Source organism: Bolinopsis microptera, chromosome 11, assembly GCF_026151205.1.
Source record: "Bolinopsis microptera isolate Bmic1 chromosome 11, MBARI_Bmic_1.0, whole genome shotgun sequence".
NCBI lineage: Eukaryota > Metazoa > Ctenophora > Tentaculata > Lobata > Bolinopsidae > Bolinopsis > Bolinopsis microptera.
Window position 1 is genome coordinate 530,433 of NC_087082.1, and position 117,968 is coordinate 648,400.

The window sequence follows — 117,968 nt, forward strand, 5'->3', positions numbered from 1 at the left end:
GTTTCTTGGGGTGATAATAGACGAACAGCTAAGTTGGGAACCACGTCTTAATCATTTATTTTTAAAGCTGAACTCCAGTATTGTATCGATTAAGAGAATTTGCAAATTCATTCCCAAATTTGAATATTTGAAACTATACAATGCTCTTTTTATAACACATCTTAGCTATTGTATAAGTTTCTGTGGTGGGATCGCTAAACATAAGCTGAATAAAATCTTTGCAATTCAAAAACGATGTATAAGTTATATATCCTGTCATCACTCCTGGAGTAATGGATATTATATGTTTATTTCAATAAATATAATAATCAGTAAATTAGAATAGAATCTTGTCTTCTTTTCAGCTCACTCTTCTGAAACCTTTTCCTCTACATTCTCCACCTCATCATCAACTTCCTCATCTTCATCATCAACATCATCACCCCTGTCTTCATCGCTGGTGGTGTGTGCGAGATTTAGGTCCAGTTCGTCAACAGGTATTGCTTTCTCATAATACCGTCCTCTGTGTCCTCTCACTGCAATTAAAACTGTTTTGAGTAGCTCAAATCGCAAACGACGTCTAAGATTTGCCATGATGAGGCTTTTGTCCTGGCTGGTCTTGGCTGCCAGAAGTGTTGCCACTCGTTTAAGGAACATGGTAGCCTGTGGGCCCATACCTCCGGTGGTCGAGAATACAAGGCCATTGCAGGTTCCTTTTTCGATCTGTACACATCGGTCTCCATATTTCCTTTCGTTCTCTCTCTCATGCTTATTGTACATCTTTGCTGGGGTGTTGTGATTAGCGTTGGATTTGGCTCCGGGGTGTAAAACCCTGATATCAAAAATGCCATCTCCATTGGTGACCACAGACCTCTAGCTGCAATGTCAAGCCTTGCCCCATCATCCAGAATGGTACCAGGGCGAAGGCTTTCTCCAGTGCATGGCTGGACGATGTATAAGACTGCTATTTGGTAACATTCCCAATTTTGATCATAAAGAATACTACTCAACCTGTGCACGTTCAAGAACTTATAACGAACATATGGCTAGCAAGAACTACTATCTTGAACACACTAAACCGTTATTCACTGAGCAGAAAATTATGAACCTGGAGAATCTGCACATGTACCATACATTTATGGAACTATTCAAAATTCTTAAATTTGATGTCCCCCAGTCGATTAAAGATCTTTTCAAGTTCTGTCCTAGAAATGAAAAACTTCGTCTGATTGTCCCATTACTGAGGTTAGATATCTCCCAACAGAACTTTTTGTACACCTCTACGAAAATTTGGAATGATCTCATCCCCTATGTATTCGAAATATGTGATGCTAATGAAGATGGGATAATAATCCCGGTTTTTCCAAAAATTCAGACTTATCAGCCTCGTCAGGCATTATTAAATCTAACCTTAAAAAGCACTTGCTATCCCTCCAAAATCGAGATGACTCTAATACATGGTGACTAATCTATATTATATCTCAAATTCTACATCCGGTACGGCTCTGCACACATGATATCTCTCTCTGCCATGAAACATGGGTAACCTTTTGAACTATGATTTAAAACCTAAACCTAAACTAAAACTCAACTGGGCTCTCCTATGTCACCAAACTAGACCAATAAGCAATTTTAGATAATTATGTTTTTCTATATTTGTATAATAACTAAGTATATTGACGTAGTGGATGGTTGAGGGGGTTTCAAGCACAGGTCACTTTCAAATCCTAAAGATAAGCAGTGGCCTTCGGCACTTGAAACCTCTTCAAACCTCCCCTGATTTATTTATTATTGATATTGTTTGATTGTGCCGTAAAAATAAATATTTGTTTTATTAATATATTTTGTTTTATTGTACATCGTGTAGCAAATTTTGTGTTTAATTAATTTTTAGTTTTGATGTTTAAAAAGTTTTGAATGTGTTAATGCGGTCAAAATTTCAAATTTAAGAGTTTAAGTTTAAGTATATTTTATAGGGTAGCTCAATATTTTCTTACTTATTTGAGAAAATACAATTTTGAAGAAATACAATTTTCTTTTGATTTTATCCTTTCGTGATTTTTTCTATTTTATTGTTCTAATTGTAGTTTTGTCGTCAAAGGTTGTATATTTGGACCTAGCCAATTTTTTACCGTTCAGCAGAGATTGTATTTTTCACAAAGTATCTATTATTCTGAGTACTAGATCGTCATGAGTATTTAGTTGAAAATTTATTTAGTTGACAATTTACTTATTCAATATTGATTAAATGCTAGAGTTGTAATAATACTTTTTATTTCGTCATTTGGCTTTGTTTATTACAGTGTTTTATCCTGGGTGGTAGTCAGTTACGCTACAGAAGCGGAAAGTTAGTTGATGTATTCTTGATTAATGCCTTTTCTTTACCTTAGATTGTATGTCAGATGAACAGATGTAGTGATATCAAGTCAGACCTGTCATGAAAGTTGTTGCCTCTTTTGGGGACACAGCTCTGTACAACAGTGATCTATTAACACTTTCCTCTCCTGAATATATCACCGACAATGTCATATCATTATTTCTTGAAATACTCAACGAGGAATGTGAGGAAGTATTTTCCATTTCTCCGAGTGTTGTTCAGCTCATGAAGTTAACAGAGCCCTCTATGTTGGTAGAAATGTTTGCTGGCCTAGGGTTGAGCGAGTATAAAATAGTCTTGTGTCCAATTAATGACAGTAGATCAACAACATGTCAGATGTCTGGTCAACATTGGTCGCTGTTGTGTTACATTCGAGACCAATCTACCGTTTTTCACATTGACTCTTTGAATGCTTTTAATGCAGCAGAAACTAAAGTAATGGCTTCAAATCTCTCACTTCTGATAGGGCAATCTTTAAAATGCAAGAATCTGTGCTGTGCTCAACAGAAAAATGGGTATGACTGTGGTATTCATGTCATTTACTTTGCAAGGGAAATAGTCAAATCTTTCAAGCTCTCTAAGACCTTTGATGCAAAAAGTGTACAAAAGCCACTACCAGAATTATATCGGAATTGTCTGATATCTGACATCGAAAAACTACACTAATAATTGGGATAACTCGAGAATAATTTATTGCTTATTTAACAATGAAGGTGAATTCATAATGCTTACGATACTTGATATCATTATTCCCAACCTTAGCAAGATATTTCTTTATTATTATTGTTATGACATTGGCTGTATATTCGATATTACTGTTTCTGGTGTTTTTATGGTTATAATTGGTGAATAGTTGAACACTGGTGAACACTATACACTACATAAGGATCAAGTTTTGGTTCAAGGGAAGAATTTCTACACAAGTTAACTATTATATTTGAATATTTGATATTTATATGTTTTCATTTTTGTACTTTTTAACATTTGCTTGAGAGTTATTCCCTCCTCAAAGTTAAAAATTTTGATATTTCAACATCTTATCGACTTATATTCGCAAAATACTATTACGATCGCTAAGAAAGTAAGAACAATTGTGACAAGATATTTTATTGGACTATCATACTTGAATGTATTAAATATCATATATTTTACACTATTAATTTGCACATCAACTGACACCAGTTTAAAATTATTACCAATTCCGATCTTATCAAACTGAGACTGATCACCAATTTCCCAGTTGAGTCATGTTATTGGTGGCAGTGTCACTTCTCATTGGAAGTGTGTCCTGTTTCTATTCCACTGGAGATAGCGTGGTGGTGTTGAATCCAGCAAACTTTGACGACAAAGTTATGAACAGCGATTCTATTTGGGTTGTCGAGTTTTACGCACCATGGTAGGTGACCGTGGTGAATCAAATTTTCTGCATAACATTTTAGGGTGGTGGACCAAATTTAAATGTCACTAAGTAAGACAAAAAGGGCTGAACACCGCTACAATGCTAGATCTAATCTACAAATTTGTCAAGATTCAGTTTATTTTTGGCCACCCAAAAAATATCTATATACATGTATATATATATTACATCAGGTGTGGACACTGCAAAGCTTTGACTCCAGAATGGAAGAAAGCTGGTAAAGCCCTCAAAGGGATTGTGCAGATTGGAGCAGCCGATGTGGACCAGCACAAGGAACTTGGAAGCAAATTTGGTATTCAAGGATTCCCAACTATCAAAATATTTGCTGGAAACAAGAATAAGCCAGTAGATTACAAGGGACCAAGGTTTTTTAATTTATTTACAAATCTACACTGTTTTATATACCATACTACACATTGAATTAGGATTCCTTTAAATATCAAATTGATTTATTGTAAACTTGTTTACTCTGTAATAAATGGCATAAATGAGTTTCATTGCTAAAAAATAATACCCATTTTGTACCTCAACTGTTGTTAGTATGAGTAGCAACTTATATAGTTGCATATTTTATACAACTTTTATTATTCAGGACTGCAGCTGGTGTCATACAAGAAGCTCTTAGACTGGCAACAGTACTTGCAAACGACCGATTAGCGGGAAAAGGTGACAGCAGCAGTGGTGGTAAGAGCGGGGGTAAGAGCGGTGGCAACAAGAAGGGAAACCCTGCCGATGTAGTCGAATTAACCAGCTCTATTTTCAACAAAGAGGTCAGTTATAGAGAGGATTTGCATGAGAATTTTGCTGAACTGTCTAGAGTGCCCAATATTATGTAATGAGCTTGTAGCGCTAACGACCGGCTTCTCCCGTTAAGGGGACCTGGAAAATCGTCAAAAAATGGGGTCCAAGATTTTCAAAATCGAATAAAAAATGTTCTAAGGCCTATCTCAAAATTCGGCTCGACAGATCTCTTTTAAATGATCCCTAGAACATATCCTGAAAGTTTCAGGATGATTCCTCAAAAAATGTAGGAGAAGATAGATTTTTAGACTCGATTTTCAGGGCGCGCGATTGAAAATCGCTCGCGCAATACAATTACACATAAGCGCTGACCTTTGACCAGCGATAATTTCGGCTAGGAACAATACTTCTCCATGGGACCAAAAGCAGCTGATAGATATTACTCCCCTCTATCAGAAACAACTATAAAATCAATTTCGAGATAATTTCGATGAAGACCCCCCCAGCCCCCTTAACAATATAATGGCGCAGGTGTTGGACAGTAAGGATATGTGGCTGGTAGAATTCTACGCTCCCTGGTGCGGGCACTGTAAGAAGTTAGCTCCCGAGTGGGCTAGCGCTGCTACATCACTCAAGGGAAAAGTAAAGCTTGGTGCTGTGGACGCTACCCAGTTCGGGGATCTTGCTCAACGATACGGTGTCAAGTATGTATATTCTTTACATTCAGACCCCCCCCCCCCCTTTAAGTGGGTCGTGGAAAATATCAGAATTTTCTAACTGCTATTATATTGACTATTGAGGTTAAATAATGATGATATGGAATTTGAATATTATATAAATTTACACTATGTGGTTGGGGCATTTTGCATAGTAAATATGGTTACTACTCCTATATATCATATTATTTGATTGGTATTCGATTTCTGATTATTTTCCTAGGAATATGATTATTATATCTCAATTTGGCTTTAGGTAGGGTGCCCCGCTAAAAGAACTGGATTCTTCCAGGAAGCATCCCGTGCACAGAGCTTGGTCTACATATATATTAAATTATTAAGGCCAGAGGGGGGGGGGGGGGGTAAAAGTCGATTTTCCAGTTTTCACATATTTGATCAGAGCTGCTGGAGACGAACAAGAAGAAAAAAACCGGATCGAAATCTGACCTTGCGTTTTAAAGATATCGCGCGCCAAATATTGAGGTTTACATGTAATTACATGTAAAACTTTAACTTAAACTGTAAAAAGTTAAACATCCCTTAGTTGAGAATACTGGCCACACCCAGAAGCTGAAACTTGGCACAGTTGTTCCTTGGGCTGTCACCCACAATTCTATTGCACAGAATTTTGATATTTGCCTCTGTTCTCGAGATATGAGGTTAACTTTACCCCATTTTTCGAAAAATGTCGAATTTGGGGTAAAGTTAACCTCATATCTCCGGTTTTTTCTTCTTGTTCGTCTCCAGCAGCTCTGAACAAATATATTTCAATCAAAAACTGCAGTTTCTCTGATTGGGTTTAGATTTAGTAACCACTATTTTCTAACTATGTATTTTCTAACCATTTTCTAACTTCAGAGGATATCCCACTATCAAGTATTTCCCGGCTGGAGCTAAGTTGGACGCGGAAGAGTATGACGGGGGCAGGACTGCAGGAGATATTGTGTCCTGGGCTGAGGCTAAACTGGAAGTGTTCGCTGAACCTCCCGAGATAAGAGAGGTAACCTTACAGTGTTATCATTACCACAATTACAACTTCTTTTTAGTTTGTCTGTCCATAAAACTGCAATTTTGTTTTAAAATCAGGTTATTCGGAATTACTGGGATCTAAAAGGCCTTGTATGTTAGTATTTCAACTGCCAATTTGCACTCCAATTGAAGAATGAAAATTGGACAAATAATATACCGATCTCATATTGTCACGAAGTTTATTATACATATAATATATATAATATAATTTATTATCAGCCTATCTTTCCAGTTGTTGAACGATGAAATGTTTGCGGAAGAGTGCCGAGAGAAGGGGATATGTCTGATCAGTATCCTGCCTGATATCTTGGATACAGGTGCTGAAGGAAGAAACAATTACCTCACCACCCTCAAGGAGCTCGGTGATAAATATAAGAAAAGGAAGTGGGGGTAAGTGGTGGCCTATGGGCTATTTCTTGTATTTAATCTCTTTTTGTTGTTAACTTATCTCGTCATTCCTAAAAAAATTCCTTGTTCTTTTGGATATTAATCGATATTCGGTATTACCTGTGATTTTGCGAATCAGGAGTTGTTCTATTAACATTTGTGATTTTTTAATTTAACGACCATTGAACCTCAGATGGGCATGGAGTTTTGCTGGAGAACAAGACAAACTTGAGGCTGCAATTGAGGTCGGAGGCGCTGGTTACCCTACCATAGTCGCCCTGAACATCAAGAAAAACGCTGTTCTTCATCACAGAGGTGGTTTCAGCAAGGACAGTATCAACGAGTTCCTCCAGTAAGTAGAGCCACGAACAGTTTCATTAAATCGTACCGTAAGGCGTTTTTGGAAGCCGCGAAAACAATTTTATAGATCTCCATACTGGAGTAAAGCGCGCGCATGTGCGCGCATCAGATCTACGTAACTCAACTCGATTGTGACACGTATGTTTTAGAAAGCAGGTGCAATGTATTCCGCTATTGTGTCGAGACACGTTCGCTACACATTGCACGACACGTTCGCTACACATTGCACTACCGAGTAGCACCATGTTAAAAGTTCGAAAAATTAAGACATATACAAAATGAAACTTTGAAATTTGATCGATTGCTTGTTAAGTAAATCAATTGCGAGGGTACTTTGTAATTTCTGCTTTTTGGACTGGTTGCTAACTTTGCGTATATCAGGTACGTTATTGCTGGACGTATAGCTCCTGCTGTTCTAAGAAAGGACGTTCCTAAGTTGAGGAAAGCAACACCATGGGACGGCAAAGATGGACAGGTATACAAGTTAATTTGATGACTTCCAAACGCTTGTTACTTGTGATCCTTGTTACTTGTTACTTGTTACTTGTGATCCTTTGATCGATAATCTGAAACATAAGTTATAACTACATCTCTTCCTTCCAGATGCCAGAAGAGGAAGATTATTCGGATCTGGATGATGTGGACCTGGACGATATTCCTGTTGACGAGGAGGGATCTGGTCACTCGGAGCTCTAATGCTCGGCCTGCGCTCTAAATTAAAAGATTATTAGCAGTTTTATTCGCTGTGTTGACGTACTTTTAACATTTGGTTTCTTAAATAAATTCTTAAGGGGAGAGGAAGCTTCTAGTATTTATGATTGATATTGCTGATATAAATAGATAAATACACTATATTGCTTATATATGTATAAATACACTATATAAATGCATGTTTTGTTCAGACGAATAGGTTGGCTCTGTTTCGATATTTTATTTTATTTTCCATTGTAATATTTGAAGTTTATATTCCACTGAAAAAAGAAATTAAATGGATTGTTTTCATTGGTCAACAACTTAGTTACAAGCTGCTGGAAATCTCTGAGTGTCTACAGAATATACAGTATTTGTGTCACTATTCGCGGAAATCAGGTGTAACAAATAACACTCTTAAAATGTCTTTAATAATATGATAATACTACTCTAAAATAAAATGAAACAAACAATTCATGTATTTTAAATCTTGAAACATAATCGAAATTTCACGGTATGAAAGGGAGAGCGAGGCTTTTCATTTTCTGGCGAAATCAGATATTTATAACAACAAATTCAACAGCTGGTAGGATAAGATCCAGGTTTTGATTTAGCAGCCTATAGCTAGCATATCAAGCTTTGTATAAGTTCATTTGTCCCAACTTGAACCTTTGTGTTTATCATAATAGTCTGATTAAAATTAACGAACAACTAGTTTCAAACTTGTAAAATATCATTCACTGCTATGTTTCTGAGATAACTAACTGTCTGATCTCTCTTTGAGTCTCGGCCATATTCAATAGGGAACTCTGCAAACATTGACAAGAGTTCTATATCCCAATGTCACCCATTCTAGAGAGTTATAATCCCAGTGTCACCCATTCTAGGGAGTTCTAATCCCAGTGTCACCCATTCTAATGAGTTCTATATCCCAGTGTCACCCATTCTAGGGAGTTCTAATCCCAGTGTCACCCATTCTAGGGAGTTCTAATCCCAGTGTCACCCATTCTAGGGAGTTCTAATCCTAGTGTCACCCATTCTAGAGAGTTCTAATCCCAGTGTCACCCATTCTAGGGAGTTTAATCCCAGTGTCACCCATTCTAGAGAGTTCTAATCCCAGTGTCACCCATTCTAGGGAGTTATAATCCCAGTGTCACCCATTCTAGGGAGTTCTAATGCCAGTGTCACCCATTCTAGGGAGTTCTAATCCCAGTGTCACCCATTCTAGGGAGTTCTAATCCCAGTGTCCCCAGGTAACGTGCCCCTTACTGGGTGTCCCCAGGTAACGTGTCCCTTACTGGGTGTCCCCAGGTAACGTGCCCCTTACTGGATGTCCCCAGGTAACGTGCCCCTTACTGGGTGTCCCCAGGTAACGTGCCCCTTACTGGGTGTCCCCAGGTAACGTGCCCCTTACTGGGTGTCCCCAGGTAACGTGCCCCTTACTGGGTGTCCCCAGGTAACGTGCCCCTTACTGGGTGTCCCCAGGTAACGTGCCCCTTACTGGGTGTCCCCAGGTAACGTGCCCCTTACTGGGTGTCCCCAGGTAACGTGCCCCTTACTGGGTGTCCCCAGGTAACGTGCCCCTTACTGGGTGTCCCCAGGCAACGTGCCCCTTACTGGGTGTCCCCAGGCAACGTGCCCCTTACTGGGTGTCCCCAGGTAACGTGCCCCTTACTGGGTGTCCCCAGGTAACGTGCCCCTTACTGGGTGTCCCCAGGTAACGTGCCCCTTACTGGGTGTCCCCAGGTAACGTGCCCCTTACTGGGTGTCCCCAGGTAACGTGCCCCTTACTGGGTGTCCCCAGGTAACGTGCCCCTTACTGGGTGTCCCCAGGTAACGTTCCCCTTACTGGGTGTCCCCAGGTAACGTGCCCCTTACTGGGTGTCCCCAGGTAACGTGCCCCTTACTGGGTGTCCCCAGGTAACGTGCCCCTTACTGGGTGTCCCCAGGTAACGTGCCCCTTACTGGGTGTCCCCAGGTAACGTGCCCCTTACTGGGTGTCCCCAGGTAACGTGCCCCTTACTGGGTGTCCCCAGGTAACGTGCCCCTTACTGGGTGTCCCCAGGTAACGTGCCCCTTACTGGGTGTCCCCAGGTAACGTGCCCCTTACTGGGTGTCCCCAGGTAACGTGCCCCTTACTGGGTGTCCCCAGGTAACGTGCCCCTTACTGGGTGTCCCCAGGTAACGTGCCCCTTACTGGGTGTCCCCAGGTAACGTTCCCCTTACTGGGTGTCCCCAGGTAACGTGCCTCTTACTGGGTGTTCCCAGGTAACGTGCCCCTTACTGGGTGTCCCCAGGTAACGTTCCCATTACTGGGTGTTCCCAGGTAACGTTTCCAGTTCCTCGTCCCCGTTCGGAAGATCTCTGTGCATGTAATGTTTTCCTAGTGTATGTAATGTTATTTTAGTTTTCACCTTTCGCTGCTGTGCCTCTTGGTCTGCTTTCTGTAAGAGTATTGATTAGGGGGCCAATAATATTTGCTGTGATGGTTAAATCAGCTAACAAAGTGAAAAATTGCTATTATCCTCCAAAACAGATTCCATTTTACTCTTTGTAAATTACCAGTTCACGTTACGGTCATCCCAATTCATTGATCGTCATTTTAATTTAATATTGAATATTCAAAATCGACAACCGAATGCCTGGTTCCAACTATGCCTTTTGATAGTCGGCAGTCGCCCTCGGTACCCATTTTGATTTACCTGTTTAGCTCTGAATGTGACATAATTCTCGTGAATCATCCTCAACATGTATTCCAGGAACTCCAGAACAGTAAAAATGCTCGCCCCCAGAAAGAGACCCAATACCCCACCAATATCTCCTGATAAACGCATTTAGTTTTACACACTGCTAATTTAGGACTTAAAGTTAAAATATTCATACGATCTGATGCTCATCATTAGCAAACATAACGACAATTTGATAATTTGACAAAATGTTTTGCAATTTCAGTATCAGCACCCCTGACCCCCTTCTGAGTAAAGCAGTATCACTCAATTAAGGCAATCAGAACAAACTGCCTTGTCTGTTGTCAGGTACTTAAAGAATATATTTACATGATCTCAACTTAAATACATGATTATATAATTAATGGAAACAAAATTGTTACTAACCGAGAAGGTTTCCAAAACCATAAGAAATAACTTGATTGATAGTGTGTTTCTCAATTGAGGGGAAACTAATCTTTAAAATCACTATGTTCTTCTTTACCATCTCAGTAATAATTTTGCTCTTTATTTCGTTTACTCCTAAAAATAGGGATGTTGTAATGTTCATGTATTATTCCTGAACGTGATTCAGTGTTTCACTTTCATAATCTAAAACATTATTTTGCATTCATTCATCGACACTCAAGAATTTATCGGATCTAATGGATCCCGTTGACAAATTATTGCTTTGGTTGACAGGAATTTGTTTCGCCACCGTGTGACGCTCATAGTCCTGCCTGCTGCATGACTAACGAATAAATCGCTCGCCCAAATTTTTAAAAGTCTTGTCAGCACTTGTGAAATCTTTAAATAGGCATATATATTTTACCAAAACCCATAATTAATTGGGTAGAGTGGACTGAAACTTAGAGCAATCGAAAGTTATTAAAATTCGTAAGGCCGTGAATGAATGGGAAAAGCGAGCGATCGATTTTATTATCGGTATCATTTTGCATTTGCAGACGGTCATTGAAATTAAAATCATTTCCTTTTGTTTGGGAAAGAGAGACACTGGCAGCGGTCCACTCTACCCAACTATGGGTTTAATTAAATTGGTCAAATATCATCTATTTTTGATTAATGTCGGGGTACTTAACAACTTTACAAAGTCGAAACTGATAATTTCATTAATAAGGAGGTAATTTCAACGATTTCGAAATTTTACCTTTGAAAAAATTTCCTTGTGTTTAGGTAAGCATATCTGTCGATAACTATCTGACATGAATGTGCCACTTTATACTCATTCAAGTTAGCATTAAATTCATATATAAAACCATTTCACTATCGTGGGAAAGCAGCTAATCTAATCGAAATCACAAATGAGCAAAATTCTCACCTTTCGCTCGTGGCCGTGCAAACTTTGAGCGTTTGTTTGTTGTTGCGTGCGCATCCAATATTGAATCACCGTAAATTTTTGCATATTGGTATTTTATATATAGTTTAAGAAGCATGCAAAGTTTTAAAAGATTTCAAAATTGTAAAAATAGCCATTTTCAGTGATTTTAGCAATTTTTTAGCAAATCGGGCGTGTCCCCACGTGTGCTTTTTGATTTTTAACTTTTAAACTAGCCTAGTGTAAAATATAGACCTATAGGAAGCAGAACTGAGCTCCACGACCCAAGGGATGGCCCAACACCGGAGAATACTAAATCACAAAATGGGTGTTTTTATAAAATTATTCTTCAAAAAAGGACTAACTTCAATGACAATAGCAAATAATATTAATAATATCTTTATGAAGGAGCAAAAGCTAAAAAAACTTGTTGGTAAATTTTCAGAATGCTCGAAGAATTATTTAACTTCAATAAGTGCTCAAATTTTGAATAAAAGTACTCCTTAATGGTGTAAAATCGATTTTGTAACAACTTTAAGTTGTCAAAAATCAAATTTAAAAAACGGTTAATTTAATATATAATCAAGAGTGTTATAAGTATAAAAGAGTGCTGGCGCGTATTTTGCGCAAATTTCTTAAAAACCTCCAAATAACTATTTCTTATAATTCTTTTCATCTTTTACATTGAATTAGATTGTATTGAACTTATAATATGCCTGCTTAACGACTCTATATGAGTCTTAATGCCTGGAAAAACAGTAAAGGGGGTATACTAGTATATAGGGGGTAAATATGTAGTACTAGTAGAGTGAGTATAATGGCAGCGGTCGTGCTTGCCAGCACTGTGATGAGCACTTTGAACTTTCACAAACCGTCAACGAAAGACATGTTTCTTTTTTCGTTGTCTGTATTTGCTCTGGAGATATTTTCAAATCGATCCTTAACTTTTGATCTAACTGGTCTCTTTTTCGTTTCTTCTTTCTTTTTTCTTACTTCCTCCATTTTCTTTGTTACTTCATTTTCTAATCGATGTCGGTACTCTTGCCATAACCTCTGCGTTCATTTCATAATGATAAACCAATAAAATGAAAAAAGTAATAGATTTGGCAGAGTTAAAAAAGAAATAGTTCCATAATGCCCGAAAATAAAGAAATGAACCCTAAACTCACTTGAATAAATCTATCAGAGAGCAGGGAACTAGACACGCTGTATTCGTACTCCTTGACGTTGCATGCTTTATCACATTTACAGCGTGATGCTCTGATCGTCGTGTTCTTGACTAAACAGTTTTAAAATTGCAGCAAAATTAAATAAAGGTATTTCGTGATATGAGAGTATTTAGCGGCCGAAAACAATATCCAGTAAATGTATCATTTATTGTTATATTTCTGAACCCTAGAGCGTAAAGTGATAGTCATATAATTGATAAGGAGAGATAAAGAACAACAAAACAATTAACAACAGATACTCACGAATTTGCTGGAGAGTTGTCACTACGCAATTATACATGTTTTTCATGGTACACAGTTTGGTGTTTGTATCAGTGTCACCTGCAGAACCTATAGTAGGAACAAAAGTTAAGAGACTGCACGTGTGCTGATGGCGCGTGTTTAGACTCCACGTGTTTAGACTACACGTGTTTAGACTGCACGTGTTTAGACTACACGTGTTTAGACTGCACGTGTTTAGACTACACGTGTTTAGACTCCACGTGTTTAGACTGCACGTGTTTAGACTACACGTGTTTAGACTACACGTGTTTAGACTGCACGTGTTTAGACTACACGTGTTTAGACTACACGTGTTTAGACTACACGTGTTTAGACTACACGTGTTTAGACTACACGTGTTTAGACTACACGTGTTTAGACTACACGTGTTTAGACTCCACGTGTGCTGATGGCACGTGTTTGTTCTTAGCACCATTACTTGGCCTTGTGAAAATGTGCACAAGAATGGACCTGAGATACAGTTTCAAAGTTTGAAACTGTATTTGAGATGGAGAGTGGGCCCTGGCCGCTCTTACTTTGCATTGTGTTTACTTGAGCGATAAAGAAGACTTCCTTGTGTTCCAGATGGACTATTGAATGTGTTTAATAATCCTGTTCCTTTTACGGAAGGCGCCTGAATTGACAAAATCACGAAATCTTTGTCTCTATACTTCTTTTTCTAACTATAAATGAGATTTCCCCCAATTTTATATCTTGATCAGTCAATATTCACGTTCGCTTATTTCAAACATTTGAGACTCATGACACTGTTTTCTAAAGCCCCTCTCCCCCTTTACCCCCCCCCCCCCCTTAACCCCCCCCCCCTTTACCCCCTGTATAAGTGCTGATCACAATTACATATCTACTCAGAAAAAAATGATAAAGCCTAAAGGTAGGGACGGAAAAACAAATGGTGGTGTATATATGTCTGGAAAACTTAAGACAAATTCATATAATTGCGTTATTACACGAATTACACACTTATTTCACAAAATGAAAGTTTATTATACATTCGGCAATTCTTACTAAGCTTCACATTTTTACCATCATGTCATATCTACTTCTACTTTTACTTTGAGGTCTACACGAACATCCTTTTACCCATGCCAAGGACTGATTCATCATTCAACCCCCGAACATTATTTTCGAGCCACACAAGCCACATTCCCCTAAAATTATTGTAATCTGAAAGATATATTGCAATTCGATTGTGATAGCTTGATTTGAAAACCTCTGATTGATCAATTGATCGCTCCAATCCCAAGGTTCTTGGGCCAGATATATTCTAATGTACCGTCACAATAGTGACTTTAAATAAATAATACAACTAAAAATACCAAATGTCTCGTACCCCTCCCCCTTTAACGTACCTTCTTTAAAAGGAACACAATCGCACATTTGGATTATGTAGGTCCTAAAACATTTATTAATGCATGTAGAGGTTCTGTACTGATCGTCCTGCACACAGTCCCCCTGTCCGTAGGGTTCTTTCAGCAAATACGTCTGAAAAATATAGTACTTAGTGCCCTGCTACTAGAGTACTTAGTGCCCTGCTACTAGAATACTTAGTGCCATTCTGCTAGAGTACTTAGTGCCCTGCTACTAGAGTACTTAGTGCACTGCTACTAAAGTACTTAGTGCCCTGCTACTAGAGTACTTAGTGCCCTGCTACTAGAGTACTTAGTGCCCTGCTACTAGAGTACTTAGTGCCCTGCTACTAGAGTACTTAGTGCACTGCTACTAAAGTACTTAGTGCCCTGTTACTAGAGTACTTAGTGCCCTGCTACTAGAGTACTTAGTGCCCTGCTACTAGAGTACTTAGTGCCCTGCTTCTAGAGTACTTAGTGCCCTGCTACTAGAGTACTTAGTGCCCTGCTACTAGAGTACTTAGTGCCCTGCTACTAGAGTACTTAGTGCCCTGCTACTAGAGTACTTAGTGCCCTGCTTCTAGAGTACTTAGTGCCCTGCTACTAGAGTACTTAGTGCCTTGCTGCTAGAGTACTTAGTGCCCTGCTACTAGAGTACTTAGTGCCTTGCTGCTAGAGTACTTAGTGCCCTGCTACTAGAGTACTTAGTGCCCTGCTACTAGAGTACTTAGTGCCCTGCTACTAGAGTACTTAGTGCCCTGCTACTAGAGTACTTAGTGCCTTGCTGCTAGAGTACTTAGTGCCCTGCTACTAGAGTACTTAGTGCCCTGCTACTAGAGTACTTAGTGCCCTGCTACTAGAGTACTTAGTGCCCTGCTACTGGAGTACTTAGTGCCCTGCTACTAGAGTACTTAGTGCCCTGCTACTAGAGTACTTAGTGCCCTGCTACTAGAGTACTTAGTGCCCTGCTACTAGAGTACTTAGTGCCCTGCTACTAGAGTACGTAGTGCCCTGCTACTGGAGTACTTAGTGCCCTGCTATTGGAGTACTTAGTGCCCTGTTACTAGAGTACTTAGTGCCCTGTTACTAGAGTACTTAGTTCCCTGCTACTAGAGTACTTAGTGCCCTGCTACTAAACACGATTATAAAGCGAATGTTTTTGTAAGTGACTTACTAGGAGTATAGTTGAATACAAAATTTGAATTAGTACTTAGTGCCCTGTTACTAGAGTACTTAGTTCCCTGCTACTAGAGTACTTAGTGCCCTGCTACTAAACACGATTATAAAGCGAATGTTTTTGTAAGTGACTTACTAGGAGTATAGTTGAATACAAAATTTGAATTTGAAAATATTAGGATTTTAAAATCCAGCGTAATGTACCTCTCTGTAGCCAAGTTGAATGAAGTATTGAAGTCCAGGCGAGACGACGAATCCTTTGTTTCCAACGTTACCTGCTTCCAAATGATCGTGGAAACTTATCTTGAATCCTTCACTCGGCTCCGTTAGCTTCATCTTGTAGAATGGTGATTTATGTTATTGTAAGATCACTTATATATATTAGTGTAAGATAACTAATATAATATATATATGTATATATATATATATACATATATTTATAAGATCTAATCCTTTTATATTTAAGATCACTGTTGGAGTACTAGTAGTGGGGATATTGAGAAACTGACATTTTGTAACAATTGAGCTATTCAGGTTATGAATGTAATTTTACGCAGTATTTCTGATTTACGATATTCTTATGCCAATGACAACGAATCCAGTCCTCAATTTTAATAAATATTAAATATAAGCTGAATCTTACCATTCTGTATTGTGAATTTTGAGCATGCAAGAAAAGTGATAGACCTCCCAGATTCCCCGGAATTGAAGCGTTTAGGAAACCGTTGGGGTTAATTTTGAAACAGTTGCCTTGGTGTGTAACCTGCCTCTGAAACCAATCATTGCCCATGACAGCCGAACAGTTTTTGAAACCGATCTTGCAGGTGAAGATGTCTGAATTCAGTGGCCCTCCATCTTTGTAGATTTCATTTAATGTTGTGTTACTTGCTGGGTCATCTGTAGAAGGATTTTTACAATTTTAAACTTTGCAAAGTTTTCATAGATATCATGGATCAAAAACGTTTATAAAGTTTTGTTAAAGATTTGTTGTAGAGTTCTCGTGGAGTATCCTTGTTTTACCTTGAATATGTTTTCCATTTGTCAGAATGTCGACAACAGCTTCCTTACCACCCAACAGACCAGAATCTTCCTTTTCATATATCATATTGTATATCTGCCTGAAGGGGTCATTAGAATAAAATGGGGAAAGTCAGAAAGTGGCGACCGCCTCCGCTACCACGCTATACGTGGGGGCGGCACCTCCGCTACCACGCTATACGTGGGGGCGGTACCTCCGCTACCACGCTATACGTGGGGGCGGCACCTCCGCTACCACGCTATACGTGGGGGCGGCACCTCCGCTACCACGTTATACGTGGGGGCGGCACCTCCGCTACCACGCTATACGTGGGGGCGGCACCTCCGCTACCACGCTATACGTGGGGGCGGCACCTCCGCTACCACGCTATACGTGGGGGCGGCACCTCCGCTACCACGCTATACGTGGGGGCGGCACCTCCGCTTCCACGCTATACGTGGGGGCGGCACCTCCGCTACCACGCTATACGTGGGGGCGGCACCTCCGCTACCACGCTATACGTGGGGGCGGCACCTCCGCTACCACGCTATACGTGGGGGCGGCACCTCCGCTACCACGCTATACGTGGGGGCGGCACCTCCGCTACCACGCTATACGTGGGGGCGGCACCTCCGCTACCACGCTATACGTGGGGGCGGCACCTCCGCTACCACGTTATACGTGGGGGCGGCACCTCCGCTACCACGTTATACGTGGGGGCGGCACCTCCGCTACCACGCTATACGTGGGGGCGGCACCTCCGCTACCACGCTATACATGGGGGCTCATTATTAAACTTAAAGAACAAACGTCCGATAGGTGTATTATCCCGTCTACTCTATATTCGGGGTACAAATTGTTTATTTCGAACTGTTTTACAGTTTTTAAACTCACTTGAGTTTTTCGTTTTTATCAAGATAATCCTTCCTGATTTTGTTGATATTACACAAGGATATAGTAGGAAAGGGGATTGCTTCAACATCGTCAGATCTTCTTATCTGTGAATTATGAGATAAGAGTCAGATCTTCTTATCTGTGAATTATGAGATAAGATCACTGGATTTCTTCGAGTTCTAACTTATGTCATTTAGTTATATGTCAACAGTAACGATATGGAGCTACAGTTGAAAGATAACATTTAGTTAGATGTCAACAGTAACGATATTATATATTATAAAGGAGCTACAGTTGAAAGATAACAACCAAACCTCAAACTTGGTGCCAGTGGGCCGGGACCTGTAGTCACATATACCCTTGTAACACGTATAAACAGTGTAAACCACAGCTGCCAGCCATACCACGAAGAAACAAGCTCGTGAGATTTTCTTTCCTTGAAAGAACAACTTGACCCCGTGTGCTGTGGTGTCCTGGGCGAACTCTGAGAAACTCTCTACAGCTCCTGTAGAGTATAGTGTAATATAGGGGGGGGGGGGGTGTGCTGTGGTGTCCTGGGCAAACTCTGAAAAACTCTCTACAGCTCCTGAGGGTGGGCACATCTTTTAGATTCATCTGATTAATTTTTTAGGAAAAGGCTGGTAAAAATAAAAAAGTTTTTTGGAGTCCAGGGTTTTCTATTTTTGGAATAGAATTTAGAGATCCGTTATTAATTATTTGTGCAATGTATCGAATTTTTGTAAACTATGTAATAGTACCTACAAACATTTTGAATTTAGCATGGAAAATGTATGTGATCGTCAACAGCACCAAAATGGAAACTGCAAATGTGTAGAGTCATCATGCCAAGTTATACCTTATAGTATACCTTATCGGACGTTATTTGACCGGAAATTGCGTGAACGGACCTAATTTGGAACGGATGTTAAAATGAACACTCAATAGGGGCCATCTATTTAGGACGTCCACCAAAATTTAAACGAACATTAAAATTAACGGACATTAAAAATAAAATGAACGCTATAAGCGTCTAATTATTGTCCGTTCAAATAAAGTTCGATAAGGTAAACCATATTTACAGCAGGAAATTAGTGGGAAATTGAAATGGTTGCTTAAACTGTGAAATTATTTGAACTTAGTGAGGAAGGTCGTTATTGAATACGTCGGAGTCAAGTCAGCTGATATCAGCTATTTTTCATAACCAGGAAACGGTGATAAGTCTACATATCACATTACTAAAAATGTGATAAGTCTACATATCACATTACTGAAAATGTGATAAGTCTACATATCACATTACTGAAATGGTGATAAGTCTACATATCACATTACTGAAAATGTGATAAGTCTACATATCACATTACTGAAAATGTGATAAGTCTACATATCACATTACTGAAAATGTGATAAGTCTACATATCACATTACTGAAGATTGGTTAAAGGGTGTGATCATTGTCATTGGGAAGAAAGGAGACACTTCAGTCTGCGGGAACAACAGAGGGATCACCTTAAGGTCTACAGCATCCAAGCTTTTTCAGATGATTCTTCTTAAGCACCTCCTGTCTTTAATTTCTGCCTAAACTTTTCTGCATTTCTGGCTGAGACCAACAAGATCATCAGTCAAGGCGCAGTGCTGCAGAAAGAGATGAAGACGGTCGAGGAAAAGGTCATTCTGGACACCGATTATGCTGATGACATGGCTATTATGGACAACTCAGGGGAAGGCCTACAGGAATCAACTGATCTATTAGTTCATTACAGCTCCTACGCTGGGCTCAGAATAAATGCAAAGAAGACCCAATGCATGGCTGTAAGCAAGTGCGCCTCTCAGCGACCTTTCATCAAGGATGATTGTATTGAGCTGTCGGTTGAGGGTGAACCCGTCGAGCAGGTTAGCAACTTTGTCTACCTGGGTGCAACTATCAGTGGGGATGGGACAATCAACAGAGACCTGGATGTCCGTATCCAGAAGGCTAATGGCGCCTTTCATCAGCTCTGGAACATTTGGAATAGCAGAACTATAAAGACTTCAACCAAGATCAGGATCTATAGGGCTGCTGTCCTCACCATCTTGTTGTATGGAGCTGAAGTCTGGAACACCACCAAAAAGCAGATGAAACGCTTCGAGGTTTTCCATCAAACCTCCTTGAGAAGGATCCTTAGGATTAAATGGTTCTTTCATGTGACCAACGACGAAGTTCTTAGGAGGGCTGGCATCAAGTCAGTTGAGACTTTCATCAGTGCTGCCAGGCTACGTTGGTATGGACATGTAGTTAGAATGCCAGACTCTAGACTACCGAGGTTTCTGTTAAACTGGAAGCCAAATTATGGAAAGAGGTCAAGGGGCAGACCCCGTAAGAACTGGAAGTCCTGCGTACTCGAAGATGCTGCTAAGTTTACAGGTGTTGAAAACATCGACAACGACACAACAGAAGCTTTGGCTACCAACCGAGTACAGTGGAGACATATGTTACGCCGCCAACGCGATGTGTGTGATGCAGGCCACTCCAACGACTAGGAGGAGACCTTACCATGTAACATGTATGTGTATGTATGAAAATGTGATAAGTCTACATATCACATTACTGAAAATGTGATAAGTCTACATATCACATTACTGAAAATGTGATAAGTCTACATATCACATTACTGAAAATGTGATAAGTCTTCATATCACATTACTAAAAATGTGATAAGTCTACATATCACATTACTGAAAATGTGATAAGTCTACATATCACATTACTGAAAATGTGATAAGTCTACATAAGGACAAACAGATTGAAGGAGTCGCGTACGTTACGGCACGTGCTAATTTTATACATTTATTTTCCCTAAGAGATGAGTTTCAGTTGATGTAAACGCCAAGTCACGTGAAATAGTAAGTTTAATTTCTCATCACTAGCAGGGCACTAAGTACTCATGTCTCACTGACCATTCTTTACGGATATAGATTAATGAGTGACTCAATGCTAATGTTCTATAATTTGTAATGAATACAATTTCACAATTTTGTAAGAGAATTTAATTTTTGTTGTTGAATCTTGGTATTATTAGAAGATCGGGGTAAAAGTATTAAGTATTAGTAAGTTAGTTAGTTATGTTTACCACGACTTATACATTGGACATTGTGTGAACGGACATAATTTTGAACGAACATTAAAATTAACGCTCAAAGCCAAGGGTATTAAAAACCATTAAAAATCCCAATGAACTGAACGTTCAAAGCAAATAGTCCACGAGGGTACTAGTGTGAATTGCTCCCTATACAAAACATTTTATCGTATTCATGAATTATAAATACTAGCAGAAACCCGTCTAACCATAAAGTGGTGTCAAGATAAAACAATATTTATTTATTTTGTGATTTTTACACCACTAGAGGGTCCAAATTTCGTGGGACCTAAAAGTAAAGTTATTATTTATTGGCCAATTTTTTATTTCTTCATACTGGTCAAAAGGCAGTAAAAATATTCGACCGCACGTAAAAAGTTTCGATGGTATATCTCTCACGGTTTTCGTGAAAAGTTGTGTTAAAGTTGTGTCAGTAAAATGATAATACATATATATCGTCTCGCTTTATAGAAAGTAAGATAAATATTCTGAATTGATTAAAGGTAATTTTATCACAAGTGAAAATATTGGGAACAGATTTAAGCAGGCTGTAGGCTGCAGGGTGGTGTCTGAGGTTGAACTCGTGCTGATTGTAAAATCTAGTTTACTGAGGTTAAAACCTTTTTTTGAAATACTAGAGAAGACTTGTGAAAATGAAAAATTCACAAAAGTTTCACGACTTGAGAATATGAACGACTTGTAAATATGCAAAAATGTCAAAGGAACTGTAAAGCTATAGGAACTGTAAAACTTGATTTAGGTACTGGTAATACTTTTCCTAGGTTGAACTTGACACTTGTCAGCGAGTATATTAAGATTAAACTTGTTTTGGTTTGTCACCATGCAGCAGCTGTCGGGAATCCTGTCAGTCTAGCTTTCGAAGGATTAACAGAACTTAAGCTTACGTGAGTTTTGTACGCCGACCTTTTGCACAATCTGTTTAAATCTACGAGTAGTATCTTTACGACCTGGAACTATTACAGAGGTCAGAATGAAACTAACTAATTGTCATAATATGGGACTTTTCAACTTACATCTGTTTATAATTAGATGACACTTGCACCGAGTGAGCTAAATCGCTCTACTCCCGGCCACTCTACTATCACTCTACCACCGGCCACTCTAATATCACTCTACCCCCACTATAATATCACTCTACCCCCCACTCTACTATCACTCTACCTCCCACTCTAATATCACTCTACCCCCGGCCACTCTACTATCACTCTACCCCCGGCCACTCTACTATCACTCTACCTCCCACTCTACTATCACTCTACCCCAGCCACTCTACTATCACTCTACCCCCCCCACTCTAATATCACTCTACCCCCGGCCACTCTACTATCACTCTACCTCCCACTCTACTATCACTCTACCCCCGGCCACTCTACTATCACTCTACCTCCCACTCTACTATCACTCTACCCCGGCCACTCTACTATCACTCTACCCCCGGCCACTCTACTATCACTCTACCCCCGGCCACTCTACTATCACTCTACCCCGGCCACTCTACTATCACTCTACCCCCCACTCTAATATCACTCTACCCCCGGCCTCTCTACTATCACTCTACCCCCCACTCTACTATCACTCTACCCCCGGCCACTCTACTATCACTCTACCCCCGGCCACTCTACTATCACTCTACCTCCCACTCTACTATCACTCTACCCCGGCCACTCTACTATCACTCTACCCCCCCACTCTACTATCACTCTACCCACTCTTTACGATTTAGCATCTGCTTCAATTGGGGATTGGGTTCCGGTTAGGGTTAGAGTTGGGGTCAGTGTAGAGGGTTGGGGTTTCGAATAGTCATTCTAGTTTTTGCATAGTGTTAATAGTAAATACATTTATGTATAGTACTGACCTCCTTTGCTGACCTTTTTCACCATGTCTTTAAATGTACCAACCCTTTTAAAACTTGAACCCGCAACTCTTTGAAAATTTGTCTTTTGGAAAACGTTATGAAAGCCATTGATTCCATTGACTCTATTGCTGCCATTGCCGCCATTATGGTTTTGTACATTCGGCTCAGGATTTTCAGGATCGATGGACATAGCAGTACATTTAACGATGCTAATGGTAATGCTAGCACACCTGAACATTAAAATACAAGTTAAGTTAGAAGGTTGTTAAGTTGTTAAATCAGGGTGAACCCCTTAAGTTGTTTGTCAACTGTGTGATCCGGTGATTTGTTGTCATACGTTGTATGACCCGCCGCGCACGAGTGCGCTGCTCTCCCTGTATCGTAGAAACTCTACACCATAGTAAAACGACCGTGGGGGTCACGACGTGATACAAGTGATTTGTATTAATTAATGCTTTTCAATCAAAGTTACAACAATGACTTTTTGTTATGTATCCTGGGTATGTTCAATATTTGAGGTAATAATAGTTCAACAAAAAATGAACCTTAAGTTTCACTTGAGTTTCACTTCGGAAGGACGTTTACAGTGTCAATATTTGATATTTGTAGCGCAATGCGTTACTGGGCCGCGCCGCGCACTCAATTATGCTTCTCGCAACCACATAGATCAGCGAAATGCGCTACTGGGCCGATCGCCGAGCTGAGAAGAATTGACATCGTCAATTAATGTCAATATTATATCAAGTAAGACAAGCAATTTGTCAGTATTATATCAAGTTTGACGGATGTTACTCGTCTAAATTTCTTCGAGGCAAGTGCTTCGAAGTAGCGCGCGCTAGGCGGGCTAGTTCATTAACATTAACAATAACAATGGACAAACAATATCAAGTAAGACAAGCAATGTTTAGTTATTTATAAATTCGTCCAGGTTTATGAATGATAATGATCAGCGGGATGCAGGAGTGTATGGTGTAGGAATGATTCCCAGGATGGCAGGATGCTCAAATTGTCATTATGGCGACGAAATGCAGTTCAGTTTTATTATGACTCATAATAAAACTTTTGTTTATCTGTGCGCGCTAATTGATGACATGACTCGTATAGTTCACGTGACGACGTTTCTGTGCGCGTGTCCCGTGACTGAAAGAAATGCACAATAACCACAATCCATTAAGGCACGTACAATGTTGATAAAATGTAGAACGGTTCGCTGCACCGGCTACCTTGAGTACCTAATTCCTGTGGTATGCATTTAAGCATGAATAAACGGAAACCATTGCCTGAATACTTTAAGCTTATTTGTTCTGATCGAAGGTTCGTCAGGAAAAGAAAAAAGAGGCTGGCGCCACTTATTAAATGACTATTGTTGTAATAACAATATTTATCCCATCTGATGCACCAAGTAAACATTAAACAATCAAATGATTTTATCTTATTAATATTATCGGGCCGGATAAGTATGAGTAACAGCTACATCCGGATAAGTATGAGTAACAGCTACATCCGGATAAGTATGAGTAACAGCTACATCCGGATAAGTATGAGTAACAGCTACATCCGGATAAGTATGAGTAACAGCTACATCCGGATAAGTATGAGTAACAGCTACATCCGGATAAGTATGAGTAACAGCTACATCCGGATATCACAAACAATTGCAGTATATTTATACAATATATTTATACAATATATTTATACAATATATTTATACAATATATGTATACAATATATTTATACAATATATTTATACAATATATTTATACAATATATTTATACAATATATTTATACAATATATGTATACAATATATTTATACAATATATTTATACAATATATTTATACAATATATTTATACAATATATTTATACAATATATTTATACAATATATTTATACAATATATTTATACAATATATTTATACAATATATTTATACAATATATTTATACAATATATTTATACAATATATTTATACAATATATTTATACAATATATTTATACAATATATTTATACAATATATTTATACAATATATTTATACAATATATTTATACAATATATTTATACAATATATTTATACAATATATTTATACAATATATTTATACAATATATTTATACAATATATTTATACAATATATTTATACAATATATTTATACAATATATTTATACAATATATTTATATATTTACACAATATATATAGCATTCCATGCTTATGTTAATGTTTCATGTGTAGTATATTTAGTCTTGTGGTAGTTTTAGGATTGTAAGGTATTAATATAAAAGTTTGTCGTCGTATGAACTAATTTTGTTATAAATTTTTGTTATGACTTTTTTGTATCGCATTTTTGGATAAAGTTAATTGAATTAAAAGTAAATAAATGTACACAAATTTTGCCTCAGATCTATGTTTTTTACGTTTTTAATTTTTGATAGAAATATTTTTAGATCATGAATACGATGTTGTAACATTGAAACGTTGAGTAAATTCCTTTCCTGATAAGAGCATTTTTCCTTGTCGCATCAAACGGGATCAATACAAAGAATACATATTGATATATAGTTTACTAAGATTAAGATAGGTTTAAAATTACAAAATTTGTTTTTCACATTAATAAACAGGAACTAAAAGGATTAATCATAAAAATAACGTAATGTAAATATAATGTCTGTTTAAGTAATAAACCACTTAGCTTTAACACCTAAGCGAGTAGTCAATAACTACATGTTGGTAATAATTGCAAGGCAAAGCAAAAGAAGGTCTACAGGATAAGTAAACGGTCGATGGTGATTGGGACCCATTGTAACCATGGTAACGCTGTAGTCAGGTAGTCAGGTAGTAGGGTATCATTCATTACCTACCTTATCGGACATAATTGTAACGGACATAGTTATTCACGCTAAGGTCTTCAGCGTGAAAGTAATGTCCGTGATAATTATGATATACTATCTTACTATTACACACTTAACTAGCACAAAATCATTTTATATACTTAAACCAAAACCTTTTTTGCCGGGACCCGGTATTTGACTTCATATTAAGAAAGTATAAATAAAAACAATAAGATTTGAAACATTGAAAAAATTTTTTGAGAATACGCACTTTCGGAAACAAAATGTTTTCTTTTTGGAAAGTTTTGGAAATTTTAGAAGTCTGTCGCAGTGGAATACCAATATTTCAGTTATTTTAAACGTTTTTTTGGCTGATGTTTTTACTGAACATTATTTACAATCCGTACAAGAAGCCCTTCAAAGGATTTTATAATTAAACAATAAATGACGAAGTTACAGACCAAGAAGGTCGAGAGAAGCAAAATTGAAATTTTTGCGAAAAATCAAAGTTGTATATTTTACCAATCACCAAGGTCGTAAGATATCGCTTCAAAAATTCTTGTGAGTGTAGCTGATGATCATATCAAACATTTTGGAACAGGATTTCTCTCAATTTTGAGTTTTAAGGTATGAAATCTGGCCTCAAAGGACTTAGTAAAATTCATCGTAAAAATGGGCCAAAAATGGCAGATTCGAGGCTTAAAATGCTTATAACTCCAAAAGTATCAGATTTTTTTGAAATAATTTTTACAGAATCGTAATCAGCTTGATAAGATGAATCTTTTAGTACCAAATTTATAATACCTACTTAAAGACACAAAATTTGTAAAAAAATGTGTACAATTTGTACAAAATTTATACAAGGGGGGACCCTCGTGTTGATCGAGCTAGAAAATTATTTAAGACAATTTTTCTTCTAAAATCATTTGGGTGATTGGTAAAATAGACAACTTTGATTTTTTGCAAAAATTTTAATTTTTCTTCTCCCGACCTTGTTTGGTCTGTTACTTCGTCATTTATTTTTTAATTATAAAAATCCTTTGAAGGGCTTCTTGTACGGATTGTAAATAATGTTGAGTAAACCATCAGCCAAAAAAAAACGTTTAAAATGACTGAAATATCGGTATTACAGTGACAGACTTCTCAAATACCGGGTCCCGGCAAAAAAGGGTTTTTGTGTATGTCCCCTTAAAATTATATGTCCCCTTTGTAATCTCATATCACAAAAAAGTCATATCTTATAAAATGCTGGTACCAAAAAGTACGTGGTACTAGTCGTACTTTTCAATTTACGTATTTCATACGTACTTTACTTGTCATCTAAGAATAACAAATTAACGCGTCATGACCAATTGACAAAACGGCAAATACAATAAATGTTATACCTGCAAGGAAAATACTGCCAAGCAATATGGACACCACGTGTTCTCTGACCAATAAAAGTACTTTTGTCGATCTTTGACAAACAATAAGAAGTGGCGCTCTCACTAATGGTTACCATGGTTACACTAATGCGCTTTTTGTGAACACTTTTTTCAGATAATGTCGTCAAATTTATTAGCTTATTGTAATGATCAGATACAGTAAACGTCAAAATAATCTCTAAGTCTATGTAAATGTTCTTTCTTGGAGTTGAGTCTACTATCTTGCCTGAATGACGGCTGTTTCACTGTATCTTCTACTTTATTTGTCAATTTGCTTTCAAATCTAAACTTTACGACGGTTTGACCGGAGTCACAAGAAGTATGTTATCCTGTGTGGATATTTTCCTCAGTTTATTTTTTGTCTCGGGTGGATTGAATCAAGACCGGAAAAGCAAACTTTAAAGGAGATCCTTATCTACACATGCTTCATAATATATATGATCATATTGTCACGGGTGCAACCACACTAATAATTCTATTGTTCGGTTATGCCGTATGCTGAAAGTATGATCAATTGTTTTGTCATCAGTAAAATGGTCGAATTCCACGCCTCTTCACAGTGCAATTTTTAATTTTTTTAATAAAGCAGTGTGCTGAATCACTCTACACTGAAACTTCAAGATTTATTTTAAACCTTAAACGGCAGTTGAAACCAACTTGGGTCAATGTGTTTTTGAACAATGATTCCGAATCACCCACATGACTTAGGCTTAAAGTGCTTCCTTGGCGAGTTATCAGCAAAAAAACTACTTTGATCTTACCTGGGGACCCCAGGCTATTATTATCTTAAAGATTCGGCAGAAGCCGAATTATGTTACAAAAACACAAATATGGTATAAACCAGCGAACAACAAACATGGCAAAAATAAGATAATAGTTCAAAAAATATCTCCAACATATCAATTTAAAATGTCTCCTTGAATGATACCTAGGCGTGCTCTGATCCAATTTATTCAACGTCAATAAAATACTGATTGCTCATTTTGAATAATTCTGTAAATTTAAATTTATAGGACAGTCCTGCTCCTAATTGAGGAGACGCTAATCTCGTAAGCCCAGAACTAAGAAAATTTCCTTGTGATATTAAAATGTGGGAGGTTTCGTGCAGACTAACTAACAGCTGAACCGAATTAAGAAATCAGATTTGACAATAGAATTATTATCGCAGCCATAATAATATTTATGAACGAGCGATCGATCAGTGCCGAAAATTTAAATATTTATATTTTCAGGACCAAATTGACCACCCGTCGGATTTAGATCACCAAATCAATAATAATAGTAGTATGGTTACATACAGGTAATTACAAATCATAATAGTATTTAACGAACAATTGGGCTAAGCTATGCAATCGCTGATTTCTTTTGTTTCCAAAGCAGATTTGGGCAAATTACCCACTTCTCTAGAAATATGAGCAATCTCCGCTGTATTTACCAGGTAACCATGGTAACACTGTATTTACCAGGTACCGCTTTATGTATTCAGCAGCACCATCATTAATGAATACCAATTACCAATATCATTACCAGTACAATTTTCAGCTAACGATATCTCAAGGAACTGGACCCGTACTCATCAACCCCAGATGGTGATATCCCTGCTAGGATACTGACCAAATGTAGCTTAGAAACATTGTCCGAGCCCATATTATTTCTACTCTGGCAAGATTCTTTTGAAACTGGAGTAATCCCTCCTAGCATGAAAACGCAGTTTATTACCCCTGTCTACAAGAAGGGTGACCGCACAGAGGCTGCCAACTACCGCCCTGTTTCTATAACATCGCATATCATCAAGATCTTCGAAAGAGTGATACGAAACAACCTTGTCGAACATATGGAAGCCAATAACTTTCTTTTACCGCATCAACATTGATTTCGCAAAAAGAGAACCATATTGAAAAGCTTGAACAGTGGCGAAGAAGTAGATGTCATATACCTCGATTACGCCAAAGCGTTCGATAAGGTGAGCCGCAACATACAACTTGCAAAAGCAAAACGTTACGGAATTCATGTTACAATGGTTAAGTGAATTCCTAACAAACCGCCTCCAGACAATAGTCGTTGAAGGAACTAAGTCATCCTTCTGGTGATAAGTGGAGTGCCACAAGGTACAGTGTTGGGACCGATTCGGCGATTCTGTTCATTCTCTACATCGGTGACCAATTGGACGCACTGCTTACCTCTCTTGGAAAGATATTTGCTGATGACACCAAATTCATCGGCAAGATATTGGACCTGGCCACCAAAGCATCGCTATAAGTATAAGAAGACCTCTTCGACGTCATTGCCTGGGCTCGAAGAAACAACATCCAGAAAATGATCCAATCAGCAAGCACTATGTCATCCTGGGTTCTAAGTGTCTTCAAGGACAGATCACATATCTAATGCTTACCCTAATCAAAACCATGGTGCGGAGTAAGCTAGAATATTGCTGACCTGTCTGGAATCCAGCCAAGACATAGATAGAGGCTATAGAAAACGTTCAACGACAATATACCCGACGCATTAACGGATGCAGTGGTTTATACTACTAGGAATGTCTCACGAAACTCAATATCATATCATTGTAGAGACGTCGAGAAAGGTACACCCTGATCCACACATGAAAAATTCTCAGTGAAAGCGGCACAGCTGTGGAATCTTCTTCCCAAAGAAATAAATTCCATCTCTACTTTGGACCTGTTAAAATCGTTTCTGGCTAAAGCAGTCTGTTGTAGACAACTGCCTCACTCGGTATCAACATGTGCTCTCCAATAAAGGACGATGGTTCGAGCAGATAATAAATTATACATATATTATATTAGAGTCACATATCTTAGTGTTTTTTTATATATTTGATATATTTGTTACTACATTTATAACCAAAATTGAAAAGGTTATTTCATTTGTACTAAATTTAACAATAAATCAAAAACAGGAAACTATCTATGAAACACCCTGTATTTCCAATTTTACGTTTTATTTTGACCACATAACAATCTTTTGATCAGTTTCCGCTATTTATTCATAAATATTGTATTTATCAAAATTGAATTATGGTCTTGAAATTGGAAATGATATAAATCCCTCGATCACCAGTCTTGTGAAAAAAGTAACAGATAATACAAATTTACAAAATATTTAACATTAATCTCCTACTATACATGTTTAATTGAAGCAAGGAAAAACAATGTAGGAATGTGATATGTAACAGCTGTGAGCTTTATTAAGCATAATCCTGTACCGCACTGTAACTGCACTGTAACCGCACTGGACCGAATAAAAGCTGCCATTAAATTCCATATATTAACTGAGCGATATTTAACTGTTAGTAGTAGTATACTGTCTGCCAATTTACACTAATTATCCATAAAATAGTCAGATATAGGCTGAACACTGTTATTAATTCACCATACTAACCATGGTAACCATAGTTACCATAACACATACTACTACTGTTCCCTGTTAAAAATATAATGTTTAATAATAACAACACATGCTATCTAATGTGCAATTCTGAGGGTCTATTTTATTGATGATTCGAACATCACGTGATCCGTAATTTCTTAACCGAAGGATTGCTACCCTCAACTTCGTGTGCCTGTTTTTCTGTCCACTTGTCAGAATTCTGTATTGCTACCCATCCTGTAGCTGTCTTCGTTACTGGTCCGTTTGAAAGCACTGCCTGAAAAATAGCATGTATGACACACGAGTATTGAGGAACATATTATGATATTATGAGTCTAAAAACCACAATTTCACAAACACGATCATCTTAAGTAAAAGGTTTACAAATGAGTCCTACCTTGTACTCTCCAACATTAAACGGCTGCAAATTGTCGATGACGTAAGTAAGATTGAGCCAGTTTGAGTTTAGCGAGGGTGATGCTGCGGCTAGCAACACATCTTCATCTTCTTCCGTCTAGGATTCAATTTTGTGACTTTTTTTTGAAGATCACGAGAAATTCACTAAAAGATATGAAGAATAAATATGAGTATAAAATAGTATGACGAATAAAAGATATGTAAAATGTAAATTTGAATCCTTCGGCTTCCTGTAATTGGTTGGTTACACTTGTGTAACAATGTGGCTGTTGGAATATCCGAATTAATATAAGTGTTGAGATTTATAAAAAAAAGTATCTCTAGCCCAAAATTATTTCGGGTGCTAGTACAGACCTTGAAGATAGAAAGTCTAAGTTTATCGGATCCGTACGCCACCACGTTCAGTTTTACCTCCTTACCTCGAGCACTCGTCACATTATCGAGCACTTCAGCAAACTGGGGTTTAAAAAGTAATTAAACTAATTGTGAGCACTTCAGCAAACTGGGGTTTAAAAAGTAATTAAACTAATTGTGAGCACTTCAGCAAACAGGGGTTTTAAAAGTAATTAAACTAATTGTGAGCACTTCAGCAAACTGGGGTTTCAAAAGTAATTAAACTAATTGTGAGCATTTTAGCAAACTGGGGTTTTAAAAGTAATTAAACTAATTGTGAGCACCTCAGCAAACTGGGTTTTAAAAAGTAATTAAACTAATTGTGAGCACTTCAGCAAACTGGGGTTTTAAAAGTAATTGAACTTTTATGTTCATTTTTATTGATTTTGTAAAGTTGTACTTATCACGAATCAAACGTTAGTCATCGTTCAATGTTACCACAAAGCCTTTACAACTTTAAGATCGTTCAAAAGATACTAACTTAGGTAACTATGGTAATAGAAAGATACTAACTTAGGTAACTATGGTAATAGAAAGATACTAACTTAGGTAACTATTGTAATAGAAAGATACTAACTTAGGTAACTATTGTAATAGAAAGATACTAACTTAGGTAACTATGGTAATAGAAAGATACTAACTTAGGTAACTATTGTAATAGAAAGATACTAACTTAGGTAACTATGGTAATAGAAAAATACTAACTTGTGGCTCAATAAACCCGGAGGGAACATCATCAAATGTATTATCGAACAAGTGATCCTCTTCCATTGTCTGTAAATCATTAGCCACATTAGAGTTATTGGTCACGTTCACCCAGAACGACAGTTTTCTGTTTAAGTCATTTCCAGCTGCAACAACCACATATTTCCCTGTAAAATGTGAGTTACCTTATCGGACCTTATTTGGACGGACATTACTTGAACGCTGGAGGCCCTAGCGTTCATCTTAATGTCCGTTCAAATAAAGTCCGTTCAATTAATGTCCGTCCAAGTTAAAGTCCGTTGAAATTTTTTCAAAAATTGTTCCATTTCGAACTTTTTACCCAGAATATGACAACTATGAGAACTTTATTGTGCCGTAAGTTAACGACGGAAAGGTTCTCCTTGGTCTGCCGGAGGCACAGAAAACTTTAGCTTTACTAGTATATGATGTTTTCAAGGGTCACTTGGCGGAAAAAGTCAACGAAATCATGACACTCAACAACATAGTTCATGAGCTAGTCCCCGCCAACATGACAAACTTGTTCCAGCCTCTAGATATTACGGTAAATCGTGTTGCCAAGGACATTGTCCGACGTTTTTATAGTTCATATTACTGAGGGGAGGTAATGAAACAGTGCTAGGAAAGCTCCACGTGATGTTAAGGTTAACCTTAAGTTGTCTAAGATAAAACCACTTCACGCCGAATGGCTTGTAAAAGTTAACACTGAAATGCAGGACCAGGGTAGTTTGATAAAAAAGGTTTCCACAAAGCTAGAAATCACTGATGCTTGTTTAAGCATGGACTATTTCATGCACGAAAACCTATTTAATGAAGATGATATGTGATATTAGACACTGATCATGTACACATATTTTAACATTTTTACTGCTTAATGACTGCTATTCTTACTTACTGTATAAAAAATGGATTAAAAAATCATTTGCTGAAATTAAAAAAACGTCAAAAATCAAAAAAAATTCGGATTTTTGATGGTTTTGAATGCCTTCGAGCGTTCATATTAATGTCCGTTCACAATTATGTCCGTTCATGTAATGTCCGTCCAAATAAGGTCCGATAAGGTAAATTTATAGTTATACATGTTACACATGAGTTAAATTACCCCTCTTATTTTGGGCAGATCTAAATTTCGAATCTGAGAGACTGTAAAATTTCCCTGGTCAGTGGTCATAGACAGCTTAGGATTACCAAAGCTGTCTATGACCTTTTAGTTCCTTAGTTAGTTAGCCTGCAGCTTTAAGTTCTTATGTTTTAATACCGCGTTTTTACCCTGGTCGTCGGGCGTAGCCTCCTCTTTGTAGAACTGCACGGTCAAGTATGTCGCTGTGATGACGTCACGTGAGCTGATGACATCACGTGACTTGATGACGTCACGTGATTGATTATTTCTTCGTGACCGTCCTATCTTGAGGTTATCTTCCACTTTACTCCACAAATAATCCTGCACTCGGTAAACAAGTATCCTGCACATATTTAATGTTACAACTTTCGGAATGAAATATTTGTTAATTTAGCAATTTTTGTCTACGTTTTCTTTCAGGAAGTCTATATATCTTACGTTGGCTGGTCAGGGTAGAAGTCTATATATCTTACGTGGGTTGGTCAGGGTAGAAGTCTATATGGAGAGACCAGGAGAGACTGTCCCCAGTGCTGATACTTATGTTACCTGGGTTTTCCCTAAACTCCAGCAGCACTGAAACATGTTCAACTCAAGATAACGGAATAACAGCAGCACTGAAACATGTTCAACTCAAGATAACGGAATAACAGCAGCACTGAAACATGTTCAACTCAAGATAACACAATAACAGCAGCACTGAAACATGTTCAACTCAAGATAACGGAATAACAGCAGCACTGAAACATGTTCAACTCAAGATAACACAATAACAGCAACACTGAAACATGTTCAACTCAAGATAACGGAATAACAGCAGCACTGAAACATGTTCAACTCAAGATAACACAATAACAGCAGCACTGAAACATGTTCAACTCAAGATAACACAATAACAGCAACACTGAAACATGTTCAACTCAAGATAACACAATAACAGCAGCACTGAAACATGTTCAACTCAAGATAACACAATAACAGCAACACTGAAACATGTTCAACTCAAGATAACACAATAACAGCAACACTGAAACATGTTCAACTCAAGATAACACAATAACAGCAGCACTGAAACATGTTCAACTCAAGATAACACAATAACAGCAACACTGAAACATGTTCAACTCAAGATAACACAATAACAGCAGCACTGAAACATGTTCAACTCAAGATAACACAATAAATAACCACTAGTTCAGGCGTGTACCTGAATTTTATATTATTTTCAGGTACCACAATACCTCAAAATAACTATAATCCTGTCTTACTATCACTAATAATATTAATCTCGTTTAGTTGATTAATTATTAAGTACCTTGTTTAGTTAGAATAGTGACTCTGCCGAATGATTTCCTTACTAGATGTCTATTCCCAACAGTAAACATGTACTCTCCACTGTTCGCACTGATCGCTGATACCACCTGATAACGACCTGGGACAATTAATTTGAAAAGATCTTTGTTCATTTTGATATTAGTTTATTGCCTCCAAAACGTTTTTATATTCTTTGTAAAATCTCCAATTTCCCAAAAATGAATAAATGTTAAATATTGTACTCCACCTATGAATCTACCGGGAACCACAGAGTAGAAGTCGAAGTCGCTAAGTTTCACCCACTGGTCCTGGCGATATTGGTACATTTCACTGTAATCAGGAACCACGTCACACTCTACTTCTACCTGGACAAATTGTGTGATCAACAAATAAAACTCTACTTCCACCTGAAATTGTGTGATCAACAAATAGAACTCTACTTCTACCTGGAATTGTGTGATCAACAAATAGAACTCTACTTCTACCTGGACAAATTGTGTGATCAACAAATAGAACTCTACTTCCACCTGGAATTGTGTGATCAACAAATAGAACTCTACTTCCACCTGAAATTGTGTGATCAACAAATAAAACTCTACTTCCACCTGAAATTGTGTGATCAACAAATAGAACTCTACTTCCACTTGAAATTGTGTGATCAACAAATAGAACTCTACTTCTACCTGGAATTGTGTGATCAACAAATAGAACTCTACTTCTACCTGAAATTGTGTGATCAACAAATAAAACTCTACTTCTACCTGGAATTGTGTGATCAACAAATAGAACTCTACTTCCACCTGGAATTGTGTGATCAACAAATAGAACTCTACTTCTACCTGGAATTGTGTAATCAACAAATAGAACTCTACTTCCACCTGGAATTGTGTGATCAACAAATAAAACTCTACTTCTACCTGGAATTGTGTGATCAACAAATAGAACTCTACTTCTACCTGGAATTGTGTAATCAACAAATAAAACTCTACTTCTACCTACACACATTGTAACTAAACCTCTAGGACTAAGAACTCTCCGTTTTTTACTTCTGTTTTCTTTTCAAGCCCACGTATTATCTCCAATCTTGGCTCCCCTGTAATAATTATATATATATATATATTTATCCGTACCATTTTACTGGCCTCCAAATCAGCATATAAAAATAAAAAAATTGGCCAAGGAATAGGAATTTTAGGGTTCCTAGTTACTGTAATAGGTAAGTAAGTATCCCCTGTAAGTATCTCCATGTACACAAATTCCGAATTCTTGCTTTCGGTACACAATTAAATAGACATTGTTTGGGTGATCAATTCAAATATATACATTATAGAAATATATAAATAGTTCGACAGAGTATCAATATTCAGAAGTAGGCCACAGTTTCTAGCAGATTATCTCCATGTCTACCTAAACCTCCGTTAGGGCTGGTTGAGTTCATGCTATCCAAAGAAACTCTCGTTACAACAGGATGATCCTCTGTAAGGGTACTAGGATGAAGGATATCTACAGTGGAGATCTTCTGAGGCTGTGTAGGTAGGAGTGGAGTAGGTCCGGTCTGTAATATCGAAGACTAGTTTAGGGACGGTGTTATCCGAGTTAACTCTGAAGGTAGGATTGCAGGTTGAAGTAGCAGAGACAGAGTAGGCGAATGTTGCGGAGACAACATGATGATTGGGTACGGTACGATTTGCTGACATTTCCGTTATATATGTGGTATTTTCAGAGATATTGGAAGGCTCAGGTTGGTATGGAGAGTTGATGTAGTCGTCCTCGATGAAGCCACTGTTTAGGAAAAGCTGTTTGTTGACGATCTGACTTCTCTTATACATGGTCTGGAAGTTATGCGGAGGGTGGGAGTGGTGAGGTCGTCTGGAGGAGGACTTCTTGGATTTGGAAGCAGTGAGGATCATAGAGTGGTTGTGGGCTGGAAAGGGTAGAAAGAAGATGGCTGACAGGAACTCTTGGAAGGGTAGCACTGCCCCATTGTACTAGTTATTTACAAAAATGTAGTGTTTATTAGAGATGATGTACTAGATGGTGATTGATATGCCGTATGTCGAGGTGGATGTAATATATACTCAAGGTTTTGACACCACTTTCTCCTTTGCCTCGAGGGTGAAGCACGGTAGTGTGATCAGAGAACATTAACAAGCACTGAGCCCTGACACTTGACACCCATAATAATCGGTCACTGAAGTGGATCACATCGCATCTTGATGGATAGGTAATACGATCAGCTTCTTGGTAAGCACTAAGCAAGTAGCAGTCTACTGTGCATATTATTATGGAGCACAGTTAAATTACGACTACATCAATAGTTTTGAAATCGAGTGTGTCCTAAAGACTAATTTAAGTTTTGAACAGTCGATGCAATAAATAGCGTAAATTAATTAAGAGCAAAGTTTAATTGAGAAATGAAAACTCGTTTAATCTCTAATTAAATACTAACTGGTTCGCTGAGTAACGTTAACATGGGAACGTGTCTCTTCCCTGGCTATGGTAACCATGGTAACAACATTAGTAACCATGGTAACTAATTAAATACTAACTGGTTCGCTGAGTAACGTTAACATGGGAACGTGTCTCTTCCCTGGCTATGGTAACCATGGTAACAACATTAGTAACCATGGTAACTGATTAAATACTAACTGGTTCGCTGAGTAATGTTAACATGGGAACGTGTCTCTTCCCTGGCTATGGTAACCATGGTAACAACATTAGTAACCATGGTAACTGATTAAATACTAACTGGTTCGCTGAGTAATGTTAACATGGGAACGTGTCTCTTCCCTGGCTATGGTAACCATGGTAACAACATTAGTAACCATGGTAACTGATTAAATACTAACTGGTTCGCTGAGTAACGTTAACATGGGAACGTGTCTCTTCCCTGGCTATACTGTTTTCAAATGTGGCTATGTAAACTCCGCTGTCCCCCAGTCCTACCTGAGAGGATTTATCATAATAGGAAGTGTCACAGTGCTGTAACATACCTTATCATGATAGGAAGTGTCACAGTGCTGTAACATACCTTATCATGATAGGAAGTGTCACAGTGCTGCAACATACCTTATCATGATAGGAAGTATCACAGTGCTGTAACATACCTTATCATGATAGGAAGTGTCACAGTGCTGTAACATACCTTATCATGATAGGAAGTGTCACAGTGCTGTAACATACCTTATCATGATAGGAAGTATCACAGTGCTGTAACATACCTTATCGTGATAGGAAGTGTCACAGTGCTCTAACATACCTTATCGTGATAGGAAGTGTCACAGTGCTGTAACATACCTTATCATGATAGGAAGTGTCACAGTGCTGTAACATACCTTATCATGATAGGAAGTGTCACAGTGCTGTAACATACCTTATCATGATAGGAAGTGTCACAGTGCTGTAACATACCTTATCATGATAGGAAGTGTCACAGTGCTGTAACATACCTTATCATGATAGGAAGTATCACAGTGCTGTAACATACCTTATCGTGATAGGAAGTGTCACAGTGCTCTAACATACCTTATCGTGATAGGAAGTGTCACAGTGCTGTAACATACCTTATCATGATAGGAAGTGTCACAGTGCTGTAACATACCTTATCATGATAGGAAGTGTCACAGTGCTGTAACATACCTTATCATGATAGGAAGTGTCACAGTGCTGTAACATACCTTATCATGATAGGAAGTGTCACAGTGCTGTAACATACCTTATCATGATAGGAAGTGTCACAGTGCTGTAACATACCTTATCATGATAGGAAGTGTCACAGTGCTGTAACATACCTTATCATGATAGGAAGTGTCACAGTGCTGTAACATACCTTATCATGATAGGAAGTGTCACAGTGCTGTAACATACCTTATCATGATAGGAAGTGTCACAGTGCTGTAACATACCTTATCATGATAGGAAGTGTCACAGTGCTGTAACATACCTTATCATGATAGGAAGTGTCACAGTGCTGTAACATACCTTATCATGATAGGAAGTGTCACAGTGCTGTAACATACCTTATCATGATAGGAAGTGTCACAGTGCTGTAACATACCTTATCATGATAGGAAGTGTCACAGTGCTGTAACATACCTTATCATGATAGGAAGTGTCACAGTGCTGTAACATACCTTATCATGATAGGAAGTGTCACAGTGCTGTAACATACCTTATCATGATAGGAAGTGTCACAGTGCTGTAACGTACCTTATCATGATAGGAAGTGTCACAGTGCTGTAACATACCTTATCATGATAGGAAGTGTCACAGTGCTGTAACATACCTTATCATGATAGGAAGTGTCACAGTGCTGTAACATACCTTATCATGATAGGAAGTGTCACAGTGCTGTAACATACCTTATCATGATAGGAAGTGTCACAGTGCTGTAACATACCTTATCATGATAGGAAGTGTCACAGTGCTGTAACATACCTTATCATGATAGGAAGTGTCACAGTGCTGTAACATACCTTATCATGATAGGAAGTGTCACAGTGCTGTAACATACCTTATCATGATAGGAAGTGTCACAGTGCTGTAACATACCTTATCATGATAGGAAGTGTCACAGTGCTGTAACATACCTTATCATGATAGGAAGTGTCACAGTGCTGTAACATACCTTATCATGATAGGAAGTGTCACAGTGCTGTAACATACCTTATCATGATAGGAAGTGTCACAGTGCTGTAACATACCTTATCATGATAGGAAGTGTCACAGTGCTGTAACATACCTTATCATGATAGGAAGTGTCACAGTGCTGTAACATACCTTATCATGATAGGAAGTGTCACAGTGCTGTAACATACCTTATCATGATAGGAAGTGTCACAGTGCTGTAACATACCTTATCATGATAGGAAGTGTCACAGTGCTGTAACATACCTTATCATGATAGGAAGTGTCACAGTGCTGTAACATACCTTATCATGATAGGAAGTATCACAGTGCTGTAACATACCTTATCATGATAGGAAGTGTCACAGTGCTGTAACATACCTTATCATGATAGGAAGTATCACAGTGCTGTAACGTACCTTATCATGATAGGAAGTGTCACAGTGCTGTAACGTACCTTATCATGATAGGAAGTGTCACAGTGCTGTAACATACCTTATCATGATAGGAAGTGTCACAGTGCTGTAACATACCTTATCATGATAGGAAGTGTCACAGTGCTGTAACATACCTTATCATGATAGGAAGTGTCACAGTGCTGTAACATACCTTATCATGATAGGAAGTGTCACAGTGCTGCAACATACCTTATCATGAGAGGAAGTGTCACAGTGCTGTAACATACCTTATCATGATAGGAAGTGTCACAGTGCTGTAACATACCTCATCATGATAGGAAGTGTCACAGTGCTGTAACATACCTTATCATGATAGGAAGTGTCACAGTGCTGTAACATACCTTATCATGATAGGAAGTATCACAGTGCTGTAACATACCTTATCATGATAGGAAGTGTCACAGTGCTGTAACATACCTTATCATGATAGGAAGTGTCACAGTGCTGTAACATACCTTATCATGATAGGAAGTGTCACAGTGCTGTAACATACCTTATCATGATAGGAAGTATCACAGTGCTGTAACATACCTTATCATGATAGGAAGTGTCACAGTGCTGTAACATACCTTATCATGATAGGAAGTGTCACAGTGCTGTAACATACCTTATCATGATAGGAAGTGTCACAGTGCTGTAACATACCTTATCATGATAGGAAGTATCACAGTGCTGTAACGTACCTTATCATGATAGGAAGTGTCACAGTGCTGTAACGTACCTTATCATGATAGGAAGTGTCACAGTGCTGTAACATACCTTATCATGATAGGAAGTGTCACAGTGCTGTAACATACCTTATCATGATAGGAAGTGTCACAGTGCTGTAACATACCTTATCATGATAGGAAGTGTCACAGTGCTGTAACATACCTTATCATGATAGGAAGTGTCACAGTGCTGCAACATACCTTATCATGAGAGGAAGTGTCACAGTGCTGTAACATACCTTATCATGATAGGAAGTGTCACAGTGCTGTAACATACCTCATCATGATAGGAAGTGTCACAGTGCTGTAACATACCTTATCATGATAGGAAGTGTCACAGTGCTGTAACATACCTTATCATGATAGGAAGTATCACAGTGCTGTAACATACCTTATCATGATAGGAAGTGTCACAGTGCTGTAACATACCTTATCATGATAGGAAGTGTCACAGTGCTGTAACATACCTTATCATGATAGGAAGTGTCACAGTGCTGTAACATACCTTATCATGATAGGAAGTGTCACAGTGCTGTAACATACCTTATCATGATAGGAAGTGTCACAGTGCTGTAACATACCTTATCATGATAGGAAGTGTCACAGTGCTGTAACATACCTTATCATGATAGGAAGTATCACAGTGCTGTAACATACCTTATCATGATAGGAAGTGTCACAGTGCTGTAACATACCTTATCATGATAGGAAGTGTCACAGTGCTGTAACATACCTTATCATGATAGGAAGTGTCACAGTGCTGTAACATACCTTATCATGATAGGAAGTGTCACAGTGCTGTAACATACCTTATCATGATAGGAAGTATCACAGTGCTGTAACATACCTTATCATGATAGGAAGTATCACAGTGCTGTAACATACCTTATCGTGATAGGAAGTGTCACAGTGCTCTAACATACCTTATCGTGATAGGAAGTGTCACAGTGCTGTAACATACCTTATCATGATAGGAAGTGTCACAGTGCTGTAACATACCTTATCATGATAGGAAGTGTCACAGTGCTGTAACATACCTTATCATGATAGGAAGTGTCACAGTGCTGTAACATACCTTATCATGATAGGAAGTGTCACAGTGCTGTAACATACCTTATCATGATAGGAAGTGTCACAGTGCTGTAACATACCTTATCATGATAGGAAGTGTCACAGTGCTGTAACATACCTTATCATGATAGGAAGTGTCACAGTGCTGTAACGTACCTTATCATGATAGGAAGTGTCACAGTGCTGTAACATACCTTATCATGATAGGAAGTGTCACAGTGCTGTAACATACCTTATCATGATAGGAAGTGTCACAGTGCTGTAACATACCTTATCATGATAGGAAGTGTCACAGTGCTGTAACATACCTTATCATGATAGGAAGTGTCACAGTGCTGTAACATACCTTATCATGATAGGAAGTGTCACAGTGCTGTAACATACCTTATCATGATAGGAAGTGTCACAGTGCTGTAACATACCTTATCATGATAGGAAGTGTCACAGTGCTGTAACATACCTTATCATGATAGGAAGTGTCACAGTGCTGTAACATACCTTATCATGATAGGAAGTGTCACAGTGCTGTAACATACCTTATCATGATAGGAAGTGTCACAGTGCTGTAACATACCTTATCATGATAGGAAGTGTCACAGTGCTGTAACATACCTTATCATGATAGGAAGTGTCACAGTGCTGTAACATACCTTATCATGATAGGAAGTGTCACAGTGCTGTAACATACCTTATCATGATAGGAAGTGTCACAGTGCTGTAACATACCTTATCATGATAGGAAGTGTCACAGTGCTGTAACATACCTTATCATGATAGGAAGTTTCACAGTGCTGTAACATACCTTATCATGATAGGAAGTGTCACAGTGCTGTAACATACCTTATCATGATAGGAAGTGTCACAGTGCTGTAACGTACCTTATCATGATAGGAAGTGTCACAGTGCTGTAACATACCTTATCGGACTTTTGAAAGGAAATTAATTGGACGCTGGAGGTACTAGCGTTCATTTAAATGTCCGTTCAAATAAATTCCTGTAGGGTAGTGAAATTATATACTGATCATGAATGCCTTCGAGCTTTTATTTTAATGTCCGGTCAAATAAATAATAATAATAACTTCAGGTATGTGGTAAGATACGATGATAGTTCCATCTTCACCCTCCAGCACTGTCGAGTCTAGCAGTTTCCTCCCTCCCTCACCCCTTGAGAATTCTATCCTGGCTCGTGGACTGGGATTTCCTGGAAGTTATGTGTCATCACATTATTTTCAATTGTGGTTAAAAAACATAGCTATGATTGAATATCGTAAGCGGTATGGTTAATTGTTTTGTTTTATACAGATGGTACAAATACTGACCCTGAGCTCTTGCTTCTTACAGTAGCAACATTAGTAACCATGGTAACTACAAATACTGACCCTGAGCTCTTGCTTCTAACAGTAGCAACATTAGTAACCATGGTAACTACAAATACTGACCCTGAGCTCTTGCTTCTAACAGTAGCAACATTAGTAACCATGGTAACTACAAATACTGACCCTGAGCTCTTGCTTCTAACAGTAGCAAAATTAGTAATCATGGTAACTACAAATACTGACCCTGAGCTCTTGCTTCTAACATTAGCAACATTAGTAACAATGGTAACTACAAATACTGACCCTGAGCTCTTGCTTTTAACAGTAGCAACATTAGTGACCATGGTAACTACAAATACTGACCCTGAGCTCTTGCTTCTAACAGTAGCAACATTAGTAACCATGGTAACTACAAATACTGACCCTGAGCTCTTGCTTCTAACAGTAGCAACATTAGTAACCATGGTAACTACAAATACTGACCCTGAGCTCTTGCTTCTAACAGTAGCAACATTAGTAACCATGGTAACTATAAATACTGACCCTGAGCTCTTGCTTCTAACAGTAGCAAAATTAGTACTTTAGTAACCACGGTAACTACAAATACTGACCCTGAGCTCTTGCTTCTAACAGTAGCAACATTAGTAACTATAAATACTGACCCTGAGCTCTTGCTTCTAACAGTAGCAACATTAATAACCATGGTAACTATAAATACTGACCCTGAGCTCTTGCTTTTAACAGTAGCAACATTAGTAACTATAAATACTGACCCTGAGCTCTTGCTTCTAACAGTAGCAACATTAATAACCATGGTAACTATAAATACTGACCCTGAGCTCTTGCTTCTAACAGTAGCAACATTAGTACTTTAGTAACCATGGTAACTACAAATACTGACCCTGAGCTCTTGCTTCTAGCAGTAGACTGTCTCCCTCCCTGAGGTTGTGGGACCGCAGCGGCTTTATCACTGAATTAACAGGTCTGTTACTGTTAGTGTTACTAGTAATACTGCTATAAAATCCGGTGCATATTTCGTTATATAGTTGGATGTTAAGTTAGACTTGAAAAGCTGACGGGAGATAGCGAAATTTGTCGCTATTACAAGTGGTAATAATTATATAATTGCAAACCCAAATCGAACTTGACGCAAACAGGGAGGAAAGGGTGGGCTACTTAATTCAATGTGACACGTGTGGAGCTGAGAGCCGCGCAGAGCAGAAAGTATTTATTACAATTGCAGACAAAGGAGGAGCGACACTGATTATGGACTACAGAACAGTGATGAAATCAGTTGTGTCTAGTTTTTTTTACGCACCCTGTATTTGTAAAACCACAGTTTAAAAAAGTAAATTTATTTTTCCTATTTTGGTTTGAAGCTATTTTGGTTTGAAGCTAAACTAAATCACGATATCAATGTTTTTATATGGATGCAAGGTCATTCAGTTTCTAGTACAACTAAAGAACCAACCCCGTATATATTTAAACACGTAACTGGAAAGGGTTTACTTACTTGTGAGGTAGTTGTAAGTTGTGTCAGTACAACTACCACATGTTACTTACTTGTGAGGTAGTTGTAAGTTGTGTCAATACAACTACCACATGTTTACTTACTTGTGAGGTAGTTGTAAGTTGTGTCAATACAACTACCACATGTTTACTTACTTGTGAGGTAGTTGTAAGTTGTGTCAATACAACTACCACATGTTTACTTACTTGTGAGGTAGTTGTAAGTTGTGTCAATACAACTACCACATGTTTACTTACTTGTGAGGTAGTTGTAAGTTGTGTCAGTACAACTACCACATGTTTACTTACTTGTGAGGTAGTTGTAAGTTGTGTCAATACAACTACCACATGTTTACTTACTTGTGAGGTAGTTGTAAGTTGTGTCAATACAACTACCACATGTTTACTTACTTGTGAGGTAGTTGTAAGTTGTGTCAGTACAACTACCACATGTTTACTTACTTGTGAGGTAGTTGTAAGTTGTGTCAGTACAACTACCACATGTTTACTTACTTGTGAGGTAGTTGTAAGTTGTGTCAATACAACTACCACATGTTTACTTACTTGTGAGGTAGTTGTAAGTTGTGTCAATACAACTACCACATGTTTACTTACTTGTGAGGTAGTTGTAAGTTGTGTCAATACAACTACCACATGTTTACTTACTTGTGAGGTAGTTGTAAGTTGTGTCAATACAACTACCACATGTTTACTTACTTGTGAGGTAGTTGTAAGTTGTGTCAGTACAACTACCACATGTTTACTTACTTGTGAGGTAGTTGTAAGTTGTGTCAATACAACTACCACATGTTTACTTACTTGTGAGGTAGTTGTAAGTTGTGTCAGTACAACTACCACATGTTTACTTACTTGTGAGGTAGTTGTAAGTTGTGTCAATACAACTACCACAAGACTTCCGGCAATTAGGAGCAACGTACCCGTTATCAACTCTCGGGTCACACATACCAGACCTGGCCAAGTAGTAAAGTGGTAAAGTGGTAAAGTGGTAAAGTGGTAAAGTGGTAAAGTGGTAAAGTGGTAAAGTGGTAAAGTGGTAAAGTGGTAAAGTGGTAAAGTGGTAAAGTGGTAAAGTGGTAAAGTGGTAAAGTAGCCAAGTGGCAAAGTTGTAGAGTGGTAAAGTGGTAAAGTGGCCAAGTAGTAAAGTGGTAAAGTAGCCAAGTGGTAAAGTTGGGTGTTTGTTGGGATTTGTGTGGATCAAATGAGATTCAATATGTTTGAATCGTATGGTCACGCATTGATCGTGAGAACGCTCACCCGTTAAATTGTTAAAACTAGGACCGTGTTTCACACAAAACAAACCATCATTCTGTCAATAAATATGCTGATCACATTTAACGGTTAAATGTTAACAAGGATTGTTCACTTACTCGGCCCAGATAGGACAATACCGATGGTTATCTTTGCATTCTTCTCCAAACACACCCACCAATAAACTCAAAACAATCAGCAGCATCTCTCAGCTTTGTGATAGAAAAGTTTAAGTTTAAATAAATTTACGATCTATAATAATCAATAACTAGCAGTTGGTTACTACATAAACCAAACCAATATTTTGCTAAAGAACGAGTTAATAGGTAACGCTATAACAATGAATTAAGTACGTACTCAAAAACGGAAGTTCCTCAAATTTTCCCAGCAAGGACCGGCACAATTTTCCATTTCTCACAGCCTTTATTGGCAGCCTATTGAATCCATATATTTTGTACCAAGAATTATGCACTGCTTTAATTTTGGTCGGAAAAGCCATGAGAAGTACCGTGCTACATGACCTGGCTTACCTGTGTACCGTGCTCTATGGGTGTAATGGGTGGTTCACATATTACGCAGTCAGCCGAGGGGGATGGGGATTCCAAATGATTACGCTACTGTAATTTTTACACAATAGCTATGTGTAAAACTGACTACAGAAAGGGGGAGGGGGTGGTACCAATTGTCCAAAATGTGATTACGTAATATGTGAACGACCCTTAATGGTACCCCTAATGGTACCCCTAATGGTACCCCCTAATGGTACCCCTAATGGTAGATACATTGCGTGGAACTTATCTCACTGATGATTTACTTAAGATACTCCTACATATTATACAGATTGCACCACGTCATTTGTTATAACTTTATAAGAGCAAAAATTGCAGCAGCCAGAACGGTTCAGTTAATCAACAAACGATTCGGCTCAGCAAGCAAAAACATGTTGACAATGACTTCACAAAGTTTTAGCTGACCTAGTTTTGGCGAAGTAACTACACTTACTAACTACTACTACCCTCCAATCAAAGTGTTTAAAACCACCCACGTGTTTAATACCATCCAATAACAACCCAATAACCCAATAAAAACCAACTAACTTTTGTTAGCCGGTAGTGTACGAACACGATTAATAAAACTGTCTTCCGGTACCTCGAGAGTTCAAAATGCCATTTTAATGAGGGTACAAGAGAGAGAGAGAGAGAGAGAGAGAGAGAGAGAGAGAGAGAGAGAGAGAGAGAGAGAGAGAGAGAGAGAGAGAGAGAGAGAGAGAGAGAGAGAGAGAGAGAGAGAGAGAGAGAGAGAGAGAGAGAGAGAGAGAGAGAGAGAGAGAGAGAGAGAGAGAGAGAGAGAGAGAGAGAGAGAGAGAGAGAGAGAGAGAGAGAGAGAGAGAGAGAGAGAGAGAGAGAGAGAGAGAGAGAGAGAGAGAGAGAGAGAGAGAGAGAGAGAGAGAGAGAGAGAGAGAGAGAGAGAGAGAGAGAGAGAGAGAGAGAGAGAGAGAGAGAGAGAGAGAGAGAGAGAGAGAGAGAGAGAGAGAGAGAGAGAGAGAGAGAGAGAGAGAGAGAGAGAGAGAGAGAGAGAGAGAGAGAGAGAGAGAGAGAGAGAGAGAGAGAGAGAGAGAGAGAGAGAGAGAGAGAGAGAGAGAGAGAGAGAGAGAGAGAGAGAGAGAGAGAGAGAGAGAGAGAGAGAGAGAGAGAGAGAGAGAGAGAGAGAGAGAGAGAGAGAGAGAGAGAGAGAGAGAGAGAGAGAGAGAGAGAGAGAGAGAGAGAGAGAGAGAGAGAGAGAGAGAGAGAGAGAGAGAGAGAGAGAGAGAGAGAGAGAGAGAGAGAGAGAGAGAGAGAGAGAGAGAGAGAGAGAGAGAGAGAGAGAGAGAGAGAGAGAGAGAGAGAGAGAGAGAGAGAGAGAGAGAGAGAGAGAGAGAGAGAGAGAGAGAGAGAGAGAGAGAGAGAGAGAGAGGAGAGAGAGAGAGAGAGAGAGAGAGAGAGAGAGAGAGAGAGAGAGAGAGAGAGAGAGAGAGAGAGAGAGAGAGAGAGAGAGAGAGAGAGAGAGAGAGAGAGAGAGAGAGAGAGAGGAGAGAGAGAGAGAGAGAGAGAGAGGGAGAGAGAGAGAGAGAGAGAGAGAAATATCTTGAAGGCTGGCTGTCAATCCAGACTACGGCATAGAGTTCCTCCGGGCCCTGAGAGTGGTGTTAGAGAGAGAGAGAGAGAGAGAGAGAGAGAGAGAGAGAGAGAGAGAGAGAGAGAGAGGAGAGAGAGAGAGAGAGAGAGGAGAGAGAGAGAGAGAGAGGAGAGAGAGAGAGAGAGAGAGAGAGAGAGAGGAGAGAGAGAGAGAGAGAGAGAGAGAGAGAGAGAGAGAGAGAGAGAGAGAGAGAGAGAGAGAGAGAGAGAGAGAGAGAGAGAGAGAGAGAGAGAGAGAGAGAGAGAGAGAGAGAGAGAGGAGAGAGAGAGAGAGAGAGAGAGAGAGAGAGAGAGAGAGAGAGAGAGAGAGAGAGAGAGGAGAGAGAGAGAGAGAGGAGAGAGAGAGAGAGAGAGAGAGAGAGAGAGAGAGAGAGAGAGAGAGAGAGAGAGAGAGAGAGAGAGAGAGAGAGAGAGAGAGAGAGAGAGAGAGAGAGAGAGGAGAGAGAGAGAGAGAGAGAGAGAGAGAGAGAGAGAGAGAGAGAGAGAGAGAGAGAGAGAGAGAGAGAGAGAGAGAGAGAGAGAGAGAGAAATATCTTGAAGGCTGGCTGTCAATCCAGACTACTGCATAGAGTTCCTCCGGGCCCTGAGAGTGGTGTTAGATACAGTTTTTCCTTTAGGAACCTAACTGACCCACTTTCCACTCCTACCTCTTCTCCTCCTTCTCCTCATCATCCTTCTACCCCTCCTCATCATCCTTCGACCCCTTCTAACACTGGCCTCCCTTTAGTCTCTCCTAAGAAGAATATCATACTCCTCGCTGGAGATTCATACTTTGAGCGACTGGAAATAGAAAAACTGGCCAAGGGTAAACAGACAGTTTTCAAAGTCGCTAAGGGTGGTTGCAAGATTGATGATGTATTACACTCAATCGAGCAATTTGTGAGAGACCACCCCCGGCCCTGATCTAGAGATTAAGAAACTGTTTGTGTGTGTAGGGACTAACGACATACGATACTGTCAGACTGGCATATTACACCTTAAAAGCCCTCTGCAGAACTTTATGTCCAAAATTAAATCCTTCGCTCCCTTAGCAAAGATATTTGTCCAGTCCCTCCTCCCTATACCTGCTAACAGTAACCCCAAAGGAGAACAAAATGTGGTCTCTATGAGCAAATTACTCTTTAGTCTTAGTTCCAAATTTAAATTATTTTACCTAGGAACTACCAATTATTTCCTAAGTATAGTCTAGAATCGAAGAAGTGGGATATTCACCCCAATGCTAGGGGTATGGGTGTGTTAGCAAGACACTATATCTTTCTCATTCATTCAACATGGTTTAATCCGTTGGGCTACTAAAATCGGTATAAGTATGATTCATAATTTTTGTAGATAAATTATTTAGATGATGTATTAATTAGAAGTGAATTTTGGGTGATAGATACCATCGCTGTTCAGTACGCCGAAAAACCGATAAAAAATGATAAATTTTGTCCAAATGCGCACGTATTTCTTACGCGAGTACAATTGGTACATTAGCTGCCACGCGCCGCACATCTGACATCATAATCTAGGTTGCCTAATCAGTAATCGGCTTCATAATCCGCCTGAATACAAATTGCTACCAAAATGGTAATTTTAATGGATCTATGTCGCATGGTTGAAATGACAGATTTGAACGAAGTACGCGTACGCAAATCACTTTTGAAAATACGTATTCGTATGCCGTACGTTTATAAGATACGCTACGTACTTAACATCCTTGGTTCTGGAATGTGAATTATGTAATACCGGGAGATGAGCCGTTTTACAATTGCTACATGCTACACGAAAAGGTCTCTTCCTAGTCGTTGCAGTGGCCTACATCACACACATCTCTTGTACGGCGTAACAACTAACAGGTTCCTCCATTCCACTCAGTTATCAGTGCTTACTGTCGTGCTGCATCTCGGCTGATGTTGTCAACACCTATAAAGCTAGCAGCATCCTCGAGTTACAATTAGTGAGTGTAAATGTTCTGTCATTTCTCTTTGTGCTCTCTGTGCGATACAAGTCGCTATGTGACGATTTCAATATCTTACGTTGTAAAGTTAGTGATAACCTAGTCGTAGTTATTAAGATATATTATGTTAAATAAGATATATTATGTTAATTAAGATATTTTAAAATGTGTGTTGGAGTGGCCTGCATCACACACATTTATTATGTTAATCAAGGTATTTAAAAATGTGTCTTTATTTGTACGTGTCTTAATCACTCTGCACCTTAAATACCACTTTCTGTACCTGTCATTAAGTTTTCACCTCAATAAGTGGTGACCGCTGGTTTTCTACTAAGAAAGTGACAGAGCTTGGCAAGTGGCAAATCAGGGACAACTCTCACAACCAGGTTGCATATTTATAAAAATAGTTTCGGCTAAAACCCTAAGTACTGATACTTGATGGCTGATAACTCCTAGCGTCAGAACCTCGGTATTATTTTACATTTGTTTAGCTGACAAGGTTAATTAAGACTAATATAATTAACATTTGCACTATACAGAGAAGATTGCTATGACTAAGAAGGAAACACAGTACGAGAAATACCTACGGAATGGAAGTGAGATATTTGAAACCTACTGTTCAACTGGCGACAAACATCCCATCATGTTACCCAGAGCTCCTCAACAAAAGTATATAGACCTTTATCCTGAAGATCAGCCCGGATGTAGTTTTGAAAACGACAGAAATCAGCAACTCAACTACGAGGCTGAGGTTATTGTATACAGAGCTTTGGAGAAACTGAGTGGTGGAGATTTTATTGTTCTTCATAGTTTTGAATATACTCATTTCCAATATTATCTGGGAGATTTAACCCATGTCAAACGAAAATGCACAGAGTGTAAGAAGAGAGCAACTAACCGAGAAGGCGAGTGCGACTTTGTAGTGATAACACCAAACTGCTTTGTAATTATTGAAGTGAAGAATATGGGTCATATCGGGAATCAATCAGACCCTGGGTGTAACAACGATCAACAGTCGCAAGCATTGGCCAAAACGTTTCAGAAATCACTGGACCAGAGGAACAAGATGGTAGAATTTGTTAAAAGATTTTGTAAACGGTTAACAGTTCTCCAGTTTACCGTTTACCCTAACTTTCAAAAAACATTCAAGAAAGATTTTCAGCTAAGCAGGGATCAATTTTCGACAATTATTTTCAAAGAAGATTTGGAAGATTTTAATGATTGGTGGAAAGACAATGTAAGTGATCTTGTCTTGGATGAACCTTTACATTTTGAGTTTCGCACCAAACATGATGATGTTAGGAACTTATTATTAGCTATTTGGTGCACAGACAAGACCATTTGTGATAAGTCCAAATGTAGTTTGGGTAAGTGTATAGTAAAAATCGGCGAACAACTGCGTTCAGGAAGATTTACCTTCAGGAGCAATAACCCTGAAGTTATTCCATCACCCACGATCGTCAAGGACTTTTTAGGGATAGACAACTTGACTAAACAACAATACGATTTGATACATTCAAATGAGACGTTATTGTGGATCAATGGACCCGCTGGAGCTGGTAAAACTGTTGTACTACTAGCTAAGATACTACAACTAGCATTGTCAAGTGAAGATAAAAAAATTGTGCTATTCTGTGAATCGTGTAACATCGGTGACGCCATGACAATGACATCCCCAGAGCATCTACAAAAGCCGCTAGAAAAAGCAGGTGTTAAGCACAATTCTCTTGGTGTTAGAGAAATGATTGGTAAACCTGCTGATGAAATCTTGCGTAAAATAAAAGGCTATCTTAATGACAATCAAGTTGTCATAATAATGCTTAGGGATTTTAATACTGAAACTAAGCATATGGGAGGCATCGATAATACATCGCTAATAATCTTAATACGTTTATTTCAAGGAAAAGGAATTCACGTGTTTTTCGACGATATTCAAGGAGTGTTCAGCATGTGGAATAAATCAAAAAAAGAAATCAATAAAAACTATGAGATATTAAAAGTATTGTTAGAACTGTCATGTTCTTGTCACCTTTGGATCGCATGTGACACGATACAAAGTCCTTTTTTTTTCGTTAATGAGGAGGAAAGGTTCCGACATGACTCTAAACTAACAACACTTTTTAACGACAAATTATCATCTAAACAGCTTGTTAGTCTATCAAAGAATTTGAGAAACACTTCTGATTTGTCGAAAACATTGTCAGTCATTCGAGAACATATCATTGAGCCGGAAAACCATGTATCAACATTTATAAATGATTTCGCCATTTTACAAGCCCCCGGGCACTACATACATGGACCAAAAACTGTAGTGCATGTTCTGCAAAAGTTTAACGAGGAACTTATATATTCTATTTTTGACAAAGAATTTAACGAATTATGTTTTGATGATATGATAGATATTAATGATGTTGGTATTCTTTACAATCTTGAGGATAATGACAATTTAAGTAAAACGATTGTGGATGGGATATTATTTTCAAAGGATATTACACCAAGGGTGGTGCCGTCAACATATTCAAAAGAATGGCCTGCAGTTATAGTTTTGCAACAGTTATATGATTGTGAATCTGAGACACTGATTGAACGGTATGAAGAGTATGCAATAGGTCCAGAACTTTTATATATTGCCATGTCACGAGCACGAGTTAAGTGCACAGTAATATTGTTTCCTGAAAAAGGTACGATACTTGAGGGTATGATATTTGGGGATTATCATCGCATGTGTAGTATACTTGATAATGATAAGCTCAAAGATTCTGTTGAAGTAAGATATCATTAACACTTCAAACTTTAAAATACAATTTATTAACTTCACCAGATTAACTAGGGATTTAAATATCTTGTGACTAAATATCCGTATAATTTGAAAAGTATAAGGCCTGATGTTGTACTACTTTATCTTCGCTTGTAGTTGATGATATGATTGAGCCGTGACACAGTTGCAGTGACCTTGTCAGTTTAACAGAATTATTATTGTGTGTAAAAATTGGATTATAATTGTTTTATTAAGTTATTATGTGTAACAACTGCTTTATAATTATCACTTTACAACATCTAAAATTAAATATCCGTCTAAATCCGGTTTCAGCCCTGGTCCGGTTTAAAAGCTGCCGGAAATCAACCGGAAATTTCAAACCGTTCAGAGATAATACACGAGCACTGCAGTATCATGATCTAAGAAGAGTAGTTCTGTTTTTGTTCTGGACATCGTTGTTAAGTACGCCGAAAAACCGGTCGAAAATACGCCGTTTGTCAAAATTCTAGGAAATATGTGGAATACGGCCCATTTTGCGGTTTCAAAAAACATTGTTTGATGTTAAATTTTGTCCAAATACGCAGCGCACGTATTTCTTGCGATTAATGTATCCGCAAAGTACGGAAGTACTTAGTACATCAGCTGCCACGCGCCGCACATCTGACATCATAATCTGCTTAATCAGTAATCGGCATCATAATCCGCTTGAATACAAATTGCTACAAAAATGGTAATTTGAATGAACCTATGTCGCATAGTTGAAATGACAGATTTGAACGAAGTACGCAAAACACTATTGAAAATACGTATTCGTATGCCGTACGTTTATAAGATACGCTACGTACTTAACATCCTTGGTTCTGGAATGTGAATTATGTAATAACGGGAGATGAGCCGTGTTACAATTGCTACATGCTACACGAAAAGGTCTCCTCCTAGTCGTTGGATCGTGGCCTACATCACACACATCTCTTGTACGGCGTAACAACTAACAGGTTTCTCCATTCCACTCGGTTATCAGTGCTTATACTGTCGTACTGCATCTCGGCTGATGTTGTCAACACCTATAAAGCTAGCAGCATCCTCGAGTTACAATTAGTGAGTGTAAATGTTGTGTCATTTCTCTTTGTGCTCTCTGTGCGATACAAGACGCTATGTGACGATTTCAATATCTTACGTTGTAAAGTAAGTGATAACCTAGTCGTAGTTATTAAGATATAATATGTTAAATAAGATATATTATGTTAATTAAGATATTTAAAAATGTGTGTTGGAGTGGCCTGCATCACACACATATATTATGTTAATTAAGATATTTAAAAATGTGTGTTGGAGTGGCCTGCATCACACACATATATTATGTTAATTAAGATATTTAAAAATGTGTGTTGGAGTGGCCTGCATCACACACATATATTATATTAATTAAGATATTTAAAAATGTGTGTTGGAGTGGCCTGCATCACACACATATATTATGTTAATTAAGATATTTAAAAATGTGTGTTGGAGTGGCCTGCATCACACACATATATTATGTTAATTAAGATATTAAAAAATGTGTGTTGGAGTGGCCTGCATCACACACATATATTATGTTAATTAAGATATTTTAAAATGTGTGTTGGAGTGGCCTGCATCACACACATATATTATGTTAATTAAGATATTTAAAAATGTGTCTTTATTTGTCCGTGTCTTAATCACTCTGCACCTTAAATACCACTTTCTGTACCTGTCATTAAGTTGTCACCTCAATAAGTGGTGACCACTGGTTTTCTACTAAGAAAGAGACAGAGCTTAGCAAGTGGTAAATCAGGGACAACTCTCACAACCAGGTTCCATCTTTATAAAAATAGTTTCGGCTAAAACCCTAAGTACTGATACTTGATGGCTGATAAATCCTAGCGTCAGAACCTCGGTATTATTATATTTGTTTAGCTGACAAGATTAATTAAGACTAATATACAAAACATTTGCACTACAGTGAAGATTGTTATGACCAAGAAGGAAACACAGTACGATAAATACCTGCGGAATGGGAGTGAGATATTTGAAATCTACTGTTCGACTGGCAACAAACATCCCATCATGTTACCCAGAGCTCCTCAACAAAAGTATGTAGACCTTTACCCTGAAGATCAGCCCGGATGTAGTTTTGAAAACGACAGAAACCAGCAACTCAACTACGAGGCTGAGGTAATTGTATACAGAGCTTTAGAGAAACTGAGTAGTGAAGATTTTATTGTTCTTCATAGTTTTGAATATACTCATTTCCAATATTATTTGGGAGATTTAACCCATGTCAAACGGAAATGTACAGAGTGTAAGAAGAGAGCAACTAACCGAGAAGGCGAGTGCGACTTTTTAGTGATAACACCAAACTGCTTTGTAATTATTGAAGTGAAGAATATTGGTCATATCGGGAATCAATCAGACCCTGGGTGTAACAACGATCAACAGTCGCAAGCATTGGGCAAAACGTTTCAGAAATCACTGGACCAGAGGAACAAGATGGTAGAATTTGTTAAAAGATTTTGTAAACGGTTAACAGTTCTCCAGTTTACCGTTTACCCTAACTTTGAAAAAACATTCAAGAAAGATTTTCAGCTAAGCAGGGATCAACTTTCGACAATTATTTTCAAAGAAGATTTGGAAGATTTTAGTAATTGGTGGAAAGACAATGTAAGCGATCTTGTCTTGGATGAGCCTTTACATCCTGAGTTTCGCACCAAACATGAACATGTTAGGAACTTATTATTAGCTATTTGGTGCACAGAAAAGACTAATTGTGATAAGTCCAAATGTAGTTTGGGCAAGTGTATAGTTAAAATCGGCGAACAACTGCGTTCAGGAAGATTTACCTTTAGGAGCAATAACCCTGAAGTTATTCCATCACCCAAGATCGTCAAGGACTTTTTAGGGATAGACAACTTGACTAAACAACAATACGATTTGATAGATTCAAATGAGACGTTATTGTGGATCAATGGACCCGCTGGAGCTGGTAAAACTGTTGTACTACTAGCTAAGATACTACAGCTAGCATTGTCAAGTGAAGATAACAAAATTGTGCTATTCTGTGAATCTTGTAACATCGGTGACGCCATGACATCCCCACAGCATCTACAAAAGCCGCTACAAAAAGCAGGTGTTAAGCACGTTTCTCTTGTTGTTAGAGAAATGGTTGATAAACCTGCTGATGAAATCTGGCGTAAAATAAGAGGCTATCTTAATGACAATCAAGTTGTCATAATAATGCTTAGGGATTTTAATACTGAAACTAAGCATATCGGAGGCATCGATAATACATCGCTAATAATCTTAATACGTTTATTTCAAGGAAAAGGAATTCACGTGTTTTTCGACGATATTCAAGGAGTGTTACGCATGTGGAATAAATTAAAAAAAGAAATCAATAAAAACTATGAGATATTTAAAGCATTGTTTGAACTGTCATGTTCTTGTCACGTTGGGATCTCATGTGACACGTTACAAAGCCCAATTTATGATACTGATGAGGAGGAAAGGTTGGGACATGACTCTAAACTAACGACACTTTTTAACAACAAATTATCATCTACACAGCTTGTAAGTCTATCAAAGAATTTGAGAAACACTTCTGATTTGTCGAGAACATTGTCAGTCATTCGAGAACATATAATTGAGCCGGAAAACCACGTATCAACATTTATAAATGATTTCGCCATTTTACAAGCTCCCGGGCACTACATACATGGACCAAAAACTATAGTGCATGTTCTGCAAAAGTTTAACGAGGAACTTATATATTCTATTTTTGACAAAAAATTTAATGAATTATGTTTTGATGATATGATAGATAGTAATGATGTTGGTATTCTTTACAATGTTGGGGCTAATTTAAGTAAAACGATTGTGGATGGGATATTATTTTCAAAGGATATTACACCATGCCATGTGATGTCAACATATTCAAAAGAATGGTCTGCAGTTATAGCACTGCAACAGGTATGTGATCGTGAAGCTGAGACACTGACTGGAGTTTCTGAAAACATTTCAATTGAATCAGAAATTTTATATCTTGCTATGACACGAGCACGAGTTAAGTGCACAGTAATAATGTATCCTGCAAAAGGTACTATACTTGATGAATCTTATCGCATATGTAGTCTACTTGATAAGCTCAAAGACTCTGCTGAAGTAAAATATCACTAACACTTCAAACTTTAAAATACAATTTATTAACTGAACCGGATTAATTAATTAACTAGGGATTTAAATATATTGTGAATAAACATCGGTATAATTTGAAAAGTATAAGGCCTGATGTTGTACTATTTTATCTTCGCTTGTAGTTGATGATATGATTGAGCCAGGACACAGACACAGTTGCAGTGACTTTGTCAGTTTAACAGAATATTTATCATATATATGTAAAAATTGGATTATAACTGTTTTATTAAGTTATTATAACGTGTAACAACTGCTTTATAATTATCACTTTACAACATCTAAAATTAAATATCCGTCTAAATCCGGTTTCAGCCCTGGTCCGGTTTAAAAGCTGCTGGAAATCAACCGGAAATTGCAAACCGTCCAGAGATAATACACGAACACTGCAATACCATGATATAAGAAAAGTAGTTCTGTTATTGTTCTGGACATCGTTGTTAAGTACGCCGAAAAACCGATCGAAAATACGCCGTTTGTCAAAATTCTAAGAAATACGTGGAATACGGCCCATTTTGCGGTTTCAAAAAAAATTTGTTTGATGTTAAATTTTGTCCAAATACGCACTTATTTCTTGCGATAAACGTATCCGCAAAGTACGCAAGTACTTAGATTGATTGATTGATTGAGGAGCACTACCCGAAGGCATTACTCGGCACTAACGCCTTAAAATCTTTAATTACAATCAAATATAAATATATGCACACAATGTATAAAGTATTAATAATGTATGAAATATGATTATGCTATTAGCAAATTTAAATAGTAGTATTAAGAATTTTAAATAACTCTTATCTCTTGACATAAATTTAGAACAGCGACACAGGGTCTGAAGAATGCGCGGTGATATTTTTATCTTTTAAAAGTTGTAAATGACAGTGAAATTGCGCGGTGTCGATAGCATTGTAAAAAATGCTCGAAGATAGTCATATTTTGTTATGAGGTTAAAGTTTTGTTGCTCGTTATTATGATCAACGTATGTTGTACCAAATTATTTAAATTTCTAAAAGTACGAAATTTGAGTTGTCCCAGTCCTTGTCATCCGGTTTATGTGCTTGTGCAGTAAGCACATGCTTGTTGACTGTAGACTTGAATGAATTTAGGAATTTGTCTTGTAGGCAAGTGGTGACATATTTTATGTCCTTGTTAATAATGTTGACTGTTTGGTTATATAACTTAGGCCCAATGTAAGAAATGCTCTTGTCTGAATTACATAAACGGTTAAATGGTACTGCAAAGAACTCAGGTTCTCTTCTAGGTGCGTTTAAGTTTGAAACAGTGAACATTCTTATAATATTTGGTGGTGCAGTGTTAGAATAAACTTTGTGCATTAAGCATAATATACATTTAGCTATCACGTTCGGTAAAGCTAATACTTCTAGTTTATTGAAAATTTCCTTTGTGTGTGAAGGTGTGCTATTCAGATCTTTGTCATAAAAATAGCGGTGGTATTGGTTATCTGCAGCGCGAATGCCCTTTTTCTGGGCCGAGAAGACTCTTTTAACGGAGTTTAGCGATCTTGTTCCCCAAACTGTGCAGCAGTAGTACAAGTGAGACTGAACAAAGCTGTTGTATATCAACTTGAGTGCTTTGTTAGGTACTGAGCCTTTGAGTTTGTAGAGAATACCCGCATTTCTAGATACTTTAGTGGCTAAATGTCTAATGTGGTGGGCCCAATTTAGCTTAGTATCAATGATCACGCCAAGAAACTTTTCGTGATAACTTTGCTTTAGTCGCTCACCTCCCATGTTAATTGACGATGTCAATTCATGGCAGCTCGGCGCGGCACAGTAGCGCATCTCGCCGATCTAGCCAGGAATTGAGGAATTCCAGCAAGATACGCGCCAAAAGACGCGCAGTTGCGGAGTGATGTCAACGATTACTTTACACACTGATATCATTATAATTTGGCGTGACACACGTGTAATAGTAGAAATTACTAAGCAAGAAGTATACTTTTACAGGATTGACTTCGTGCAGTGATGTCAATGATTTCTTTGAGTTTGAGCACACCGATGTCATTATAATTTGGCGTAACCTGTGATATATATATAATAGTCTGAAAAGGAAAAAAACATGGAGATTGTAGAAATTACCTAATTACTAGACAAGGAGTATACATTTACAGGATTGACTTCGTGCAATCTTTCAAGACGGTAATCACATTCAACCGAAAGAACGCGAAATAGATTCGTTCTGACCTATGATATACTTTTTCCTCATCAAGGGTGTACACATGAGACAGCGGGACTATTATTAACCCTATTAACGGGACCATTATTAACCTTGCGCAAGTTTGTACAATACCTTATAATAATAACAAATAATTATATTCTCATCTCGGTAACTTTTTAAACGTTCATGAAGGCAGTTTTCGACAGAATGGCAACTTGTAATCAGTGTTCATTGTCATGTTAAAGGTTTCCTTTATACAAGTGGTAGCTTAGGCCAACTTAATTATACTGTGTCATAACAGAGTATTTAATATTATTATGCGGCAAGTATCAGTATTTATGCGGCAATGCAAGGAATAAAAGCAAAAGAATCACAATGTTAATTGTTCACTCTCCGACCTTCCGCACCCTGACAGAACAGATTGTCCTTGCATGGTTTTACCATTACAACATGATGAATTAGGTAAAACTATAGCCGAGCACTCCCCAGCAAAAACGTGACCAATGCAATTCAATGTAATTCTACCATATCTATCAATCGTGTTAATGAACACAAAAGCCGGAGGTACACCGGTAAATATAATCAAGTGGAAAAAGGTGGTAGACATATCACAAAATCTTTGTTAACTTTCATATTCTAATAATTGGGAACAATTTGATTACATACTTTAAAGAGAACAGTACATGATCAATGATGGAGACATTCGTAAACTATTGACAAATAGATTTACGAGAGTGCTATGGCCAGTACCAAATACATACATACATGTTACATGGCGAGATCTCCATCCAAAAGGATTAGTCTGCGTCATCTGCGTCATTACTTTGTATTATACAACTTCGGCGGGTAATATTTCTCCATCCTTTTCGATCTGCAGCCAATCTTCTCATACAATCAATCGTGAGTCCATTACGATCCAATCTCTGCTCAGCATCTTCAATAAATACATCATTTAAGCTCTTCCTAGGCCTGCCTCTTGATCGTTTCCCATGCTTGGGTTTCCATTCAAGTAGATAGTTAGGTAACCGATCTTCAGGCATTCTACTGACATGTCCAAACCAACGTAGCCGTTTTGTTGCTATTATGTCAGTAAGAGCAGTTATTGAAGCCCTTCTTAAAACATCTTCATTTCTTACTCGATGGAACCACCTCACTCTCAGGATTCTGCGTAAGCAGTACTGATGGAAAGACTCTAATCTTCTTGTCTGCACTTGAGTCGTGTTCCATATCTCACTTCCATAGGTCAGAATGGTAAGAACAGCTGCGATGTAGATTCGCACTTTGTTGTTAATGCTTATGTTCTTATTCTTCCAAATGTTATTGAGTTGGTTAAAAGCTCCGGTTGCTTTTCCAATCCTGACACTTATTTCTTTATCGATCTTGCCATCCGATGTAATTTTGGCACCCAAATAAGTGAATTGAGTGACCTGCTTTGCAGAGTTTCCATCGACAGTAATATCTATGGTCCTATTCTCTGGGAGTGGGTGCTGCGACGTATCTTTCCCAATTACCATGATCTCTGTTTTCTTTGCGTTCATCTTTAAACCCCCAAGCCCACAGTATTTCGCAATATTGTCCGTTGTTTCTTGCAGTCCCTCGACAGTGTCATCCATGCCTGCTATGTCATCAGCATAGTCCAAATCAATGACACATTTTTCCGGTTGTCTGGAACTTTGTCTGTACTGAAGAGTAAAACCACGCGATATATTTTTAAACTTCTCGGCAAGTTCTAATCCCCAGTTAAGTACAAGGTTGAAAATGGGAGGCCCTTGCACATCACCTTGTCCAGTCCCCGAATCGACATCAAACCATCTTGTCAATTCCCCATTGACACGAACTGCACTTTCAGTTGCTCTAAAGAACGCTTTGAAAACATTGATGTATTTTGTTGGAAGACCATAATGTTCAAAAGCTTTCCAAATAAAGTCACGATTGATTGAATCAAAAGCAGCTTTAAAATCAATAAAGTTTATATACAAAGGGACGTTGAATTCTATACAATTGTGTATTATACAATGAAGGGAGTATAGCTGATCTATACAAGAACGGTTTCTCCTGAAACCACACTGATTTTCTCTAAGTAACTTTTCAAGCCCATTACTTAGTCTTTTTAACAACACGATTTGAAATAACTTCGATACGGTGGAGCGTAGAGTTATCCCTCTGTTGTTGTTGCAATATGTGAGGTCCCCTTTCTTTGGGATGATGGTGATGATTCCTTTCCTCCAATCACTAGGAATATCCTCACTTTTCCATACAGTTTCAAACAAATCTTTTAACCAAGGCAGAAGTCCAGGAGAACCGTACTTTAACTGCTCATTTGAAATTTCATCAATTCCAGCACTTTTGTAGTTCTTCAACTTCTTGATAGCTTCCTCAATTTCAAACAAGGACGGTGGCTCATCATCATTACTAAGATATTCAAAAGAAAGTACCTTTTCGTCCTCATCCAATAGAGAGAAATCCACCGCATCTGCTGCTGGCGTCAAGAGTTCTTCAAAATATTCGGCCCAGCGATGTGACTGAGCTTCGGGATCTGATATAAGTGTCCCATTCTTATCCCGCACTGCCGCAGATCTGTTTACTCTCTTGTTTGTAAGGGATTTTATTTTCTGCCAAACATCTCTTTGTTGACCCTGCTTGGCAGCCTCTTCCAATTCCTCAGCTACTCTAACAGCCCAGGCATTATCATCTCTTTTACAGTTCTGCCTAACAAGACCGTTAATCTGCGAGTACTTAGCACGATTCTCAGCAGTACTAGGTTTCTTTTTAATCTCACCTCGTTCTTTTAGGAGATTCTTAGTATCCTTTGAGAGGTGTTCTGTTCTCTTTTTCCGGCCCCTTTCACCCAGAACTTCAAACGAGACATCAGTTATAATGTCTCTCAATTTCTTCCATTGTTCTTCTAAAGGAGAGTTTCCAAGCTCCTGATCGTTGGTATAGTATTTTTCAGCTATTTTGTTACTATATTCCTGGCTCTTAGATCTATCACGCAAGTTCTCTAAAGCAGGCTGTCTTACACGCTTCTTTCTTTTCTGTGGACACTTAAGCTTAATAGATACATATCCTCTTACCAGATAGTGAGTAGTATTTATATCTGCTCCTCTCATGCTCCTGACATCAAGCAATGAATGGCTCCATCTCGTTGAAATACAAATATGGTCAATTTGAGTGACGGTGTTACCATTTGGGGATCTCCATGTTGTCTTGTGGATATCCTTGTGTTCAAAAAGTGTGCCTCCGATCGTCAGCTGGTGCATAGTACAGAAATCTAGCATCCGTTTTCCGTTATCATTGGATTCTGTGTGATATGAGTGTTTTCCTATAACACCAGGGTGAGCATCAGTGTCCCTTACCAAATACACAAATCACTAATCATGATTCCTAGCTTTGAATTTACCCGGGAACCCCGGGCTTTGTGTTCTCAAACAGTCGTTATATTAATATGAGACTTAAGTTAATTTTAATAATATTCAATTGATACGTGTATGAAAACCTAAAACGGGGTCCCCAGGTAATAAGACTCGATCGATTAGATATTTCAACGATTTCGATACGAGAGGTATTTATTATACCTCATGCTACTGCTAGCTATGCATTTTCGTATAATACAGCTCAGAATGACATTAACTGCGGAGCACCGTACTAAGTTTCTACAACAAGGTCTATACTAAACATGCGAAGATGATTAATCACTCAACACTCAACACATAACATACTTAAACACGTATACTTCAAGTAGTCCTTAGTGACTATTTAGAATCCAAACCCAAACTAGAGTGTAGAGCGTATGTTTAAAACCCTAATCCGTACGAGAAATAAGACCAACATCCTTATTTGGTCATACCACCTGGTCATTATAAAGAGGTTCATAAAACCAAAACATATCCAAATAATTTTTGATCAATTAGGCTTAATTGACGTTCATAAGGCTCAATAACAACCAAACAATTTGTCAAGTCTCAAGAAGAGCCATCTTCATAATGTAGATGGCATGGTGGACGGTGGTCAGCTCCAGGTCTTTGTATCTGGAAGACGTATCTCTATGCTTTCTCCATGTATTAGTTAAGCAAGCTATAGGAATTCCTTGTAATCTCCTGGGCTGGTTGTTGAGTTGGTGGATGTGATTAATTAAGGATAGAAGGTCTCCTATTATATATATAATACACGTCGTTCCTGTAGCAAGTAGGGATATCGGGAAAGACGATGTTCTGCAGATTGAGATCTTCCCAGGAGGTCTTCGTGATCTTGAAAAGGGTTATTTCGAGTGATGTTGTGTCACCGAACAGTTGCTTGGAGACAGATCCTCTGACAAGCTCCGCCTCCAGGACGTGATGTCTGCAGGCCATCCAGAGAATCTGTTGATTGAGGAGCTGCTGAAGAATAGTACCTGCTTTTTTGTGAACTCCAGTATTGAATGTCTTATCAAATCCAACGGCTATTATTTTATCTGCTAGGCTACGGTCGTCGAGCATCTTCTTCACTTTGTCTGCTTCGTCCTAGTCCCTGTAGAGTCACTCGTCTTACAGATTGCGAGTATCTTGTTCTCCTCATCTTGTTCTAGGACCACAGCCAGTCTGTTTACTTTGCTAAATCCTCCGAGGTCTGCTAGGAGTTTTCCGTCGAAATTTATCTGTCTGACATTGGACGTAAAGTCTCTTTTGATATTTGCTGCTTGCTTTGATCGGACTGAGGCTCTGTGACGACTTGCAGTGGACTCTGAGAGAGATAACAGCTTCATATCCCCGTGTATTTACCGAGCAGTGAGATGCAGTGTCTCCTTGAACTGTCACTGAGGGAAAGAAAATAAGATACTACGTGTGAAAATGAGATAATGTTCAACTTCTATCATGAAATTACCAAGGAGATGACAGTAAATTATTCACAAATCTGATTTATTTTTAACTAACGATGAACATGCAAGAAGGCTTTTAGTTTTAATAACCAGGGTTTAAGCCAGGCAGGATAGTTAAATAGTATATACCTGATTTTGAGAGAAACAACCAGACTGCAGCCAAGACTGATAGCAAGACGAATGAACTCCGCAAATTTCTGGTCAAAAATAGACCGTCTTAGTTTATTGTAGATCCCCTGCTGAGAAATAAGTGTGCGTTCAGAATCTATATAAAACCCATTTATTACGGCTTCTAGCATAGCCGTTCTGTTTAGCGTAAAAATCGATTGGGATTTTAATAGCTAAGTCTAATAATATCCCAGTTACGTTGGATGAGTTGCATGTATAAAAATTGTTCAAAAAGTGATTGATTACGTAATATAAAGTGATTACGTGTACGTAATATGCAAACAAAATACAAATTCATGAGATAAGTGCGTGGCTGTATTGACGTTGATTGATCCATGTTACTTGTTATATGCAATGTGGTATCTTGAAAATTCCTAACACGTTCAAGTTGTAATATAAACTAGTGTCCTAAACAGTCAACATTCTTCTTAAATTTTTGACGGAAATGACCAGTAAGTAAAGAAAAAATCAAATATTTTAACCGGAACATCAAAACTATCGTCTTCAACCGGCGAGGTTTTCTTTTTCATTAAAACTAGTAACTTAGTAGGGTTACCAGTTTTGATGAAACTAATTTGCCAAGTTCACTTTAAGTTACCATTTTCGGCACTATCCGTCGCGGAGTAGAGTCCGCGGCGGAGCCGCCGGACTCCGAGCGGACTCCAGCGGAGCCGCCGGACTCCGAGCGGACTCCGGCGGTGCTCCGCCAAAATGTATTTACACTGGACTCGAGTACATTTTGGCGGACTCCGAGCGGAGCCGAGCGGACTCCGAGCGGACTTTAAAGTCCGCCGCGGACTCCGAGCGGCGGCTCGGCGGAGTGTCCGCCGCGGACTAAGCCACTAGGCGGACTCCGGTCCGCCGCGGACTCCGGCGGAGTGCTTGGCGGACTCCGCCGGACCTCTCCGCCAGACTTGAATCCGGCGGAGTCCGGCGGAGCTTGGCGGAGTCCGCCAGCTCGGCGGACTCCGCTCGGAGTCCGCCGGACTCCAACAGAGTCCACTGACTTCCGACTTCCGACCCTCGGCTAAATTTGTCACGTGACATACAACATAGCCAATAGCATTTTGCGATATTGTGGTCAGATGATAAACCTTAACCATTACCCTCACAATGTCAATAGTGTACAACTCTAGTCCTAACTTTGACCCTATAATGTATAAACGTTGACCCTAACACCTAACCCTCCACCAAACAGCCAGCAGCGAAATATCAATGTCATTGACTGGTCACGTGACCAAAACAATTTTTGTCATATTATCTCATATAGGGAAGCGTTTTTAGTTTTACCCTACACGTTGCATGTGGCGTCATTCGGCCGGATCCCAGCAAGCAAAAATACGTCGACCATCACAGGACGACGCCAGCACTCTCTACGCTCGTCGAGCTCCGATCGTCCTGTGACGAAGTAAGGACGAAGCCTGAGGTCCTCAGGTAACATCGACCACCGATTGAAAATTCAGAGATTTTTTGACATAAAGGTCAAATGTAAAACTAAAATCTTGATGTTAATTGATTGACGACGCGACGTCAATTTTTGAGCACAGCGCGAGCGCATGCGGAAAAGGACCGCGTAGCTAGTCAAGATGTTGATAAATATTTGGCTTGTGGCGCGATGTGTTGCTCTAAGTCTAACTATAGCCCTCTCGCTTGCAGTTACTGGGCCGCGCTCAGCCTGTCATTCCGCCTAATCTCTATTAACAATATTAAAGCCTGGGGTCCTCAGGTAAGCTTGCAGTAGCGCGCGACCGCCGGAGGCGGAAATGACCTGGTTAGCTAGGTAAACGCGATGTGCCTTGTAGGATGAAATCCTACTAGCTGACGCCACTCGCAGCTGTGCTGCTCGCTGTACGTCAGCGATCGAAATTTATACGCGTATCACCCGTTAAGATGTGCCACCCGACGTGCCACACAATTTTTCTCCAAAAAGGTATAACAAATTTGGTATTGTGAAAATTCTCACAGTCTCTAGAAAACAGTGCAGGTACAAAATTTTTTTAAATCCAAGCAACTTTATTTTTATCGTGCACCCCCTATAAGAAGAAACCTAGCCAGAGTGGAAGTCGGCGCCCTCATTAAATTTTTGGAGAAAATCGCTCGCGCTCGCCAAAATTTGTTGGACCAGGACGATGTCCTAGCCTGGCAGCTCATTGCGCGTCGCAACGAGCTTCGTTGTTCTTCGACGTGCGACGAGCAACGAGAAAAATTGCGTGGCGCGTTGGGTGGCACATCTTAACGGGTGATACGCGTATAAATTTCGATCGCTGACGTACTATACGTATACAGCGAACATCACAGCTGCGAGTGGCGTCAGCTAGTAGGATTTCATCCTACAATGCAAGGCACATCGCGTTCATCTAGCTAACCAGGTGCTTTCGCGCCGCTGCGGGCGCGCTTGTTCCACAAGTCATTTCCGGCGGTCGCACGCTACTGCAAGCGAGAGGGCTATACTTAGAGCAACACATCGCGCCACAAGCCAAATATTTATCAACATCTTGACTAGCTACGCGGTCCTTTTCCGCATGCGCTTGCGCTGTGCTCAAAAATTGACGTCGTCAATCAATCAACATCAAGATTTTAGTTTTGCATTTGACCTTTATGTCAAAAAATCTTTGAATTTTCAATCGGTGGTCGATGTTACCTGAGGACCTCAGGCTTCGTCCTTACTTCGTCACAGGACGATCGGAGCTCGAAGAGCGTAGAGAGTGCTGGCGTCGTCCTGTGATGGTCGACGTATTTTTGCTTGCTGGGATCCGGCCGAATGACGCCACATGCAACGTGTAGGGTAAAACTAAAAACGCTTCCCTATATGAGATAATATGACAAAAATTGTTTTGGTCACGTGACCAGTCAATGACATTGATATTTCGCTGCTGGCGGTTTGGTGGAGGGTTAGGTGTTAGGGTCAACGTTTATACATTATAGGGTCAAAGTTAGGACTAGAGTTGTACACTATTGACATTGTGAGGGTAATGGTTAAGGTTTATCACTAGCGACCTTTTCATCTGACCACAATATTGCAAAATGCTATGTTGTATGTCACGTGACAAATTTAGCCGAGGGTCGGAAGTCGGAGGTCGGAAGTCAGTGGACTCTGTTGGAGTCCGGTGGACTCCGAGCGGAGTCCGCCGAGCTGGCGGACTCCGCCAAGCTCCGCCAAGCTCCGCCAAGCTCCGCCAAGCTCCGCCGGACTCCGCCGGATTCAAGTCTGGCGGAGAGGTCCGGCGGAGTCCGCCAAGCACTCCGCCGGAGTCCGCGGCGGACCGGAGTCCGCCTAGTGGCTTAGTCCGCGGCGGACACTCCGCCGAGCCGCCGCGGAGCCGCTCGGAGTCCGCGGCGGACTTTAAAGTCCGCTCGGAGTCCGCCAAAATGTACTCGAGTCCAGTGTAAATACATTTTGGCGGAGCACCGCCGGAGTCCGCTCGGAGTCCGGCGGCTCCGCCGCGGACTCTACTCCGCGACGGATAGTGCCCCATTTTCGATATACCTGCTCAATAAAAGTTACTAGTTTCGATGTACCTTATTCTTCAAGGTAATTAATATTTTTCAGTTTTCACGTACCTTGTTACTTAGTTTGCTGAAAGCAATCAGTTCTATTAGTGCTTTTCATGCAACAAGTAAAACAAATCCTTTATGTCATGTTTCCAGGGTTTGGACTGGAATTTCCCGCTTAAACTTTTTCGCCTTATCCAGTGTTCACCTTTCTCGTTTCATCTTGATTTTAGTCTATGACCTATAACTGCAGTGGAAATTTTAGTGTATACCCCCTTATATTAATATGAAAGGTAAGCCTAAAGTCTAAACTACATATTGACCGTCATGTAGCTGAATATTTGTTGAAAGGTCAAATCACCCGAAAAGCCTAAAACCCAGATTTTGTCGTCTGAACTCGTATATGAATTTCCATCCAGATTAGATATTAGATACGTATGGGCATATGTACAAAATTTCACTGCATATACATCTTAAAGGGGAACTTACAAGCGGTTATTTAATGGCGTAACTAAAGGGTTACCATTACAGTCGGCACTCGACTTCATGTAACGTACCAATAAAAATCCAAAAGTTCTGGCGTAGACTGATTTATTTCGACTGGTCATGGTGATTAGCATTAGAGCGCGAATAGCGGACATATTCAGGCTAAATGCTGACAGAAGTGTTATTTAGATGGAATTATCAGAAACATTTGGTTTGCTATTCTGTGTGAGTGTAACCACAGTTGTGGCATTGTTAGAGCCGCGCGCACGTGTGGAGTTACTAGGCGGCGCCGGTCAGTCTGTCGAGTCTCTATGTTTATGTACATAGTATAGCCTGGGGTCCCCCGGAAAGTGTTGAATACTAATAATATGTGTGTGTGTGTGTGCAGTGTGTAAGGGGCCCATTTTTGACATTTAGCAGCTGTACAAATATTTGTTATGACTATATGTTAACGATATCTGCCGTACACATTAAGACATAATACCAATTAGTAATTACTTTCACTATAATAATATGTTACCTGTTTAAAGAAATATTCTATCCTATAGCACGTTCCCTGATTCCTAATGCCGCTTTCTGTCTCAATTACTATCTCTAATTTGAACCTGGAAATATCACTAATTTAACAAATGGCAAATAATATCAATAAAACATAATAGGGGGGTTAATTAAAAGAAGCTATCGAGTAAAGTCAAAAGTGAATTGTTGAATGAATGTACTTGATTCAGAGTATAACTATAAAATAACAACCTTTATCCTATAAGTATAATATGAATATGATGATACAGCTTTGAGAATTGAGAAGTGAAGAAGTCTGTCATCTTGCAAATGAAACCACCAATCCGTTGTATGAGGCAGCTCCAGGGCTGGTACCATATGAAAAATTCGTTGATCCTCCTTTTTAACATTATCTCCTAAATTATTGCGTTAAGGTTTTAAAAAGCAACTGTCGAAATGTACGTATTTTATGACAAATCATAGACTAAGAGGGCTAATTAACCCGACACATCCTTAACAAATACACCACACTCTAAACAAATAGATAGACACGATCGAAATAGACAATAAATTGAACATTCGCATAATCGGAACTTCGGTAAGTATTATATGTAGGGCGGGCTAAAACAATTAATCTGTTTGTAGAAATACGTTATAGATAATAACTTACCTTGGGCTTGAGCGAGTCCTTGACAATTGACGCGGACTATCTCGAAGAGGGAGAGAATGGAATTTAGCTAAAATAGAGAGAGGGTTAAACTGAGAAGAATAAGAATGCACAGTTGCGTTAATAAAGACGCTGATAAACCTGATTGTTACACTGTGCAGATATGCGAAAACATACATTCACCAACTTACGATAAACAACGAGAACGAATAATCACAATATGTAAGTTCCGTATAATTGTAGGCCTCATTAGCCTACAAGCATTGCAAATAATCTCAGTCATGGATTGTTGACACCTAGGCCCAGAGACCGTACAAATTAGAGAGCTGAGGCCATTAATCATTACAACCGGATATTGCTACTGACCTAGGAGGCCACAGTCTAAATTAGTAATTTCGGCTGCAATTAATCAATGAGCACTACCGCTATAGTACATACAATATACATATGTATATACAAGTTCTAGAGTTCTGGTTAATAACAAGTATCTCAGTTCCATAATTAAGAACCAATAAAAACCATAATTATACGGCTCGGTGGATGCCGGAAGGACTACCAAGAATCACCACCGGAAAAAACGTCATGTTATTGGATTGCAGGATCAAGCTCATCGGCTGACTCACAAGGAGTGCCAGTAAAAGTGAATCGTAAAAGTTATCTCTCAATAGTTAATCAACACTTATATAGTTTCGTTTTAAAATTGTTTCCTTAAGTTCCCGAGTTTCATTTCCGAGTCTACAATCAACTAAAATTACACAACGCATTGAAGTCCTAACTTGGAAGCACTAACTACCGGAGCAAGTCTAACTCACTAACTGGTAGTTACATAATAGTGAAATTTAGTGGACACCTTGGCCTTATTCGGAATATAGTCAAGGAGTGTACGGGGTAGATTAAAGCGCCAAAGAATGAGTGTAAACTAATGTATTTATATTATATGACACACCTTGGAAAAGTGGACTGGTTCATGAACTATATCCAGCTCATGTACTGTCTAGACTCTAGATCTGTTGCTATGGCGACGGGGACGGGTTACTACTTACTAAGGAGAATTATGCAGTGTAAGAACTAAGAAAGAATATTATTATGAGTTAGTGAGGAAGGCTATATGCAATATACCTAGACAAAAAGGGGTGTTGTTATGTTAAGTTAAATTGAGGACAGCTTTTTAGTTGTCTGAAGGAAAATGTTGGACAGTGTCGCCAAGTTAGGCTGTGTTTGGGTTTTGAAGTGATTTTACCGTAGAAGCTTGTTACGTATTTATACTCTCACCTGCATGTGCAGTAACATCTTGAATAGCTGGGTACATTGTTACATTCATAGTTATAGACAAACAGGCCGGACGGTACCTTTGAAATAAATCAGACAACTGAAAACAATTAGACAACTGACAACCAACTCAAGGTGATATCTCAAATTTTGCAGATAGAAACTAGCTCAATCTTACACAGATTATCCGTCCTATAACCACCATACTTTATGGAAAGTTTAAAGAAAATCGTACGGTAGGATCCGACATAAACTATTGTCCGAATAAACTATTTTCTGAGTCGGACAGATGTCGCTGTCGGACAGATGTCGCCCAATCTGCAGTTAGTATGCTTTTATGTCATAAACAGCCGGTGATAATGATATACTGTAATATTACGGTCAATTTGACACGACAACTCGTGCATGTTCTACTTAAGGCTGTCTCCATGGTAACCAGAGTTTAAAATATTCTTCATCTTACATTATGCGGCAGGAGCTATAACACTTAACATATTTTAAGCATTAACCATGTACACGCTATTACATTTTAGTTAAGCTCAAATAATTTACACTGGGCGGTTGCCTTTTTCCACTAAATCCTTCTAGCGAATCTGGGTAGAATGATAATGCACAGTGCGTTAATAAAGACGCTGATAATCCTGATTGTTACACTGTGCAGATATGCGAAAACATACATTCACCAACTTACGATAAACAACGAGAACGAATATAATAATCACAATTGGTATCGGTCATTGTTTAGTTGAGATATTGTGATACCATGAAACAAATAATTGAACTTTAAACACTGCACTTCCTTGTGAGGAAAAATAACATTAAGAAATACGTACTAGTGTACTGTTACGAAAATCAGCTGGTTCATAAGATTAATCAAGAAAATTCGCAAACACGATTTAAAATAGAATTGTAGCAACGTAATCGAAAGACAAACTGAACAAATAAAGGTTTCGTACTGAAACGAGCTACCGTAGATTGGGGTAAAATCGCCGTGTCGGGGAACTTCGCCACTATTTTTCAAATAATCATTTTACTGTTTTGAATTGTTAGGAGATCGAGTTTTTGTATAGTATTGTGTTGAACAAATGGTTATAAAGGTATTCCTATTAAAAAATAAACGTTTACCATGTTAATTAAACTCAGGCAACATGAAATATTGCTATAAAGTGGCTAAAATTTCCTGCTTGCATATTTCCCATATTTTACAATTATATCCTTAACTAATTCTGTGTGACATCATTAGCATATGTCCTGTTCATTTAAGGGCAAATTTAGTTAGCCATGATGCACACAACTAATATTATAAAGTTTTTAAATTTGTGTGTGGCGAAGTTACCCTCTTCTGATCCCATCTGTTCGGCGAAGTTTGGCGCGAAATTCGCGCGCGGCTGGCAAAGTCACGCACGTGTATTGGCGAAGTTCGACTACATTTCTACTTCATCCCGGCGATGTTACCCGCAGCATGGCGATGTTACCCCGGCGACCAAATTGCCCATTGTAACACGCAGGCTAGATCTAGATAAGTAAAATTGGCAGGTATATCAAGGAAATATAATTGAGTTTCGAGTGGTATGGTGCTTAGCACCGAATATGGTATAGTTTCAGAATGGCGAAGTTACCCCATATTGCAGGGTAACTTCGCCCTGATTTCAGTGGCACCAATCTAGCTGACTATTTATGCCTGGCTGATGTGGTTCATACGAAAACATTTGCTTTACCAATCCTGTTCATATGAGCTATAAACTTTTTCAAGTACTCGTGTCGTATTTTCTAAATAACATGAAATAGCTGTAAAACAGGGCGAAGTTCCCCCATTCTACGGTATATATCGAGTATAACGTAGCGCTCGACTCCAATTTGAATTCAAATAAAAATGCGCTCCGGTAGTTTCAACTCCCAGCAGCTGGGAGTTGGAAAACTGGAATTCCCGTTACTGTCGCTGTGAGAAGCCTTATTAAGTGCGCGGCGCGGCACAGTAACGCATCGCGCTACAACTCCCATGTAGATTTCTATATCCTTAGTTTTTTTATTTGTAAAGATCATATATTTAGTTTTGCTAGTATTTAATTTAAGCCCGTTATTAGTAGCCCAATCAATTATCAAAGTCAGAATCTCATTCACCAATGCATTAAGTTGTTCAAATGTATCTGTACTTATTATTAGGTTTGCGTCGTCAGCGAAATAAATATGTTTAGCTAAATTACTAATCTGAGGAAGGTCGTTGATGTAGATTATGAACAGAATTGGTCCGAGAATGGAGCCCTGTGGTACTCCGTAGTTAAGTTTGAGGTGAGAGGACTTGCAGTTGTTGACGCTCACGTATTGCTCTCTATCGGTTAGATATGAGTGAAACCAAGATAAAGCCAACCCCCGAACTCCATAGTGCTCAAGTTTTCTCAGAAGAATACTGCTGTCAACCATGTCAAAGGCCTTGCTGTAGTCCAATAGAAGCAGTGCTGTGACCTGCTTTTTTTTCTAGTGCCCTGTGAATATGGTTTTGGGCTTTTAGTAAAGCATGTTCGCAGCTGTGCCCAGCCCGAAATCCGTATTGAGAGTCAAATAGGATTTTCTCTGTCTTTAAGTGATCTAATAGTCGCGCTTGCATAATTTTTTCAAAGATTTTTGAGAAACATGAGAGTAGTGAGATAGGTCGATAGTTTGAAACTTCAGCACGTGACCCACCTTTGTGAAGTGGAACTACTTTCGCGATTTTCAATTTATGCGGAAACTTCCCCTGATGTAGAGACGCAGAGACTAGGCAGCTGAGCACTGGTGCAAGTATATTGCTCACTTTTTTCAGGGGAAGTATACTCATATCAGAAGTCGACTTAATCTTCAAACCCTTAACTATTTCAATTATTTCTGATGCGGACGAATCTTCTAGATTCATGCTCCGCTGGCATTTGCTATCTTGAGTTTCTGTTACGATAGTCCTGCCCTCAGAGCATACGAGACCATTTTCTCTCTTAAGAGTCTCAGCTATATTGCAGAAATAGTCATTGAAGCTATTCGCAATTTGCTGAGAATCTGTTATCTCGCTCCCATTATAGTTAATTTTGTTTATCTTAATTTTGCCTTTTTTCTTTCTGTTTAACAAGTTATTAACCATTTGCCATTGTTTTCTGCTGTCGCTAGAATATTTTGTAAAGTACGCGTTGTAATATTTGTTTTTGGCCTTATCCACGTGTTTATTCACAAATTTCTTCATTTTCTTGTACCTAATATCATTTTCAGTGGTCGGGTTTGTGACAAAATCTTCATAAAATTTATTTTTGCGATCACATGCGCACCGTAACCATTCTTGGATCCACGGCTTTGTGTTTTTACGGCGGCCTGGTTTACTCTTTTTTGCCTTAATTGGGAAATTTCGGTCGTATAGTTCACTATATTTTTTATCGAAAGCCTCAAATTTTTCATCTACAGAATCATAGTTATTAACCAAGTTCCAGTCTACCGCAGAAATGTCGTTCTCGAACTTTTGGATACTGTCATCGTTTATTACTCGAGAAGACATTTCTGTTGTATCTTCTTGAAGTTTACAACTGAGCCTATTCTGATCAACCATGATTGTGACAAAAGTTGCCAAGTGGTCAGAGATTGACTCAGAAATTACTCCCGATTTTGTAACAGCGTGGCAATTATTGACGAAAATATGGTCAATGATTGTCGCACTGTGATCTGTGACTCTAGTTGGTCTAGATATCACAGGAGCGAATCCATGCTCTGCTAGAGTGTCCACATACTTAGTAACAGAGTCTATTCTCCCGTAATCTAGTAGGTCTATGTTAGTATCACCGGCCAGTATGATATTTTTGTTTCGATGTCTTGCTAAGTTACGGAGGAAAATTTTTAATTGTTCAAGGAAACCATTCAAATCCCCACTTGGAGAGCGATATATATTACAGATTAACGCGTTTTTGTGCCCTTTCAAGGTAAGTTCTGCAACCAAGAATTCTCCTATCTTAGGATTATCGTGGCAACATAGAGCGCTCTTAACGTTTATGTCAGATAATTCACATAGTTTTTTGTTAACATATATAACTAATCCTCCACCACGATTTGACGCTCTGGCGGGAGTCTGAACATACGGTGGATAGAAACCGTCTAGTTCGAGCTCCTCTCCCTGAAAAGGCAAACATTCCGTGTTACAATTTGTTTCATTGAAGTAGAGAACGTCGTATTTTGTGTATTGATCTATATTCTCCCGAAATTCTTCAATGTTCCCATTAAGTGACCTAACGTTCAGCGAGAAAAGTTTTAATTCATACTCCTTCGTATTTTTTATTGCTTTCGCGGTATAGTATTTGCAGTTATTTAGAAGACTAGACGTTGTTTCCCATGGATTCAAATCAGCATCAGTATCATCACGATCACCTATTTGATTTGATAGGTGGTCGCGATTAAGGGGTTAAACCTAATAGTGTTACTGAGATTTATCATGTGAAGCTGTCTAATGGAGACATCATATGCTGGGAAAATTTTTCTCAAGCATTCTTTGCAGCCTGTTGAGCCAGCAGAACATCTTGTGTGGGATAGGTTGTCACAGTAGCAACATTTGGTCATTTGTCTTACATTCCCAATTTTTGTGCAAGTGTGACATTTTTCTCGTTTATTGGAGACTGGGATTTGTATAGGCCGTGATGGTAATAGAGGCATGACGGCGCCCACTGGAAGAATTTCTGAAATGCAGCTGTAGCAAGACCATTCTCCAGTAAGTTCAGTTATGTCGCAAGGTGTTAGGTGAGCACATTTTGGGTGATATGCCATATAACAGATACTACAAGTGATGCTTATCTTGTGTGAGACTAGGCGCTTTGTACAGGCCTTACAGCTACTTTTAATACTTCGGATAACTACCATTTTTTGGCTGTAAATGATACTCTTGTTTAAATGTAGATATAGGTTTGCTACTGTATATTAATATATAATAAAGTACACGGAAAAACAGTTACTGAAAGTATCTACTCCAGATGAGTGAGCCAAGAAAATGGGGCCAGGGAAGAGTGAGAAAACGTGCGAGGTTTTGTGAACACTCTGTCCGGGTCCCTAACTTCAGCTCCTAACTAGAGAAATCAATTCAGTTAAGTGTTATTCTGTGGGAATAAGTTTAAAAAGTTAATTGAAGTATGTGAAATGTGAATGTGACTTGTATTCTGTATTTGTAACTTGTAAGTGTATGTACTTAGTGGTCTGATTACGTGATTCAAATTAGTAAAGATAAGATTTCGATTAGCCGTAAGCTGGTGCAGATAAGACATGGTTCGTATACTGTACGATTCTTAGTAGATTAATAATTATGTCCAAATTTTCGATGTAGTATGTTTGTATATTGTATTGCTGTTCTAAGGTCTGCCCAATGAAGAAACATACTCCCGTCTTAGCGGCCAGTGTTTTCGAATTAAGTAGCTGCGCCCCATAAATTCTTTGACACAGGTAGCAAGAGAGCGAGCTATCTCTCTCTTGGACAGTACTGTTAGGTGGATTCCGTTTCCATCAGGATCTACAATGACCTCTCTTCTCTGGTATAAAACAGTACAAATATGGTGCGAGTCAAAGAACCATAGCTTAGACACTCTATTGCTTAGTTCAAAAATAAAACTGTTAAAAAGCTTAACCTCCTCATTAAGCCACGAGAAACGTGTGAGAACTAAAGAATTAAATATAAAAGTCGTGTTAGTACATCATGCTCAGCTGCCACGCGCCGCACATCTGACATCATAATCTGCTTAATCAGTAATCGGCATCATAATCCGCTTGAATACAAATTGCTACCAAGTACGCAAAACACTCTTGAGAAATACGGATTCGTATGCCGTACGTTTATAAGATACGCTACGTATTTCACATCCTTGATAGATACACCTGGGTAAAACACAACCGTGACATTGCTACACATGGGAATAAATGACCAGCAACACCGCATATGCACTGGGAAGTTTAATTCTGTTGTTAGAAAAGTTTGTGGTAAAAGAAAAGTCTGCTACGTGTCTGTGTTGTCCCAGTTATGTTCACCCATTGGATTTATATTTCTCAGTTCTCTAATTTTATATTTGTCCGGATTTCAAGCTACTTTTAAGAGTACAAATAAAACCAACTCGAATCCATTGTTAATAAAATGTGTAGTTACTTAAAATATAGACAATAATACATTTAGTGTCTAACAAGTTTAGCACAGTTACATTTAAGTAAATTTAATTAGTACTCGTTCAAAACACAGGGATCTAAACTTGCAAAGTAATTAGTGTCAAATAGTTGAAATAAATGGGACTTTTTCGTTGATTCTGCCAAAATTTCCGGACGTCCGGATTTTCAAAAACCACCCCCTGTCCGGAATCCGGATTTGTCCGAAATTCCAAAACCGCACCTCCTCCCCTCCCTATTTGTCGGACGTCCTAAGTAGATGGCCCCTAACCAATGTTTTTTGCATTAATTGATTGATAAGTTATGGTGAATAAGGATTCACTCAATAATAGTCGACTGTAGTTGCAAATTGCTGCAATTAATGTGGTCAGTAACAAATGAAAATGCGCAATATAAAATATAAAACGATATGGAAACTGGAAACGTCATCGGACTTCAAAATATAAAATAAAAACTCCTATTTCAAGTGGGCTATAATGCGATCCTTTTTTGTAAATATTCATGGTATCTCATAGTTATACAGTATAAACAGTAAACACTAAACAGCATAATTAAAACTGCATTTCTAACACATAAAACTTAATTTATCTTTCTGCAAAATCTGCAGTTACATTATTATTAATAATAATTGATAATGCAATTATTAAACTTAATTAACTTCAAATAAAATATGAAATAAAACGCCAGGATATTTATCGAACTGATATAGTCTGAGTAAAGCGCGGCGTTGGCTATATACTATATACTATGGACGGAGAGGCGCGATAGTTAAAGAATCTATGCAAAGTTATAATTGTTAAAAACATAGAAATGTATTTGACACGGTTGAACCCCTAGAGTAGTTGTAAAAAGGACACAAATTTTATTCGTCCTATTTTCAAAGAATTATACCCAAACATTTTTGCCATTCTATGCTGGCGGCATCCTAAATTCCTCGGCTAATTAATTTCAAAACATGACTTCACTTAAACATAGACTATTTCTGTCATTTCTTCGCCTATAAGCCTATAGCCAAGTCGACAAAATAGTATGAAAATAAAAACGAATCGAAATAAAAATCGAATTAAAACCTATTGAATAAAAGAACTTATTAAAGCTTAGCAGTTCCTTGGAGTAAAGGGTGATGTGATTAAAGCTTAGCAGTTCCTTGGAGTAAAGGGTGATGTGGTTAAAGCTTAGCAGTTCCTTAAAGTAAAGGGTGATATGGTTAAAGCTTAGCAGTTCCTTGGAGTAAAGGGTGATGTGGTTAAAGCTTAGCAGTTCCTTGGAGTAAAGGGTGATGTGGTTAAAGCTTAGCAGTTCCTTGGAGTAAAGGGTGATGTGGTTAAAGCTTAGCAGTTCCTTGGAGTAAAGGGTGATGTGGTTAAAGCTTAGCAGTTCCTTAAAGTAAAGGGTGATATGGTTAAAGCTTAGCAGTTCCTTGGAGTAAAGGGTGATGTGGTTAAAGCTTAGCAGTTCCTTGGAGTAAAGGGTGATGTGGTTAAAGCTTAGCAGTTCCTTGGAGTAAAGGGTGATGTGGTTAAAGCTTAGCAGTTCCTTGGAGTAAAGGGTGATGTGGTTAAAGCTTAGCAGTTCCTTGGAGTAAAGGGTGATGTGGTTAAAGCTTAGCAGTTCCTTGGAGTAAAGGGTGATGTGGTTAAAGCTTAGCAGTTCCTTGGAGTAAAGGGTGATGTGGTTAAAGCTTAGCAGTTCCTTGGAGTAAAGGGTGATGTGGTTAAAGCTTAGCAAGTCCTTGGAGTAAAGGGTGATGTGGTTAAAGCTTAGCAATTCCTTGGAGTAAAGGGTGATGTGGTTAAAGCTTAGCAGTTCCTTGTAGTAAAGGGTGATGTGGTTAAAGCTTAGCAGTTCCTTGGAGTAATGGGTGATGTGGTTAAAGCTTAGCAGTTCCTTGGAGTAAAGGGTGATGTGGTTAAAGCTTAGCAGTTCCTTGGAGTAAAGGGTGATGTGGTTAAAGCTTAGCAGTTCCTTGGAGTAAAGGGTGATGTGGTTAAAGCTTAGCAGTTCCTTGGAGTAAAGGGTGATGTGGTTAAAGCTTAGCAGTTCCTTGGAGTAAAGGGTGATGTGGTTAAAGCTTAGCAGTTCCTTGGAGTAAAGGGTGATGTGGTTAAAGCTTAGCAGTTCCTTGAGTAAAGGGTGATGTGGTTAAAGCTTAGCAGTTCCTTGGAGTAAAGGGTGATGTGGTTAAAGCTTAGCAGTTCCTTGGAGTAAAGGGTGATGTGGTTAAAGCTTAGCAGTTCCTTGGAGTAAAGGGTGATGTGGTTAAAGCTTAGCAGTTCCTTGGAGTGAAGGGTGATGTGGTTAAAGCTTAGCAGTTCCTTGGAGTAAAGGGTGATGTGGTTAAAGCTTAGCAGTTCCTTGGAGTAAAGGGTGATGTGGTTAAAGCTTAGCAGTTCCTTGGAGTAAAGGGTGATGTGGTTAAAGCTTAGCAGTTCCTTGGAGTAAAGGGTGATGTGGTTAAAGCTTAGCAGTTCCTTGGAGTAAAGGGTGATGTGGTTAAAGCTTAGCAGTTCCTTGGAGTAAAGGGTGATGTGGTTAAAGCTTAGCAGTTCCTTGGAGTAAAGGGTGATGTGGTTAAAGCTTAGCAGTTCCTTGGAGTAAAGGGTGATGTGGTTAAAGCTTAGCAGTTCCTTGGAGTAAAGGGTGATGTGGTTAAAGATCAGCAGTTCCTTGGAGTAAAGGGTGATGTGGTTAAAGCTTAGCAGTTCCTTGGAGTAAAGGGTGATGTGGTTAAAGCTTAGCAGTTCCTTGGAGTAAAGGGTGATGTGGTTAAAGCTTAGCAGTTCCTTGGAGTAAAGGGTGATGTGGTTAAAGCTTAGCAGTTCCTTGGAGTAAAGGGTGATGTGGTTAAAGCTTAGCAGTTCCTTGTAGTAAAGGTTGATGTGGTTAAAGCTTAGCAGTTCCTTGGAGTGAAGGGTGATGTGGTTAAAGCTTAGCAGTTCCTTGGAGTAAAGGGTGATGTGGTTAAAGCTTAGCAGTTCCTTGGAGTAAAGGGTGATGTGGTTAAAGCTTAGCAGTTCCTTGGAGTAAAGGGTGATGTGGTTAAAGCTTAGCAGTTCCTTGGAGTAAAGGGTGATGTGGTTAAAGCTTAGCAGTTCCTTGGGGTAAAGGGTGATGTGGTTAAAGCTTAGCAGTTCCTTGGAGTAAAGGGTGATGTGGTTAAAGCTTAGCAGTTCCTTGGAGTGAAGGGTGATGTGGTTAAAGCTTAGCAATTCCTTGGAGTAAAGGGTGATGTGGTTAAAGCTTAGCAGTTCCTTGGAGTAAAGGGTGATGTGGTTAAAGCTTAGCAGTTCCTTGGAGTGAAGGGTGATGTGGTTAAAGCTTAGCAGTTCCTTGGAGTGAAGGGTGATGTGGTTAAAGCTTAGTAGTTCCTTGGAGTGAAGGGTGATGTGGTTAAAGCTTAGCAGTTCCTTGGAGTAAAGGGTGATGTGGTTAAAGCTTAGCAGTTCCTTGGAGTAAAGGGTGATGTGGTTAAAACTTAGCAGTTCCTTGGAGTAAAGGGTGATGTGGTTAAAGCTTAGCAGTTCCTTGGAGTAAAGGGTGATGTGGTTAAAGCTTAGCAGTTCCTTGGAGTAAAGGGTGATGTGGTTAAAGCTTAGCAGTTCCTTGGAGTGAAGGGTGATGTGGTTAAAGCTTAGCAGTTCCTTGGAGTGAAGGGTGATGTGGTTAAAGCTTAGCAGTTCCTTGGAGTAAAGGGTGATGTGGTTAAAGCTTAGCAGTTCCTTGGAGTAAAGGGTGATGTGGTTAAAGCTTAGCAGTTCCTTGGAGTAAAGGGTGATGTGGTTAAAGCTTAGCAGTTCCTTGGAGTAAAGGGTGATGTGGTTTGGAGACTTCCTCTATAACTTCGTCCGTCGGTGCGTATCTGCAAGTGTAGCAATTCAAAAAAGAAATTGTAGAATTATTGAGTCAAACATAAAAATGTATGAATATGAGTTTTAATTGATGTTTGTGTACAATCAGACATGCAACGCAAATTTTTGTTGAACAAATAAATCTCACTAATTTATTTAGTCATCATAAGATCATATGAATATGCTTTAATTGATTTTTTTTCGTATGATCAGGGAAAATCGAACACAGCGCAAATTTATATTCACACTCATGCAAACTGCAAAGCAAAACAAACTAGTAACACTCTCGCCCTCGCCTCACACTCATACACTCACGGTACACACCTTTCAAATTCGGTTTACTGAGAAATAAATGTTTTCGTAAAACTACAAGAGTTGTGTACTCTAGTACAGAGTTGTGTTTGCGTAATGCGGGAAACTAAAAACTTACTCTTAAACTTGAAAGCGATATTTATTTGTAAAACTGAAATGAAAGGGGTTATTACCATTACCCAGAATGTAAATTATCTAGAACAAATGTATCAGAAAATAGGCTTGTATATTACCGTTTGGACATAAAAGCGCGGGTTATAGTTTCAGTAGCACTTCGGTCGTCACCAACTTCATCCTCACCTCCACTGTCGTCATCAGAGCTGAGCCACTCTTGTGCTATCTTCTCTTCCAACACCACTGCAGGCAATACAGGTATAAAACATGGACCTTGAAAGTTTAAACTATTGCATTACTATATTAGTACATATAATGAAAAAATGAAAAAAGTAAAATGTACAGGAAAATTCTGTCACTTACTTCTTTCCTTCACAAATTTAGGAGTGCTGTCACAGAGCAGTTCGATGACTCTGACCGCCGCCCACACCAGGTTTTGGAACAGGAATATGAAGAGCATTCTCGCTAACATTAGCTCCAACCAAAATCTGGACTGATCTGCCCTGGCCGGTTGGATGTAGGACCAATATCTGGGAATAAAGAGATTAGTATTAGAACGAGGGAACTGACAGCGGGCAATAATACTGAAAAATAAACAGCTGACAGTGAAAATTAATAGTAAAAAGAATGAAGGTGCATTCTCTCAACTCTGGGTTGTAAAGATGGAAAAAACAAGTTAAACACTGACTATCACGTGACTTGTATGTAAGTATAGTGCTTGTTGAGAATGGGAACGGCTTCAATGCTTCATTCGCGGTCACTAAAATAATCAATCAGCTTCTAGCAACTTCTCGACTAAATCGAAAATGTGTTTACCTGCACGTTTGGTTTGTTTGAGATCCATCAGATTCTTCACGGACAAAGTCATGGCTAGCCAGCATGAAATCCACGTAGCTGCTCCCTTCGGTCTCGTAGTTACGCTTATATATCATTAACGGTAACCAATCAAAAGTAAATGCTATCAAAATAGCGTTCACAAGGATGGCTATTCGGGACAGAACTTCTAGAATGTTCATCCACGTTCCTGAGTGGATGAATTAGTTAGAGGTTATAAATTAGTTTTCTTATCAACTAGGTTACTATCAAAATATCATCAACTGTTCACCGTAAAGTAAAAACTGTATACCTTACTCGGGAATATTATGACTGGGATAAAGTGGTGGGTTTTGGAAAATTCCGCCATATTTTCCCCGGTCATTAATTTTCCCAGTCATAAATTAACCCGCTATAATGTTCCCGAGTAAGGTAAACTAAAAGTAATACATTTTGATGCTTGGTGGGTTTTGGAAAATTCCGCCATATTTTTCCCGGTCATTAATTTTCCCAGTCATAAATTAACCCGCTATAATATTCCCGAGTAAGGTACTAAATACTAAATACTAAATATTGATTTTTATACATATACCAACATATAATACATGTATTATCTTTTGTAATACTAAAAACAGTCACCTATTCCCTCGGATCTGAAGCCGATAGGTCTACGAACCCTCTTTACGTATCTGGTAGCATCCTGACGTAACTGAGAGGTCCACAGTCAAGTTACTTGAATAAATTAAAAGCTATCATTCCAAGCTATCGTGGCGGAATTTGTCGCAATATGGTAAAAATTTACAATCACAAATCTAAATAGCGAATTTTTTAAATGTCAGCAAGAATATTGATGTCATGATATAATTGAATACGAAAAGCAGTACAATTTAAAATTGTTTTTTAATTTTATTAGGTTATATTACCTGCCATATGTTAATAAAGAGACAAATAAGGGGAGCAAGCGGGAAAGCAGTAACGAACATAGTTAGGAAACCTGTGTGAAATTGGAGTAAAATGAACACAATAATATACAAGCATTGATGTGTGAGAATAATCACTGTTACAATTAAAATTTTATTCTTAATCTTTGTTAATGAAAAATAATTCGGCATTTACAAACAATTGCAGCTTACCAAGCTGAATGATGTTATTGACATACTCCTGGTACATCTCTGTAGGTTCAGCAAGTTCGAAATCTTGAACATATTGAGATCTGGAGTTTTCTGGAGATGTTAAATTGAGTTAAAAATTGTAACTTAAAATTAACAACCCAATTCTAACTGAACAATGTTGATCAAGAGTATAATGATTGAACCATATTAAGGTTTTGTTTAATAATATACTCACTGAAGTCTTCAAGATTTTGTTTGGCCATGTTTTTCCACCTTTGAGCGAATTCACAGCAGCCAACAAAAGGAGAAAGTAACTTCAACTTCAACTCCTCCTGGATCCTGTTTATATTCAGGGTTCTGATTATGTCCTTTAGTATCGGGACCAGCTGTTTTACTGACATGATTAATATCATCTGTATTGATACCTGTGTTGTTGGTTATCAGGTAAATTATAGTGGCAGTTATTTGTCAGTACGTATATAGAAAATCATGGATCATCAAACGGTATTTCGAAACTGGGAACCGAAAAGGAGGAGAAAGACACTCTCTCTGCATGCTACCGTACTGTGGAGGAAGAGCTGCTTAAACAGAAAATAAGTAAAGCTGAAAACGCAGCCGATAGATGCAAGAACAAAGAGAGCTGGAATCTTGTTAATGAGGTCAGTGGGAGAAAGAAGAAGCCATGTGGTCTTGTAGAAGGAGGTAGTAGAGAGGGTAGATTGAGAGCCTGGAAAGACCACTTTACCAAGCTACTTGGACAACCTCCAGTAGTCCCAAACGAAGAAGTGGACATACCAGTCGTACATCCACCACAAAACATCAGTGTGGATAAGTTCACCAAGACCGAACTGGAGGAGGCTACGAAATCGATTAAAGAAGGTAAGGCATTTGGAGAGGATGGAGTTGCCCCTGAAGTGCTGAAGAGGGTAGATGTTGATGATTTGATCCTTGACTTCTGCATTAAAGCACTAGTTGATGGCGATGTCCTGACCAATGGAAGCACCTAAACATTGTGCCTGTTCCAAAGAAAGGGAATTTGACCAAAGTAGATAACTATAGAGGTATTGCACTGACATCTATAGTGAGTAAGACTCTTAATAAGATGATACTGAACAGGATCAAACCTGCCGTGGAAGACATCTTGAGGATCAATCAGAACGGATTCAGAGAGAGTAGGTCAACAACTAGTCATATTCTTGGCCTAAGAAGGGTATTTGAGGGAGCCCGGGATAAAGATCTGACCGCGGTAATGCTCTTCGTTGATTTCAAGAAGGCATTCGACAGCGTGCACCGTGGACTCCTCATGAAGATCCTCCTGGCATATGGAATTCCCAAGGAGATTGTAGGCTTGATACAAAGAATGTATGCAGATACATTTGCTCGTGTGATTACCGAGGATGGTCTGAGTGAAGCATTCTTCATTCTAGCAGGAGTGATGCAGGGAGACACTTTGGCGCCCTACCTATTCATAATCGTAATTGACTACATTATGAGGGTGTCCCTAGAGGGAAGGGACTTTGGGTTTACTCTACACCCTAGAAGAAGCCGTCGCTATCCGGCAGTCAAGGTCACTGATGCGGACTTTGCTGACGACCTTGCTCTTATAACAGATAGTGTTGCGGAGGCACAAGATTTCCTCAGGAGTCTGGAACTGGCGGCCAACTCAGTTGGACTCCACCTCAACGAGGGGAAAACTAAGTACATGGGAATCAACATAAGAGATGATGATAACCCGACTCTGGTTGCTGGGAGTGGGAAGAACATTGAGAAAGTCGATGACTTCGTATATTTGGGTAGTAGAATGAAGAGTTCGGAGAAGGACTTCGAAGTGAGGAAAGCTAAGGCATGGGGAGCGTGTCACCAGATGAAGCTTGTATGGAAGTCGGATATGCGTAGAGATCTCAAGATACGACTGTTCCTGGCTACAGTCGAGTCCATCCTTCTATATGGCTCTGAAACATGGACTGTCAGCCAGACCCTCGCAAAACGTATTGATGGATGTTATACGAGAATGCTGAGGATGGCACTGAACATTGACTGGAAAGAGCGGCAGACTAACGCCAAGGTGTATGGACACCTCATCAGAGCATCTGATAAGATAGCTGCACGGAGGATGAGACTCGCAGGTCATTTAGCCAGACATGAAGAACTATTGAGTCATCAACTTCTCTTCTGGGAACCCCTTCAAGGACATCGTCGAAGGGGAAGACCACATCTCACATACATTGACATCCTTCGGAAGGACACGGGGCTTGACGACAGCAAAGAGATTAACAAACTCATGCTGGATAGACAGATTTGGAAGAAGACTATTTCTGTTCGGACGCTGAAGCCGCCCTAAGTCGAGTCGAAGTCGAACCGAAAATATGCGAATAAATAAGGACCTATATAATTAAGACTCGGTGTAATTTAAAAGATTAGTGAGGTAATGCCATTACCTCACTAACTAATTACTAACTAATTACTAACTGATTACTAACTAATTACCTCACTCATGCACCCTCCAGGAGCACAGCCCTGTATCTTCAGTGAAGTTCCGTACAGATATCTCGGGTTAGATGGCGACGTTATACTGAAATACCGTTGTTATCAACTTTTATTTTCCCTACTCTTGCCGAAGGCAAAAAGGTCGTAGGGAATAAGTAATCGGGTTTGGATATATGAGGTGGCCCGATGGACCTGCGATGATGACAAAAGTCTGCTCCTTCGCAATATAGACCATTCCCCTAAAATTAAGTTTATAGGAAGCGTCTGTTATGCTGCGCGCGACGCTAGCCATGTGTTAATTAATTACAGTGAAATTCCTCCTTCGCAAAGTTATTTTCCGAAATTTTCTGGATCCTTTTTTGTTGATGCGCGGCGCTGCATTGGTCAAATAAATTGTCAATTTTTACCATGCAGGAATCCCACTCATTTATAAAAAAACATAGTATGTAAATATGGTGCACTTTTTTCCAGTCACACTTTTCACTCAAAAGAATTAATGGTACAAGTACATCGTAGGGAAAATTGATCGTGCGTGGCTTAACCGCGGCGAAATTCTTGTTATATTAGGATTTAGGGGTTACAATAAATTCAGCAATGTAATTAAAGATTTATCATTACTAAGTGGCTCATCGTACTCACTTTCCCTTGAAGAAGGCAATATAGAACAAAGTGCTGTAGTAGTTGACAAACTCAAACAGGTAAATTTTAAAAGAAAGATGATTGTCGTGATCACGCTGTGTTCTGTGATTTTCCATGTTGGTTAACTTGTTCGCTATTATCCTGTACACCTGGTAACATTATCTGTGTAACTATGGTAACTAGTAGTGTAACTATGGTAACTAGTAGTGTAACTATGGTAACTAGTACTAGTAGTGTTGGCTAACTTGTTCGCTATTATCCTGTACACCTGGTGAAGATCAGGAAATATTCATCAAATTTTTAAACCAGTCAAAAAACGTGAGTAAATTAATGCATCAGGTATTCAGTAATGGGAAAGTGTGGTTATTATTCCTCACAACGTTGTTGACGGAATAAAGGCTAACTTTCTCGACCTAACTGAAGACTTATCTATTAAGACTCACGTATGATAGGCAGATGATAAGCGTAGCGCTGAGACTTCCCGTCACACAAATAGCTATCTCATTAGCATATTTTCTAGTAAAAGGGTTGTAATCCTTGGCCCTTTGTATTGAAAGGCTTAGCGAGTAGTTGTAGACAGTTATTGTAAGGGTCATCATAACTGCCATAGCCAGCTGAAATCAGATAAATATATATTAGAAATAGATTAAAAATAGATTTTGAAAATAGATTTTAAAATAGATTTAAAAAAATAGAAGATTAAAATAGATTTCAATGCTAGACTTTATTACTAATATAGCTACTAACAAATATAGTGACTAACTGATATATAGCTACTAACTAATATAGCTACTAACTAATATAGCTACTAACTAATATAGCTACTAACTAATATAGCTACTAACTAATATAGCTACTTACTAATATAGCTACTAACTAATATATAGCTACTAACTAATATAATAATTTTATTGTGTATTAGAGGATCAAGAAATACCTCAAACAAAACTTACGAATTATCTAACATGGATGATTTAGAATTTAACTCTTTCGAATCGAAAGTCAACTAATTTTTTCAGTCCCATGGACTGGGTTTTATTTTTGCAATGATGATTTTCATAATATATAACCTGTAATACTATTCTGTATATATCTAATTTCGTTTTCCAAAAAAAACAAACTAATATAGCTACTAACTAATATAGCTACTAACTAATATAGCTACTAACTAATATAGCCACTAACTAATATAGCTACTAACTAATATAGCGACGACGGTGAACCCCAGGAAGTATTGAGGAAGTCTGTGTAGAAAGGTTATGTGTTGTTCTCTTGTCTTCGTTACATCATTCCATCGGAACACTTTAGTTTTGGTCAGTTTGTACTTTACCCTCACTTCTGCCTGAATGCAGAGTGAACTAAGAATATCTTGAAAAATTTAAAATTCGCATGACAGGGATGTGATGATGGTGAACTCATATTAAAATTGATATTATCAATATTTCATTTAATATAGTAGTGTAACTATGGCAACTAGTAGTGTAACTATGGTAACTAGTAGTGTAACTATGGTAACTAGTAGTGTAACTATGGTAACTAGTAGTGTTACTATGGTAACTAGTAGTGTAACTATGGTAACTAGTAGTGTTACTATGGTAACTAGTAGTGTAACTATGGTAACTAGTAGTGTTACTATGGTAACTAGTAGTGTAACTATGGTAACTAGTAGTGTTACTATGGTAACTAGTAGTGTAACTATGGTAACTAGTAGTGTAACTATGGTAACTAGTAGTGTAACTATGGTAACTAGTAGTGTAACTATGGTAACTAGTAGTGTAACTATGGTAACTAGTAGTGTAACTATGGTAACTAGTAGTTAATGTGCCTTACCGAAGCACTCCTACTGTTAGTTGTACCCCAGGTGTGTGCTATAGTACTCTGCTGTCGCTTCCAAAACGTCACGAATATCGCTAGCCAGGCCATCATGATTATAGAAAATACTATAACTGCACCGTTGTTAGCCACACTCGTTATCTACAATGGAGAATCAATAATTCAAAATGTTTATTACAACGAGAACTGGCGAGTACATTATTAACGATGAACAGAAAAAAGTAAATATGAATGAAATAAGAACTTCTTGATTATTACACTGGTAGTGAAGCAATAGTCTGACAAATAAGTAGCGTTGCAGGTTCCATCTATATAGCAGTCCGCACACATCAAATATTTTTCCCCGCTTTCACAAATATGCCGTGCTGTGTCAGTCCAAGTCATCTGCAGCAGACCGTATATGAAAACAGCAGTTCCTGCTATAGCAGGTATCACCAGGGACATGTTGTAGAATCCTGGAATACACACACCGGCTTTAGTGGGGACTACTCTAAAGGTTTTAAACGGACAAATTAAATTCAAGTGTTCCTAGATGTTTATTCGCTTATAGTATAGGTCCCAATGTTATTGCGGGTATGGTATTTCTTACTGCACACTACGGTGTTTTGGTGACATAATTCCGATATACTGAGCTACTCCTTGTATAATGTATATCTGGGTTTATTTAGAAGCATTCAATTCTACACAATTATGAATTGTTTGAAAAGATTTACATTTTTTAAATGTGTGAGTTTCTGAACATCCAACTGTATCAGAAGCATGGAAAGTTTGTGACTGGATTCCATAAAAATTATTTGCTAAGTCTATGATGCTGATATCTCAGAAGAAATGTGACTCACCCACCCCCCCCCCCCCCCCCCTAGCATGTGACTCACCCCCCCCCCCCCAGTATGTGACTCACCGACATAAGCAAAGTACATGGCAGTAACAGATCCGAAGTAGTTTCTCACAATGTTGAGGGGTTGGAACTTCCACTTCATATGAGACGAGCTCCAAAAGTACCGCAGTAACTTTCTGGGATTGTCTATCTGTTCTGAGGGCGAGGAGAGAGCTGTTACTGCTGATCTTGCTGGAAATGAAATAACCTGTTATCATAATCTGATATTTCAGAGCAAAAAGTTAAGACACAAGTGCCATACCTTCGATGTCGATCTCACTCCACTTTTGTTTTTTTCCAGAGACATCACATCTAATCTTATACCCTCCAGCATGTAGCGGGTATGCTGTTTCAAAACACCCCTCTCGGTACATGTCGCTCAGCTTGTAACCAGCTTTTAACTTGCTTTCATTTGCTTCTGGGTTTTCGAGAATCCTGAATACCTGGGAGAAACAGCATTACAACATCTCGAGTACCAAGGAGACTGAATCAGTCCCTACCAGTCTCAGACTGATAGCGGGCAACATTAACATGATCAAACTGAACTGCAAGTAAGTTTGAAATTCCGATTACAAGACCCACAAAAAGGTATTCAATATTAAAATATACTATACGTATTATATATAATAATATATATAATACTAATTATTAGTAGTAGTAGTAGTAGTAGTAGTAGTAGTAGTAGTAGTAATTACCATTAGTGATCTCTCTGATCTGTTGTAGAACTCAGGGTCATCGTGACCAAGAAATTTAGTTTTCTTTGAGTAGTTGAACGGAGCTCGGATCGCTCTGTAAAGAAGATATTTGTGAGTAGTTAGTAGCTATATAAGTCTGTTGTATAGTCAGATACAAAACTTAATCTCTTTAAACCAGGTCAGATGGACAACAAAGATATCAAATGATCTGTATTAAATGATCTGTTCTGATAATTTGCCTTTCTCTAGACTTAGAGTTAGAGTTATAGAGTATGAGGTATAACTGTACTAAAGTATTTAAAAAACCTGGCGAGGAGATTGTCTTTAGTTAAGTTGAGTCTGTCATCGCTGCGATGTAGGATAGAAAAGATAGCGTTCTCTATTTTAGTGGTCCACAACTTGTGATACCGTTCATTTTGGAAGGTAAGTTGTTTGAACGCAGCTGACTCTCTGTACTCGCTTTCACCTTTCTTCCTACCGTTCTCCATCTAGGTTTATAAATTGTTTAGATTCACAACTAAGCAAGAGCGAATAAACATAATACATATACATTATACATGTATCTATTCACTAAAAGTCAAAACAAGCAGTCACTCTATTAATTTTAAAGAATCAAATCTGACTTAAAAATAATAAACATTTTAAATAACCTGCGCTTTTAATCTTGAATCGTAGTCCCCCTCCGCATCAGAAGACTCTGACTTGAACTTGCCTATAACACTCTTCACAGCAGACTTCAGTGTCTGAGGAACGTACCTGGAAGCGTCAAACGTTCTGCCCCTGTCTAAATCGTCATGTTCTGGAGGGGGCAGTTCGTAGAGACACTCATTGTACATAGCTATCATTCTGTCTACCGGTTTATCGTGCTCCAAGGTTAGAACAGCTCCTGAGGGCGGATAAATTAATCAGTGCTGGAAGAAAGATAAGCTTCAGAAATAAGGCATTCGGCCATGTCAGGAGTTCGTGTAAAGAGAGATAATCAGTAATCATGCTAATTGCTAATAGTGGGCGGGTTAAGAGAGTTAATTAGGTCCTTTGTAAAGACTTAAATAAGGATAATGTTAATTACTGCGGTCTTTAGGTTACTTTGTAAAGACTTAAATAAGGGTAATGTTAATTACTGCGGTCTTTAGGTTACTTTGTAAAGACTTAAATAAGGATAATGTTAATTACTGCGGTCTTTAGGTTACTTTGTAAAGACTTAAATAAGGGTAATGTTAATTACTGCGGTCTTTAGGTTACTTTGTAAAGACTTAAATAAGGGTAATGTTAATTACTGCGGTCTTTAGGTTACTTTGTAAAGACTTAAATAAGGATAATGTTAATTACTGCGGTCTTTAGGTTACTTTGTAAAGACTTAAATAAGGGTAATGTTAATTACTGCGGTCTTTAGGTTACTTTGTAAAGACTTAAATAAGGGTAACGTTAATTACTGCGGTCTTTAGGTTACTTTGTAAAGACTTAAATAAGGATAATGTTAATTACTGCGGTCTTTAGGTTACTTTGTAAAGACTTAAATAAGGGTAATGTTAATTACTGCGGTCTTTAGGTTACTTTGTAAAGACTTAAATAAGGATAATGTTAATTACTGCGGTCTTTAGGTTACTTTGTAAAGACTTAAATAAGGATAATGTTAATTACTGCGGTCTTTAGGTTACTTTGTAAAGACTTAAATAAGGGTAATGTTAATTACTGCGGTCTTTAGGTTACTTTGTAAAGACTTAAATAAGGATAATGTTAATTACTGCGGTCTTTAGGTTACTTTATAAAGACTTAAATAAGGGTTATGTTCTAATGATCGTATAACCCTTTGATTAAGTAGTTCTCATACAAGGTTTATATAAGTTTCATGATTTGCACACTGTATCTCGACATACACTGTATATCGTCACGCATGTTATATCGCCCTGTAGTAGAATGACTTACAGGCATTTTCTGCTCGATACACTAGGGACTCCAGATATTCCGTATTTTTGACTGTAGGTATAATTCAAAGTGGTCCTGAGATAATTAGATTGAGTTTACGCGGTTGAAACCCAATTTAGGCCAAAACAACATGTTTTTTTATTTTTTTATTTTAGAGCAAGTTAATTTCGTTGGCATATCAGCAAAATTTTCACTAAAGTGTATTAGAACTAGCCTCACAAGATAGTATCAATATTGTGCTAATATTGCAGGACTTCCCCTGTCAGAAATCCAATCGAATGGCGATATAAGGTTGTCAATATACAGTGTGATTTACTGTGATTACCAAGTTGCATGTATGAGCTTATAATGATTGCACTTTACAGTAGAGAACGGAGACAGAAAGCATTTGTTTTGACACGCGAACAGCTACCAACCAATCAGCTTGGAGTTAGATATGAACAAACCCCCTGGACACAACACAATTAACAAATGTTCGTTGGGAGAACCTATTAAACTACCACCATGTTATTGATTTTAGATTATGTTAGATTATAAAATACACATGCATATCGGTTTTCGTACATAAACATAGGAAATAAAGACCAGCAATCTCATCAGCATCCTCTAATAATCCCAGCCATAATGAGAGGGTGATTCCACAGACAAGCAAAGAAATCGTTTATAATCATAATATCTGTAATATAACTCGGAAAATCAATCGAGCACAACATATGTCAGGTAATATGCACATAATATGTCACATGTCACGTGCAGCGAGCTGTTAACTTACGGATCCTGCCCCAATGATCCCTGCCCTCCATGTACCCACTAAGAGAAGGGTAGAGTCTGGGAGGGTGGGTAGAGTGGCGAGGAGGAGCTGGTTCAGACTGCTGCCGAGTAAAAGAGTGGGAGATTTCGGCTCCCTGTTGTGGTGCACTCCCCTCCGGCATTTCATCACATTCCTCACACTCTGCTATCACTTCAGCCTGTTCTATTGGACACACGGGTAAAGCTAAATCTGACACTAATATACACTGTATATACGTACTATAACACTGTGTATAACACGGTGCCCAAATGTGCCCATCTTGGCCACCATGCACTAGCTAAGCAAGCGTACCTCGGAGAAATGCAAGAGAAACATGGTTGCTGTGATGATAGCACGTAAAAACCATGTTTCTCCGACACAACCCCGCAGTTCAGCGCTCACTTCATGGCAAGTATAGCGCTCATTTCATGGCAAGTTCAGCGCTCACTTCATAGCAATAATATTTGCTACTTTTCGTGATCAACATTTCATCTCACAACGTTTGACCCTCAGTATTCACCCTAACCCAACCGCAACCCTAAGCCTAACACAAATACCCAGACAGACCCAAAATTTGAATGTAGATGGGGTAAAACGTCGAATGATGAAATGTTCGTTCCAATCCAGACAAACCACTCGCTATATAACTCACACAAAGTCACACAAACTCACACAAACTCACAACTCACACAAACTCACACATACTGATCACACAAACTCACAAAAACTCACACAAACTCACAACTCACACAAACTCACACAAACTCACACAAACTGATCACACAAACTCACACATACTGATCACACAAACTCACACATACTGATCACACAAACTCACACAAACTCACAACTCACACAAACTCACACATACTGATCACACAAACTCACACAAACTCACACAAACTCACACAAACTCACACAAACTGATCACACAAACTCACACAAACTCACACATACTGATCACTCAAACTCACACAAACTCACACAAACTCACACAAACTCACACAAACTCACACAAACTCACACAAACTCACATAAACTCACACAAACTCACACAAACTCACACAAACTCACACAAACTGATCACACAAACTCACACAAACTCACACATACTGATCACACAAACTCACACAAACTCACACAAACTCACACAAACTCACATAAACTCACACAAACTCACACAAACTCACACAAACTCACACAAACTCACACAAACTCACACAAACTCACACATACTCACACAAACTCACACAAACTCATACAAACTCACACAAACTCACACAAACTCACACAAACTCACACAAACTCACACATACTGATCACACAAACTCACACATACTGATCACACAAACTCACACAAACTCACACAAACTCACACAAACTCACACAAACTCACACAAACTCACACAAACTCACACATACTGATCACACAAACTCACACATACTGATCACACAAACTCACACATACTGATCACACAAACTCACACAAACTCACACAAACTCACACAAACTCACACAAACTCACACATACTCACACAAACTCACACAAACTCACACAAACTCACACAAACTCACACAAACTCACACAAACTCACACATACTGATCACACAAACTCACACATACTGATCACACAAACTCACACAAACTCACACAAACTCACACAAACTCACACAAACTCACACAAACTCACACATACTGATCACACAAACTCACACAAACTCACACAAACTCACACAAACTCACACAAACTCACACAAACTCACACAAACTCACACATACTGATCACACAAACTCACACAAACTCACACAAACTCACACAAACTCACACAAACTCACATAAACTCACACAAACTCACACAAACTCACACAAACTCACACAAACTCACACAAACTCACACATACTACTCACACATACTACTCACACATACTGATCACACAAACTCACACAAACTCACACAAACTCACACAAACTCACATAAACTCACACAAACTCACACAAACTCACACAAACTCACACAAACTCACACAAACTCACACAAACTCACATAAACTCACACAAACTCACACAAACTCACACAAACTCACACAAACTCACACAAACTCACATAAACTCACACAAACTCACACAAACTCACACAAACTCACACAAACTCACACAAACTCACACATACTGATCACACAAACTCACACAAACTCACACAAACTCACACAAACTCACACAAACTCACACAAACTCACACAAACTCACACATACTGATCACACAAACTCACACAAACTCACACAAACTCACACAAACTCACACAAACTCACATAAACTCACACAAACTCACACAAACTCACACAAACTCACACAAACTCACACAAACTCACACATACTACTCACACATACTACTCACACATACTGATCACACAAACTCACACAAACTCACACAAACTCACACAAACTCACATAAACTCACACAAACTCACACAAACTCACACAAACTCACACAAACTCACACAAACTCACACAAACTCACATAAACTCACACAAACTCACACAAACTCACACAAACTCACACAAACTCACACAAACTCACATAAACTCACACAAACTCACACAAACTCACACAAACTCACTACTCACTACACGCACCCTGTTCGGACTTCTGTCGAGTGTAGAGGTCCCTGTCTTGGTGTAGTCGACGCTCCGTCCTCCAACCGCTCACTAGGTTATCTTGAGAAACAGGAGGTGTTTGGTGGATCACGGTGACTAATGTGTCGTGCTATCATAGCTGCACTATCATATTCTATTTGTTTTATCTGCACTATCATATTCTATTTGTATTATCTGCACTATCATATTCTATTTGTCTGTAGACCAATATGATGGTACGGTCATGTTGGTAATCAGCCGTTAGTAGAAAAACAAAAAGGATTGCCATTGATGGCTCCAATGACCAATCTCAAAGTAAAGCCGCTTCAAATTTCAAATTATGTATTTATCATATACTTTTCACCTAGCTATAAGTGGCTTCTCTGTGTAGCTCTCTGATAGCGTAAAATAACGGTTCTATCAATATTTAAGCGTACCGATCTAAGAATTTCCAAGTCTACTGTTAAAAATAAAAGTAGCAAGCCAGATCTATCATCACTCTTGATGACTCTCACTCACCAAAAGGTGGCTCCACTGGTTTCATGAGCAGGAACTTTTCTGCCCAGTTGTCCATTGCGTAATCAGTTCCACATATTTTGATCGCTCTATACTCCTCAAACTTGGAACAGAAATTCTGAAAAAATAACGTTTCAAAGACATGAACACACTTTAAAAACAGTAACTATTTCTGACGTTAGTTTTTGGTTCAGAAAATAAAAGCAAAAACCTCAATTTCTATCTCGAGCCCATTCTCCCGGAGCAGGTTGATATATTCGACTCTCATGATGGCCGCTTTATCTCCCTTTGCTCCCTTCTTCAACTCCTCTATATCATCCTGATCTATCTGTCGGGGGTTTGCGTCCACTGAAGGGGAGGTGTTAGCTGGACATACCCTTCTATATACACATACATACCCTTCTATATACACATACTTGTGTAGTATGTGTATTAGTATTCTTAATACTAACAACTTTATAAAAACTTCAAGGAAACTGTAAACAGCCTGCACCAAAAACTTGACAGAGTGTATTATTACATGTATTTAACTTATTGATTTTAAATCAAACCTAATCCATTGGAAGAGTCCATGTATTTCTTTATGGGTTGGTAGACCAGCACAAAGTCTATCTTATGGTCCTCCGACCAAGGCTCATAGTTAACTCTGTCCACTACGTCTTCCAACAACTGCAAAACTATTGTTAAATCTGTCCACTACGTCTTCCAACAACTGCAAAACTATTGTTAACTCTGTCCACTACGTCTTCCAACAACTGTAAAACTATTGTTAACTCTGTCCACTACGTCTTCCAACAACTGCAAAACTATTGTTGAGTCTCGTATCATGTAGGGGTGGAGCATGTCGGGCTAACAGAAATACAAGAGATACAATTGTCCGGCCTAATTCGGCTATCAATTGATTGGTTTACCTGTCTGGCATTTTTTCTGAATTGTCGTCTGAGTTTCTTCTTGGCATGACTCCAAGTTCTTTGAGCGTCTGCTATACTGCACTGATCACTTAGAGTGTCAAATGTTCCGGTTCGTGTCATCCTACGTCACTTATACAGACCACTATCTTACAATTGGAAGTAGTCATGGAAACATGAAGACGATGTACCTGATCGAGGCGACCCGCTTGTGACTCGACTAGTTTCGGCTTTTTACGGCCATCCACAAGCTCACAAGGGAGTATCACCTCAATACATTTATTTAATTGTAGTTGTGAATAGTTTTAAATAATGTTCACAACTACAATTAAATACATTTATTGAGGTAATACTACAAAAAAAACAACAAACATTACGACATTTCAATGTATAAGGCTCAATTTCTTAGTGTTTATAATTTAACTGGACAGCTTACAACTATAAATGACTAGAACTGTGGATATTTATAACAAGTACAATGTACATATACATGCGATAATATATACATTTAACAACGTCCAACGCAGAAAGCGAGTAAATGATAATCCAACAACGATTATTGGGATAAACTCGAGAATTTGATCAGTTATCTGATGTACAGTGAGTTGTAACACAAAACCAGATTAAACTGCAAGAAGCTCATAATTCTTAGCATAATTATAGCGAAATTGATGGAAGGTCTTTATGCATATACCTCTATAACAGAGTGAAGACTAGAAAGGAAGGGGTGTAGGAAGTGTACATATTACTAAGCTAAACCTTAGAGTGAACTCATACTCCTTATTTACGTAGGACTAGACGAGAGGAATTCTAAATATTTCACAAACACCTCGATATATCATGACGTACTGACTAATGATTATCATAGTAAATCTGATACTTGATATCAATCGTTGGCATGTCAAACATTTAATGTTTAAGTATCGCAAGTGTAGACTCTCTGTATATCTGAGTGCACCCTATACTGTTGACTAAAACAATATTGTGAGAGAACCAACAGCATTCCGAAGATAAACCGACAAGACAAAAGTGAGTTTGAGTAGGCGCTTATAGGATAAGGGGGTCGGGGAAGCGTGTTCAGCAAAGTAACACACATGATGGCTGAACACTGCACAGTAACACACACCTTGTAACACAAAGTAACACATTTCACACCTTGTGCAATGTGCAGTCTCCCTCACAAACTAAAAGTGAGCATTCTACAAATATCTAGGTTAATATTACTACCATTAAACATGAATAGATGCAATGGTAAGCAGAGTTAAGAAACTGACGGCTTGCAAAACATCGCCAGAAAAATGTTGGATGGTGGATAAAAATAGGTGCAATATAACAATAACACACTCTCGAACAAGCTATATAACAGATTAGATAAACACAAAGAATTTCATATAGATCAACTACACTGCGATGACAAATTACACGCTCTCACACCCGACCAATCACCATTTACAGCTAGGAATGTGTACATTGTACATTGTACATTGTACATTGTACTTGGGTATCGTACAGATGTTTTGTGTGAAGGAAACCTTACACAAACAACAGAATAGCTCCTCCCTGCTACAGAATACAAGCGTGTGTAAAACACCCAGCTGGGAAATGGCAGTGTTTTCAACAAGCATAGAGTTATGCATTATGAGGGGGATGCCAGTGTAACGCTTCTGAACGGGAATATTCAATTAGGTGCACAAATGTGTTCACAGGAGAATTTGGAAGGCAAAAAGACTGTATATATAGGATTAGTATCTTAGTATAATATATACTTATATAGGTATATAGTATATATACTTTATATATAGGCGAATAAATATAAGTTATAACTGTTTGCCGGACTGTCATCTGGACAGTGTACGTATTAACACGGACAGTGTATCAAACAGTGCAGTTCAGCAATTACGAGAGAGACGTTTTGCATTTATATATAATGGGCAAAAACCTCAAATTAAAACTATGAAACTATAACACGTTGAATTAAAACTATGAAACTATAACACGTTGAATTAAAACTATGAAACTATAACACGTTGAATTAAAACTATGAAACTATAACACGTTGAATTAAAACTATGAAACTATAACACGTTGAATTAAAACTATGAAACTATAACACGTTGAATTAAAACTATGAAACTATAACACGTTGAATTAAAACTATGAAACTATAACACGTTGAATTAAAACTATGAAACTATAACACGTTGAATTAAAACTATGAAACTATAACACGTTGAATAAAAACTATGAAACTATAACACGTTGAATTAAAACTATGAAACTATAACTCGTTGAATTAAAACTATGAAACTATAACACGTTGAATTAAAACTATGAAACTATAACACGTTGAATTAAAACTATGAAACTATAACACGTTGAATTAAAACTATGAAACTATAACTCGTTGAATTAAAACTATGAAACTATAACACGTTGAATTAAAACTATGAAACTATAACACGTTGAATTAAAACTATGAAACTATAACACGTTGAATTAAAAATATATGAAACTATAACACGTTGAATTAAAACTATGAAACTATAACACGTTGAATTAAAACTATGAAACTATAAGTTATAACACGTTGAATTAAAACTATGAAACTATAACACGTTGAATTAAAACTATGAAACTATAACACGTTGAATTAAAACTATGAAACTATAACATGTTGAATTAAAACTATGAAACTATAACACGTTGAATTAAAACTATGAAACTATAACACGTTGAATTAAAACTATGAAACTATAAGTTATAACACGTTGAATTAAAACTATGAAACTATAACACGTTGAATTAAAACTATGAAACTATAACACGTTGAATTAAAATTATGAAACTATAACAAGTTCCAAACGCATAACATTATACACGAGTATGACGTATCTGGTGCCATAGCGCTACAAGTTTGAAGTTACAATTAAGAAGTGTAGTTCCCAGCGCTACAAGTTACAAAGAAGTGTAGTTCCCAGCGCTACAAGTTACAAAGAAGTGTAGTTCCCAGCGCTATAAGTTACAAAGAAGTGTAGTTCCCAGCGCTACAAGTTACAAAGAAGTGTAGTTCCCAGCACTACAAGTTACATAGAAGTGTAGTTCCCAGCGCTATAAGTTACAAAGAAGTGTAGTTCCCAGCGCTACAAGTTACAAAGAAGTGTAGTTCCCAGCACTACAAGTTACAAAGAAGTGCAGTTCCCAGCACTACAAGTTACAAAGAAGTGTAGTTCCCAACGCTACAAGTTACAAAGAAGTGTAGTTCCCAGCGCTACAAGTTACAAAGAAGTGTAGTTCACAGCGCTACAAGTTACAAAGAAGTGTAGTTCACAGCGCTACAAGTTACAAAGAAGTGTAGTTCACAGCGCTACAAGTTACAAAGAAGTGTTATAGTTCCCAGAATGTACAGGGTGTACCGTATAAAGTGTGAAGAATGTATTTAATAATGTTGGTCTGACTTAGACGACGAAGGTGAAAATTGCTATGCGGTAAATTTGTATACAAGATAGTAATACATTGTGGCTTATAGTTCCGGAGTTGACAAGTTGTAGACTGCTATTTCAAGGAAAATAAACAAAGCGTTCATCGAATCATAAACTGTAGTTCTATGTGTGTGTAATTGACACGTTTCTGATAGGCTTAAAACCAATTATATGATGGATATTGTTAGTTCATATTCCAGTAGGTATGTAGACGTTTTCTACAATCTACACGGAGAGATAGTAGTATAGTGACACGCTCATCAGCACGAGCGTGACGTGATACGAGCGTGACGTGACACGAGCGTGACGTGACACGAGCGTGACGTGACACGAGCGTGACGTGACACGAGCGTGACGTGACACGAGCGTGACGTGACACGAGCGTGACATGACACGAGCGTGACGTTCAACAAGACACAGTACTATACATTATTAACACGACTTTTATACGAGGCAAATCACCATCTGGTGCACTTGTAAAATATAACATATGTATATATATGTATAAAATGTAACGATACAATTAAAAAATTAAGCAATTACGACAATAAAGCGTGTGAATAAAATTCGGAGCGAATAGCAAGCTGCGGTGCGTATATAAACAATTAACAAGGAATTTAAGACAGTTCAGAGCACAATAATTGCGTGTGCGCTGGTACCGGTGAAGTGTACAATAAAAGTGCAATTGGACGAGCCCGGAAATAGGAGTGCTCTTTATTAAGCTGTGTATAAACAGGGCTATAATAACAAACCTGAGACAACTATCTGATTAACAGCGTCTCATACACTAGTAACGCAAATACTACTAGTACGCTAATAGTAATACTTTCAACACTACTATATAACAAATAATTTGAGGTGACACTCCTGTGGATTTTTTCTGCCCCATGAGTTTGTAACTTTACTATGGATTTTCAAATTAATTAACCGTATGTTTACTAATATGACATATTCTTCTGATATCAGTTTATTAAATTTATTAAATTTTTGACTTCTGCTAGGTGACAGTGACACTCCTGTGGATGGCCCTCAAAGGCCGAAACTAGTTGAGTCTTCAGCAGATCACCCTGGAATACGTCGTATCATTTGTTTGATGACACTTAACTAATAGTAATAAAGCAAATACGCAACTAGTAATAAAGCAAATACGCTAATGGTAATAAAGCAAATACGCTAATAGTAATAAAGCAAATACGCTAATAGTAATAAAGGAAATACGCTAATAGTAATAAAGCAAATACGCTAATAGTAATAAAGCAAATACGCTAATGGTAATAAAGCAAATACGCTAATAGTAATAAAGCAAATACGCTAATGGTAATAAAGCGAATACGCTACTAGCTAGTAGTAGCTACACTAATAACAGTGCTGGCAAGCTTGCTCTAACCAGAGCCCTCTCGCTTGTGAAACAAGCGCGTCACGCAGTACGCGTTTACACATGGCTATGTGAACTGGCAAGCATAACCGTTGCCCTTATAGTTATAGTTATACCTCCCATTTAATAATACTATTACCCCCTTTAATGTTTTTTAATGCATTAATAGTCCTAAAAATTCTACTGGATATTTAATACTCATCTACTTTTACCCACTGATTGTGAACATGGCGTTAATTGCCTCGTGAGTATATTAGTACTTTTAGTACTAATATTTTAAGATTTAAAGGAAAATTATTTTCAAAAATTTTTAATCTTGCTTCAAATATTATAATTTTGGTACTAAAAGTTGCGTTTGACTACAGACTAAGTTCATTACGATCCTGTAAGAATTATTTCAAAACATTCAATATTTTAGGAGTTATAGGCATTTTGAGCAATAAATTACCCATTTTTCGTCCTTTGTACACTTTTGCGATGCACAGGAGGCCCACATACAGCTCGACGTTATGGTGAATTTTCATTATTCACACTTAGAGGCAACTTTTGGTACCAAATTTATCAAAATCAGAGACAAAAAATTCTGTGCCAGCTCATAGCACTTATTAATTACATAGACTAGCTGGTAGAGTTGATGTAAATTGTGCAAAAACTTACTATATATAATATAAATATACCATAGGGGCCATCTTGCATCTACTTAGGACGTTCGCGAAAATCACAAATTTTCAGACCACCCCTCTCTGGGTGTATCCGAATTTTCAAAACCACCCCCCCCCCCCCTCCCCCGGACGTCCGGATTTCCAGCTACTTTTAAAAGTGCAAATAAATATAACCAACTCAAATTCATTGCGTAATTAGTGTCAAAGAGTTGAAATTAATGCCAATGGGACTTTTTGTTAATTCTGCGAAAATTTCCGGACGTCCGGATTTCAGATTTTCAGAGACCTCTCCCTTACCGCATTTGTCCGAAATTCCAAAACCACCCCCATGTTCCCCCTCCCTATTTGCCGGACGTCCTATAAGTAGATGGTCCCATGGTAAAACATATATCAACTAAAATTATATTGTTTTCAATTCTTTCGTTCCATGCCAGTTAGATTTAGGCGCCATCTACTTAAGACGCGTCCGCCAAAATCGCAGATTTTCAGACCCCTGTCCGGGTGTGTCCGAATTTTTAAAACTACCCCTTCCCCCGGACGTCCAGATTTCCAGCTACTTTTAGGAGTACAAATAAAACCAACTCAAATCACAGTGCTGGCAAGCACGACCGCCGCCATTATACTTATAGTTATACTCGCCATACTATTAGTAATAGTATTTACCCCCTATACTATTATATTTATATCCCCTTTACTGTTTTCAGGCATAAAGACTCACCGAAAGTAATATTTTAATTCAATGTCAAAGATTACAGGAATAAAAAATAGTTGTGTGGAGGTTTTAAAAAAATGTTTACCTGGGGACCCCAGGCTATTAGTATTATGTTCATAAACATTAAATAAAGATTTGGCGGAATGACAGGTTGAGCGCGGCCCAGTAAAGAAATTTGTGCAAAATACGAAATTCGGTGAAAAACCCAAAAACGCCATAAAACCCAAAAACGCCCATATTATATTCAGGTGCCTTAAAAACCATGTTAAAATTGAGTTAGAGATCTGCAACTTTGCAGGGCGTCTAGACACTAATAGACGGTGACCAAATCGACAGTAACAAAGTTTCAGGAGTATCACTATCAGGAAATGGGTTTTCTGGAACCCCTGTTTTACAACTTGCTCTAACGTACCAGAGCCCTCTCGCTTGCAGTAGCGCGCGACCGCCGCAGAAACAAGCGCGTCACGCAGTACGCGTATACACATGATCGATGGCTATGTGAATTTTACAACAGATTGTCGTGAAGTATATAATTATATTAATTTATGTATTTTAATTTATGTATTTGACCAAAACCCATAATCATGGGTAGAGTGGACCTCTGCCAGTGTCTCTCTTTCCCAAACAAAAGGAAATGATATAAATATAATTGATATTAATTTGATTGACCGTCTGCAAATGCAAAATGATACCGAAAATGAAATCGGTCGCTCGCTTTTCCCATTAACTTACAATTGTATTTGTAATATATTAAAAATAACTACTCGAAGGCAGCTGTACTCGGCAATAAAGATTCAATAAACTTCAGCCTATTCACTAACTACCAGTACTACCCTTATCCCGAAATAGTAATACTACTACTAGATATCGACCTCAGTGCTGCACGCCGCCGTTTTTTCAAAACGGCGGCAGCGTGGTTAACATCGTCGGCGGCGTAATCGGCGTTAGGTCACGTAATTTCACAGATTAAATTTTCCTCTTATAGAATAATGCCATGCACGGAGAGCAATTTTAACAGTTTTTTGACACGAGGCTCGTAATATCATTATTTGTGAGTTCGCGTCGTTCAAAAGATTCTTGCCAAAATTACGAAACGGTGCATAAACAGGTTCAAGCCGTTTGAAAACGGCGGCGGCGGGGTGGCCGGAAAATAATAGGCGGCGGCGTGCAGCACTGATCGACCCGAACGCAACCCAAAGAGATTTTTACAGCATGTGATTGATGTACCTTATCGGACCTATGGCTATTTGCTGGACGTCCTAATATATATTATATAAGTAGATGGTCCCTTATAAGCAATTATATGGTCATTATCAAGTATAGTATAGTATAGCGTTGATACTATTTAGCATAGCATTTTATGGTAATTAGGGGGGTGGGTGGGGGGTGGGGGGATCATGAGTATTTTTGAATCTGAGAATTTGACCATTTTCGTCAGGATTACTCAAAAATGTCCCAAAAATTATTTTTGAATCTGAGAAATTCGGTATGGATTTCTCATTATCTCAAAAATTGTCCACTCAAAAATATTGATATACCAAATCATTCTTCATTTCAGTGCAATGTGGTCCAAAAATAAATAATTTTTGAGAATGAGAATTTGGCCATTTTCGTCAGGACTCTCAAAAATACTCATGATTTCCCCCCCCCCCCCCCCCCCCTAATTAGCATAGCAGTTGATGGATATCATCAAGACGGCAAAAATCACCATCTATGAATTATATTTCGATTCGATTGTTTTACAATCGATTCTTCATTGTTATTTAGGCCTGAGGTCGAGTAAGGGAAAGGGCACGGACTACGTCGAACAAATGAAAATGCGTTCAATATCAAAATAAAATATCAAATGATATAGAAGTTCACATAATAATTATATTTACCCTCAATAAAGAAGAAGAGAAGTAAAGCATTCGAGTAAAAGTAGATACTAGATCTACTAGATTTAAGGCAGAGTGTTCTCCTGAAGTAAAGGGACTTTGGATTCTTCTTCTTTTTACTTCGTCCGTCTTCTTTTTACTTCGTCCTTCTTCTTTTTACTTCGTCCGTCTTCTTTTTACTTCGTCCTTCTTCTTTTTACTTCGTCCGTCTTCTTTTTACTTCGTCCTTCTTCTTTTTACTTCGTCCGTCTTCTTTTTACTTCGTCCTTCTTTTTTTTACTTCGTCCTTCTTCTTTTTACTTCGTCCTTCTTCTTTTTACTTCGTCCTTCTTCTTTTTACTTCGTCCTTCTTCTTTTTACTTCGTCCTTCTTCTTTTCACTTCGTCCGTCGCTGAGTACCTGCGAGTGTTGTAGTATAAATAGTTTAAATACTTAAATAAAGATAGAAATTTGGACAGAATGATCCAAAATTTCAAAAATGGTCTTAAAGCACTTTTGTCAGAAAACGGCAGAGTTATGCATGTGGTATAATTAATAAAGAATAAACTTGAAAGCATTATCTGTCTTTAAAAGTGAAAGAGAACTGTCTACCAAAAACAAGAATTTTATAAAGAATTTCCCACGACCCAAACATTGCAATTGCATGTCCCTTTTCGGCCGCTTTTGCACTGATGCGCGATTAAAAGGGCATACAACGTGTGCCAAGCAAGACAAAATGCAGTTGAAAACATAAGAGCATATTACCGTTTAGCAGGTTCCCCCTCAAGCCACTCTTGTGCAATCTCTTCTTCTAGCACCACTAAAGGTAAACGTAATATTTACTTTTAGTGTGTTACTGTGTTTACCACACTAATGTTTAACACACTTAATTAACGGATCTGTATCCATTTATAGCGATAATCAGAGCTTAGTCTAGATATTTATACGTCATCACTCTCAAAATTAGCAAAAGAATAATATATTTTAAAGAGTAGGATAAAAACGCCAGTTTTCTAAAATGTCATATAAGGTATGGACAACATTTCTCCATCAGTATAGGGTAAGGAAATTACTTACTTCTTTCCTTCACATATTTAGGAGTACTACCACGACGTAGTTCAATCATCTTTACTGCGCCCAACACCATGATTTGGAACAGGAATATGAAGAGCATTCTCGCTAACATTAGCTCCAACCGAAACCTGGACTGATCTGCCCTGGCCGGTTGGATGTAGGACCAATATCTGGGAATAAAGAGATTAGTATTAGAACGAGGGAACTGACAGCGGGCAATAATCCTGGAAAATAAACAGCTGACAGCGAGAATGAATAGTAAAAAGAATGAAGGTGCATTCTCTCAACGATGGGTTGTAAAGATGGAAAAAACAAGTTAAACACTGACTATCACGTGACTTGTATATAAGTATAGTGCTTGTTGAGAATGGGAACGGCTTCATTCGCGGTCACTAAAATAATCAATCAGCTTCTAGCAACTTCTCGACTAAATCGAAAAAGTGTTTACCTGCACGTTTGGTTTGTTTGAGATCCATCAGATTCTTCACGGACGAAGTCATGGCTAGCCAACATGAAATCCACGTAACTGCTCCCTTCGGTCTCGTAGTTACGCTTATATATCATTAACGGTAACCAATCAAAAGTAAATGCTATCAAAATAGCGTTCACAAGGATGGCTATTCGGGACAGAACTTCTAGAATGTTCATCCACGCTCCTGATAAAAAAGGTGCATTAGCTTTTTGTCACCACCTATATCCTCAGTTCTAATCCTCAGTATTCTACAGTAACTCACCTATATCCTCAGTTTTAATCCTCAGTATTCTACAGTAACTCACCTATATCCTCAGTTCTAATCCTCAGTATTCTACAGTAACTCACCTTTATCCTCAGTTCTAATCCTCAGTATTCTACAGTAACTCACCTATATCCTCAGTTTTAATCCTCAGTATTCTACAGTAACTCACCTTTATCCTCAGTTCTAATCCTCAGTATTCTACAGTAACTCACCTATATCCTCAGTTCTAATCCTCAGTATTCTACAGTAACTCACCTATATCCTCAGTTCTAATCCTCAGTATTCTACAGTAACTCACCTATATCCTCAGTTCTAATCCTCAGTATTCTACAGTAACTCACCTATACCCTCAGTTTTAAATCCGATGGGTCTACGAACTCTCTTGACATATCTCGTAGCGTCCTTGTGTCGCTGACAGGGGGGGGGGTCATGTTACAAGTTCATAGTTAAGATTTTAGAGCAAATCGAATGCTATAATTTCAAGCAATCATGGTGGACATAAAGTCCCTATCGTTATCAGTGCTCCTTAATATGATCACCATGTGCATGAGAAACTATGGTGCCATTTCAGTAGACGAAAGAGGTATCCTTACCTTCGATAATTGTGAAAAAGATGGCATCAGTGGGAAATGGCTATTTTTTAATGAAAGCAAGAGATTATTGAATACGAAAAGCAGTACAATTTAAAATTGTTTTTTAATTTAATTAGGTTATATTACCTGCCATATATTAATAAAGAGACAAATGAGGGGAGCTAGCGGGAAAGCAGTAACGAACATAGTTAGGAAACCTGTGTGAAATTGGAGTAAAATGGACACAATAATATACAAGCATTGATGTGTGAGAATAATTACTGTTGCAATTAAAATTTTATTCTTAATCTTTGTAAATAAAAAATAATTCGGCATTTACAAACAATTGCAAAACCAACTTACCAAGCTGAATGATGTTATTGACATACTCCTGGTACATCTCTGTAGGTTCAGCAAGTTCGAAATCTTGAACATATTGAGATCTGGAGTTTTCTGGAGATGTTAAATTGAGTTAAAGATGTTAACTTAAAATTAACAACCCAATACTAACTGAACAATGTTGATCAAGAGTATAATGATTGAACCATATTAAGGTTTTGTTTAATAATATAACAAATTGCTTATACTCACTCAAGTCTTTAAGATTTTGTTCTGCCATGTTTTTCCACCTTTGAGCGAATTCACAGCAGCCAACAAAAGGAGAAAGTAACTTCAACTTCAACTCCTCCTGGATCCTGTTTATATTCAGGGTTCTGATTATGTCCTTCAGTATCGGTACCAGCTGTTTTACTGACATGATTAATATCATCTGTATTGATACCTGAGTTGTTTTATTCGTTATCTAAACAAGCAGGGAGGTTATAACCAGATGAACGCATGGCTGATCTGATTCAGAGAGAAGACTTTAAAAGGAGTTACCTCGCTCATGCAGCCCCCAGGAGCGCAGCTCTCTATCTTCATTGAATTGCCATATACATACCTCGGGTCTGCTGGCGACGTTACACTGAAATAGTATGTATATCATCAATGTCTGATTCAAAGTTCAAACGAGACTTAAAATCAATTCAGCAATGTAAAAGATATATCATTACTAAGTGGTTCAGCTCATACTCACTTTCCCTTGAAGAAAGCAATATAGAACAGAGTGCTGTAGTAGTTGACAAACTCAAACAGGTAAATTTTAAAAGAAAGATGATTGTCGTGGTCACGCTGTGTTCTGTGGTTTTCCCTGTCCGTTAACTTGTTTGCTATTATCCTATACACCTGGTAACATTATCTGGTAGTGTAAATATGGTAACTAGTAGTGTAACTATGGTAACTAGTAGTGCAGCTATGGTAACTAGTAGTGTAACTATGGTAACTAGTAGTGTATCCGATTCATTATAATGTATCCAACTTTTAAACAATGCATCAACTAATCTGTACTACGAAAGTTAAATCTCGGTCCTCATTTCGCTGTTATGACAGAATTCCTTACTGAAACTGAAACATAACGGGATCTGGGGGACGGGCCCTTGTGTAAAATATTAACCTAAAACTAATTTATTATATTACTCAACACTCACGTATGATAGGCAGATGATAAGCGTAGCGCTGAGACTTCCTGTCACACAATTAGCTATCTCATTAGCATATTTTCTGGTAAAAGGATTGTAATCCTTGGCCCTTTGTATTGAAACGCTCAGCGAGTAGTTGTAGACAGTTATTGTGAGGGTCGTCAGTGTAGCCATTGCCAGCTGCAATCAAGAAAAGGAGTTATAAAATCTTAATTTCTGTAAATTATGAAAAGCATTTAAATAAGTTTGCCAGATGGGGTTGGTGTATCAGAAATAGTCATTTGAACTTACAAATATAGCGACGAAAGTGAAGGCTTGGATGTATTTGGGAAGTCTATGGAGAAAGGTCATGTGCTTCTCTCTTTTCTTCGTAATTTTGTTGTACTTGTATCGCAACACGTTTGTATTGGTCAGTTTGTACTTCACCCTCACTTCTGCCTGAACGCAGAGTGAACTTAGTATATCTTGCAAAGTGTAAACATCACAATCTGACTTCCAACAGAGATGATGAGCTCACGCAGCTCACATTAACAAACTGATATGAATATCAATATTTCTTGAAGTCAGCTGCCTTACCGAAGCGCTTCCACTGTTAGTTGTACCCCAACTGTGCGCTATAATACTCTGCTGCCGCTTCCAAAACGTCAAGAACATCGCTAACCAGATCATCATGATTATAGAAAATACTATAACTGCACCGTTGTTAGCCACACTCGTTATCTAGAACAGAGAATCAATAATTCAACATCATCACGATGAGGGCTTCAGTTTATATCATTAAAGCATTTACAGCGTCTAACGTATCCTGTCTAAAATTATTACTGGTTGCACAAACCAAAAAATGTAAAGATTCAGTATTATAATGATTAATTATACAATGAAAGGTGAATGAATGTAATGTTTGATTATTACACTGGTAGTGATGCAATAGTCTGACAAATAAGTAGCGTTGCAGGTTCCATCTATATAGCAGTCCGCACACATCAAATATTTTTCCTCGCTTTCACAAATATGCCGTGCTGTGTCAGTCCAAGTCATCTGCAGCAGACCGTATATGAAAACAGCAGTTCCTGCTATAGCAGGTATCACCAGGGACATGTTGTAGAATCCTGGAATACACACACCGGCTTTAGTGGGGACTGGCTTGGTAATTGGTATTACTATTAAAGTGATACATCTACTACAAAACGTTCAGACATGTATTTATAGATTTATTTAGTTGTTTCAGAAGAATGCATAATTTTGAAGAAGTGCCAAGAGTAGGTATGTAGGTTGTCTATTTGCTAGTATGTGGGGGGGGGGGGGGGGTACACTACAAAAAGGCAAAAAGTGTAAAAAAGTGTAGTGTACTTACCGATATAAGCGAAATACATGGCAGTACCAGAACCAAAGTAGTTTCTCACGATGTTGAGGGGTTGGTACTTCAAATTCATCTTGGAAGAGCTCCAAAAGTACCGCAGTAACTGTCTGGGATTGTCTATCTGTTCTGAGGGCGAGGAGAGAGAGCTGTTACTGCTGATCTTGCCGGAAATGAAACCAACTGTTATCATAATCTGATCTTTCAGAGTAAAAAGTTAAGAGACAAGTGTCATACCGATGTTGATCTCACTCCACTTTTGTTTTTTTCCAGAGACATCACTTCTAATCTTATACCCTCCAGCATGTAGCGGATATGCTGTTTCAAAACACCCCTCTCGGTACATATCGCTCAGCTTATAATCTTTATCGTCATCTAATTCTGGGCTTTCACTTAATGAGTTTAACTTTCGATATTTCTTTTGTTTTTCGTCATCTGTCTCTGGGTTTTCGAGAATCCTGAATACCTGTGAGAAACATAGTTGCATGTATAGCTTTTAAGACGAAAAGCTAGAATTTTTCACTTATTTTTAAATGATATATTCCGATTAAAAACTCCTTATGAATTTTACCATTAACGCTCGCTCTGAAGCGGTGTAAAATTTAGCAGGATCGTCGTGACCGAGAAACTGTTTTCCTTTGGATACCCTGAACGGCGCTCGAATGGCTCTGTGATGGAGAAATGTCGGTGAGTTGATATTATATATTATATCAATTATATATAAACTAATAGCCTGTTCAAACCAGGCTACATAACATGAACACTTTGTTGTAACTTGCATGAAAAGCATTCATATGCTTGCTTTTAAACTGAATCATATGGCCGATAAGAATATCGAGATTCGAGTCATACATTTTAATGAACATTCTTTACAGTCTTTGGATTCAGATATCTTCAGAATTACTTAGATATTCAACAAGAACCTGATCAGTGGATTGTCTTTAGTTAACTTAAGCCTGGGATCGTGCCCATATAAGGCATCAAAGATGAAGTTCTCTATTTTGGTAATCCATTTCTTGCTGTGCCATTTGTTTTCAGAGATAAGCTGTATGAACGCATCTGACTTTTTGTACTCTTTGTACTTCTTCTTCAACTGAATTCATCAATTCGATCAGACTCACAACAGCAAGCGAGTGTATAATAATATATCCATATTTAAAGAATCAATTCTGACTCATTAATATTAAGAATAAATATCTGAAATCACCTGCGCTTTTAATTTTGTTTCGAAGTCCTCCTCCCCATCATGAGATTTTGGCTTGATCTTGCGATACATAAAATCCGTCGCTGATTTCAAGGTCGGAACACACCTAGATGGAAGGAATAATGTCCTATAAGAACCTTCTATATCATCATGTTCTGGTGGAGGTGGTAGTTCGTAGAGACTCTCATTGTACTTGGCTATCATTCTGTCCACCGCCTTCCCGTGTTTCAGGTGCAGAACAGATCCTGGGACAGATAACAGATTATAGACAGAACATTTTAGGAGATAAAAGATTAGATATTAAAGGATCATGAATCATCTTGTATGCTCATTTGCTGATCCTTTTCAAAATATTCCTAACTCTCACTCACCTAAGGGTGGCTCAACTGGTTTCATGAGCAGGAACTTTTCAGCCCAAAAGTCCATAGCTGTATTGGTTCCCCATATTTTTATCGCTCTATACTCCTCAAACTTGGAACGGAAATTCTGGAGAATGTCTTAAAATTATGGGGGGGGGGGGGGGGGGGGGGGGGGTGGTTAAAATAACCTTTTTTAAGACACTCTGCTATGCAGATAAAATCAAAGATTGAAAGATTGAAAGCGTGATCTCCGATTTGGAAACATTCCGACTCTACAACTCATGAACTGCTACTATATATACACGCTAATGTTCCGACTCTACAACTCATGAGCTAATGGCTAAATATTCCTTATCTTAAGAAGTAAGAACTAAGAAAATAAGACCAAAAACCTCAATTTCTATTTCAAGGCCATTTTCCCGGAGAAGCTTTATGTACTCAATTCTCATGACGGCTTGTTTGTCTCCTTCCTTCCCTTTCTTCGACTCCTCATAGTCCTCCTTATCTGTTCGTCTGGGATTAGGATCCCCTGAGGGTTTGTTAGCTGAAAACTTCTCAACCGTTTGTTGTATAGTGTTTGAACCAAATATTATTTTGCCAGCAAGCAAAACTTAGAGCTTGCTTTAAAACATATATCTAAAGTTTCACGTGTTTGGATATTGTATTTGCTGATTAGAATCTAACCTGTGGTGAGTGTAGCTGTGTTGTGTCTTACAGCTGCTGTACTAACCTGTAGTGAGTGTAGCTGTGTTGTGTCTTACAGCTGCTGTACTAACCTGTAGTGAGTGTAGCTGTGTTGTGTCTTACAGCTGCTGTACTAACCTGTAGTGAGTGTAGCTGTGTTGTGTCTTACAGCTGCTGTACTAACCTGTAGTGAGTGTAGCTGTGTTGTGTCTTACAGCTGCTGAACTAACCTGTAGTGAGTGTAGCTGTGTTGTGTCTTACAGCTGCTGTACTAACCTGTAGTGAGTGTAGCTGTGTTGTGTCTTACAGCTGCTGTACTAACCTGTAGTGAGTGTAGCTGTGTTGTGTCTTACAGCTGCTGTACTAACCTGTAGTGAGTGTAGCTGTGTTGTGTCTTACAGCTGCTGTACTAACCTGTAGTGAGTGTAGCTGTGTTGTGTCTTACAGCTGCTGTACTAACCTGTAGTGAGTGTAGCTGTGTTGTGTCTTACAGCTGCTGTACTAACCTGTAGTGAGTGTAGCTGTGTTGTGTCTTACAGCTGCTGTACTAACCTGTAGTGAGTGTAGCTGTGTTGTGTCTTACAGCTGCTGTACTAACCTGTAGTGAGTGTAGCTGTGTTGTGCCTTGCAGCTGCTGTACTAACCTGTAGTGAGTGTAGCTGTGTTGTGTCTTGCAGCTGCTGTACTAACCTGTAGTGAGTGTAGCTGTGTTGTGTCTTACAGCTGCTGTACTAACCTGTAGTGAGTGTAGCTGTGTTGTGTCTTACAGCTGCTGTACTAACCTGTAGTGAGTGTAGCTGTGTTGTGTCTTACAGCTGCTGTACTAACCTGTAGTGAGTGTAGCTGTGTTGTGTCTTACAGCTGCTCTACTAACCTGTAGTGAGTGTATCTGTGTTGTGTCTTACAGCTGCTGTACTAACCTGTAGTGAGTGTAGCTGTGTTGTGTCTTACAGCTGCTGTACTAACCTGTAGTGAGTGTAGCTGTGTTGTGTCTTACAGCTGCTGTACTAACCTGTAGTGAGTGTAGCTGTGTTGTGTCTTACAGCTGCTGTACTAACCTGTAGTGAGTGTAGCTGTGTTGTGTCTTACAGCTGCTGTACTAACCTGTAGTGAGTGTAGCTGTGTTGTGTCTTACAGCTGCTGTACTAACCTGTAGTGAGTGTAGCTGTGTTGTGTCTTACAGCTGCTGTACTAACCTGTAGTGAGTGTATCTGTGTTGTGTCTTACAGCTGCTGTACTAACCTGTAGTGAGTGTAGCTGTGTTGTGTCTTACAGCTGCTGTACTAACCTGTAGTGAGTGTAGCTGTGTTGTGTCTTACAGCTGCTGTACTAACCTGTAGTGAGTGTAGCTGTGTTGTGTCTTGCAGCTGCTGTACTAACCTGTAGTGAGTGTAGCTGTGTTGTGTCTTGCAGCTGCTGTACTAACCTGTAGTGAGTGTAGCTGTGTTGTGTCTTACAGCTGCTGTACTAACCTGTAGTGAGTGTAGCTGTGTTGTGTCTTACAGCTGCTGTACTAACCTGTAGTGAGTGTAGCTGTGTTGTGTCTTACAGCTGCTGTACTAACCTGTAGTGAGTGTATCTGTGTTGTGTCTTACAGCTGCTGTACTAACCTGTAGTGAGTGTAGCTGTGTTGTGTCTTGCAGCTGCTGTACTAACCTGTAGTGAGTGTAGCTGTGTTGTGTCTTACAGCTGCTGTACTAACCTGTAGTGAATGTAGCTGTGTTGTGTCTTGCAGCTGCTGTACTAACCTGTAGTGAGTGTAGCTGTGTTGTGTCTTGCAGCTGCTGTACTAACCTGTAGTGAGTGTAGCTGTGTTGTGTCTTGCAGCTGCTGTACTAACCTGTAGTGAGTGTAGCTGTGTTGTGTCTTGCAGCTGCTGTACTAACCTGTAGTGAGTGTAGCTGTGTTGTGTCTTGCAGCTGCTGTACTAACCTGTAGTGAGTGTAGCTGTGTTGTGTCTTGCAGCTGCTGTACTAACCTGTAGTGAGTGTAGCTGTGTTGTGTCTTACAGCTGCTGTACTAACCTGTAGTGAGTGTAGCTGTGTTGTGTCTTACAGCTGCTCTACTAACCTGTAGTGAGTGTAGCTGTGTTGTGTCTTACAGCTGCTGTACTAACCTGTAGTGAGTGTAGCTGTGTTGTGTCTTACAGCTGCTGTACTAACCTGTAGTGAGTGTAGCTGTGTTGTGTCTTGCAGCTGCTGTACTAACCTGTAGTGAGTGTAGCTGTGTTGTGTCTTGCAGCTGCTGTACTAACCTGTAGTGAGTGTAGCTGTGTTGTGTCTTACAGCTGCTGTACTAACCTGTAGTGAGTGTAGCTGTGTTGTGGTCTTACAGCTGCTGTACTAACCTGTAGTGAGTGTAGCTGTGTTGTGTCTTACAGCTGCTGTACTAACCTGTAGTGAGTGTAGCTGTGTTGTGTCTTACAGCTGCTGTACTAACCTGTAGTGAGTGTAGCTGTGTTGTGTCTTGCAGCTGCTGTACTAACCTGTAGTGAGTGTAGCTGTGTTGTGTCTTACAGCTGCTGTACTAACCTGTAGTGAGTGTAGCTGTGTTGTGTCTTACAGCTGCTGTACTAACCTGTAGTGAGTGTAGCTGTGTTGTGTCTTACAGCTGCTGTACTAACCTGTAGTGAGTGTAGCTGTGTTGTGTCTTACAGCTGCTGTACTAACCTGTAGTGAGTGTAGCTGTGTTGTGTCTTACAGCTGCTGTACTAACCTGTAGTGAGTGTAGCTGTGTTGTGTCTTACAGCTGCTGAACTCTGGGAGGTTCTTTCCACGGGTTTGTAGACCAGCACAAAGTCGATATTTTTATTCTTTTCAACTGACCAAGGCACATAGTTCAAGTTTCCTACTGCATCTGCCACCAACTGAAAATAATAAGTAAGCATTACAACACTGTACTAACACTAGGTAGGTAACACGCCACAACTGAACATTCCCAGTGAGCGGGGTATTGATATTACCGCAACTTAGTGTTTTACAGCAAATTCTGGTAATTAATATTTAGATCTGCGATTTGACTGAAAAGTATTTCTAATAAAATTTGCCTTTTTGTAATTTTGTCTGAGTTTTCTCCATCTTTGAGCTGCACTTATGGTGTCCGTATCTGATACCCCTGCCATGGCACCAGCCACCCTTTATCTTTTCGAGCCGACACTAAAGAATGTCTGTTGCATTCTTACATATTTTATATTTTCAATCTGGGAAGTTCATTTGGGTTAAATAATTATATTACTGATATAGTTAATATTCAGTCAAACTAAAGAATATAGATAATTATGTTATCACGACATTAATGCCATAGCTTGGCCTAATGGCATCTATTTCTATTGTTGCGATATATTTGTTGCACGTGTTGAATTTAGTTTTATAATAACTTTGCAACGGCGCAAATCGGAGTCTTAGAATTGCGCGGGAGATTACGCGGGAGATCTATTAGTTTAATTATTGGGCAGTTCGTTTCATGACGTGTTGACTACGTTTCAATATACTTTATCCCTACCGTTTTATTACATTTTTTACTTTATTTACCTATTACTATACATATTTAATCTTAAATTATCATTTTAGTGGAACTATGTAAAAGGGGATCGTTGCTAGCGTCGAGATTGTCTTAACCCTGCCTTAGTCAGTTGAAAGTCTGATAGCATATGTTCCGTTTGATTTGACCAAACTAATGCCTTTCATTGCTTTATAACTAATAACTATGTGTACTGTGCAGGGGTGTAGGAAGCGGGGGGGGGGTGTAGGAAGCGGGGGGGGGGTGTAAGAAGCGGGGGGGGTGTAGGAAGCGGGGGGGGGTGTAGGAAGCGGGGGGGGGGGGTGTAGGAAACGGGGGGGTGTAGCAAGCGGGGGGGGGGGGGGGGTGTAGGAAGCGGGGGGGTGTAGGAAGCGGGGGGGGGGTGTAGGAAGCGGGGGGATGTAGGAAGCGGGGGGGTGGGGGGTGTAGGAAGCAGGGGGGGGGGGCTGCTAAACAAACCCTCACATACACAACACCACATTCTGATCAAATAAAATTGGCTCATCAGAGTGGGAAATGCTGGGGCTATAGCTTAGCTATAGTATAGCTATTCACGTGTATTAGCTAGTCACGTGTATTAGCTAGTCACGTGTATTAGCTAGTCACGTGTATTAGCTAGTCACGTGTATTAGCTAGTCACGTGTATTAGCTAGTCACGTGTATTAGCTAGTCACGTGCATTAGCTAGTCACGTGTATTAGCTAGTCACGTGTATTAGCTAGTCACGTGTATTAGCTAGTCACGTGTATTAGCTAGTCACGTGTATTAGCTAGTCACGTGTATTAGCTGTCCAAAAAGGAGGGTCAGCAAAGCAAAACAGCGGGAATTCTATTTACAACGTATAGCAAGAGCAGGGAAACAGGCACGCAGCAAACATTTCTCAAACATTTTTATACATTATGTTGTTATCTAGTCTTGCTGCTAAATAGATAAGCCGACAGTGCAGCAGCTCATCGTGACGTGGCTTATAAGCTAATACTACGCACACTGACTACAACACTACAGATAACAGAAACCCCTAGGCTCGGTGGCCCCAATTTAATTGGCCCCTCCTTCCTGATAAGTCCACCGTAGCCCTCCTTGAAGCGTACGTTTACCTTTCTACATGACTGAATCGACGGAACGCCCGTTTTGTTTCTCAACTGCAACCTGTTTGGAATTGGTCGATAAACTCATTGTACCTCAACTCGACCGCGAATTGCTGCTCTTTGGAGCGACTGACGATGACCTTCAGTTATCCAAGCAATCCAAGCAGAAAATGCTACGTGCACACATTCTTGACAGTCATAAGTGTACCTCTACATTAACCGAAACTACTGACAAACTTATCTCTCTAACTCAAACTTTTTCGAGATCGTCCAATGACCGGCCTCCAGAACAGCGTTAGTGAAGCACAGTCCCTTGTCCAGTCTCTACGTGACCATTCTGCTCACCCTCCTACTCAACCTACAACCACCCTCCCCGAAATACCTGCACCACCAACACCGGTCCAGACTGTGGAACAGCCCTTCTTCAAGCTCGAAACTGGTGACCAGCTGAAGAGGTTTGACTTTAAGAGATTGGACTCTGAATTAACCTATGATAAAGTTTTCTCGAATAGAAAGGTTGCATATTTTGGCGATGCTCCATACAAGTATTCACTATTCAGGAGGGTACCACAGGGCAAATCAATTAGACCCTGAGACGTACCTTGCTGAAATAATTGTAGCAGTTGTTGACGTGTGCAGGACCAACAACATCAACTAACGGGTGATGACTAAAAAATGGGACTTTTTTCAAGGGTCTTTTTAGTGTCGATAAAACTATTTTTGGTTCAAACCAATGAAACAGCGTTGTAAAACGGGCAATTTTGAACGAGTATGGTCAATGACAAGCGCCCATGAGCCCATTTTGATTGGTTCAGGAGGGCTTCTTTCATCAAGCTCAAAAATCCGTCTGTACAGTTGGGCCTAAAATCGTGTTGGCGCAGTCTCTTCTTTTGTGCCCTAAGGCCCATGTATGCTTGTAAGCCATATTCCGGGCATGTACATGTGTTGCCAGGACTCTAAAGAAGTCCTCTATGGGTTGAGATTGTCAAAATTTACTTTGGTCGATAACTTTTGGGACGAAATTGGCCCTTATGGCAAATAAAGATGTGGTTTTCCCAGAAAAATACGATCTAGCCCCATCCTAACGAACCACCTTCCACCCTTTGGGGATATTTTCTTGTAGGAACAACACCTGGCAAGGCTTCAAGCACTTTGATTTTTACGTGGTACCATTATAGACCATGCTAAAGCCGATAGTTGACCTAGCCTCGATCTTTCACACGGTAAAATTTTACCCCTCAGGTGGTTTTGAGCTCAAATATCTTCTTACTGGTTTTAGCTACGCTGATGGGTGTTGAACCCTCGTCTTAAGCATAACATTCGGCATACTCTCTGCTAAATATTTTTTGGTATGGAAGCTTTAACTACCTGTGAGGCGACTTCTGTGAACAGAGCTTTACTGTAAAGTTTTTATAGGACCCCTCCCCTAGTTCGAGACTATTATCGGGGACAAAGATCAACCAATTTTATCAAATGGGGGTGGAAACTGTTCGAGTATCGTTCAGAGTAACTGGTGGTTGTGGTAAAATATCAAAATTTTGTTCAGGTGGAATCTGAGGGCTAAAAAACATGTAGTCCCATTTTTTATTCATCACCCGTTATAAGGATTTCCATAGCTGCATGATCATCAAATATGAATCACACGTCTCGTGTAACTGTATACCTCCTCATTCCGATGATGAATCGTGTATAGTACCTGACAGCATTATACTTACCATTTCCTTGGGGGGGTAAAAGGGATTTAGTAGACGTCCTCCAGGCGAGTATCGCAAAGAAACCGTAACAGTTCAACACGGCGACTGTATTACGTTTTACCTTTTTGACCATTCTGTTCCTCCGCAAACTCAGACGGATTTTGAAGGTCCTCGAATCAGCTTAACCTTTAGACAGTTGGCCTCGGCACATTCCAGAGCAGCCATCATTCGCGACCTCTACCCCCTCTTAAAGTGAACCAGACCAAACGAGTGCTGATACTGTCTGACAGCAAAAATTGTAATTTTGACTGTTCTCAATTTCGTTCACCTGTCATAGCGTTCCGGAAAAAATTATTTTTTCTCCGCGACTTAAAGGAACACCGGGAATCGATTCAGCAAGCCGACATTGTACTCATAAGTGCTGGCATAAACGATATCCAGAAAAACATAGCGAGTGCCGTCCAGCTGCATAATCACATCAGAAGTTTCATTAGAACAGTTCCC

The 117,968-nt window shown here is 38.7% G+C and overlaps 4 protein-coding genes across 4 annotated transcripts; 1 reads left to right on the forward strand and 3 right to left on the reverse strand.

The window, feature by feature from the left end:
* The first annotated feature begins 3,600 nt into the window (after nt 1–3,600).
* LOC134823759 (protein disulfide-isomerase A6 homolog) lies at nt 3,601–7,995 on the forward strand. The gene is made up of 9 exons (XM_063835301.1): nt 3,601–3,752; nt 3,947–4,138; nt 4,366–4,543; nt 5,046–5,218; nt 6,089–6,230; nt 6,492–6,649; nt 6,840–6,998; nt 7,388–7,481; nt 7,610–7,995. Exons 1-9 carry the CDS (start codon nt 3,604–3,606, stop codon nt 7,700–7,702), a joined length of 1,338 nt encoding a protein of 445 aa, XP_063691371.1. The 5' UTR covers nt 3,601–3,603; the 3' UTR covers nt 7,703–7,995.
* Nucleotides 7,996–9,890: 1,895 nt separating this feature from the next.
* Nucleotides 9,891–22,903, reverse strand: LOC134823758 (acid-sensing ion channel 1-like). Its single transcript, XM_063835299.1, has 14 exons — nt 22,675–22,903; nt 21,704–21,772; nt 17,997–18,187; nt 17,683–17,786; nt 16,791–16,888; nt 16,414–16,667; nt 15,975–16,106; nt 14,598–14,730; nt 13,210–13,296; nt 12,907–13,016; nt 12,610–12,790; nt 10,810–10,944; nt 10,399–10,517; nt 9,891–10,140 (listed from the first exon to the last, which is right to left on the reverse strand). The coding sequence occupies exons 1-14, from the start codon at nt 22,862–22,864 to the stop codon at nt 10,006–10,008; spliced, it is 1,938 nt and encodes a 645-aa protein (XP_063691369.1). The 5' UTR covers nt 22,865–22,903; the 3' UTR covers nt 9,891–10,005.
* Nucleotides 22,904–30,248: 7,345 nt separating this feature from the next.
* On the reverse strand, nt 30,249–61,603 carry LOC134823110 (uncharacterized). Its single transcript, XM_063834454.1, has 14 exons — nt 60,627–61,603; nt 44,837–44,937; nt 43,359–43,427; nt 42,221–42,342; nt 37,126–37,222; nt 35,293–35,369; nt 34,524–34,641; nt 34,278–34,394; nt 33,439–33,538; nt 33,115–33,308; nt 31,828–31,994; nt 31,084–31,185; nt 30,710–30,826; nt 30,249–30,589 (listed from the first exon to the last, which is right to left on the reverse strand). Exons 1-14 carry the CDS (start codon nt 61,601–61,603, stop codon nt 30,452–30,454), a joined length of 2,496 nt encoding a protein of 831 aa, XP_063690524.1. The 3' UTR covers nt 30,249–30,451.
* Nucleotides 61,604–79,800: 18,197 nt separating this feature from the next.
* On the reverse strand, nt 79,801–95,727 carry LOC134822909 (anoctamin-7-like). The gene is made up of 23 exons (XM_063834186.1): nt 95,580–95,727; nt 95,220–95,337; nt 94,880–95,016; nt 94,672–94,786; nt 89,450–89,685; nt 89,106–89,287; nt 88,800–88,893; nt 88,367–88,547; nt 88,129–88,260; nt 87,486–87,682; nt 87,225–87,368; nt 86,596–86,736; nt 85,838–86,008; nt 85,395–85,543; nt 84,756–84,840; nt 82,504–82,693; nt 82,290–82,379; nt 82,080–82,150; nt 81,796–81,865; nt 81,160–81,367; nt 80,707–80,873; nt 80,463–80,586; nt 79,801–79,928 (listed from the first exon to the last, which is right to left on the reverse strand). The coding sequence occupies exons 1-23, from the start codon at nt 95,697–95,699 to the stop codon at nt 79,850–79,852; spliced, it is 3,201 nt and encodes a 1,066-aa protein (XP_063690256.1). The 5' UTR covers nt 95,700–95,727; the 3' UTR covers nt 79,801–79,849.
* Between the last annotated feature and the right edge of the window lie 22,241 nt (nt 95,728–117,968).

Bases quoted from the DNA above. Each gene is read 5' to 3' on its own strand.
- LOC134823758 (XM_063835299.1), bottom strand. From the start codon at position 22,864: ATGTCCATCGATCCTGAAAATCCTGAGCCGAATGTACAAAACCATAAT. The intron at 18,188-21,703 runs GTAAGCTTAAGT...TATACTCTACAG, and splicing joins GGTCGGCGTACAAAACTCAC to GAGCTGTAGAGAGTTTCTCA. The intron at 13,017-13,209 runs GTGAGTATCTGT...AAAACTGTTTAG, and splicing joins GACAACTCTCCAGCAAATTC to TCAAGAACACGACGATCAGA.
- LOC134823110 (XM_063834454.1), bottom strand. From the start codon at position 61,603: ATGAGAGGAGCAGATATAAATACTACTCACTATCTGGTAAGAGGATAT. The intron at 34,395-34,523 runs GTGGAGTACAAT...TAATTGTCCCAG, and splicing joins GGTTCCCGGTAGATTCATAG to GTCGTTATCAGGTGGTATCA. The intron at 31,186-31,827 runs GTTAGTATTTTT...TTTAAACCCCAG, and splicing joins CCGGGTTTATTGAGCCACAA to TTTGCTGAAGTGCTCGATAA.
- LOC134822909 (XM_063834186.1), bottom strand. From the start codon at position 95,699: ATGACACGAACCGGAACATTTGACACTCTAAGTGATCAGTGCAGTATA. The intron at 82,380-82,503 runs GTGAGTATATTA...TAACATCTCCAG, and splicing joins ACAAAATCTTGAAGACTTCA to AAAACTCCAGATCTCAATAT. The intron at 82,151-82,289 runs GTAAGCTGCAAT...AATTTCACACAG, and splicing joins CAATAACATCATTCAGCTTG to GTTTCCTAACTATGTTCGTT.
- LOC134823759 (XM_063835301.1), top strand. From the start codon at position 3,604: ATGTTATTGGTGGCAGTGTCACTTCTCATTGGAAGTGTGTCCTGTTTC. The intron at 4,544-5,045 runs GTCAGTTATAGA...ATAATGGCGCAG, and splicing joins GCTCTATTTTCAACAAAGAG to GTGTTGGACAGTAAGGATAT. The intron at 6,650-6,839 runs GTAAGTGGTGGC...ATTGAACCTCAG, and splicing joins TATAAGAAAAGGAAGTGGGG to ATGGGCATGGAGTTTTGCTG.